Source organism: Oncorhynchus kisutch, unplaced genomic scaffold (assembly GCF_002021735.2).
Source record: "Oncorhynchus kisutch isolate 150728-3 unplaced genomic scaffold, Okis_V2 scaffold3655, whole genome shotgun sequence".
Classification (NCBI taxonomy): Eukaryota; Metazoa; Chordata; class Actinopteri; order Salmoniformes; family Salmonidae; genus Oncorhynchus; species Oncorhynchus kisutch.
In genome coordinates, this window is record NW_022265600.1 from 22,484 (window position 1) to 160,183 (window position 137,700).

The 137,700-nt window shown below is 44.9% G+C and overlaps 3 protein-coding genes and 2 long non-coding RNA genes across 6 annotated transcripts; all 5 read left to right on the forward strand.

Annotated features, from left to right (window-relative positions):
- Positions 1–43,205: 43,205 nt before the first annotated feature.
- On the forward strand, positions 43,206–110,615 carry LOC116371794 (uncharacterized). The gene is made up of 5 exons (XM_031820796.1): positions 43,206–43,473; positions 44,286–44,600; positions 100,911–101,225; positions 101,329–101,370; positions 110,446–110,615. The coding sequence occupies exons 1-5, from the start codon at positions 43,332–43,334 to the stop codon at positions 110,613–110,615; spliced, it is 984 nt and encodes a 327-aa protein (XP_031676656.1). The 5' UTR covers positions 43,206–43,331.
- On the forward strand, positions 57,670–59,769 carry LOC116371790 (gastrula zinc finger protein XlCGF7.1-like). Of its 2 annotated transcripts, none has more exons than XM_031820794.1 (2): positions 57,670–58,214; positions 59,028–59,769. In XM_031820794.1, the coding sequence occupies exons 1-2, from the start codon at positions 57,956–57,958 to the stop codon at positions 59,549–59,551; spliced, it is 783 nt and encodes a 260-aa protein (XP_031676654.1). In that variant the 5' UTR covers positions 57,670–57,955; the 3' UTR covers positions 59,552–59,769. The 2 variants fall into 2 exon arrangements, with proteins under 2 accessions (XP_031676654.1, XP_031676653.1); XM_031820793.1 differs by having other exon boundaries at positions 57,673–58,223.
- Positions 61,257–64,237, forward strand: LOC116371793 (uncharacterized). Its single transcript, XR_004209029.1, has 2 exons — positions 61,257–61,917; positions 62,736–64,237. It is a non-coding gene; the product is annotated as an uncharacterized LOC116371793 (long non-coding RNA).
- Positions 94,351–95,283, forward strand: LOC116371792 (uncharacterized). Its single transcript, XR_004209028.1, has 3 exons — positions 94,351–94,377; positions 94,503–94,778; positions 95,235–95,283. It is a non-coding gene; the product is annotated as an uncharacterized LOC116371792 (long non-coding RNA).
- A 1,685-nt stretch (positions 110,616–112,300) lies between the features above and the next one.
- Positions 112,301–114,415, forward strand: LOC116371791 (X-linked retinitis pigmentosa GTPase regulator-interacting protein 1-like). Its single transcript, XM_031820795.1, has 2 exons — positions 112,301–112,870; positions 113,676–114,415. Exons 1-2 carry the CDS (start codon positions 112,603–112,605, stop codon positions 113,795–113,797), a joined length of 390 nt encoding a protein of 129 aa, XP_031676655.1. The 5' UTR covers positions 112,301–112,602; the 3' UTR covers positions 113,798–114,415.
- Positions 114,416–137,700: the final 23,285 nt, after the last annotated feature.

The window sequence follows — 137,700 nt, forward strand, 5'->3', positions numbered from 1 at the left end:
AGCACAGCAAAATTGGACATCCAGAGTGCATCAAACATGATTTAGAGCTTGTTTATGGAAAAGTGCTTATTTCTGTATTTCATGTTGCAACTTGCTGAAAACTGTCCACAGTGTTTTCATTTCATCTCAATAGACATACAAAAAATTTTTTTATCCAGAGTGCATCAAACATGATTTAGAGCTTGTTTATGGAAAAGTGCTTATTTCTGTATTTCCATGTTGCAACTTGCTGAAAACTGTCCACAATGTTCATTTCATCTCAAATAGACATAACAAAAATTTTATCCAGAGTGCATCAAACATGATTTAGAGCTTGTTTATGGAAAAGTGCTTATTTCTGTATTTCATGTTGCAACTTGCTGAAAACTGTCCACAATGTTCATTTCATCTCAAATAGACAGAACAGTAAAAATTGGACATCCAGAGTGCATCAAACATGATTTAGAGCTTGTTTATGGAAAAGTGCTTATTCTGTATTTCCATGTTGCAACTTGCTGAAAACTGTCCACAATGTTCATTTCATCTCAAATAGACATAACAGTAAAAATTGGACATCCAGAGTGCATCAAACATGATTTAGAGCTTGTTTATGGAAAAGTGCTTATTTCTGTATTTCCATGTTGCAACTTGCTGAAAACTGTCCACAATGTTCATTTCATCTCAAATAGACAGAACAGTAAAATTGGACATCCAGAGTGCATCAAACATGATTTAGAGCTTGTTTATGGAAAAGTGCTTATTTCTGTATTTCCATGTTGCAACTTGCTGAAAACTGTCCACAATGTTCATTTCATCTCAAATAGACAGACAGTAAAAAATTGGACATCCAGAGTGCATCAAACATGATTTAGAGCTTGTTTATGGAAAAGTGCTTATTTCTGTATTCCATGTTGCAACTTGCTGAAAACTGTCCACAATGTTTATTTATCTCAAATAGACATAACAAAAACAATTTTTATCCAGAGTGCATCAAACATGATTTAGAGCTTGTTTATGGAAAAGTGCTTATTTCTGTATTTCCATGTTGCAACTTGCTGAAACTGTCCACAATGTTCAATTTCATCTCAAATAGACAGAACAGTATAAAATATGTTGGAAATCCGAAGTGCAATCAAACATGATTTAGATGCTTGTTTAGTGGAAAAGTTGCTTATTTTCTGTATTTCCATGTTGCACCTTGCTGAAAACTGTCCACACATGTTCATTTAAGCCTCAAATAGACAGAACAATTGAAAAACATTGGACAGTCCAGAGTGCAAGCAAACATGATTAGAGCTTGTTTGGAAAAGTGGCTTATTTATGTCTGTATTGCCAGTTGGGCAACTTGCTGAAAACTGTCCACAGGAAGTTTACTTTCATCTCAACTAGACAGAACAAGTAACAAAGTTTATCCAGAGTGCATCACACATGATTTAGAGCTGTTATGGGAAAACAGTGCTTATTTCGTGATTTCCATGTTGGCACTTGCTGAAAACTGTCCACAATGTTCATTTCATCTCAAATAGACATAAACAGTAAAACATTTTGACATCCAAGTGCATAAACATGATTTATGAGCTTGTTTATGGAAAAGTGCATATTTCTGTATTTCCATGTTGCAACTTGCTGAAAACTGTCCACAATGTTCATTCATCTCAATAGACAGAACAGAAAAATTTGACTATCAGAGTGCATCAAACATGATGTTAGAGCTTGTTTATGGAAAAGTGCTTATTTCTGTATTTCCATGTTGCAACTTGCTGAAAACTGTCCACAATGTTTATTTTATCTCAAATAGACATAACAGAAACAATTGTTTTATCCAGAGTGCATCAAACATGATTTAGAGCTTTGTTATGGAAAAGTGCTTATTTCTGTATTTACATGTTGCAACTTGCTGAAAACTGGCCACAATGTTTATTTAATCTCAAAATAGACATAACAAAACAGTTTTTTTATCCAGGAGTGCACAAACTGATAGGGAGCTGGTTTATGGAAAAGTGCTCATTTCTGTAATTTCCATGTTGCACTTGCTGAAACTGTCCGACATGTTCATTCATCTCAAATAGACAGAACAGTAAAAATTGGACATCCAGAGTGCATCAAACATGATTTAGAGCTTGTTTATGGAAAAGTGCTTATTTCTGTATTTCCATGTTGCAACTTGCTGAAAACTGGTCCCACAATGTTTCATTTCATCTCAAATAGACACAACCAGTTAAAATTGGACCATCCAGAGTGCATCAACATGATTATGAGCTTGTTATGGAAAAGTGCTTATTTTCTGTATTTCCAGTTGCAACTTGCTGAAAAACTGTCCACAATGTTCATTTCATCTCAAATAGACAGAACAGTAAAATTGGACATCCAGAGTGCATCAAACATGATTTAGAGCTTGTTTATGAAAAGTGCTTATTTCTGTATTTCCATGTTGCAACTTGCTGAAAACTGTCCACAATGTTTATTTTATCTCAAATAGACATAACAAAAACAATTTTTTTATCCAGAGTGCAGTCAAACATGATTTAGAGCTTGTTTATGGAAAAGTGCTTATTTCTGTATTTCCATGTTGCAACTTGCTGAAAACTGTCCACAAATGTTTATTTTATCTCAAATAGACAGAACAAGAAAATGTTTTTAGCCAGAGTGCATCAACATGATTTAGAGCTTGTGTATGGAAAAGTGCATATTCTGTATTTCCATGTTGCAAACTTGCTGAAGAACTGTCCACAATGTTCATTTCATCTGCAAATAGACAGAACAGATAAAAATTGGACATCCAGAGTGCATCAAACATGATTTAGAGCTTGTTTATGGAAAAGTGCTTATTTCTGTAGTTCCATGTTGCAACTGCTGAAACTTGCCACAATGTTCATTTCATCTCAAATATAGACAGAACAGTAAAATTGGACATCCAGAGTGCATCAAACATGATTTAGAGCTTGTTTATGGAAAAGTGCTTATTTCTGTATTTCCATGTTGCAACTTGCTGAAAACTGTCCACAATGTTTAATTTCATCTCAAATAGACAGAACAGAAAAAATTGGACATCCAGAGTGCATCAAACATGATTTAGAGGCTTGTTATGGGAAAAGTGCTTATTTCTGTATTTCCATGTTGCAACTTGCTGAAAACTGTCCACAATGTTATTTTCATCTCAAATAGACAGAACAGTAAACATTTTGACATCCAGAGTGCATCAACATGATTTAGAGCTTGTTATGGAAAAGTGCTTATTTCTGTATTTCCATGTTGCAACTTGCTGAAAACTGTCCACAATGTTCATTTCATCTCAAATAGACAGAACAGTAAAAATTGGACATCCAGAGTGCATCAACATGATTTAGAGGCTTGTTTATGGAAAAGTGCTTATTTCTGTCATTTCCATGTTGCAACTTGCTGAAAACTGCCACAATGTTTTTTATCTCAAATAGACTAACAAAACATTTTTTTATCCAGAGTGCATCAAACATGATTTAGGCTTGTGTTATGGAAAAGTGCTATTTCTTGTATTTCCATGTTGCAACTTGCTGAAAACTGTCCACAATGTTCATTTCATCTCAAATAGACAGAACATAAAAATTTGACATCCAGAGTGCATCAAACATGATTTAGAGCTTGTTTATGGAAAAGTGCTTATTTCTGTATTTCCATGTTGCAACTTGCTGAAAACTGTCCACAATGTTTCATTTCATCTCAAATAGACAGAACAGTAAAAATTTGGACATCCAGAGTGCATCAAACATGATTTAGAGCTTGTTTATGAAAAGTGCTTATTTCTGTATTTCCATGTTTTCAACTTGCTGAAAACTTGTCCACAATGTTCATTTCATCTCAAATAGACATAACAGTAAAAAATTGGACATCCAGAGTGCTCAAACATGATTTAGAGCTTGTTATGGAAAAGTGCGTATTTCTGTATTTCCATTTGCAACTTGCTGAAAACTGTCCACAATGTTTATTTTATCTCAATAGACATAACAAAAAACATTTTATCCAGAGTGCATCAACATGATTTAGCTTGTTATGTGAAAAGTGCTTATTTCTGTATTTCCATGTTGCAACTTGCTGAAAACTGTCCACAATGTTCATTTCATCTCAATAGAACAGAACAGAAAAATTGGACATCCAGAGTGCATCAAACATGATTTAGAGCTTGTTTATGGAAAAGTGCTTATTTCTGCATTTCATGTTGCAACTTGCTGAAAACTGTCCACAATGTTTTCATAACATCTCAAATAGACATAACAAAAACATTTTTTTATCCAGAGTGCATCAAACATGATTTAGAGCTTGTTTATGGAAAAGTGCTTATTTCTGTATTTCCATGTTGCAACTTGCTGAAAACTGTCCACAATGTTCATTTCATCTCAATAGACAGACAGTAAAAAATTGGACATCCAGAGTGCATCAAACATGATTTAGAGCTTGTTTATGGAAAAGTGCTTATTTCTGTATTTCCATGTTGCAACTTGCTGAAAACTGTCCACAATGTTCATTTCATCTCAAATAGACAGAACAGTAAAAATTGGACATCCAGAGTGCATCAAACATGATTTAGAGCTTGTTTATGGAAAGTGCTTATTTCTGTATTTCCATGTTGCAACTTGCTGAAAACTGTCCACAATGTTTATTTTATCTCACATAGACATAACAAAAACATTTTAATCCAGAGTGCATCAAACATGATTTAGAGCTTGTTTATGGAAAAGTGCTATTTCTGTATTTCCATGTTGCAACTTGCTGAAAACTGTCCACAATGTTCATTTCATCTCAAATAGACAGAACAGTAAAAATTGGGACATCCAGAGTGCATCAAACATGATTTAGAGCTTGTTTATGGGAAAAGTGCTTATTTCTGTATTTCCATGTGCAACTTGCTGAAAACTGTCCACAATGTTCATTTCATCTCAAATAGACAGAACATAAAAATTGGACATCCAGAGTGCATCAAACATGATTTAGAGCTTGTTTATGGAAAGTGCTTATTTCTGTATTTCCATGTTGCAACTTGCTGAAAACTGTCCACAATGTTCATTTCATCTCAAATAGACAGAACAGTAAAAATTGGACATCCAGAGTGCATCAAACATGATTAGAGCTTGTTTATGGAAAAGTGCGTATTTCTGTATTTCCATGTTTGCAACTTGCTGAAAACGGTCCACAATGTTTATTTTATCTCAATAGAACATAACAGAAAATTTTTTATCCAGAGTGCATCAAACATGATTTAGAGCTTGTTTATGGAAAAGTGCTTATTTCTGTATTTCCATGTTGCAACTTGCTGAAACTGTCCACAATGTTTATTTTATCTCAAATAGACATAACAAAAACATTTTTTAATCCAGAGTGCATCACAACATGATTTAGAGCTTGTTCATGGAAAGTGCTATTTCTGTATTTCCATGTTGCAACTTGCGGAAAAACTGTCCACAATGTTATTTTAATCTCAAATAGACATAACAAAAGAAAAAAATTGACTCCAGAGTGGCATCAAACATGATTTAGAGCTTGTTTTGGAAAAAGTGCATTATTTCTGTATTTCCATGTTGCAACTTGCTGAAAACTGTCCACAATGTTTATTTTATCTCAATAGACATAACAAAAACAATTTATATCCAGAGTGCCATCAAACATGATTTAGAGCTTGTTTATGGAAAAGTGCTTATTTCTGTATTTCCATGTTTGCAACTTGCTGAAAACTGTCCACATGTTTATTTTAATCTCAAATAGACATAACAAAAATTTTTTTTATCCAGAGTGCATCAAACATGATTTAGAGCTTGTTTATGGAAAGTGCTTATTTCTGTATTTCCATGTTGCAACTTGCTTGAAAACTGGTCCACAATGTTTCTTTCATCTCAAATAGACATAACAAAAAAAAATTTATTTGCCAGAGTGCATCAAACATGATTTAGAGCTTGTTTATGGAAAAGTGCTTATTTCGTGTATTTCCATGTTGCAACTTGCTGAAAACTGTCCACAATGTTCATTTCATCTCAAATAGACAGAACAGTAAAAATTGGACATCCAGAGTGCATCAAACATGATTTAGAGCTTGTTTATGGAAGAAGTGCTTATTTCTGTATTTCCATGTTGCAACTTGCCTGAAAACTGTCCACAATGTTCATTTCAATCTCAAATAGACAGAACAGTAAAAATTTGGACATCCAGAGTGCATCAAACATGATTTAGAGCTTGTTTATGGAAAAGTGCTTATTTCTGTATTTCCATGTTGCAACTTGCTGAAAACTGTCCACAATGTTTATTTATCATCCAAATAGACATAACAAAAACATTTTTTATCCAGAGTGCATCAAACATGATTTAGAGCTTGTTTATGGAAAAGTGCTTATTTCTGTATTTCCATGTTGCAACTTGCTGAAAACTGTCCACAATGTTCATTTCATCTCAAATAGACAGAACAGTAAAAATTTTGACATCCAGAGTGCATCAAACATGATTTAGAGCTTGTTTATGGAAAAGTGCTTATTTCTGTATTTCCATGTTGCAACTGCTGAAAAACTGTCCACAATGTTCATTTCATCTCAAATAGACAGAACCAGTAAAAATTGGACATCCAGAGTGCATCAAACATGATTTAGAGCTTGTTTATGGAAAAGTGCTTATTTCTGTATTTCCATGTTGCAACTTGCTGAAAATGTCCACATGTTTATTTTCATCTCAAATAGACATAACAAGTAAAAATTGGACTCCAGAGTGCATCAAACATGATTTAGAGCTTGTTATGGAAAAGTGCTTATTTCTGTATTTCCATGTTGCACTTGCTGAAAACTGTCCACAATGTTCATTTATCTCAATAGACATAACAGTAAAAATGTTGGACATCCAGAATGCATCAAACATGATTTAGAGCTTGTTTATGGAGAACAGTGCTTATTTCTGTATTTCCATGTTGCAAATTGCTTGAAACTGCCCACAATGTTCATTTCAATCTCAAATAGACAGAACGTATACGTTGGAACATCCAGAGTGCATCAAACATGATTTAGAGCTTGTTTATGGAAAAGTAGCTTATTTCTGTATTTCCATGGTTGCAACTTGCTGAAACACTGTCCACAATTTTATTTTATCTCAAATAGACATAACAAAAAACATTTTTTTATCCAGAGTGCATCAAACCTGATTTAGAGCTTGTTTATGGAAAAGTGCTTATTTCTGTATTTCCATGTTGCAACTTGCTGAAAACTGTCCACAATGTTTATTTTATCTCAATATGACATAACACAAAAAATTTTTTTATCCAGAGTGCATCAACATGTTTAGAGCTTGTTTATGGAAAAGTGCTGTTTTTCTGTATTTCCATGTTGCAACTGCTGAAAACTGTCCCACAATGTTTCATTTCATCTCAAATAGACAGAACAGTAAAATTTGACATCCAGAGTGCATCAAACATGATTTAGAGCTTGTTTATGGAAAAGTGCTTATTCTGTATTTCCATGTTGCAACTTGCTGAAAACTGTCCACATGTTTATTTATCTCAAATAGACGAACAAAACATTTTTTTTATCCAGAGTGCATCAAACATGATTAGTAGAGTTGTTTATGGAAAAGTGCTATTTCTGTGTTCCATGTTTGCAACTTGCTGGAAAACTGTCCACAATGTTTATTTTATCTCAATAGACAGAACAGTAAAAATTGGACATCCAGAGTGCATCAAACATGATTTAGAGCTTGTTTATGGAAAAGTGCTTATTTCTGTATTTCATGTTGCAACTTGCTGAAAACTGTCCACAATGTTCATTTCATCTCAAATAGACAGAACAGTAAAAATTGGACATCCAGAGTGCATCAAACATGATTTAGAGCTTGTTTATGGAAAAGTGCTTATTTCTGTATTTCCATGTTGCAACTTGCTGAAAACTGTCCACAATGTTCATTTCATCTCAAATAGACATAACAAAAAAATTTTTATCCAGAGTGCATCAAACATGATTTAGAGCTTGTTTATGGAAAAGTGCTTATTTCTGTATTTCCATGTTGCAACTTGCTGAAAACTGTCCACAATGTTTATTTAATCTCAAATAGACATAACAAAAATTTTTTTTATCCAGAGTGCATCAAACATGATTTAGAGCTTGTTTATGGAAAAGTGCTTATTTCTGTATTTCCATGTTGCAACTTGCTGAAAACTGTCCACAATGTTCATTTCATCTCAAATAGACAGACAGTAAAATTGGACATCCAGAGTGCATCAAACATGATTTAGAGCTTGTTTATGGAAAAGTGCTTATTTCTGCATTTCAATGTTGCAACTTGCTGAAAACTGTCCACAATGTTCATTTCATCTCAAATAGACACAGCACAGCAAAAATGGACATCCAGAGTGCATCAAACATGATTTAGAGCTTGTTTATGGAAAAGTGCTTATTTCTGCATTTCAATGTTGCAACTTGCTGAAAACTGTCACAATGTTTTCATCTCTCGAATAACATAACAAAAACATTTTTTTATCCAGAGTGCATCAAACATGATTTAGAGCTTGTTTATGGAAAAGTGCTTATTTCTGCATTTCAATGTTGCAACTTGCTGAAAACTGTCCACAATGTTCATTTCATCTCAAATAGACAGCACAGCAAAAATTGGACATCCAGAGTGCATCAAACATGATTTAGAGCTTGTTTATGGAAAAGTGCTTATTTCTGCATTTCAATGTTGCAACTTGCTGAAAACTGTCCACAATGTTCATTTCATCTCAAATAGACACAGCACAGCAAAAATTGGACATCCAGAGTGCATCAAACATGATTTAGAGCTTGTTTATGGAAAAGTGCTTATTTCTGTATTCCATGTTGCAACTTGCTGAAAACTGTCCACAATGTTCATTCATCTCAAATAGACAGACAGCAAAAATTGGACATCCAGAGTGCATCAAACATGATTTAGAGCTTGTTTATGGAAAAGTGCTTATTTCTGTATTTCCATGTTGCAACTTGCTGAAAACTGTCCACAATGTTCATTTCATCTCAAATAGACAGACAGCAAAAATTGGACATCCAGAGTGCATCAAACATGATTTAGAGCTTGTTTATGGAAAAGTGCTTATTTCTGTATTTCCATGTTGCAACTTGCTGAAAACTGTCCACAATGTTTATTTCATCTCAAATAGACATAACAAAAACATTGGACATCCAGAGTGCATCAAACATGATTTAGAGCTTGTTTATGGAAAAGTGCTTATTTCTGTATTTCCATGTTGCAACTTGCTGAAAACTGTCCCACAATGTTCATTCATCTCAAATAGACAGAACAGTAAAATTGACATCCAGAGTGCATCAAACATGATTTAGAGCTTGTTTATGAGGAAAGTGCTTATTTCTGTATTCCATGTTGCAACTTGCGGAAAACTGTCCACAATTTTCATTTCATCTCAAATAGACATAAACAGTAAAATTGGACATCCAGAGTGCATCAAACATGATTTAGAGCTTGTTATTGGAAAAGTGCTTATTCTGTATTTCCATGTTGCAACTTGCTGAAAACTGTCCACAATGTTTATTTTATCTCAAATAGACATAACCAAAAACATTTTTTTATCCAGAGTGCATCAAACATATTTGGAGCTTTGTTTATGGAAAAGTGCTTATTTTCTGTATTTCACATGTTGCAACTTGCTGAAAACGGTCCACAATGTTTATTTCATCTCAAATAGACGAACAGTAAAAAAATTTTATCCAGAGTGCATCACAAACCATGATTTAGAGCTTGTTTATGGAAAAGTGCTTATTTCTGTATTTCCATGTTGCAACTTGCTGAAAAACTGTCCACAATGTTTATTTATCTCAAATAGACATAACAAAACATATTTTTGGTATCCAGAGTGCATCAAACCATGAATTAGAGCTTGTTTATGGAAAAGTGCTTATTTCTGTATTTCCATGTTGCAACTTGCTGAAAACTGTCCCACAATGTTCATTTATCTCAAATAGACATAACAGTAAAAATATTTGACATCCAGAGTGCATCAAACATGATTTAGAGCTTGTTTATGGAAAAAGTGCTTATTTCTGTATTTCCATGTTGCAACTTGCTGAAAACTGTCCACAATGTTCATTTCATCTCAAATAGACACGAACAGTAAACATTGGACATCCAGAGTGCATCAAACATGATTTAGAGAGCTTGTTTATGGAAAAGTGCTTATTTCTGTATTTCCATGTTGCAACTTGCTGAAAACTGTCCACAATGTTCATTTCATCTCAAATAGACAGAACAGTAAAAATTGGACATCCAGAGTGCATCAAACATGATTTAGAGCTTGTTTATGGAAAAGTGCTTATTTCTGTATTTCCATGTTGCAACTTGCTGAAAACTGTCCACAATGTTCATTTCATCTCAAATAGACATAACAAAAAATTTTTATCCAGAGTGCATCAAACATGATTTAGAGCTTGTTTATGGAAAAGTGCTTATTTCTGCATTTCAATGTTGCAACTTGCTGAAAACTGTCCACAATGTTTCATTCATCTCAAATAGACATAACAAAAACATTTTTTTCCAGAGTGCATCAAACATGATTTAGAGCTTGTTTATGGAAAAGTGCTTATTTCTGTATTTCCATGTTGCAACTTGCTGAAAACTGTCCACAATGTTCATTTCATCTCAATAGACATAACAAAACATTTTTTATCCAGAGTGCATCAAACATGATTTAGAGCTTGTTTATGGAAAAGTGCTTATTTCTGTATTTCCATGTTGCAACTTGCTGAAAACTGTCCACAATGTTCATTTCATCTCAAATAGACTAACAAAAACATTTTATCCAGAGTGCATCAAACATGATTTAGAGCTTGTTTATGGAAAAGTGCTTATTTCTGTATTTCCATGTTGCAACTTGCTGAAAACTGTCCACAATGTTCATTTCATCTCAATAGACAGAACAGTAAAAATTGACATCCAGAGTGCATCAAACATGATTTAGAGCTTGTTTATGGAAAAGTGCTTATTTCTGTATTTCCATGTTGCAACTTGCTGAAAACTGTCCACAATGTTCATTTCATCTCAAATAGACAGAACAGTAAAAATTGGACATCCAGAGTGCATCAAACATGATTTAGAGCTTGTTTATGGAAAAGTGCTTATTTCTGTATTTCCATGTTGCAACTTGCTGAAAACTGTCCACAATGTTTATTTCATCTCAATAGACATAACAAAAAATTTTTATCCAGAGTGCATCAAACATGATTTAGAGCTTGTTTATGGAAAAGTGCTTATTTCTGTATTTCCATGTTGCAACTTGCTGAAAACTGTCCACAATGTTTTATTTAATCTCAATAGACATAACAAAAACATTTTTTTATCCAGAGTGCATCAAACATGATTTAGAGCTTGTTTATGGAAAAGTGCTTATTTCTGTATTTCCATGTTGCAACTTGCTGAAAACTGTCCACAATGTTCATTTCATCTCAAATAGACAGACAGCAAAAATTGGACATCCAGAGTGCATCAAACATGATTTAGAGCTTGTTTATGGAAAAGTGCTTATTTCTGTATTTCAATGTTGCAACTTGCTGAAAACTGTCCACAGTGTTCATTTCATCTCAAATAGACACAGCACAGCAAAATTGACATCCAGAGTGCATCAAACATGATTTAGAGCTTGTTTATGGAAAAGTGCTTATTTCTGCATTTCAATGTTGCAACTTGCTGAAACTGTCCACAATGTTTTCATTTCATCTCAAATAACATAACAAAAATTGGACATCCAGAGTGCATCAAACATGATTTAGAGCTTGTTTATGGAAAAGTGCTTATTTCTGCATTTCAATGTTGCAACTTGCTGAAAACTGTCCACAATGTTCATTTCATCTCAATAGACACAACAGCAAAAATTGGACATCCAGAGTGCATCAAACATGATTTAGAGCTTGTTTATGGAAAAGTGCTTATTTCTGCATTTCAATGTTGCAACTTGCTGAAAACTGTCCACAATGTTCATTTCATCTCAACTAGACACAGCAACAGCAAAAATTGGACATCCAGAGTGCATCAAACATGATTTAGAGCTTGTTTATGGAAAAGTGCTTATTTCTGCATTTCATGTTGCAACTTGCTGAAAACTGTCCACAGTGTTTTCATAACATCTCGAATAAACATAACAAAAAATTTTTTTATCCAGAGTGCATCAAACATGATTTAGAGCTTGTTTATGGAAAAGTGCTTATTTCTGCATTTCAATGTTGCAACTTGCTGAAAACTGTCCACAATGTTCATTTCATCTCAATAGACACAACAGCAAAATTGGACATCCAGAGTGCATCAAACATGATTTAGAGCTTGTTTATGGAAAAGTGCTTATTTCTGCATTTCCATGTTGCAACTTGCTGAAAACTGTCCACAATGTTCATTTCATCTCAAATAACACAGCACAGCAAAAATTGGACATCCAGAGTGCATCAAACATGATTTAGAGCTTGTTTATGGAAAAGTGCTTATTTCTGTATTCCATGTTGCAACTTGCTGAAAACTGTCCACAATGTTTTATTTCATCTCAAATAACATAACAAAAACATTTTTTATCCAGTGCATCAAACATGATTTAGAGCTTGTTTATGGAAAAGTGCTTATTTCTGCATTTTCAATGTTGCAACTTGCTGAAAACTGTCCACGTGTTTTCATTTCATCTCGAATAAACATAACAAAAACATTTTTTTATCCAGAGTGCATCAAACATGATTTAGAGCTTGTTTATGGAAAAGTGCTTATTTCTGCATTTCAATGTTGCAACTTGCTGAAAACTGTCCACAATGTTCATTTCATCTCAAATAGACACAGCAACAGCAAAAATTGGACATCCAGAGTGCATCAAACATGATTTAGAGCTTGTTTATGGAAAAGTGCTTATTTCTGTATTTCAATGTTGCAACTTGCTGAAAACTGTCCACAATGTTCATTTCATCTCAAATAGACATAACAAAAATTTTTATCCAGAGTGCATCAAACATGATTTAGAGCTTGTTTATGGAAAAGTGCTTATTTCTGTATTTCCATGTTGCAACTTGCTGAAAACTGTCCACATGTTTATTTTATCTCAAATAGACATAACAAAAACAATTTTATCCAGAGTGCATCAAACATGATTTAGAGCTTGTTTATGGAAAAGTGCTTATTTCTGTATTTCCATGTTGCAACTTGCTGAAAACTGTCCACAATGTTCATTTCATCTCAAATAGACAAACAGTACAAATTGGACATCCAGAGTGCATCAAACATGATTTAGAGCTTGTTTATGGAAAAGTGCTTATTTCTGTTTTCCATGTTGCAACTTGCTGAAAACTGTCCACAATGTTCATTTATTTAGTGTCTCTTAGATTCTTATCTTATTTAGTGTCTCTTAGATTCTTTATCTTATTTTAGGTCTCTTAGATTATTTATTTATTTTAGTGGTCTTCTTAGATTCTTTATCTATTTAGTGTCTCTAGATTTATATATTAGTGTTCTAGATTCTTTATATTATTTAGGTCTCTTAGATTCTTTATCTATTTAGTGATTCTTAGATTCTTATCTATTAGTGTCTCTTAGATCTTTTCTTATTAGTGTCTCTTAGATTCTATTTATTTAGGTTTCTTAAGATTTCTTTATCTTATTTAGTGTCTCTTAGATCTCTTTCTCTTGAAGTGTTTCATTATTAGTCAGGTATGATTATAATCATCTGTTCATTCTTTGTTATGTGAAACATTTTAATAAAGGGGTTTGTTGTTGTTTACCTCATGTGTATTGATAGTAAATGTTATGATATTGATTATGAAGTAGATTATTGTTGTGATGTTGCTCTCTAAACTGCCATGTAATCAACTGAATGTTTTTAATAAAATTACAGGCTGTCAGTCTTGTGTGATTTAATTATTAGACAGACTACAACATACAGTATGAATGAACTGAGATCAGTCTGTGTAATTCCCCTCTTGGACAGACTACAACATTCAGTATGAATTAACTGAGATCAGTCTGTGTGATTCCCCTCTTGGACAGACTACAACATTCAGTATGAATTAACTGAGATCAGTCTGTGTGATTCCCTCTTGGACAGACTACAACATACAGTATGAATTAACTGAGATCAGTCTGTGTGATTCCCCTCTTGGACAGACTACAACATACAGTATGAATTAACTGAGATCAGTCTGTGTGATTCCCCTCTTGGACAGACTACAACATACAGTATGAATTAACTGGTCATACATTTGGCAGGAGGTTAGGAAGTGCATCTCAGTTTCCACCTCATTTTGTGGGCTGTGTGCACATAGCCTGTCTTCTCTGGAGAGCCAGGTACTGACCTGTATATAGTCCTGCTATTGTTATATTACTGTTGCTCTTTAATTACGTTTTACTCTTTAATTACTTGTTACTTTCATTCTTATTCTTATCCATATTATTTTTAACTGTTTCTGGTTAGGGGCTCGTAACTAATACAATTTTGATTTGAGGTCTGCCTACGGTGGCCTTTCTCAATAGCAAGGCTATGCTCACTGAGTCTGTTCATAGTCAAAGCTTTCCATAGTGTGGGTCAGTCATAGAGGTCAGGTATTCTGCCACTGTGTTCTCTCTGTTTAGGGTCAGTCATAGTGGTCAGGTATTCTGCCACTGTGTTCTCTCTGTTTAGGGTCAGTCATAGTGGTCAGGTATTCTGCCACTGTGTACTCTCTGTTTAGGGTCAGTCATAGTGGTCAGGTATTCTGCCACTGTGTTCTCTCTGTTTAGGGTCAGTCATAGTGGTCAGGTATTCTGCCACTGTGTACTCTCTGTTTAGGGTCAGTCATAGTGGTCAGGTATTCTGCCACTGTGTTCTCTCTGTTTAGGGTCAGTCATAGTGGTCAGGTATTCTGCCACTGTGTACTCTCTGTTTAGGGTCAGTCATAGTGGTCAGGTATTCTGCCACTGTGTTCTCTCTGTTTAGGGTCAGTCACAGTGGTCAGGTATTCTGCCACTGTGTTCTCTCTGTTTAGGGTCAGTCATAGTGGTCAGGTATTCTGCCACTGTGTTCTCTCTGTTTAGGGTCAGTCATAGTGGTCAGGTATTCTGCCACTGTGTACTCTCTGTTTAGGGCCAGTCATAGTGGTCAGGTATTCTGCCACTGTGTTCTCTCTGTTTAGGGTCAGTCATAGTGGTCAGGTATTCTGCCACTGTGTACTCTCTGTTTAGGGTCAGTCATAGTGGTCAGGTATTCTGCCACTGTGTTCTCTCTGTTTAGGGTCAGTCATAGTGGTCAGGTATTCTGCCACTGTGTTCTCTCTGTTTAGGGCTCAATTCTAGTTTGCTCTTTTTTGATAATTATTTCCAATGTGTCAAGTAATTATCTTTTTTTCTCATGATTGGTTGGGTCTAATATGTTTGCTGTCCTGGGGCTCTGTGGGGTCTGTTTGTGAACAGAGCACCAGCTCCAGCTTGTTTAGGGGACTCTTTGTATGTCTCTCTCTGTCTGTGTCTCTCTCTCTCTCTGTGTCTCTATTATTGTCTGTATTCTGTCTCTCTCTTTCTGTCTGTCTTATTGTCTCTCACACACAGATGAGGGGCTAATAATAACACCTGCTAATTCAAACAGAGAAACTACATACAAACAGAAAGAGAGAAGAGAAGACATCAATGTAGTTATTTATCCTCCATAGACTATGATGTATTGTTGTCCTGGTGTGTAGTTATTATCCTCCATAGACTATGATGTATTGTTGTCCTGGTGTGTAGTTATTTATCCTCCACATAGACTATGATGTATTGTTGTCCTGGTGTGTAGTTATTTATCCTCTATAGACTATGATGTATTGTTGTCCTGGTGTGTAGTTATTTATCCTCCACATAGACTATGATGTATTGTTGTCCTGGTGTGTAGTTATTTATCCTCCACATAGACTATGATGTATTGCTGTCCTGGTGTGTAGTTATTTATCCTCCACATAGACTATGATATATTGTTGTCCTGGTGTGTAGTTATTTATCCTCCATAGACTATGATGTATTGTTGTCCTGGTGTGTAGTTATTTATCCTCCATAGACTATGATGTATTGTTGTCCTGGTGTGTAGTTATTTATCCTCCATAGACTATGATGTATTGTTGTCCTGGTGTGTAGTTATTTATCCTCTATAGACTATGATGTATTGTTGTCCTGGTGTGTAGGTATTTATCCTCCATAGACTATGATGTATTGTTGTCCTGGTGTGTAGTTATTTATCCTCCATAGACTATGTGTGTGTGTGTGTGTGTGTGTGTGTGTGGTGTGTGTGTGTGTGTGTGTGTGTGTGTGTGTGTGTGTGTGTGTGTGTGTGTGTGTGTGTGTGTGTGTGTGTGTGTGTGTGTGTGTGTGTGTGTGTGTGTGTGTGTTAGTGGTACCTGGCTGGGGAAACATCTACATACCTGGTCTCTGCCCCAATAATCTCTCCTTCCTCCCAAAGTGATGATATATTGACTGACTGGTATGTGTTGTAGTGGTACCTGGCTGGGGAAACATCTACATACCTGGTCTCTGCCCCAATAATCTCTCCTTCCTCCCAAAGTGATGATATATTGATTGACTGGTATGTGTTGTAGTGGTACCTGGCTGGGGAAACATCTACATACCTGGTCTCTGCCCCAATAATCTCTCCTTCCTCCCAAAGTGATGATATATTGATTGACTGGTATGTGTTGTAGTGGTACCTGGCTGGGGAAACATCTACATACCTGGTCTCTGCCCCAATAATCTCTCCTTCCTCCCAAAGTGATGATATATTGATTGACTGGTATGTGTTGTAGTGGTACCTGGCTGGGGAAACATCTACATACCTGGTCTCTGCCCCAATAATCTCTCCTTCCTCCCAAAGTGATGATATATTGATTGACTGGTATGTGTTGTAGTGGTACCTGGCTGGGGAAACATCTACATACCTGGTCTCTGCCCCAATAATCTCTCCTTCCTCCCAAAGTGATGATATATTGATTGACTGGTATGTGTTGTAGTGGTACCTGGCTGGGGAAACATCTACATACCTGGTCTCTGCCCCAATAATCTCTCTTTCCTCCCAAAGTGATGATATATTGATTGACTGGTATGTGTTGTAGTGGTACCTGGCTGGGGAAACATCTACATACCTGGTCTCTGCCCCAATAATCTCTCCTTCCTCCCAAAGTGATGATATATTGATTGACTGGTATGTGTTGTAGTGGTACCTGGCTGGGGAAACATCTACATACCTGGTCTCTGCCCCAATAATCTCTCTTTCCTCCCAAAGTGATGATATATTGATTGACTGGTATGTGTTGTAGTGGAACCTGGCTGGGGAAACATCTACATACCTGGTCTCTGCCCCAATAATCTCTCCTTCCTCCCAAAGTGATGATATATTGATTGACTGGTATGTGTTGTAGTGGTACCTGGCTGGGGAAACATCTACATACCTGGTCTCTGCCCCAATAATCTCTCTTTCCTCCCAAAGTGATGATATATTGATTGACTGGTATGTGTTGTAGTGGTACCTGGCTGGGGAAACATCTGCATACCTGGTCTCTGACCCAATAATCTCTCTTTCCTCCCAAGGTGTTGCTTGTTCACCTCCCTTCATGGACAGGATTTGACAATAATTTATTAGTATGGAAACCCATGCTATAACCTTCGCCTTCACCAATCCAATGTTTTTACACTTTATGGGGAGTAGTGAATGAGTGCACACTTTAGGAAGCAGTAAATACTTTTGGGACGCACCCCTGGCCTAGACCTCCAAATTGACCACTTGTCAAAGGGAGCCTATACATTCTGTGGTGCTCTATTCTGGAATATTAACTGGCGTTTGTCGCTCCCTGGTGGAAAGAACCTCTTATTGATCTCGCTGTCTTTAGAGATCTCTGCAGTTTGTACCCCGCAGCACACCGTATAAATATTTGAGGTTAAACTCCTATATTACTGTTCTGCTAGCAGCAGGATATGCTGGCAGCACAACATTAGATTATTTTATTCTAAATAAGAGTCCCCCTGTAAAGACAAACTCAACTTTGAGAATATCTATTATTGTAGCATTTTTTTCTCCAAGGTGGCATAGCAGTTCAGACGTCTTTTGTCCTCGTCTTGTCGTGTCCTGTATATATATATATATTTACAACTTTTTCACGTACATTTTATTTTTATTTTCCATCAACTCATCTTCAAAACACTCTCCTGCAACCCGCCTCACCAATGTATATTTATAAAAAAGTATTATTTACCTCAGATCTGTAATCCTCCAAGAAGCTAGCCAGAAACTCCAAGAAGCTAGCCAGAAGCTAATCCAGAAGCTAGTTCAGAAGCTAGTTGGCTCCTTTACTGGCAAGTCGTTGGTGTTCAGCTAACCACGGTTTGTGGTCATCGGCTATCCTTTGGCTCGAAAGTCTATCGCCAGTTCTGTACGGCGCAGCGCGGCTCGGAGCGGAGCATACCGGACCAATTTTTCTCTCCATGTCCCTGGATTTCGACTGCTCTCTGGACATTCATGCCCGGATCTCACAGCTAGCTAGCTGCTATCCGTGTGACTATCGGCCTTCGTCGATTCCGGAGCAAACATCAATTGTTCCGGAGCTAGCAAGCTCCGTCAATCACTCCTGAGTTCCATCAATCGCACCTGGGCTGCAGTCGCCTATCCGGACCCGGTTTGCTGCCTTCGCGGAGCCCCATCGGGCCTTCACAACTGGACTGCCGACGTTATCTACCCGAAGGAGTTATCCGGCTGGCTCCTCCGTCGCGACGTTACCTGAACGCCCATCTGCGGCCTGCTAACCGTTAGCTGTCTTACCGGCTGCTATCTGAATAGACAATTTTTTATTATTATTTTTTTATTTTTTATTATTATTATTATGTTTTCTTCTTGGGCCTCTATAACTATATCTATTGTTTTTATTTTTGTTGTTGTGTGATTTGGATTGATCCCCTCTACCACACGGAACCCCACTAATCTACTGACGGAGCGCAGGAGGTGGCTAACAACAGACCTCCATCCTATGCTAGCTTGCTACCGATGCCCTGGCTAGCTGTCTAAATCACCAACCAACCTCTCCACTCACCGGACCCTTTTGATCACTCGACTAAGCATGCCTCTCCTTAATGTCAATATGTCTTGTCCATTTCTGTTCTGGTTAGTGTTTATTGGCTTATTTCACTGTAGAGCCTCTAGTCCTGCTCACTATACCTTATCCAACCTATTAGTTCCACCACCCACACATGCAATGACATCTCCTGGTTTCAACGATGTTTCTAGAGACAATATCTCTCTCTTCATCACTCAATACCTAGGTTTACCTCCACTGTATTCACATCCTACCATACATTTGTCTGTACATTATACCTTGATGCTATTTTATCGCCCCCAGAAACCTCCTTTTACTCTATGTTCCAGACGTTCTAGACGACCAATTCCCATAGCTTTTAGCCGTACCCTTATTCTACTCCTCCTATGTTCCTCTGGCGATGTAGAGGTGAATCCAGGCCCTGCAGTGCCTAGCTCCACTCCTATTCCCCAGGCGCTCTCTTTTGACGACTTCTGTAACCGTAATAGCCTTGGTTTCATGCATGTTAACATTAGAAGCCTCCTCCCTAAGTTTGTTCTATTCACTGCTTTAGCACACTCTAACAACCAGGATGTTCTAGCTGTGTCTGAATCCTGGCTTAGGAAGACCACCAAAAATTCAGACATTTTAATTCCAAACTACAACATTTTCAGACAAGATAGAACTGCCAAAGGGGGCGGTGTTGCAATCTACTGCAAAGATAGCCTGCAGAGTTCTGTCCTACTATCCAGGTCTGTACCCAAACAATTTGAACTTCTACTTTTAAAAATCCACCTCTCTAAAAACAAGTCTCTCACCGTTGCCGCCTGCTATAGACCACCCTCTGCCCCCAGCTGTGCTCTGGACACCATATGTGAACTGATTGCCCCCCATCTATCTTCAGAGTTCGTGCTGCTAGGCGACCTAAACTGGAACATGCTTAACACCCCAGCCATCCTACAATCTAAACTTGATGCCCTCAATCTCACACAAATAATCAATGAACCTACCAGGTACCTCCCCAAAACCTTAAACACGGGCACCCTCATAGATATCATCCTAACCAACTTCCCCTCTAAATACACCTCTGCTGTCTTCAACCAAGATCTCAGCGATCACTGCCTCATTCGTAATGGGTCAGCGGTCAAACGACCTCCACTCATCACTGTAAAACGCTCCCTGAAACACTTCTGCGAGCAGGCCTTTCTAATCGACCTGGCCGGGGTATCCTGGAAGGATATTGATCTCATCCCGTCAGTAGAGGATGCCTGGATATTTTTAAAAAATGCCTTCCTAACCATCTTAAATAAACATGCCCCATTTAAGACTCACTCTAATTTAGTAAAACATTTTCCAAACGGCCCAGAGAAGGAAAGGTGTGTGAAAAGCACGAGAAACAGTGATACACTCTGAATGACCTAAAACTATAAATCACATATTGGTCTTTCACAGGCAGACCAACCCAAGCTGTACTGTTTAGTAGGATAATAGTAGACCAACCCAAGCTGTACTGTTCAGTAGGATAATAGTAGACCAACCCAAGCTGTACTGTTCAGTAGGATAATAGTAGACCAACCCAAGCTGTACTGTTCAGTAGGATAATAGTAGACCAACCCAAGCTGTACTGTTCAGTAGGATAATAGTAGACCAACCCAAACTGTACTGTTCAGTAGGATAATAGTAGACCAACCCAAGCTGTACTGTTCAGTAGGATAATAGTAGACCAACCCAAGCTGTACTGTTCAGTTGGATAATAGTAGACCAACCCAAGCTGTACTGTTCAGTAGGATAATAGTAGACCAACCCAAACTGTACTGTTTAGTAGGATAATAGTAGACCAACCCAAGCTGTACTGTTCAGTAGGATAATAGTAGACCAACCCAAGCTGTACTGTTCAGTAGGATAATAGTAGACCAACCCAAGCTGTACTGTTCAGTAGGATAATAGTAGACCAACCCAAGCTGTACTGTTCAGTAGGATAATAGTAGACCAACCCAAGCTGTACTGTTCAGTAGGATAATAGTAGACCAACCCAAGCTGTACTGTTCAGTAGGATAATAGTAGACCAACCCAAGCTGTACTGGTCAGTAGGATAATAGTAGACCAACCCAAGCTGTACTGTTCAGTAGGATAATAGTAGACCAACCCAAGCTGTACTGGTCAGTAGGATAATAGTAGACCAACCCAAGCTGTACTGTTCAGTAGGATAATAGTAGACCAACCCAAACTGTACTGTTCAGTAGGATAATAGTAGACCAACCCAAGCTGTACTGTTCAGTAGGATAATAGTAGACCAACCCAAGCTGTACTGTTCAGTAGGATAATAGTAGACCAACCCAAGCTGTACTGTTCAGTAGGATAATAGTAGACCAACCCAAGCTGTACTGTTCAGTAGGATAATAGTAGACCAACCCAAGCTGTACTGTTCAGTAGGATAATAGTAGACCAACCCAAGTTGTACTGTTCAGTAGGATAATAGTAGACCAACCCAAGCTGTACTGTTCAGTAGGATAATAGTAGACCAACCCAAGCTGTACTGTTCAGTAGGATAATAGTATTACTATTATTGAAACAGGGAAACTGACGAAGAAACAGGTTTCAGAATTTATCTCATTTTTATTTCAGGTTTTCGTTCTCAAAGTCAGACTTTTTTAAACAAAAAAACAATAGGGGTAATAACATTTAAACCACATTTTCGTTTGAGTTTTGGGAAGAATCTAAGAAATGTAGATTTTAATTCAAGTTTGTATTAGCAGTGTTTATATAGTACAGACACCTAGCACTGTTGTTGTATTAGCAGTGTTTATATAGTACAGACACCCAGCACTATTGTTGGATTAGCAGTGTTTATATAGTACAGACACCTAGCACTCTTGTTGGATTAGCAGTGTTAATATAGTAGACACCTAGCACTATTGTTGTATTAGCAGTGTTTATATAGTACAGACACCTAGCACTATTGTTGTATTAGCAGTGTTTATGTAGTACAGACACCTAGCACTATTGTTGGATTAGCAGTGTTTATATAGTACAGACACCTAGCACTATTGTTGTATTAGCAGTGTTTATGTAGTACAGACACCTAGCACTATTGTTGGATTAGCAGTGTTTATATAGTACAGACACCTAACACTATTGTTGTATTAGCAGTGTTTATATAGTACAGACACCAAGCACTCTTGTTGTATTAGCAGTGTTTATATAGTACAGACACCTAGCACTATTGTTGTATTAGCAGTGTTTATATAGTACAGACACCTAGCACTATTGTTGGATTAGCAGTGTTTATATAGTACAGACACCTAGCACTATTGTTGGATTAGCAGTGTTTATATAGTACAGACATCTAGCACTATTGTTGGATTGGCAGTGTTTATATAGTACAGACACCTACACTATTGTTGGATTAGCAGTGTTTATATAGTACAGACACCTAGCAACAGTAGTGATACATGGTTAGGTAGGACACAAGATATCTGTTAGATAGGAACAACAGTAGTGATACATGGTTAGGTAGGACACAAGATATCTGTTAATAGGAACAACAGTAACGTTATTGATACAAACCCTCAATGTGAAGTGATATTAATCCATAAATACAGAGCACAAGTACAACCCTTTTATATAAACCTTTTAAGGTAGTAAAAAAATAAACATTCACTTAATATTTCAATAAGTCCCCTGCTAGTAAATCACCTGCTGGTAATAACTAGCGGGACATTGTAGTGCAGAGACCAACGGTGCTCGTTAGCTCGTCATTAACACGGCTAGCTAAGACAGCAACAACTTGGTTAACTGGCTGAAATAGGTCTTCAATTCATGAACGGCTAAATAAATATCTACAGAGCCACATTCGCTATTGACTTTAGGATATATGAACCAGTTTTCCAAAACCACTATTGTGTTATACAGTTTGAACCAGTGTTTATGTCCAGAGGAAGAGGACTTGAACCTGCTCTCAGAATATCTGTCAGACTGAGGAGCGGGCAGACCAACTTCCCAAATAGGGGAGAAGCACTCAAAACACACTAGTTGTTCTTTCAAAGGAAATTATACAAAAATGGTAAGTCCTAAGACCTCTCGTATTACCAACACTACTACAATGGCAGCAAATATCTTAATGAATTCAGTAACACATAATGAAAGGAAACGTTATTTATATCACGCCTTTTCCTGAGGTGAATGGTTTCACCCACTACTCTCCCGGAACTGAGGCTTTGACATCAACAGTTTCACTTTGTTCCACCTTTGGTGAGCAAAACAGCTAATAACGTAGCTAAATACTGACATTATCCTCCATCGAGATATCTGTTCATATCTAAATACATGGCTCTGCTTTGGTCTATTCCATTGATATTGTCAAACTGAACATTACATTGAACATGTGAGTCATTTAGCAGACGCTCTTATCCAGAGAGACTTACAGTAGTGACTGGATACATTTTCATACGTTGCATTGGCAGGACAATTCCATTAGTAGTTGGGAGGAGAGCAGAAACAGCCTAACACCTCCACTGATACTGTGTAACCTGTCTGCAGTCAAGCAGCCATCCAGACTGAAGTGAAGGCCTTGTTACAGAATGAAAACACCTTCTCTTTCGTCGGCATGGCAACCTGGAAACATGTCAGTGGCGTCACAATGTTGCACAACAGCAGCAGAACATTGGATGGAGGGTCATTGTATCATTACACAGTGTCCCTGTCTATTCTACTGTATTGGTACATGTGGTGTTACAATACATTAGAAGATCTGTAGACGGCAGCATTGAAACAATTTACAACACATCGTCAACTAGCAACCTACTCTGTTTCAGTGCTAACTGTTTAAGGGAGTAAGCCATTCTCTGAATCCCAATCAGAGTGCCTCTTTGCAGGCATACTATCTCATGTGTATAGCCCTGTATGCATATGGAAGTACCAGGCCAGGGCTGTGGCTTTTGTCCCAATTTTGGCTTTGGGCCTTGGTCCTGTGGGCCTCGGGTCATAGGGTCATTAAATATCCCACTTATTTTATTCTGCTGTTAGAGGCCATCAGTAGAGACAGTCAGGAAAATAGTCTTTGTAGGAAGTTTTTACTGTCAAACCTGGGAAGTGTGTCTATATAGGTAAGTACATATACAATTAGGATTTTACTTTAAGGTCAAATGTAACTATCTAGTTGTTTTATTTATGTTTTAAGCTTTATTTAACAAGTTAAGAACAAATTCTCATTTTCAATGGCGGTCTAGGAACAGTGGGTTAACTGGTCTAGGAACAGTGGGTTAACTGGTCTAGGAACAGTGGGTTAACTGGTCTAGGAACAGTGGGTTAACTGGTCTAGGAACAGTGGGTTAACTGGTCTAGGAACAGTGGGTTAACTGGTCTAGGAACAGTGGGTTAACTGGTCTAGGAACAGTGGGTTAACTGGTCTAGGAACAGTGGGTTAACTGGTCTAGGAACAGTGGGTTAACTGGTCTAGGAACAGTGGGTTAACTGGTCTAGGAACAGTGGGTTAACTGGTCTAGGAACAGTGGGTTAACTGGTCTAGGAACAGTGGGTTAACTGGTCTAGGAACAGTGGGTTAACTGCCTTGTTCAGGGGCAGAACAACAGGTTTTTACCTTGTCAGCTCGGGGATTTGAATATAGGCCTACACTCTTAAATAAAAGGTGCTATCTAGAACCTAGAAGGATTCTTCCACTGTCCCCTTAGGAGAACCCTTTGAAGAACCCCTTTAGTTCCAGGTAGAACCCTTTGGGGTTCCATTTAACAGAGGGTTCTACATGGAACCAACATGAGTCAAATGTACTGTCTAGTTGTGGAGAGAATCGAAATATGTTGTTTACTGATCTCCTCTCCATTCTAGCACCATACATTCTGTTGTTTACTGATCTCCTCTCCATTCTAGCACCATACGTTCTGTTGTTTACTGATCTCCTCTCCATTCTAGCACCATACGTTCTGTTGTTTACTGATCTCCTCTCCATTCTAGCACCATACGTTCTGTTGTTTACTGATCTCCTCTCCATTCTAGCACCATACGTTCTGTTGTTTACTGATCTCCTCTCCATTCTAGCACCATACGTTCTGTTGTTTACTGATCTCCTCTCCATTCTAGCACCATACGTTCTGTTGTTTACTGATCTCCTCTCCATTCTAGCACCATACGTTCTGTTGTTTACTGATCTCCTCTCCATTCTAGCACCATACATTCTGTTGTTTACTGATCTCCTCTCCATTCTAGCACCATACGTTCTGTTGTTTACTGATCTCCTCTCCATTCTAGCACCATACATTCTGTTGTTTACTGATCTCCTCTCCATTCTAGCACCATACGTTCTGTTGTTTACTGATCTCCTCTCCATTCTAGCACCATACATTCTGTTGTTTACTGATCTCCTCTCCATTCTAGCACCATACGTTCTGTTGTTTACTGATCTCCTCCCCATTCTAGCACCATACGTTCTGTTGTTTACTGATCTCCTCTCCATTCTAGCACCATACGTTCTGTTGTTTACTGATCTCCTCTCCATTCTAGCACCATACGTTCTGTTGTTTACTGATCTCCTCTCCATTCTAGCACCATACGTTCTGTTGTTTACTGATCTCCTCTCCATTCTAGCACCATACGTTCTGTTGTTTACTGATCTCCTCTCCATTCTAGCACCATACGTTCTGTTGTTTACTGATCTCCTCTCCATTCTAGCACCATGCGTTCTGTTGTTTACTGATCTCCTCTCCATTCTAGCACCATACATTCTGTTGTTTACTGATCTCCTCTCCATTCTAGCACCATACGTTCTGTTGTTTACTGATCTCCTCTCCATTCTAGCACCATACATTCTGTTGTTTACTGATCTCCTCTCCATTCTAGCACCATACGTTCTGTTGTTTACTGATCTCCTCTCCATTCTAGCACCATACATTCTGTTGTTTACTGATCTCCTCTCCATTCTAGCACCATACGTTCTGTTGATTACTGATCTCCTCTCCATTCTAGCACCATACGTTCTGTTGATTACTGATCTCCTCTCCATTCTAGCACCATACGTTCTGTCCGCAATAGGCTGAGATAGACTGGACTGAGGGCTTGTAGGCCTGTTGTAACGCAGGTCCTCACCAGACATCACTGGCAACAACGTCGCCTATGGGCACAAACCCACCGTCGCTGGACCAAACAGGACTGGCAAAAGTGCTCTTCACTGATGAGTCGCGGTTTAGTCTCACCAGGGGTGAGGAAGGAATGAGCATTTACACCGAGGCCTGTACTCTGGAGGGGATCGATTGGAGGTGGAGGGTCCGTCATGGTCTGGGGCGGTGTGTCACAGCATCATCGGACTGAGCTTGTTGTCATTGCAGGCAATCTCAATGCTGTGCGTTATAGGGAAGACATCCTCCTCCTTCCTGCAGGCTCATCCTGACATGACCATCCAGTATGACAATGGCACCAGCCATACTGCTCGTTCTGTGCGTGATTTCCTGCAAGTCAGGAATATCAGTGTTCTGCCATGGCCAACGAAGAGCCCGGATCTCAATCCCATTGAGCACTTCCGGGACCTGTTGGATCGGAGGGTGAGGGCTAGGGCATGTCTGGGACCTGTTGGATCGGAGGGTGAGGGCTAGGGCATGTCTGGGAACTGAAATGTCTGGGAACTTGCAGGTGCCTTTGTGAAAGAGTGGGGTAACATCTCACAGCAAGAACTAGCAAATATGGTGCAGTCCATGAGGAGGAGATGCACTACAGTACTTAATGCAGCTGGTGGCCACACCAGATACTGACTGTTACTTTTGATTTTGACCCCCCCCCCCCCTTTGTTCAGGGACACATATTACATTTCTGTTAGTCACATGTCTGTGGAACTTGTTCAGGTATGTCTCAGTTGTTGAATCTTGTTATGTTCAAACAAATATTTACGCATGTTAAAGTTTGCTGAAAATAAATGCAGTTGACAGTGAGAGGACGTTTCTTTTTTTGCTGAGTTTAGTTCTTACTGACAGACTGGGTTGGTAGAAGGAGACAGGAGAGGAGGGAGAGATGAGAGAGAGATAGGACTTATTGACAGACTGAGTTGGTAGAAGGAGACAGGAGAGGAGGGAGAGATGAGAGAGAGATAGGACTTATTGACAGACTGAGTTGGTAGAAGGAGACGGGAGGAGGGAGAGATGAGAGAGAGAGATAGGACTTATTGACAGACTGAGTTGGTAGAAGGAGACAGGAGAGGAGGGAGAGATGAGAGAGAGATAGGACTTATTGACAGACTGAGTTGGTAGAAGGAGACAGGAGAGGAGGGAGAGATGAGAGAGAGATAGGACTTATTGACAGACTGAGTTGGTAGAAGGAGACAGGAGAGGAGAGAGAGAGAGATGAGAGAGAGATAGGACTTATTGACAGACTGGCTTGGTAGAAGGAGACCGGGGAGGAGGGAGAGAGAGATGAGAGAGAGAGATAGGACTTATTGACAGACTGAGTTGGTAGAAGGAGACAGGAGAGGAGGGAGAGATGAGAGAGAGATAGGACTTATTGACAGACTGAGTTGGTAGAAGGAGACAGGAGAGGAGAGAGAGAGAGATGAGAGAGAGATAGGACTTATTGACAGACTGGCTTGGTAGAAGGAGACCGGGGAGGAGGGAGAGAGAGATGAGAGAGAGAGATAGGACTTATTGACAGACTGAGTTGGTAGAAGGAGACAGGGGAGGAGGGAGAGAGAGATGAGAGAGAGATAGGACTTATTGACAGACTGAGTTGGTAGAAGGAGACAGGAGAGGAGGGAGAGATGAGAGAGAGATAGGACTTATTGACAGACTGAGTTGGTAGAAGGAGACAGGAGAGGAGAGAGAGAGAGATGAGAGAGAGATAGGACTTATTGACAGACTGGCTTGGTAGAAGGAGACCGGGGAGGAGGGAGAGAGAGATGAGAGAGAGAGATAGGACTTATTGACAGACTGAGTTGGTAGAAGGAGACAGGAGAGGAGGGAGAGATGAGAGAGAGATAGGACTTATTGACAGACTGAGTTGGTAGAAGGAGACAGGAGAGGAGAGAGAGAGAGATGAGAGAGAGATAGGACTTATTGACAGACTGGCTTGGTAGAAGGAGACCGGGGAGGAGGGAGAGAGAGATGAGAGAGAGAGATAGGACTTATTGACAGACTGAGTTGGTAGAAGGAGACAGGGGAGGAGGGAGAGAGAGATGAGAGAGAGATAGGACTTATTGACAGACTGAGTTGGTAGAAGGAGACAGGGGAGGAGGGAGAGAGAGATGAGAGAGAGAGATAGGACTTATTGACAGACTGAGTTGGTAGAAGGAGACAGGGGAGGAGAGAGAGATGAGAGAGAGAGGACTTATTGACAGACTGAGTTGGTAGAAGGAGACAGGGGAGGAGAGAGAGAGAGATGAGAGAGAGATAGGACTTATTGACAGACTGGGTTGGTAGAAGGAGACAGGGGAGGAGAGAGAGAGAGATGAGAGAGAGATAGGACTTATTGACAGACTGGGTTGGTAGAAGGAGACAGGGGAGGAGAGAGAGAGAGATGAGAGAGAGATAGGACTTATTGACAGACTGAGTTGATAGAAGGAGACAGGGGAGGAGGGAGAGAAAGACTGACATTTCAACCAACTGAATATATTTTCATCACTGACTTCTCACCAGTGATGTCATCATAGCCAGTAACCTGTTCCTCTCTTGGCCCAGCCCAGCCTGACCCTGACATATAGCATGTTGAGTTGACCTGGGTAACAGACTTCTAGCTTCTACACCACATCCCCCCTTCTCCTGCTCTAACATGAGACCTCATCAGTACTCATTTTGGGTGCTGGTACTGTTTATATTTAGGTGCTGGAACATTAAGCCAATATTCTATAAGAGGTGAACTCAAGCAGTAGAAAGTTAGAGGTGATATTATAGGACACTATGTGTAACTTCGCTGCTCTGTCAGCAGTTTCCTGTGGAGTTTTTCAAATGTCAGTCTTTCCTGTAGGTGGGTGTGTTTAACTGATCTTATCTGCTTAAAGTTTTGTCACATCATGTAAGTAAGTGTGAGCGGACCAAGTAATTGGGTGTCACTCTAAAGCGGGAAGGTGGAATAAACGAGTCAGGAGTAGGTTTTCTTGATTGAACACAGTTCTCTATTGAGGGCATTTGGTCAACACAAACACTCCAACATAATCAATGAAAATCTTCTAAGGAAAAAAAACATACATCTTCTTCTCCAGATGAAACAGGAACACAATAGGATTATCTTTAAACTACAACAAAAAGTCACGGGATTGTCACCGTCTTAGTGGTTCTTCATGGATAGCTCCTCTCTCTCGGTGGCCATCTTCCAGAGATAGTTTCCCCCTCCTTCTCTGCTGGTTCCATTCTCTCTCTTATAGGGGAAGGAGAGTATGTCATTAGTACCGTCAGCTGTGCTTAATTGCCTCTGGTTACCTTGTCTCCCATGCCTTGTTGGGCTACTATCCATGAGCCCAGCCTGCCCTCTGGTGGTCCTTCCACATACCTTCCCCCCCAGGACCGAACCGGAGGGTCGGGCGCCAGACGCACCGTCTTGGTCGCGTCGGGACAGCGCGTCTGCATTCCCGTTCCTCGATCCGGCCCTGTGGATGACATGGAAAGAGAACGGTTGTAAAGACAAAAACCATCTGGCTATTCTGTTGTTATTGTTTCTCTTACCAGCCATCCACGTGAGGGGCGCATGGTCAGTAACTAATGCAAACCTCCGACCCAGTAGGTAGTACCGGAGATAATCGAGGGCCCACTTGATGGCTAAGGCCTCTTTCTCTACGGTCGCATACCTCTGTTCCCGATCGCTGAGCTTCCTACTAATGAAGAGAATCGGCTTCTCTGCTTCACCTTTACCCTGAGCTAGTACGGCCCCGAGCCCTGTATCCGAGGCATCGACCTGCACAATGAACTCTTGTGAGAAGTCCGGAGCCTGTAGAACGGGATCAGAACACAGGCCATCTTTTAGCAATTGAAAGGCCTCTTCCGTCTCGTCTTTCCACTCTACCTGGTTTGGCAGGTTTTTCCTGATGAGGTTTGTGAGGGGGTTGGCAATGGTTGCATATCCCGGGATAAAACGGCGATAATATCCTGTTATCCCTAAGAAGGCCCGAACGTCTCGCTTGGTCCGGGGTCGAGGCCAGTCACGAATTGCCCTGGTCTTCTCTGCCTGTGGGCGTATTTTCCCATTCCCCACGGTGTACCCCAGGTATTCCGCTTCGGACAGGCCCAGGCAGCATTTATTTGGATTGGCTGTCAACCCGGTGGCTTCCAAACTCACGAGCACCGCCCGTAATCGCAGGAGGTGACTATCCCAGTCCTCGCTGTGGATGACCACATCGTCTATGTACGCCGCTGCATACTCTTGATGGGGCCGTAGAATGGCATCCATGAGGCGTTGGAAAGTTGCAGCGGCACCGTGCAGTCCGAAGGGCATCCTCACATACTGGAAAAGCCCCTCTGGGGTGGCGAAGGCAGTCTTTGGGCGATCCTCCGGAGCCACCGGCACTTGCCAATATCCCTTTGTCAAATCCAGGGTAGTGATGAACTTGGCCTTTCCTAAGCGCTCCAAGAGTTCATCCACACGGGGCATGGGATACGCATCGAATGTAGAGATGGCATTCACGCCCCTAAAGTCGTTGCAGAGTCTCATACTACCATCGGACTTGGGGACCAGGACTATGGGACTGGACCACTCACTCGTCGAGGGCTCGATCACGCCCATCCTCAACATCTCCCTCACCTCTTTCTTAGCGATGACTCGGCGAGCCTCAGGAATCCTGTAAGGGCGGATATGCACCTTCTTGCCGGGTTCCGTGTGGATATGGTGGAACAGGACATCTGTTTGTCCTGGGAATGGAGAGAATATTCGACCGAAGTTCATAATCAGCTTGTCTAGCTGTCTTGACTGCTCCGGTAGGAGAGTTTGGCCACGGCGCACCTGTGGTAGAGTCTCCTCTTTTCCTTTGCCCTCCAGGGCCATCAAAGCCACCTCCTCCTCTCGTCCATGGTACGTCTTCAGCAGGTTTATGTGATAGAGTTGGACCTTCTTCCTCCTGTCAGGTTGCTTGATGAGGTAATTGACCGGTGAGACCCTTTTCATTACCTCGTAGGGCCCCCTCCACTGCGCCAGCAAGCGATGTTCGGCCGTGGGCACAAGCACCATCACTTTCTCTCCCACGGTGAACTCACGGGGGGTCGCGGACTTATCATAGGCCTGGCCTTGGGTCCTTTGGGCCTTCTCCATATGCTCCTTGACTATGGGCCACACTGCTGACAGGCGGTCTCTCATCAGGGTAACGTGTTCTATTGTGGATCGAAAGGGACATGGTTGGGTCTCCCAGGTCTCCTTGGCTAAGTCGAGGATTCCTCGACAGGGTCTGCCATAGAGCAATTCAAACGGAGAGAATCCAGTGGATGCCTGGGGTACTTCTCGCAGGGCAAACATTAAGTGTGGGAGAAGCATGTCCCAGTTTTTCCCGTCTCGGGACACCACTCTTCTCAACATGCTTTTAATCGTTTTGTTCAAGCGTTCACACAACCCGTCTGTTTGAGGGTGGAATATGCTTGTACGTATCTGTTGAACCTGATATAACCGACACAAGTCCTTCATCAACCGGGACATGAACGGGGTTCCTTGATCGGTTAAGATAGTCTTGGGGAGGCCCACACGAGAGAACATCAGGAATAGCTCCTTGGCAATTCCCTTTGACGACATGTTACGCAGGGGTATGGCCTCCGGGAACTTGGTAGCGTAATCTATAACCACTAGGATGTACTCGTGTCCTCTGGCGGATTTTGGGAGGGGCCCTACGAGGTCCATAGCTATGCGTTCAAAGGGAGTCTCTATGATGGGGAGAGGAATCAAAGGGTTACGCAGGTGTGGCCGTGGGGCTGTACGTTGACATTGATCACACGTCCTACAATACCTGGCCACATCCCGGGTGACCCGGGGCCAATAGAATCTCTGCATGATTCTGTCAATAGTCTTGTCTCGTGCCAGGTGTCCTCCTAGGACGTGGGAATGGGCTAACTGTAGAACTGTATCCCTGTATGGCCTAGGCACCATTAGTAATTCCTGGTTTTCCCCCCTTCGTCGTACGACCCAGTATAAGAGACCCCGCCTGATTGCATAGTAAGGAAGAGGGGGCTCACCTGATCCGTCGACGTTCCTCCAGTCGATCACCTTCACCTTCCTCATGGCCTCCTTTAGGTCTGGGTCTCTATGCTGCGAGGTGCCGAACTGTCCCTTTAATTCCTGGTGCAGGTCGACCTCGGTAGAGGGATGTGGAGGATGTTCCATATCCCCATCAGGGGTGACCGAGGAGAATCCCTTCCAGGTTCCCTCCTCGGATGGAGCTTCAAATATATCCCTTAGCGCCTGGTTGCTCCTTCCTTCCTGCGTTGTGTATAACCCTTCACATGTGTCTTCATCAGTGGTTTCCTGGAATATCTGTCGTAAACGTTGGGTCGCTATTTCTTCCTCTGCTGCAGAGGACGAGGACGCGGCTACGTCTCCTTGTAGGACTACTACCTCGGGCTTGGATTTTCTCTTCTTTCCTGTCCCCCTTCTTCCCGTGCATAACGTCATCTGCCGAAGCTCCTTATATAGGGGACAGTCTCTCCCGATCAATAATGGCACCTTCAGCTGGGGCACTTTCCCTGCCCTGACTGTACACCTTCCTTTTGGAGTGAGAATAGGCAGATTCACAGTGGGGTAATAGTGGGTGTCTCCATGGATACAGGATACGGCTACTTTGTCTGGTAACAGTGTTGCGGAGGTCACCATCCGCTCCTCTACTAACGTAACCATGCTTCCCGAGTCGAGAATAGCTACCACATCTTGTCCTTCGACTCGCACCGGAATCTCTGAGGCTGGGGCTATCTCTGCTAACCAACAGTGTTGATCCTGCCCCCTCAAAACGGGATGTGTGGGGGTAGGCAGTGATGACTCCGTGACCATGGGCTCATCCTTGCTAGGACATTGTGGGGCATAATGGTTGGGAGACTGACATTTATAACACCGACCCTGCTGTGTGGTGGCTGACTTCTCCCACCTCCGGGAGGGGCTTGGACGTTTCGGTGGCGGGCGCGCCGGGGTGAGTCGTGGTACGGGATTGGAAGACTCCTTCCGTTCCTCCTTGTCACTTTTTAACAACTCCCCTGTAGACCGATATGTTTCCACCGCCTGGGCTATGTCGTCGGCTGACAACGGGTTGGCTTGCCCCACAACCCTTTTTAAGTCACTGGGCAATTCTCTCAATATCTTGTCCACTACGAGAGTCTCTATCACATGTCCTACTCCCTTTCCAGGTTCTAGCCACTGTTTCGTCAGTCGTATTAATGCGAAGATCTGGGCACAGACAGGTTGATCAGCTGTATAGGTCCATTGATGGAACTTTACAGCCCTATCTCTGGCAGTCAGCTGGTACCGGGACAGGATCTCGGTTTTTAGTCGCCCATAGTCCTCAGCTTCGCGGGAATCCAGGTCAAAATAGGCTTCCTGAGCCACCCCGGTCAAAAGAGGGGCTAATGCGCTCGCCCATTCTGTGGGCGACCACTCTTCCAAGGTGGCCGTCCTTTCGAAGGTCATGAGGAAGGCCTCAATATCATCCTCCTTGGAGAGACGAGGTAAGATGGCGTGAGCAGCCGCTCTTGGCTTAACTCTAGGTTCTTCTCGTCGGCTCAGCTGTTGTTGCAGGAGTTCTATGGTTGTCTGCTGTGCCGTGATCAACTGTTGTAGTAGGGCGTTATCCATCGTTCTTGAATGGTTCCTCCGGGTCTACTGGAAGAATCTTGATTTACTCACTTATCCTTGTGTCACTCGTCCACCTAATGCCCGCATCCTCCACCAATGTGAGCGGACCAAGTAATTGGGTGTCACTCTAAAGCGGGAAGGTGGAATAAACGAGTCAGGAGTAGGTTTTCTTGATTGAACACAGTTCTCTATTGAGGGCATTTGGTCAACACAAACACTCCAACATAATCAATGAAAATCTTCTAAGGAAAAAAAACATACATCTTCTTCTCCAGATGAAACAGGAACACAATAGGATTATCTTTAAACTACAACAAAAAGTCACGGGATTGTCACCGTCTTAGTGGTTCTTCATGGATAGCTCCTCTCTCTCGGTGGCCATCTTCCAGAGATAGTTTCCCCCTCCTTCTCTGCTGGTTCCATTCTCTCTCTTATAGGGGAAGGAGAGTATGTCATTAGTACCGTCAGCTGTGCTTAATTGCCTCTGGTTACCTTGTCTCCCATGCCTTGTTGGGCTACTATCCATGAGCCCAGCCTGCCCTCTGGTGGTCCTTCCACATAAGGAAGAGATGAGATAGAAGTCATATAGCCTAGCAATATTCCTCAGGAGGGGGAGGGGGAGGGGGAGGGGGAGGGGGAGGGAGAGAGAGAGAGAGAGAGAGAGAGAGAGAGAGAGAGAGAGAGAGAGAGAGAGAGAGAGAGAGAGAGAGAGAGAGAGAGAGAGAGAGAGAGAGAGAGAGAGAGAGAGAGAGAGAGAGACAGAGAAAGAGAGAGAGAGAGAGAGAGATAGGACTTACTGACACGCTGGGTTGAGAGAAGGAGACAAGGGAGGAGGAAGAGAGATGAGAGAAACTCAGCAAAAAAAGAAATGTCCCTTTTTCAGGACCTTGTCTTTCAGAGATAATTGGTAAATGTCACGCCCTGGTCTTAGTATTCTGTGTTTTCTTTATTATTTTGGTCAGGCCAGGGTGTGACATGGGTTATTTATGTGGTGTGTTTTGTCTTGGGGTTTTTGTAGGTTATGGGATTGTGGTATAGTAGAGTTGTCTAGGTAAGTCTATGGTTGCCTAGAGTGGTTCTCAATCAGAGGTAGAAGGAGACAGGGAAGGAGAGAGAGATGAGAGAGAGAGAGATAGGACTTATTGACAGACTGAGTTGGTAGAAGGAGACAGGGGAGGAGGGAGAGAGAGATGAGAGAGAGAGATAGGACTTATTGACAGACTGAGTTGGTAGAAGGAGACAGGGGAGGAGGGAGAGAGATGAGAGAGAGATAGGACTTATTGACAGACTGAGTTGGTAGAAGGAGACAGGGGAGGAGAGAGAGAGATAGGACTTATTGACAGACTGAGTTGGTAGAAGGAGACAGGGGAGGAGGGAGAGAGAGAGGACTTATTGACAGACTGGGTTGGTAGAAGGAGACAGGGGAGGAGAGAGAGATGAGAGAGAGAGAGAGATAGGACTTATTGACAGACTGAGTTGGTAGAAGGAGACAGGGGAGGAGGGAGAGAGAGAGGACTTATTGACAGACTGGGTTGGTAGAAGGAGACAGGGGAGGAGAGAGAGATGAGAGAGAGAGAGAGATAGGACTTATTGACAGACTGAGTTGGTAGAAGGAGACAGGAGAGGAGAGAGAGAGAGATGAGAGAGAGAGATAGGACTTATTGACAGACTGGGTTGGTAGAAGGAGACAGGAGATAGGACTTACTGTCACGCCCTGACCATAGAGAACCCCGGGGTTCTCGATGGTGCAATAAGTCAGAGCGTGACTTGGGGGATGTTCTAGTCTTGAATTTCTATGTTGGTGTGAGTATGGTTCCCAATTGGAGGCAGCTGATGATCGTTGCCTCTAATTGGGGATGATACTTAGTGGGGTCCTTTTCCCACCTGTGTTTGTGGGATATTGTTCCGTTTTGGTTCAGTGCTCTGTGCGTCACGCTGCGCCTTGGTCCACTCATTATGTATACAACAAACGTGACACTCACTCACTGACAGACTGGGTTGGTAGAAGGAGACAAGGAGGAGGGAGAGAGAGACTGACATTTCAACCAACTGAATATATTTGTATCACTGACTTCTCACCAGTGATGTCATCATAACCAGTAACCTGTTCCTCTCTTGTCCCAGCCCAGCCTGACCCTGACATATAGGCCTTTTGAGTTGACCTGGGTAACAGACCTCTAGCTTCTACACCACATCCCCCCTTCTCCTGCTCTAACATGAGACCTCATCAGTACTCATTTTGGGTGCTGGTACTGTTTATATTTAGGTGCTGGAACATTAAGCCAATATTCTATAAGAGGTGAACTCAAGCAGTAGAAAGTTAGAGGTGATATTATAGGACACTATGTGTAACGTTGCTGCTCTGTCAGCAGTTTCCTGTGGAGTTTTTTTAACATATCAGTTTGCTGCGTGTGTTCAACCACTGATCCAAGATAAGTTGCTAAGAAGTTTATCTCACATCATTGAAGTAAGGACGTAATGAGAGAGAAGTCATATAGCCTAGCAGTATTTTCCACTCTTCAGTCCACTCTTTATGACAGCAGACTGTGGAGCCCCGGTTAGAGACAGATATGATACCTGCAGTGGTACTGATGACCCTGTTGTGGAGCACAGGTAGGATGCTCTTATACTGATATACACTTGTGACAGTTACTGAGATATGATTTGATATTGTAAGATATATTATAATTTGCAGGGTTAGTAAAATAACATGCAACTGGAAGCAGACAGTAAAAATGTGTCTCAAAGCAGGACAATGATGTGATCACCTGTAAATGTACTTTACTGTAGTCTAACTGTCCATCTGGGGACAGGCACTAATGTCAGTTAAGTTGTGATGGTGTCATGCATCTGACTGTTGTATATTCAGTGTGTCAATGATTGATTGTATCTGTCTCTATGTAAATGAATGAGAGTATATATGATGTATTATATATTATATTGGTGTTATGTTAGAGTAGGAGAAGGGAGGGGTGTAGATGATAGAGGTCTATGAGCTGAGTCAAGATCAACAGGTTCAACACTATATGTCAAGAAGTGAGAGAGAACGAGAGAGAGATGGAATAGAGAGGAGGGGTGGGGAGTGAGATTTGAGGAGGAGGAGAGAGAGAGAGGAGGGTTTGGAGAGAGGACGGTAGGGGAGAGAGAATGGAAGGGGAGGGGGAGATGGGAGGGGAGGGGAGAGAGAATGGGAGGGGAGATGAGAGGGGAGGGCATAGAGCAAGATAGGAGAGAGAGAAAATGTTTGAGGAGAGAGGAGAGGAGGGTAGAAGAGAGAGGAGGGTAGGAGAGAGAGAAGGGGGAGGGGAGAGAGGAGGGGACGGGAGAGAGGAGGGTAGGTGAGAGAGAAGGGGGAGGGGAGAGAGGAGGGGAGGGGAGAGTGGAGGGGAGGGGAGAGAGAAGGGGGAGGGGAGAGAGGAGGGGAGGGGAGAGAGAAGGGTAGGGGAGAGAGGAGGGTAGGGGAGAGAGGAGGGGGAGGGGAGAAAGGAGGGAAGGGGAGAGAGGAGGGTAGGGGAGAGAGGAGTGGGAGGGGAGAGTGGAGGGGAGGGGAGGGGAGAGAGAAGGGGGAGGGGAGAGAGGAGGGGAGGGGACAGAGAAGGGTATATGGAAGAGAGGAGGGTATGGGAGAGAGAAGGGTAGGGGGAGAGAGGAGGGTAGGGGAGAGAGGAGGGTAGGGGAGAGAGGAGGGTAGGGGGAGAGAGAAGGGTAGGGGAGAGAGGAGGGTAGGGGAGAAAAGGAGGGAAGGGGAGAGAGGAGGGTAGGGGAAAGAGGAGGGTAGGGGAGAGAGAAGGGTAGGGAGGAGGAGAGGAGGGTAGGGGAGAAAGGAGGGAAGGGGAGAGAGGAGGGTAGGGGGAAAGGAGGGTAGGGGAGAGAGGAGGGTAGGGGAAAAGGAGGGTAGGGGAGAAAGGAGGGAAGGGGAGAGAGGAGGTAGGGTAGGGGAGAGAGGAGGGTAGGGGAGAGAGGGAGGGGGGGGAGGGGAGAGAGGAGGGTAGGGGAGAGAGGAGTGGGAGGGGAGGGGAGAGTGGAGGGGAGGGGAGGGAGAGAGATGGGGGAGGGGAGAGAGGAGGGGGAGGGGAGAGAGAAGGGTATAGGAGAGAGGAGGGTATAGGAGAGAGAAGGGTAGGGGAGAGAGGAGGGTAGGGGAGAGAGGAGGGTAGGGGAGAGAGGAGGGTAGGGGAGAGAGAAGGGTAGGGGAGAGAGGAGGGTAGGGGAGAAAAGGAGGGAAGGGGAGAGAGGAGGGTAGGGGAGAGAGGAGGGTAGGGGAGAGAGGAGGGTAGGGGAGAAAGGAGGGAAGGGGAGAGAGGAGGGTAGGGGAAAAAGGAGGGTAGGGGAGAGAGGAGGGTAGGGGAAAAAGGAGGGTAGGGGAGAAAGGAGGGAAGGGGAGAGAGGAGGGTAGGGGTGAGAGAAGGGTATAGGAGAGAGGAGGGTAGGGGAGGGTGGAGGGTAGAGGAGAGAGGAGGTAGGGGAGAAAGGAGGGAAGGGGAGAGAGGAGGTAGGGGAGAGAGGAGGGTAGGGGTGAGAGAAGGGTATAGGAGAGAGGAGGGTAGGGGAGGGTGGAGGGTAGAGGAGAGAGAAGGGTGGAGGAGAGAGAGAGGATGGAGAGAGACGAGGGGACAGAAGACAGGAGGAGAGAAATGAGATGTCAACAGAGATAGGGAGAGCAAGAAGGAGGGGAGATGGAGGGAGATTCAACAGAGATAGGGCTGACAGAATAACATGCAGCCAACTGAATATCTTGTCTTTACTGACTTCTCACCAGTGATGTCATCATAACCAGCAACCTTTTCCACTCTTGGTCCGGCTCAGCTTGACCCCTGACCTCTGAAATTAATGATTTATAAAACTGACAAAAGCAAAAGTATTAAATTAGATTTAATCTCATCTGCAAAGAGAGTTACACATTTGCATGGAAGGGGAATGTACACTACATGACCAAAAGTATGTGGACACCTGCTCATCTAACATCTCATTCCAAAATCATGGGCATTAATATGGAGTTGGTCCCCATTGCTGCTATGACAGCCTCCACTGTTCTGCAAAGACTTTCCACTAGATGATGGAACATTGCTGCTATAACAGCCTCCACTTTTCTGCGAAGACTTTCCACTAGAAGATGGAACATTGATGCTGGGACCTGCTTCCATTCAGCCACAACAGCATTAGTGAGGTTGGGCGATTAGGCCTGGCTCAGTCGACGTTTCAATTCATCCCTAAAGGTATTCAATGGGGTTTAGGTCAGGGCTCTGTGAAGGCCAGTAAAAGTTCTTCCACATCGATCTCAACAAACTATTTCTGTATGGACCTCGCTTTGTGTACAGGGGCATTGTCATGCTGAAACAGGAAAGGGCCTTCCCCAAACTGTTGCCACAAAGTTGGAAACACAGAATAGTCTAGAATGTCATTGTATGCTGTAGCGATTAGATTTCCCTTCAATGAATCTAAGGAGCCTAACCCGATCCATTAAAAACAACCCCAGACCATTTTTCCTCCTCCACCAAACTTTACAGTTGGCACAATGCTTTGGGTCAGGTAGCGTTCTCATGGCATCTGCCAAACCCAGGTTTGTGGTACGGACTGCCAGATGGTGAAACGTGATTCATCACTCCAGAGAAAGTGTTTCCACTCCAGCAGACGCTTCGCATTGCACATGGTAATCTTAGGCTTGTGTGCTGCTGCTCTGCTGTAGAAACTCATTTCATGAAGCTCCAGACGAACAGTTCTTGTGCTGAAGTTTCTTCCAGAGGAAGTTTGGAATTCGGAAGTGAGTGTTGCAACCGAGGACAGATGATTTTTACACGCGACGAACTTCAGCACTCGCGGTCCCGTTCTGTGAGCTTGTGTGAGCTACCACTTCGAGGCTAAGCCACTGCTGCTCCTAGACGTTTCCACGTCACAATAACAGCACTTACAGTTGACCGGGGCAGCTAAAGCAGGGTGGAAATTAGACCAACAGACTTGTTGGAAAGGTAGCTTACTATGATGGTGACGTGTTGATTGTCACTGAGTTCTTCAGTAAGGCCATTCTACTGTCAATGTTTGTCTATGGAGATTGCATGGCGGTGTGCTCGATTTTTATTTAATTTTTATCAACCACAAGGCTGGGGTAGAGAGATAGTTCTTACTCACTGACAGACTGAGGAGGAGACAGGGGAGGAGGGAGAGAGAGAGATAGGAGAGAGGAGAGTTCTTACTCACTGACAGACTGAGGAGGAGACAGGGGAGGAGGGAGAGAGAGAGATAGGAGAGAGATAGTTCTTACTAACAGACTGGCTTGTTAGAAGAAGACAGGGGAGGAGAGAGAGAGAGACAAACATTTAAATCGAATGAATACATTTGTATCACTGTCTTCTCACCAGTGATGTCATCATAACCAGTAACCTGTTCCTCTTTTGTCCCAGCCTGACCCTGACATACAGCATCAGGCCTGTTGAGTTGACTTGGGTAACAGACCTCTAGCTTCTACACCACATCCCCCCTTCTCCTGCTCTAACATGAGACCTCATCAGTACTCATTTTGGGTGCTGGTACTGTTTATATTTAGGTGCTGGAACATTAAGCCAATATTCTATAAGAGGTGAACTCAAGCAGTAGAAAGTTAGAGGTGATATTATAGGACACTATGTGTAACGTTGCTGCTCTGTCAGCAGTTTCCTGTGGAGTTTTTTTAACATATCAGTTTGCTGTCGTGTGTTCAACCACAGATCCAAGATAAGTTGCTAAGAAGTTAATCTCACATCATTGACGTAAGGACGTAATGAGAGAGAAGTCATATAGCCTAGCAGTATTTTCCACTCTTCAGTCCACTCTTTATGACAGCAGACTGTGGAGCCCCAGTTAGAGACAGATATGATACCTGCAGTGGTACTGATGACCCTGTTGTGGAGCAGAGGTAGGATGCTGTTATGTTGATAGACACTTGTGACAGTTACTGAGATATGATTTGATATTATAAGATATATTATAATTTGCAGGGTTAGTAAAATAACATGCAACTGGAAGCAGTCAGTAAAAATGTGTCTCAAAGCAGGACAATGATGTGATCACCTGTAAATGTACTTTACTGTAGTCTAACTGTCCATCTGGGGACAGGCACTAATGTCAGTTAAGTTGTGATGGTGTCCTGCATCTGACTGTTGTATATTCAGTGTGTCAATGATTGATTGTATCTGTCTCTATGTAAATGAATGAGAGTATATATGATGTATTATATATTATATTGGTGTTATGTTAGAGTAGGAGAAGGGAGGGGTGTAGATGATAGAGGTCTATGAGCTGAGTCAAGATCAACAGGTTCAACACTATAAGTCACGAAGAGAGAGAGAATGAGAGAGAGAGAGAGATGAGAAGAGAGGAGGGGTGGGGAGAGAGATTTGAGGAGGAGGAGAGAGAGGGTAGGGAGAGAGGAGGGTTGGGGAGAGAGAAAGGGAGGGGAGAGAGAGAGAGGGTAGGGAGAGAGAAAGGGAGGGGAGAGAGAAAGGGAGGGGCGATGGGAAAGGAGGGCATAGAGCAAGATAGGTGAGAGAGGAGGGTAGGGAAGAGAGAGTAGGGTAGAGTAGAGAGGAGGGTAGATACGAGAGAAGGGTAGAGGAGAGAGGAGGGTAGGGGATAGAGGGTAGGGTAGAGAGAAGGGGAGGGGAGAAAGGAGGGAAGGGGAGAGTGGAGGGTATGAGAGAGAAGGGTAGAGTAGAGACGATGGGAGGGGAGGGGATAGAGAGATTTGCGGAGGAGAGAAGAGGGTAGGGGAGAGAGGAGGGTAGGGGAGAGAGGAGGGTGGAGGATAGAAGAGGGTAAGGGAGAGAGGAGGGTAGGGGAGAGAGGAGGGTGAAGGAGAGAAGAGGGTAGGGGAGAAAGGAGGGTAGGGGAGAGAGGAGGGTGGAGGAGAGATGGGGAATGTGTTTACACATGGGTGTTGTTGCACCATACCACTGTCATCCCCATCAAATCATGAAAGGTCATGTTATGTTGATTTAACCTCTGCCTCTCTCTTCCTCTGACTCCTCCCTTTCTCTCTCTCCCTTTCTCCTCTGTCTCTCTCTGTCTCCTCAGATCTCCAGGCTCAAAGCGTCAGTCCACCAGGTAGGTAGAGTATAAATCTACAGTGATTATAGCAGTTCAATATTAGTCAACTTTATTATCCCACATGGAGAAAGTCATGTGTCCATACAAACCATTCTAAACCCCAATAACAAGTAGTGTTTTATGGAACTACTAATACTTGTCAACCACAAAGCATCACTGCTGTTAGAATAACAGAATCACTGTCATCATCTGTCCTCACCACTGTGTTTTCCTCTCTGCTGTTTACAGCTGAACTCTCAGTCAGACTGGTGGGTGGGACCACTTCCTGTTCTGGGACAGTGGAAGTCTTCTATGAGGGAGAGTGGACAGGTCTATGTCCTGGGTGGTGGGACATGATGAGCGAGATTAAGGTTGTGTGTAGAGAGATGGACTGTGGGAATCCTGTATCTGAATCTAGAGGACCTCTGGTTGAAGATGGAAGAAGAGGAGTAACGATGTTGAGATGTAGTGGAGATGAGTCTTCTATTAGACAGTGTGACATCATAGAAGAACATGGTGTCTGTGATGGTGGATATTATCATCATGTGACCTGTTCAGGTAAGAGACTGGTCATATTGAGAGATTTATTTATACATTATACAATATTACCATGTATCATGTTTTATGTGTTTTTATTTCATTTAAATAGAGGGAGAGATGTCAGATGTATTTAAACATTATATTTGTGTTTGTCATATTGGTTTATGGGAGATGTTCATGGGCAGATCATTGTAGTTCAGATGGTACTGAAGTGAAGCTGCCTGATGGATGTCCAGCTGTTTATTTTCTATAAAGTGAAGTGAACTTATTCCTGTCTCCTGCCTGCATTATTCCCAACCCGATCCTGAGTGACTAAGAACCCATTTCTACCTCTTACAGTATCAAACATAGCAAACTACTATCTTTTATCCAACATATTTGTGTTTAGTCCTTGACAGTGTCATCAACAAAACTGATTGAATGTTCAACCAACTCTTTTTCTCCAGAGTCTGTGCGGCTTGTGGATGGAGCTGGTCTCTGCTCTGGGAGAGTGGAGGTGAAGTCCAATCATTCCTGGGCCTCAGTGTGTGAAGCTGACTTTGACTGGCAGGATGCAGAGGTAGTCTGTGGGGAGCTTGGCTGTGGGGCTCCTGCAGCTCTACAGGGGGGGCTCTATGGAGAAGGTGAGGGTCAGACCTGGGATAAAGAGTTCCAGTGTAAAGGCAAAGAGTCCCTTCTCCTGGACTGTGACACCTCAGACAGAGAAAACAACACCTGCCTACCTGGTAATGCTGTTGGACTCACCTGCTCAGGTAAGAAACAGTTTGTCACTCAATCAACATTGTTTCTCACCTGGAGTGAAGAATATGAGAGACAATATAGGTGTGTTTTAGTGAGAAAATAGTAAGATTACTGTCTCTCTCTTTTCTTTTCTCAGAGCCTGATGATGTGAGGCTGGTGGGAGGAGGCAGTCGCTGTGCTGGTGGAGTGGAGTGGTACGACCAGGGAGAGTGGAGGACTGTGGGAGCTGATGACTGGGACCAGAGGGATGTAGCTGCAGTAGTGTGTAGACAGATGGGTTGTGGCTCCACTGTTTCAGTACCACCTGGAAACACCACTAGAGGGTTTGGAGTTTCCTGTTCTGGGTCTGATTCTTCACTGAGGGAGTGTAGAAGAACGTATGATCTCCTTTCTGGACTCACAGTGATCTGCTCAGGTAATAACAAGATACACTATATGGCCAATAGTATGTGGACATCAGTGGATTCGGCTATTTCAGCCACACCTGACAGGTGTATCAAATTGAGCCCACAGCCATGCAATCTCCATAGACAAATATCAGCAGTAAAATGTCCTTACTGAAGATGTCATAGAATTTCAACGTGGAACATCTCGGAGCAACAACGGCTCAGCCGTGAAGTGGTAGACAACACAAGCTCACAGAATGGACCACTGAGTGCTGAACCACGTAGAGCGTAAAAATATTCCTCTGTTGTAAAACTCACTGCTGAGTTCCACATACTTTAGTCCATGTATTATATCTCCTTCCTGGACTCACAGTGATCTGCTCAGGAAATATCAACATATTATAATTATATTCAACTGATTTCCTTCATTCATACAACTTCCTCTGTACCTCTCATGATGACTGTTTAACTTGTCAGTCTGCTTTACTAAATAGATCACTCAGTCAAGTAGGAATCAAATACCACTTAAATATCCCAGAATGCTTTGTATTTGAGTGTTATCTCAGTGAACGTCTCTACTCACTACCACTGTCACATGTCATGTTATTGTCACATCTAAATGAGGAAAGTAGTTGAGGAGCTACGTTTTCTTTTTCTCTCCTCTTGTTCCAGATGTCCTGCTTCAGCCTGATATCAACATATGTTGTCTCAGTGACTGTAGGCCCACTACTCATGTTGCCCTGTGAGGGAGGGTGGCTGGCACTGTTACATGCTGATGTTATTGTCATATTTATAGGAAACTAGTTGAAGAGGTTTATCTTGTTCTCTTTTATTGTTACAGATCTCCTGGTCCAGCCTGATATCTTCCTGACTGACCCAATGGGAGGGGTCTTCAGGGGGCACCAGGGGCCTGAGATGTTCAGGGGCTACAACTTCACCATCACCTGCTCCACTCAGCCACAGTACCCAGGAGGCTCCTTCCTCCTCACGTTCACCAGCTCCAACAGAACCCAGCCAGCTGTCAATCACTCTGCTGCCTTCCTCTTCCCTGCTGCAGATGACTCCCACCAAGGGAACTACAGCTGTGTTTATGAGAATTATGTTTTCTCTCATAACTTCTCCTCTGAGAGTGAGCTCCTCTCCCTCACCATCACAGGTAACTGAACATGAACCAGACTTATAACTTTGTCATTGACAGATTTCCCACAGATCTATGTGATGATGATCAGTCCCCTCATCAAAGGTGTTTCTGTTTGCAGCCTCTCCTCTGCCAGCCTTCATCATCAGACACGTTGTAGTGCTGCTGATCCTACTGACATCCATCACCACCTCCTACCTGTACTACAAGGTAAAGACATTTACTCAGACGTTACAAGTCATTTAAACTAGAGGGAGAGGGGGAGAGGGAGAGAGAGGGAGAGAGAATGGAGATACTAGAGAGTAAATATCTGACTGTTGGTGCTGTGTCTCCCTAGCCCACCAGGAGGCAGAAGAGAGTGAACAGGGTGAGCAGCATGGATCTTTATGTCAATGCCATGGAGATGGTCTCTCTGAGCTCCAGAGCTGAAGCTGGACCGGGAGAGGAGAGAGCAGCCCAGGGGACGGAGTAGGAGTAGAATGCAGCTGACCCTACATGTTGATCTTAGGTCAGTTTTGTGTTTTAAATTGATGGTCAGCAGTGGACTGATGTTTAAAATGTGGTGACAAACCTGAAGTGGTTTTAATTTTAATAACAAGTTCAGAATTAGTTTATCTTTCTAGAACCTTGGAAGAAATCTAAAAGGAGTGACTGCAACCACCATTATTCATTTAGTTTGGTTTTTACCACCAGAGTAACATGGGGTTTTGGGTAACATGGGGTTTTGGTAACATGGGGTTTGGGTGACATGGGGTTTTTGGGTAACATGGGGTTTGGGTGACATGGGGTTTTTGGGTAACATGGGGTTTTTGGGTAACATGGGGTTTGGGTAACATGGGATTTTGGGTAACATGGCGATTTGGATAACATGAGATTTGGGTAACATGGGGTTTCGGGTGACATGGGGTTTTTGGGTAACATGGGGTTTTTGGGTAACATGGGGTTTGGGTAACATGGGATTTTGGGTATCATGGGGGTTTGGGTATCATAGGGTTTTGGGTAACATGGGGTTTGGTAACATGGGGTTTTGGGTAACATGGGGTTTTGGGTAACATGGGGTGTGGGGTAACATGGGGTTTGGGTAACTGGGGTTTGGGGCAACATGGGGTTTGGGTAACATGGGGGTTTTGGTAACATGGGGTTTTTGGGTAACATGGGGTTTTTGGGTAACATGGGGTTTTTGGGTAACATGGGTTTTGGGTAACATGGGGTTTTGGGTAACATGAGGTTTGGGTAACATGAGGTTTGGGTAACATGGGGTTTGGGGTAACATGGGGTTTGGGTAACATGAGGTTTGGGTAACATGAGGTTTGGGTAACATGGGGTTTTGGGTAACATGGGGTTTGGGGTAGCATGGGGTTATGGTAACATGCGGGTTTGGTAACATGGGGTTTTGGGTAACATGGGGTTTTGGGTAACATGGGGTTTGGGGTAACATGGGGTTTTGTTAATATGGAGTTTGGGGTAACATGGGGTTTTGGTAACATGGTATTTTGGTAACAATCGTTTTTTAATTATTTTAAGAGAGTAGCTCAATTACGTCTGTTTCATGTTCCGGTATTGCTTCTTATCTTTATTTAGTGTCTCTTAGATTCTTTATCTTATTTAGTGTCTCTTAGAGTCTTTATCTTATTTAGTGTCTCTTAGATTCTTTATCTTATTTAGTGTCTCTTAGATTCTTTATCTTGAAGTGTTTCCATTATTAGTCCAGGTATTATTATAATCATCTGTTCATTCTTTGTATTTTGAAACATTTTTTAATAAAGGGGTTTGTTGTTGTTTACCTCTCATGATGTTATTGATTATAAACGTTATGATATTGATTATGATGTAGATTAGTGTTATGTTGTTAGTAGTATAGAGATAATGATGTTATTGATTATAAATGTTATATTGATTATGAAGTAGATTATTGTTATGATGTTGCTCTCTAAACTGCCATGTAATCAACTGGATGCTTTTAATAAAATTACAGGCTGTCAGTCTGGTGTGATTTAATTATTAGACAGACTACAACATACAGTATGAATTAACTGAGATCAGTCTGTGTGATTCCCCTCTTGGACAGACTACAACATACAGTATGAATTAACTGAGATCAGTCTGTGTGATTCCCCTCTTGGACAGACTACAACATACAGTATGAATTAACTGAGATCAGTCTGTGTGATTCCCCTCTTGGACAGACTACAACATACAGTATGAATTAACTGAGATCAGTCTGTGTGATTCCCCTCTTTGATTAACTGTCATGCTGAAACCCTCATAGCAAATCCTTAAGTGTGTGTGTGTGTGTGTGTGTGTGTGTGTGTGTGTGTGTGTGTGTGTGTGTGTGTGTGTGTGTGTGTGTGTGTGTGTGTGTGTGTGTGTGTGTGTGTGTGTGTGTGTAGGATGTGTGTCCACTCCAGTGTAGGATGTGTGTCTGTGTACTCCAGTATATGTGTAGTGTAGGATGTGTGTCCACTCCAGTACATATGTAGTGTAGGATGTGTGTCTGTGTACTCCAGTACATGTGTAGTGTAGGATGTGTGTCCACTCCAGTACATGTGTAGTGTAGGATGTGTTTCCACTCCAGTACATGTGTAGTGTAGGATGTGTGTCCACTCCAGTACATGTGTAGTGTAGGATGTGTGTCCACTCCAGTACATGTGTAGTGTAGGATGTGTGTCCACTCCAGTACATGTGTAGTTTAGGATGTGTGTCCACTCCAGTACATGTGTAGTGTAGGATGTGTGTCCACTCCAGTACATGTGTAGTGTAGGATGTGTGTCCACTCCAGTACATGTGTAGTGTAGGATGTGTGTCCACTCCAGTACATGTGTAGTGTAGGATGTGTGTCCACTCCAGTACATGTGTAGGGTAGGATGTGTGTCCACTCCAGTACATGTGTAGTGTAGGATGTGTGTCTGTGTACTCCAGTACATGTGTAGTGTAGGATGTGTGTCCACTCCAGTACATGTGTAGTGTAGGATGTGTGTCCACTCCAGTACATGTGTAGTGTAGGATGTGTGTCCACTCCAGTACATGTGTAGTGTAGGATGTGTGTCTGTGTACTCCAGTACATGTGTAGTGTAGGATGTGTGTCCACTCCAGTACATGTGTAGTGTAGGATGTGTGTCCACTCCATTACATGTGCAGTGTAGGATGTGTGTCCACTCCAGTACATGTGTAGTGTAGGATGTGTGTCCACTCCAGTACATGTGTAGTGTAGGATGTGTGTCCACTCCAGTACATGTGTAGGGTAGGATGTGTGTCCACTCCAGTACATGTGTAGTGTAGGATGTGTGTCCACTCCAGTACATGTGTAGTGTAGGATGTGTGTCCACTCCAGTACATGTGTAGGGTAGGATGTGTGTCCACTCCAGTACATGTGTAGTGTAGGATGTGTGTCTGTGTACTCCAGTACATGTGTAGTGTAGGATGTGTGTCCACTCCAGTACATGTGTAGTGTAGGATGTGTGTCCACTCCAGTACATGTGTAGTGTAGGATGTGTGTCCACTCCAGTACATGTGTAATGTAGGATGTGTGTCCACTCCAGTACATGTGTAGTGTAGGATGTGTGTCCACTCCAGTACATGTATAGTGTAGGATGTGTGTCCACTCCAGTACATGTGTAGTGTAGGATGTGTGTCCACTCCAGTACATGTGTAGTGTAGGATGTGTGTCCACTCCAGTACATGTGTAGTGTAGGATGTGTGTCCACTCCAGTACATGTGTAGTGTAGGATGTGTGTCCACTCCAGTACATGTGTAGTGTAGGATGTGTGTCCACTCCAGTACATGTGTAGTGTAGGATGTGTGTCCACTCCAGTACATGTGTAGTGTAGGATGTGTGTTGATGCCTAAAGAGACTCTGTGTTTAACACACTTCAACCAGACGACTGTAGAAGCTTCTGTTTTATTGAAGAATAACCGTTGTCTCCATTGATAGAGGGGATCTTTCAGAGTGACACTGATGTCTGTTGATTGGATAGCAGGTAGGTGTTTTATGCCAGACTGATAGAGGGGATCTTTCAGAGTGAGACTGATGTCTGTTGGTTGGATAGTAGTTTGTTCAATGTCAGCTTGGTTGTCTATTGGTTATTTCTTGGTTGGTCAAACGTTGGTTGGCTGAATGTTGGGTCTAGTTGGTTGGTCATTGGCTTGATGGCTGAATGTCAGGTTTGTTGAACATAGATCCTTGTTGATAGCCTGTTAGTTCTCATTAGGTTGTATTTTGGTTGGTTTTTGGTTTGTTAGACTGGTTCCTAGGAGGAGGAAGAGGAAGAGGAGGCTGAGCTGTGACAGTTTGACAACAGTATCCTGTTACCTGCTGAGAGAGAGAGAGAAAGAGAGACAGAGAGAGAGAGAGAGAGAGACGGGGAGACAGAGAGACAGAGAGAGAGACAGAGAGACAGAGAGAGAGACAGAGAGACAGAGAGAGAGAGCGAGATAGAGAATGAGACAGAGAGAGAGAGAGAGAGAGAGAGAGAGACAGAGAGAGATAGAGATGTATGAGATATTTGCTGTACATACCATCCTCAGACACACTGTTCCCTATTTAGTGTACTACTTTTGACCAAGTCTCCGGCCAAAGTAGTGAACAATGTAGGGAATACTGGCCACAGTAGTGCACAATGTAGGGAATACTGGCCAAAGTAGTGAACAATGTAGGGAATACTGGCCAAAGTAGTGAACAATGTAGGGAATACTGGCCAAAGTAGTGCACAATGTAGGGAATACTGGCCAAAGTAGTGAACAATGTAGGGAATACTGGCCAAAGTAGTGCACAATGTAGGGAATACTGGCCAAAGTAGTGTACAATGTAGGAAATACTGGCCACAGTAGTGAACAATGTAGGGAATACTGGCCAAAGTAGTGAACAATGTAGGGAATACTGGCCAAAGTAGTGTACAATGTAGGGAATACTGGCCACAGTAGTGAACAATGTAGGAAATACTGGCCACAGTAGTGAACAATGTAGGGAATACTGGCCAAAGTAGTGAACAATGTACATGTTTGTTTATATACTTATACGTACTACTTGTTAATGAGATGATTTCTATTTGCATTTACTTACGGTTGGTACAACGCCGACTGGTCCATGTTGACGTCTGAGTCTTCATCTATATGTTCATCTGTAGTTGGTGCCAACACTTGAGCCACTTCCACTTGGCTGAAATATCCCACAGATTAACAGAAACGTTTATATTATTTTACAATCCAACATAACTGGACAACAGTTCAAATGAGTTCCAATGTAACTTGCACATATATTATTTTATCAGTGTAAAATAGTAGCTTTTACCCAGTTGTTTGATTGTCTTCTGGCTTGTTCGTAACAAAATGACCCATTTGTTCACGATTCTTAATCAGAGGTTGGAGTGCGTCCTGTTGTGTCACAATACAGCTGAGTATTCTGTAGTCAATGATCCTGCCGTGCCAAAGATGCTCTATCAGGGAATCGCGGGAATTATGAACTTCCTGATCAATCTTTGGTTTTGATTCTGTCTTCATGCACTCTCTGTGGAGATGTATAGATGATGTTTTCCTGGTTCTTCATGCACACTCTGTGGAGATGTATAGATGATGTTTTCCTGGTTCTTCATGCACACTCTGTGGAGATGTATAGATGATGTTTTCCTGGTTCTTCATGCACACTCTGTGGAGATGTATAGATGATGTTTTCCTGGTTCTTCATGCACACTCTGTGGAGATGTATAGATGATGTTTTCCTGGTTCTTCATGCACACTCTGTGGAGATGTATAGATGATGTTTTCCTGGTTCTTCATGCACACTCTGTGGAGATGTATAGATGATGTTTTCCTGGTTCTTCATGCACACTCTGTGGAGATGTATAGATGATGTTTTCCTGGTTCTTCATGCACACTCTGCGGAGATGTATAGATGATGTTTTCCTGGTTCTTCATGCACACTGTGTGGAGATGTATAGATGATGTTTTCCTGGTTCTTCATGCACACTCTGTGGAGATGTATAGATGATGTTTTCCTGGTTCTTCATGCACACTCTGTGGAGATGTATAGATGATGTTTTCCTGGTTCTTCATGCACACTCTGTGGAGATGTATAGATGATGTTTTCCTGGTTCTTCATGCACACTCTGTGGAGATGTATAGATGATGTTTTCCTGGTTCTTCATGCACACTCTGTGGAGATGTATAGATGATGTTTTCCTGGTTCTTCATGCACACTCTGTGGAGATGTATAGATGATGTTTTCCTGGTTCTTCATGCACACTCTGTGGAGATGTATAGATGATGTTTTCCTGGTTCTTCATGCACACTCTGTGGAGATGTACAGATGATGTTTTCCTGGTTCTTCATGCACACTCTGTGGAGATGTATAGATGATGTTTTCCTGGTTCTTCATGCACACTCTGTGGAGATGTATAGATGATGTTTTCCTGGTTCTTCATGCACACTCTGTGGAGATGTATAGATGATGTTTTCCTGGTTCTTCATGCACACTCTGTGGAGATGTATAGATTATGTTTTCCTGGTTCTTCATGCACACTCTGTGGAGATGTATAGATGATGTTTTCCTGGTTCTTCATGCACACTCTGTGGAGATGTATAGATGATGTTTTCCTGGTTCTTCATGCACACTCTGTGGAGATGTATAGATGATGTTTTCCTGGTTCTTCATGCACACTCTGTGGAGATGTATAGATGATGTTTTCCTGGTTCTTCATGCACACTCTGTGGAGATGTACAGATGATGTTTTCCTGGTTCTTCATGCACACTCTGTGGAGATGTATAGATGATGTTTTCCTGGTTCTTCATGCACACTCTGTGGAGATGTATAGATGATGTTTTCCTGGTTCTTCATGCACACTCTGTGGAGATGTATAGATGATGTTTTCCTGGTTCTTCATGCACACTCTGTGGAGATGTATAGATGATGTTTTCCTGGTTCTTCATGCACACTCTGTGGAGATGTATAGATGATGTTTTCCTGGTTCTTCATGCACACTCTGTGGAGATGTATAGATGATGTTTTCCTGGTTCTTCATGCACACTCTGTGGAGATGTATAGATGATGTTTTCCTGGTTCTTCATGCACACTCTGCACACAATAGGGATCCTTCTTTGTTTTCTGTAAGACAGTGATGCACAATAAGTTCATGTAATGAAGTTATTACTTAAACCCTCTCTGGGAAATGTGGGACGCGTCCCACCTGGCCAACATCCAGTGAAAATGCAGAATGCCAAATTCAAATAAATGACTGTAAAAATGTAACTTCATGAAATTCACACATTCAATACACCAAATTAAAGCGACACTTGTTGTGAATCCAGCCAGCATGTCAGATTTCAAAAATGCTTTACAGTGAAAGCAAACAATGCTATTATCTGAGGATAGCACGCCAGCTAACAATCACAGACCATCATTTTTCAACCCTCACTGCGCGACACAAAATGCAGAAATAAAGAGTTGCCAAGTGATTTCAAAAACATTCTGCACACCCTCCCCCTCTAACCCTCTGTGAAACATGATAGAAAGCAATTCATTTATGGTCTGATTTAAGAGAAAGAGCCAAATGAGAGTATAAAACCCCCACTGAGAGGTGTGCTATTCCCTTCATTTAGAGAGAACTTACCTTGACCCAGTAGCAGTTGCAGATGCCATCTTGCTCCAAGGAGAAGGAAGTCAATTCTCAATGAAATGTTTTCAGAATATGGGAAAAAGGCAATAATCCAACTCCAGCTCCTTCTAAGTGTCTCACAGTATAACGTTCTGTAGAGAATGAGTTCAGACTCTGGAAAGGTCTTTATATTTACAATCAGATAGGCCCAACCCCTTTACACATTTAAATATTCTATTCAGGGAAAAATGTTTGAAGGGAGGGAATATCATACCTCTGATTGGGGGTTTTCTCACAAGTTGAATTTGCATTAATTCCATTTGAAAACAAAAGGTTGTCAGTTTGGAAAAACTCTCTCCAAAGGTCACTATCTCAAACTCTCATAAATGTTCTGAAGGGGATCAAAAAAATGCAGGGACAATTTAAGGTTGCTCCAGGTGTTATAAATCATTTAATGTATTCAATAGCAGAAGCCTTTATCCAGTAGTATTTACAGCTGTAGTTATGTGACTAAATAAAGTACATTTTCGTTATACCTAAAATACGACATAATATGTCATGTGTATAGTCCTGAAAGCCTATGAAAGTACCAGGGCATATGGGCCTTTGGGCCTGTGGCATGTGAGCAAATGGGCCTTTGGGCCTGTGACATGTGGCATGTGAGCATATGGGCCTGTGGCATGTGAGCCGATCGAAAGGGTTCAGATCCCCAAATCCGGAGTGGCGGAGATGGGAGCCGCGAGGTGTCCAGTGCGGTAACACGAACGATCCCGGAGGAGCTGGCGGGAGCCCCAGGGAGAGTTCTCTTTTCTTTGTGAAGTGCTGCGCGCCCTGGAATGGGTTCGCCCCGAGAGAGGGGCCAAAGTCCTGGAAAGCGTTGCGGTTCCGGCGGCGTCCGGTGAGCTCTCGCTGGCCCTTGAAATTCTGGGGAAGAGGGTGTAAATGTCTGGGGGTGTTTTAAAAATCGAAAAAACCTCAAAACTTTGCCAAAATGCTCAAATTATAGGTGGTCACCCTGGAACAGAGCATTGATACATCACTGTGGAGATCTAGTCACACTGGAACAGAGCATTGATACATCACTGTGGAGATCTAGTCACACTGGAACAGAGCATTGATACATCACTGTGGAGATCTAGTCACACTGGAACAGAGCATTGATACATCACTGTGGAGATCTAGTCACACTGGAACAGAGCATGTATGATACATCACTGTGGAGATCTAGTCACCCTGGAACAGAGCATTGATACATCACTGTGGAGATCTAGTCACACTGGAACAGAGCATGTATGATACATCACTGTGGAGATCTAGTCACACTGGAACAGAGCATTGATACATCACTGTGGAGATCTAGTCACCCTGGAACAGAGCATTGATACATCACTGTGGAGATCTAGTCACACTGGAACAGAGCATTGATACATCACTGTGGAGATCTAGTCACACTGGAACAGAGCATGTATGATACATCACTGTGGAGATCTAGTCACACTGGAACAGAGCATTGATACATCACTGTGGAGATCTAGTTACACTGGAATAGAGCATTGACACATCACTGTGGAGATCTAGTTACACTGGAACAGAGCATTGATACATCACTGTGGAGATCTAGTCACACTGGAACAGAGCATTGATACATCACTGTGGAGATCTAGTCACACTGGAACAGAGCATGTATGATACATCACTGTGGAGGTCTAGTCACACTGGAACAGAGCATGTATGATACATCACTGTGGAGATCTAGTCACCCTGGAACAGAGCATTGATACATCACTGTGGAGATCTAGTCACACTGGAACAGAGCATGTATGATACATCACTGTGGAGATCTAGTCACACTGGAACAGAGCATTGATACATCACTGTGGAGATCTAGTCACCCTGGAACAGAGCATTGATACATCACTGTGGAGATCTAGTCACACTGGAACAGAGCATGTATGATACATCACTGTGACTCTCCTACTCTGGGATCTATGCAGCCTCAAAACAGGCTTGTTTTGCTGTATGTTCAAATCATGGCCTGTTTATATAAATTGTCTGGGGGTGTTTAAAAATCGATAAAAAGCTCCAATGTTTACGAAAATGGTCTCAAATTGGAGATCTAGTCACACTGGAACAGGGCATTGATACATCACTGTGGAGATCTAGTCACACTGGAACAGGGCATGTGCGCTCCAACCACCTGATTACATTGCACTCCAGGAGGAGTCTGCCTGTTACGCGAATGCAGTAAGCTACGTAAGTTGCTAGCTAGCATTACTCTTATCTTACAAAAAAACAATCAATTAATGACTGTCATTGCTCCAATGTGTACTTAACCATAAACATCAATGCCTTTCTTAAAATCAATACACAAGTATATATTTTTAAACCTGCATATTTAGCTAAAAGAAATCCAGGTTAGCAGGCAATATTAAACAGGTGAAATTGTGTCATTTCTCTTGCGTTCATTGCACGCAGACTCAGGGTATATGCAACAGTTTGGGCCGCCTGGCACTTTGCAAACTAATTTGCCAGAATGTTACGTAATTATGACATAACATTGAAGGTTGTACAATGTAACAGGAATATTTAGACTCATGGACCCGTTAGATAAAATACGGAACGGAACAAACGTCTTGTTTTCGAGGTGATAGTTTCCGGATCAGTCAAAGGTATATGGTTTAGAGAGAAATAGTCGACACGTTATAATTCCTGTAATAACTTGCGGCTGAATTTGAAAGGAGTTCCTTCATTATTTTACTGTTCATGTCTTCCATAGAGAATGACTTGATCTACTTCAGATAAGGTCTGTGTTTCGTGCAGGTTAGGGTACAGGTTGGGGTGCAGGTTAGGGTACAGGTTGGGGTGCAGGTTAGGGTACAGTTTAGGGTGCAGGTTAGGGTACAGGTTAGGGTACAGATTAGAGTTTCCTGCATATAGAAATTACAGTTTTTGTTTTCAACATTCATCACAGGTAACTTAAACTCTATTTTTATTCAAACAGTTGAGAGTATTTGTCTCCTAAGCAGACTCTTCAGTATCATTGTCACTTCAGAGGTGTGTGTGTGTGTGTGTGTGTAACGGATGTGAAACGGCTAGCTTAGTTAGCGGCGCTAAATAGCGTTTCAACGTCACTTGCTCTGAGACCTTGCAGTAGTGGTAACCCTTGCTCTGCAAGGGCCGCAGCTTTTGTGGAGTGATAGGTAACGATGCTTCGTGGGTGACTGTTATCGATGTGTGCAGAGGGTCCCTGGTTCGGTATGGGCGAGGGGACGGTCTAAAGTTATACTGTTACATGTGTATGATATATATATATACACAGTGGGGCAAAAAAGTATTTAGCCACCAATTGTGCAAGTTCTCCCACTTAAAAAGATGAGAGAGGTCTGTAATTTTCATCATAGGTACACTTCAACTATGACAGACAAAATGAGAAAAATAAATCCAGAAAATCACATTGTAGGATTTTTAATGAATTTATTTGCAAATTATGGTGGAAAATAAGTATTTGGTCACCTACAAACAAGGAGATTTCTGGCTCTCACAGACCTGTAACTTCTTATTTAAGAGGCTCCTCTGTCCTCCACTCGTTACCTATATTAATGACACCTGTTTGAACTTGTTATCAGTATAAAAGACACCTGTCCACAACCTCAAACAGTCACACTCCAAACTCTATGCTGGATTATACTATAGCTGAGATCCCAATACCCATCTAAACATAGCTAAACATAGCTTACTGATAGATCAATGAGGTCAGATCCAATACCCATGTAAACATAGCTAAACATAGCTTACTGATAGATCAATGAGGTTAGATCCCAATACCCATGTAAACATAGCTAAACATAGCTTACTGATAGATCAATGAGGTCAGATCCAATACCCATGTAAACATAGCTAAACATAGCTTACTGATAGATCAATGAGGTTAGATCCAATACCCATGTAAACATAGCTTACTGATAGATCAATGAGGTCAGATCCAATACCCATGTAAACATAGCTTACTGATAGATCAATGAGGTTAGATCCAATACCCATGTAAACAGCTTACTGATAGATCAATTAGGTTAGATCCCAATACCCATGTAAACATAGCTTACTGATAGATCAATGAGGTCAGATCCAATACCCATGTAAACATAGCTTACTGATAGATCAATGAGGTCAGATCCAATACCCATGTAAACATAGCTTACTGACAGATCAATGAGGTTAGATCCAATACCCATGTAAACATAGCTTACTGATAGATCAATGAGGTTAGATCCAATACCCATGTAAACATAGCTTACTGATAGATCAATGAGGTTAGATCCAATACCCATGTAAACATAGCTAAACATAGCTTACTGATAGATCAATGAGGTTAGATCCAATACCCATGTAAACATAGCTTACTGACAGATCAATGAGGTTAGATCCAATACCCATGTAAACATAGCTTACTGATAGATCAATGAGGTTAGATCCAATACCCATGTAAACATAGCTAAACATAGCTTACTGATAGATCAATGAGGTCAGATCCCAATACCCATGTAAACATAGCTAAACATAGCTTACTGATAGATCAATGAGGTTAGATCCAATACCCATGTAAACATAGCTAAACATAGCTTACTGATAGATCAATGAGGTCAGATCCCAATACCCATGTAAACATAGCTTACTGATAGATCAATGAGGTTAGATCCAATACCCATGTAAACATAGCTTACTGACAGATCAATGAGGTTAGATCCAATACCCATGTAAACATAGCTAAACATAGCTTACTGATAGATCAATGAGGTCAGATCCAATACCCATGTAAACATAGCTTACTGATAGATCAATGAGGTCAGATCCCAATACCCATGTAAACATAGCTTACTGATAGATCAATGAGGTTAGATCCAATACCCATGTAAACATAGCTTACAGACAGATCAATGAGGTTAGATCCCAATACCCATGTAAACATAGCTTACTGACAGATCAATGAGGTTAGATCCAATACCCATGTATTGCGAACAGGTCGATTGTAGCGGTAGTTGTTTCGATGGCGACTTACTTGAGTTATTTTGACCGCGGTGGTTATTGAAGTCGTGGTTTCGTGGAAGAAACCGTTGTTGTGCATCGTCTTTCAACGCTCCAATACCTGATAATGACCAAACCTGTTTAGTTTTAACTTCAATTAACCTGAAAGTGTTCATAGTATAAACATCTGTTGTGTTGGTAGAATGTGTAAAGACCCACCTCATTGGTTAATATTCCCTGTAGTAGATACATCTGTTGGGTTGGTAGAATGTGGAAAGACCCACCTCATTGGTTAATATTCCCTGTAGTAGATACATCTGTTGTGTTGGTAGAATGTGTAAGTAGGTTTTAAATTCATACTTATTACAAATCTGCAGTTGTCTGACTATTATATTATTATTTAATGAAAGAAATGTAAAAATGCACTTTTTGTCTGGAAATAAAATAAACATTTATCTGCGTTAACCACTCCAGTCAACAGATGGCGATATGCGTTTTTCAGGCGATGCTATCAGAGTGACGTATAATGTAGTGGACGGGACGCTTCTTCAACAACATCTCGTCAGCCACCTCGGTAGCTTCCTAGCGGAAACGTTCAAGCTGTTCAGACTGCTTCGGTCTATATTTACTTCTGTATTTGGAACATAATTCTGTCTTTTAACTAGTTTCCCCATTTCATGTCATATTTCCGTTTAGTCAGGTAACGGTAGCTGGCTTGATAAATGAGGCTAACTAGCTAGGTTAGCTGGCTAACATCCCCGACCATGAGCTCAGCAAGCTGCTGCCCTCCTGCTAAAAAAGAGGTCTGCTGGAAGGAGAAAGAAGGTATTTGGCTGAACGTTGTCGTGAAAGAGGAGAATGAAGAGGAGGATGTCACAGTAAACGAAGAAGTAGAGGGTGAGGCTGTTACACAGAAAGAAGAGGAAGAAAACCATTATACTTTATTTGGAGTGAATGAAGGAGAGATAACTGTCATATTGAAGGAGGAGGAGAGGGAAGAAGAGGAGGAGACAGAAGATCTGAGTAACACCAGTAAGTCCTGTCTTGAAAATAGTTGTTGAACTGATACGTGGTTTTAAAACGTCATTCTACTCTAGTTCTGAGCTTAAATGCCGTTTTTTAATGTAGGAATTGATAAAGCTACACTGTAAGATGTGAATAGCATCAAGAAGCTGCCCAACAACAAAACCTTAACAATGGATTTGCACCCAAAATCACAACTAAAATGTCTCACGGAATGGACTTGCCTTCATGCAATACTGCAATTCCACTGTACTAAACTGGAGGCGATTTCCAGCCCACCGTTGACTGCGGTCAAGTGAGCCCACAGTCGCAAAACGCCGTCAGGCCATCTGCTCTTCGGTTTCTTCCTGAATTTGCGTGCGCGAATACACTTTACGGAATGGCGTTTTTTTCAGGTAGGGAAACTGAGTTGAATGGACTCTCATGCACAGGTAGTCGAGACGATGGCTTCAAATCATTACAAGCAAACCGTTTGAAGCACACTTATTCAATCTTCCATCATAAAAATGATACCAAATCGTTTATTTAATTTCCGCGTTATCATAAAGTACTTAATCATTGCTAGAGTGTCAAGCGTAGGCTGGACTGGTGTAAACGCTACAACATACAATGACATTCTAGACCATTCTATAGGCCTCTCTGACTAAGAACCACACAGAGACCTGCATTTTGTAGTGGCTTTAATAACACTTGTGAAAAGTGACTTTAGGTGATTGAGGGATCTAGTCTAGATTAAACGTCATAGGAAGTTTTATCATGTGGAGGTTTCATTCAGGTCTCTGTTTAATTAAATCATCTGTTTGTCTTTGACAGGAGAGAGACCAGACTCTCCTTCTGACAGCAGGAAGAGTCCTTCAGGGAAACCAGACCCCGAGACGTCCAAACCAGCAGGACGACATCACTGTTCCCAGTGTGGAAAGAGTTTTACTCAGTTAGGGAGCCTGAGAACACATAAGAGAATACACACTGGAGAGAAGCCTTACCACTGTTCCCAATGTGGAATGTCGTTTACCCAGTTAGGGAGCCTGCAAACGCATGAGAGGGGACACACAGGGGAAAAGCTTTTCCAATGTTCCCATTGTGGAAAGAGTTTTGGCCAGGTAGGAAACCTGAACAAGCATGAGAGGACACACACAGGTAAGAAGATGTACCGCTGCTCCCAGTGTGGAGAGCGATTTACCCGGTTAAGGTACCTGAAAGAGCATGAAGGAATACATACAAATACACAGGAGGAGAAGACATACCACTGCTCTCATTGTGGAAAGACCTTTTCCCAGTCAGAGAACCTGAAAACACATGAGAGAATCGAGAGGCTGTGTTCTGACTTGTGTTTTTGACTGAGAATGTGTGTGTTTGTTTGGGCTGTCAGACTTGAGTTCACTTTGTGTAATGTTAGTGCACTATTTTTAATTGTGATTAATCCATTGTCTGAAAGGGTTAAAAACACACTGAAAACATACAGAATACATCCTATATACAGCTACAATCTACAATGCCATGTAAACACAAGATGACATTGAGGTTAAATAAAGTGTGATTTATCAATGGAACATATTTTGACACGTCCACCTTGTGTCTCTGTAGAGTCATAATATCCATAACAACTAGAGGTCAAACAGGGAGATGGTTCCATTCATTTTCCCCACAGGGCTGTGTTTTGTTTAGACTCACCCTGGTGTGATGTTTTGATAACCATGTAAACCTCTCTGGGACAAGGTGACTGAGGACCCAGTGTGTTGTGAATTTATTGTTATGTTTTTAAAATGGTACAAATGCCTTTATTTTAGCTGGACCCCAGGAAGAGTAGCTGCTGCCTTGGCAGGAACTAATGGGGATCCATATTAAACCCCAGGAAGAGTAGCTGCTGCCTTGGCAGGAACTAATGGGGATCCATAATAAACCCCAGGAAGAGTAGCTGCTGCCTTGGCAGGAACTAATGGGGATCCATAATAAACCCCAGGAAGAGTAGCTGCTGCCTTGGCAGGAACTAATGGGGATCCATAATAAACCCCAGGAAGAGTAGCTGCTGCCTTGGCAGGAACTAATGGGGATCCATAATAAACCCCAGGAAGAGTAGCTGCTGCCTTGGCAGGAACTAATGGGGATCCATAATAAACCCCAGGAAGAGTAGCTGCTGCCTTGGCAGGAACTAATGGGGATCCATAATAAACCCCAGGAAGAGTAGCTGCCGCTTTGGCAGGAACTAATGGGGATCCATAATAAACCCCAGGAAGAGTAGCTGCTGCCTTGGCAGGAACTAATGGGGATCCATAATAAACCCCAGGAAGAGTAGCTGCTGCCTTGGCAGGAACTAATGGGGATCCATAATAAACCCCAGGAAGAGTAGCTGCTGCCTTGGCAGGAACTAATGGGGATCCATAATAAACCCCAGGAAGAGTAGCTGCCGCTTTGGCAGGAACTGCACTGTCTACAGAGAAACCTACATTCAAATACTTAGATGTGTGTGTATTGGGTATATGTTGTGAAATGATTAGATATTACTCGTTAGATATTACTGCTGTCGGAGCTAGAAACACAAGCATTTTGCTACACCCGCAATAACATTTGCTAAACACGTGTATGTGACCAATAAAATGTGATTCTGATTTGAAATAAACGTCCTATTTATCAAAGGTGCTTTTGGCTGGAGTCAAAATGACTCCAAAGGATTTGAGTTTGTTAAAAGTCCATAATGATACAGAAACACTAAACCAGGATTTAGATTTATTAAGAACAAGTTGATTGACAAAGTCATGAAAAATGGAATAAACCACATTTTGGCTGTGATAAAAGATATGCCTCTGGGGTCAAAATGATCCATGTCAGAACTATGGTTCAATGTAAATATGTAGTGGGTCTAAAGTTTGTTTTAAATTCTCACTCATTAAAAACGAATCAATCAACACATGCTTTTCTTTGAACGACTTAATTAATATATCAATTTTAATGAAATAAATGAAAAATAAACGTTTGGTTCCTCAACTGCGTTGCCCCTCCAGTCAGCAGATGGCGATGTGCGTCTTTTAGGTTCAGGCGACGCTGCCAGTGTGACGTATAATCTAGTGGACGGGACGCTGCTTCAACAACAACAGTTAGACACCTCGGTAGCTTTATAGCAAACATAGCTACAACATTCACTCTCTTTACACTGTTTTGGTGTATATTAGTCGCTGTGTATTAAACACACTTCTGTCGTATGTACGTGTTGGCCCATTTAATTATATATTTACGTTGTTTGTCAGCTAGCTGGTTTGCTAAATTAGCTTAGAACTAGGCTAGTCGCTAATGCTAGCTAGCGAACATCTCCGACCATGAGTTCACTAAGCTGCTCTCCTCCTGCTAAAGAAGAGGTGGTCTTCTGAAAGAGGAGGAGGAAGAGAAGGATGTTACAATACAAATTCAAGTAGAGGGTGAGGCTGTTCCCGTGAAAGAAGAAGAGAATGACGTTTCAGTGAAAGAAAAGGAAGACTCGTTCAGAGTGAAAGAGGAGGAGGATGTTACAGTAAAAGAAGAGGATGCAGTTTATGGAGTGAAAGAGGAGGAGGGGAGATGACTGTCACATCGATAAAGGAGGAGGAGGACGAAGAAGAGGAAACTGGATATCTGGGCCCGGTTTCCCCAACGCTTCTTAAGGCATCCTATGGTTCTGACGGTGAACTCAGCCATATGATGGTTTTGAGAAACCGGGCCGTGATTAACACTAGTAAGTACTGTCTTAAAAACAGAGGCACAAACTCTGCAGTTGTTGAACTGGTGTTAAAGGGAAATATGTAATTGCCACATTTATATTATTTATAGCCATTGATTCTTGAAGAATATAACACAACCACCTGTTGTACCCCATCAGAACCCCAAATAAGATTTTTTTTTTTTTTTACTCCAATGTTTAGAAACAATGTAAATCAACACTGTAGAGCCTCAACATGGTTAAAACTATCATGTTGATTTCATGGACGGTCAGTCCTTGCATCCGTAGGTCTGTCTATGAATTTGAGAGTAGTTACATTTCTCCAGACCCATCCATCATCTTATTACCAAAACAGGTGGAATGACATCTTTGTTATTGTTTGAACTGCAGATTGGTTGATCGATTGATTTGTCTTTTTTAAAGGGACAACCTAGGATTTAAACAGCAACAAAATGGCTGCCCTGAGACTTGGTTTGGTAAACAGCTGAGGGATGGGGGCTGGATAAATGTAACCACTCTCACATTCAATTCATTGCCCTTGTGCGCCTATTTTAGCAAACAGAAAGGGGCCTATATTGGTGACCAAAGGTTGTCTGGCACACTGCTTAGGGGTTCAGCAACTGTAATAACCTATTTATAGCCTACAATCATCGATGTTACTACTAATGTGAAAACAAGACAAAATATGACTATTGTTGCTCACTTGACTGTCTCAAGACAATAATTTTAACATTCATTACAGACGTCAATTGTTGTACAACATCATGGCTACGCTGTTGGCATCACCTTTTACAGTGGATTTCTGCTGTTGTGGGCCTTTAACCATCTGTCAGACTTTGTTGTTCACACAGGAGAGAGACGTGACTATCGTGGATCCTCTGGGGAGCCTCAACATCATGAAGCTGACGAGGCAGAGAAGAGTCCCTCCCGATCAGAACACCTCAAGAAACACCAGTGGAGGCCAACAGGGAAGAAATCTCACTGCTGCTCTGACTGTGGGAAGAATTACTTAAGATCAAATTCACTAAAAGTACACATGGAATTCACACTGGAGAGAAACCTTACAGCTGTGATCAATGTGGGAAGAGTTTTACTCAGTCAAGCAGCCTGTTATCTCACCAGAGAACACACACAGGAGAGAAACCTTACAGCTGTTATCAATGTGGGAAGAGTTTTACTCAGTCAAGCAACCTGGTATCACACCAGAGAACACACACAGGAGAGAAATCTTATAGTTGTGAACAATGTGGGAAGAATTTGACTACATCTAGTCATCTGATTGTACACCAGAGAACACACCCAGGAGAGAAACCTCATAGCTGTGGTCAATGTGACAAGAGATACTCTGATCAAACATCAGAAAATACATTAATGAAGGAGTTGTTTCATGATATCAATGAATTAATGTCACAATGTAGAATGTTTAAACATTGTAGTAGGAGTATTTTAATGATGTCACAATGTAGAATGTTTAAACATTGTAGAAGGAGTATTTTAATGATGTCACAATGTAGAATGTTTTCACATTGTAGAAGGAGTATTTTAATGATGTCACAATGTAGAACACTAAACTGCCCCCTGTTCAATTGATTTCTGCATGATATGGATATTAGCCTCAGGGGGAAAATCCAGGCTCTGAATTGAAAGAGTGATATTTATATGATATAACAGAAAGTGACTCACACAAAAAGAGCTGTGTTACACTTACAGCATTGGTGACCCACTGGAATCAAAATGTAGCTAGATGTTTTCTTCAAGTTGCCCTCTAACCAGGGAGGTAAAATATATCTCCCATTTCCATGTGTTTTTTTAGTTGTGTTAGTTTCAACAGCACCAACAACCTGATTTCCCCCCTAATTGATATCAGTGATTTATTGCTACTTGTCAGAACAAGTGTTTCTGGTGCTCCTGCATTTTAAAAGGTGCTTGTTTAAGTAATGTGATTATTGTTGCAGATGTTTGTGCAGATGGTACATTTTATGTTTAGGTTTTCAATATCACAAATGGTTTCTGCATATTGGTTATTGATCTGGACACATTAAAACTGTGTTTTGACATTGGGCTGAACCACCAAGCTAAATGTCATTGAAAAGACGTTGAAAAGAAGACGATACCCAACGTCCAATATACGTTTGGTTTTAGTTGAAGGTTTTAAATGTTTATTTTCAGGTTGTTGTTAATAACGACTTGAAAACAACTTCATTTCAATGTTCTTACAGTTTAGACACATTGACTGTTGTGGAAAATATTGAATCAACTATTTCACCAAACCAGAACCTGTGAATTCAACTAGACTTTATTACAAACAGTAACAAAGCTGAACAATTCCATGGAAGAACTGACTCTTCATTCTTAGTACTTGGCTTTTATACAGTCTGATCCTGACATAACATTATAACCACTAGGCTGCTGCCCCAATAATACACTATATACATGTAATATAGCCTATACAGTCTGATCCTTACATAACATTATAACCACTAGGCTGCTGCCCCAATACTACACTGTATACATGTAATATAGCCTATACAGTCTGATCCTTACATAACATTATAACCACTAGGCTGCTGCCCCAATAATACACTATATACATGTAATATAGCCTATACAGTCTGACCCTGATATAACATCATCACTCCACTTTATGAATCTACCTGCCGTCCCAATATTGTGAGAGGTGATATTCTCCTGGACCAGACAGCATCACAGGTGGTATTCTCCTGGACCAGACAGCATCACAGGTGATATTCTCCTGGACCAGACAGCATCACAGGTGGTATTCTCCTGGACCAGACAGCTGGGTGAATACACTATATATACAATAGTATGTGGACACCCCTTCAAATTAGTAGATTGGGCCATTTCAGCCACACCAGTTGCTGACAGGTGTTTAAAATTAAGCACACCGCCATGCAATCTCCATAGACAAACATTGGCAGTAGAATGGCCTTACTGAAGAGCTCAGTAACATTCAACGTGGCACCGTCACAGGATGGCACCTTTCCAACAAGTCAGTTTGTCAAATGCCTGGTCGACTGTAAGTGCTGTTATTGTGAAGTGGAACCATCTGGGACCAACAACGGCTCAGCCAAGAAGTAGTGGGCCACACAAGCTCACAGAACAGGACCGTCGAGTGCTGAAGAGTGTAACGTGTAAAAATCGGCTGTACCTGGTTGCAACACTCACTAACGAGATCCAAACGGCCTCTGGAAGCAACATCAGCACAATAAACAGTTTGTCAGGAGCTTCCTGAAATGGGTTTCCACGGCCGAGCAGCTGCATACAAACCTAACATCAATATGGGCAATGTCAAGCGTCGGCTTGAGTGGTGTAAAACTCACAGCCACTGGACTCTGGAGCAGTGGAAACGTATTCTCTGGAGTAATGAATCAACCCACTGATCTGGGTTTGGAGGATGCCAGGAGAACGCTACCTGCCCTAATGCATTGTGACAACTGTAAAGTTTGGTGGAGGAGGAATAATGGTCTGGGGCTGTTTTTTATGGTTTGGGCCCCTTAGTACCAGTTAAGGGAAATCTTAATGCTACAGCATAGAATGACATTCTAGAGGAATCTGTGCTTCCAACTTTGTGGCAACAGTTTGGGGAAGGCCCTTTCCTGTTTCAGCATGACAACGCCCCTGTACACAAAGTGAGTTCCATACATGAATAGTTAGTTGAGATTGGTGTGGAAGAACTTCACAAAGCTCTGACCTCAATGACGTTGAACGCCTTTGGGATGAATTGGAACACCGACTGCGAGCCAGGCCTCATCGCCCAACATCAGTTTCCGACCTCACTAATGCTCTTGTGGCTGAATGGAAGCAAGTCCTCACAGCTATGTTCCATCATCTAGTGGAAAGCCTTCCCAGAAGAGTGGAGGCTGTTATAGCAGCAATGTTCCAACATCTAGTGGAAAGCCTTCCCAGAAGAGTGGAGGCTGTTATAGCAGCAATGTTCCATCATCTAGTAGAAAGCCTTCCCAGAACAGTGGAGGCTGTTATAGCAGCAATGTTCCAACATCTAGTGGAAAGCCTTCCCAGAAGAGTGGAGGCTGTTATAGCAGCAAAGGGGGGACAAACTCCATGCAAATGCCCATGATTTTGGAATGAGATGTTAGATGAGCAGGTGTCCACATACTTTTGGTGATTAAGTGTACATACTCCACTCTCTCCCTGAGTCCATGCCCCAGACAGACAGACGGATGGACGGACAGACAGACAGAACTACTGGTCACCCCTCCACTCTCTTCCTGAGCCCAGGCGACCGACCGACCGACGAACAGACCGACAGACAGACTGACAGACCGACAGACCGACAGACAGACCGACAGACAGACCGACAGACCGACCGACCGACAGACAGACAGACAGACAGACAGACCTACTAACTTACTCACTGACAGACTGAGGAGGAGACAGGGGAGGAGGGAGAGAGAGAGATAGGAGAGAGAGATAGTTCTCACTCACTGACAGACTGAGGAGGAGACAGGGGAGGAGGGAGAGAGAGAGATAGGAGAGAGAGATAGTTCTTACTAACAGACTGGGTTGGTAGAAGAAGACAGGGGAGGAGGGGGAGAGAGAGTATATTTTTATCACTGACTTCTCACCAGTGATGTCATCATAACCAGTAACCTGTTCCTCTCTTGGCCCAGCCTGACACTGACATATAGCATCATGCCTGTTGAGTTGACTTGGGTAACAGACCTCTAGCTTCTACACCACATCCCCCCTTCTCCTGCTCTAACATGAGACCTCATCAGTACTCATTTTGGGTGCTGGTACTGTTTATATTGAGGTGCTGGAACATTAAGCCAATATTCTATAAGAGGTGAACTCAAGCAGTAGAAAGTTAGAGGTGATATTATAGGACACTATGTGTAACGTTGCTGCTCTGTCAGCAGTTTCCTGTGGAGTTTTTTTAACATGTCAGTTTGCTGTCGTGTGTTCAACCACTGATCCAAGATAAGTTGCTAAGAAGTTAATCTCACATCATTGACGTTAGGACGTAATGATAGAGAAGTCATATAGCCTAGCAGTATTTTCCACTCTTCAGTCCACTCTTTATGACAGCAGACTGTGGAGCCCCAGTTAGAGACAGATATGATACCTGCAGTGGTACTGATGACCCTGTTGTGGAGCACAGGTAGGATGCTGTTATGTTGATAGACACTTGTGACAGTTACTGAGATATGTTTTGATATTGTAAGATATATTATAATTTGCAGGGTTAGTAAAATAACATGCAACTGGAAGCAGACAGTAAACATGTGTTTAAATGCAGGACAATGATGTGATCACCTGTAAATGTACTTTACTGTAGTCTAACTGTCCATCTGGGGACAGGCACTAATGTCAGTTAAGTTGTGATGGTGTCCTGCATCTGACTGTTGTATATTCAGTGTGTCAATGATTGATTGTATCTGTCTCTATGTAAATGAATGAGAGTATATATTATGTATTATATATTATATTGGTGTTATGTTAGAGTAGGAGAAGGGAGGGGTGTAGATGATAGAGGTCTATGAGCTGAGTCAAGATCAACAGTTCCAACACTATATGTCAAGAAAAGAGAGAGAACGAGAGAGAGAGAGAGAGAGAGAGAGTGAGAGAGAGAGAGAGAGAGAGAGGACATACTGACAGACTGGGTTGGGAGAAGGAGACATGGGAGGAGAGAGAGAGAGAGAGAGATAGAGGACATACTGACAGACTGGGTTGGGAGAAGGAGACACGGGAGGAGAGAGAGAGAGATAGAGATCATACTGACAGACTGGGTTGGGAGAAGGAGACACGGGAGGAGAGAGAGAGAGATAGAGGACATACTGACAGACTGGGTTGGGAGAAGGAGACACGGGAGGAGAAAGAGAGATGAGAGAAACTCAGCAAAAAAATAAATGTCCCTTTTTCAGGACCCTGTCTTTCAAAGATAATTTATAAAAATCCAAATAACTACACAGATCTTCATTGTGAAGGGTGTAAGCGTTTCCCATGCTTGTTCAGTGACCCATAAACAATTAATGGACATGCACCTGAGGAACGGGCGTTAAGACACTAACAGCTTACAGATGGTAGGCAATTAAGGTCACAGTTTTGAAAACGTAGGACACTAAAGAGGCTTTTCAACTGACTGAAAAACACCAAAAGAAAGATGCCCAGGGTCCCTGCTCATCTGCGTGAGCGTGTCTTAGGCATACTGCAAGGAGGCATGAGGACTGCAGATGTGGCAAGGGCAATAAATTGCAATGTCCGTACTGTGAGATGCCTAAGACATCTCTACAGAGAGACAGGATGGACAGCTGATCGTCCTCGCAGTGGCAGACCACATGTAACAACATCTGCACAGGATAGGTAAATCGAAAAATCACACCTACGGGACAGGTACAGAATGTTAACAACAACTGCCCGAGTTACACCAGGAATGCACAATCCCTCCATCAGTGCTGAGACTGTCCGCAATAGGCTGAGAGAGGCTGGACTGAGGGCTTGTAGGCCTGTTGTAATGCAGGTCCTCACCAGACACCACTGGCAACAACGTCGCCTATGGGCACAAACCCACCGTCGCTGGACCAGACAGGACTGGCAAGAGTGCTCTTCACTGATGAGTCGCGGTTTTGTCTCACCAGGGGTGAGGAAGGAATGAGCATTACACTGAGGGCTCTACTCTGGAGGGGATCGATTTGGAGGTGGAGGGTCTGTCATGGTCTGGGGCGGTGTGTCACAGCATCATCGGACTGAGCTTGTTGTCATTGCAGGCAATCTCAACGCTGTGCGTTACAGGGAAGACATCCTCCTCCCTCATGTGGTACCCTTCCTGCAGGCTCATCCTGACATGACCTCCAGCATGACAATGGCACCAGTCATACTGCTCGTTCTGTGCGTGATTTCCAGCAAGACAGGAATATCAGTGTTCTGTCATGGACCAGCGAAGAGCCCGGATCTCAATCCCATTGAGCATGTCTGGGACCTGTTGGATCGGAGGGTGAGGGCTAGGGCACGTCTGGGAACTGTTGGATCGGAGGGTGAGGGCTAGGGCACGTCTGGGACCTGTTGGATGGAGGGTGAGGGCTAGGGCACGTCTGGGACCTGTTGGATCGGAGGGTGAGGGCTAGGGCACGTCTGGGACCTGTTGGATCGGAGGGTGAGGGCTAGGGCACGTCTGGGACCTGTTGGATGGAGGGTGAGGGCTAGGGCACGTCTGGGACCTGTTGGATCGGAGGGTGAGGGCTAGGGCACGTCTGGGACCTGTTGGATCGGAGGGTAAGGGCTAGTGCACGTCTGGGACCTGTTGGATCGTAGGGTGAGGGCTAGGGAACGTCTGGGACCTGTTGGATTGGAGGGTGAGGGCTAGGGCATGTCTGGGAACTGAAATGTCTGGGAACTTGCAGGTGCCTTTGTGGAAGAGTGGGGTAACATCTCACAGCTAACAAACTAAGGGGCCTAACACGATCCATTAAAAACAACCCCGGACCATTATTCCTCCTCCACCAAACTTTACAGTTGGCACTATGCTTTGGGGCAGGAAGCGTTCTCCTGGCATCTGCCAACCCCAGGTTTGTGGTACGGACTGCCAGATAGGGAAACGTGATTCAACACTCCAGAGAAAGTGTTTCCACTCCAGCAGACGCTTGGCATTGCACATGGTGATCTTAGGCTTGTGTGCTGCTGCTCTGCTGTAGAAACCCATTTCATGAAGCTCCAGACGAACAGTTCTTGTGCTGAAGTTTCTTCCAGAGGAAGTGTTGCAACCGAGGACAGATGATTTTTACACGCAACGAACTTCAGCACTCGCGGTCCCGTTCTGTGAGCTTGTGTCGAGGCTAAGCCACTGCTGCTCCTAAACGTTTCCACGTCACAATAACAGCACTTACAGTTGACCGGGGCAGCTAAAGCGGGGTGGAAATTAGACCAACAGACTTGTTGGAAAGGTAGCTTACTATGATGGTGACGTGTTGATTGTCACTGAGTTCTTCAGTAAGGCCATTGTACTGACAATGTTTGTCTATGGAGATTGCATGGCTGTGTGCTCGATTTTATTCACAGGTCAGGAAGGGGTGTGCCTGAAATAGCCAAATCCACTCATTTGAAGGGGTGTCCACATACTTTTGTACATACTGTAAGGTGTAGCTGGGTCAGCCCGTCCTCCACCACCCCAACCCAACACATCCCACTCAGCTTTAGGATCTTAGTGAAACATTCATTATTGGTTTCAGGTGTGTTAGGTCAAGGCCAGAGTGACAACACACAGGACAGCAGACCCCCAGGGCAGGACTGAGCAACCCAGCAGCTATTGAAAACAGGAAGTGGGCATCTTTTCAATACAGACTCCTTTTGTTGTACTGTTTTCAATATAAGACATCCAGACCTTATTCAAGTTGTCCAGTAAACCCTTATAAGAGGTGAACTGAAGCAGTAGAAAGTTAGAGGTGATATTATAGCAGACACTATGAAACGTTGCTGCCCTGTGAGCAGTTTCCTGTGTGGGTTTTCAGAACAGATGAGTTTGCTGTTGGTAGCTTGGTTCAACCACTGATCAAAGATAAGTTGCTGAGAAGTTTATCTCACATCATTGACGTAAGGAACTAATGAGTTAAAAGTCATAAAGCCTAGCAGTATTTCCCACTCTTCAGTCCTCTCTCCCTGACCCCCACCAGTCTGGTACTTAACTCAACTCTCTCCCTGACCCCCACCAGTCTAGTACATAACTCAACTCTCTCCGCGACCCCCACCAGTCTAGTACATAACTCAACTCTCTCCCCGACCCCCACCAGTCTAGTACATAACTCAACTCTCTCCCCGACCCCCACCAGTCTAGTACATAACTCAACTCTCTCCCTGACCCCTACCAGTCTAATACACAACTCAACTCTCTCCCTGACCCCCACCAGTCTAGTACACAACTCAACTCTCTCCCTGACCCCCACCAGTCTAGTACATAACTCAACTCTCTCCCTGACACCCACCAGTCTAGTACATAACTCAACTCTCTCCCTGACCCCCACCAGTCTAGTACATAATTCAACTCTCTCCCTGACCCCCACCAGTCTAGTACATAACTCAACTCTCTCCCTGACCCCCACCAGTCTAGTACATAACTCAACTCTCTCCCTGACCCCCACCAGTCTAGTACACAACTCAACTCTCACCCGACCCCCACCAGTCTGGTACATAACTAAACTCTCTCCCTGACCCCCACCAGTCTAGTACATAACTCAACTCTCTCCCTGACCCCCACCAGTCTAGTACATAACTCAACTCTCTCCAACACACTTTTATTCCTACCTTTTGTTTGTTTTCATCCCAAGGGAAAGGTTTGGAAACACCTACACATACATTAACACAGAAACAGCACAATTCATCTCATATGACCTAGTAGTCCTGTAGAGCTGTTTAACATCCACACAATATACACTACATTACATCCTCCATATAATTCATCTCATATGACCTAGTAGTCCTGTAGAGCTCTTTAACATCCACACAATATAGCTGGGTCTCCCTGTTCTGTCCCTATGCGTCCACTGCCCTGCAGAGCCCCAACCCAACACATCCCACTCAGCTTTAGGGTCTTAGTGAAACATTCATTGTTGGTTTCAGGTGTATTAGGTCAAGGCCAGAGTGACAACCCACAGCAACACATTCAGAACTATAGCCGTCTTCATTCTGAAAGGACTCTGGTCTTCTTCAGAAGTAGTGCAGTCGTCTACAGGGTCCAGAACTCACCTTTTTAAACACTTCTTATCACTCATATCATGAGGTTTCACATGTGTTTGGTTACATAGTGTCCAATGTGTCATACCTGCCTTCCCCCCTCCCCCTCCCTGGAGCCCGAAGGCCCCAGGCTCACCATCATTACACACACCTGCTCACCCCCCTTCCCCCTCCCTGGAGCCCGAAGGCCCCAGGCTCACCATCATTACACACACCTGCTCACCCCCCTTTCCGCTCCCTAGAGCCCGAAGGCCCCAGGCTCACCATCATTACACACACCTGCTCACCCCCCTTCCCCCTCCCTGGAGCCCGAAGGCCCCAGGCTCACCATCATTACACACACCTGCTCACCCCCCTTCCCCCTCCCTGGAGCCCGAAGGCCAAAGGCTCACCAGCATTACACACACCTGCTCACCCCCCCTCCCCCTCCCTGGAGCCCAAAGGCCCCAGGCTCACCAGCATTACTCTCCATCCTGCACCATCATTACACACACCTGCTCCCCCCACACCCCCCTGCCCCCCCCTGGAGCCCGAAGGTGCCAGGCTCACCATCATTACACACACCTGCTTCCCCCACTCCCCCCCTCCCTGGAGCCCAAAGGCCCCAAGCTCACCAGCATTACTCTCCATCCTGCACCATCATTACACACACCTGCGCCAGGCTCACCATCATTACACACACCTGCTCCCCCCCACTCCCCCCCTCCCTGGAGCCCGAAGGCCCCAGGCTCCCCAACATTACTCTCCATCCTGCACCATCATTACACACACCTGCTCCCCCCCCCCTCCCTGGAGCCTGAAGGCGCCATCCTGCACCATCATTACACACACCTGCTCACCCCCCTTCCTCCTCCCTGGAGCCCGAAGGCCCCAGGCTCACCATCATTACACACACCTGCTCACCCCCCTTCCCCCTCCCTGGAGCCCGAAGGCCAAAGGCTCACCAGCATTACACACACCTGCTCACCCCCCTTCCTCCTCCCTGGAGCCTGAAGGCGCCATCCTGCACCATCATTACACACACCAGCTCACCCCCCCTCCCCCTCCCTGGAGCCCAAAGGCCCCAGGCTCACCAGCATTACTCTCCATCCTGCACCATCATTACACACACCTGCTCCCCCCCCCCCCCCCCCCCCCCCTGGAGCCCGAAGGCGCCAGGCTCACCATCATTACACACACCTGCTCCCCCCACTCCCCCCCTCCCTGGAGCCCAAAGGCCCCAAGCTCACCAGCATTACTCTCCATCCTGCACCATCATTACACACACCTGCGCCAGGCTCACCATCATTACACACACCTGCTCCCCCCGTCACGCGCATCAACGATTATTGGGCCTTGACTCAGTCACCTCTGTCATTACCTTCCCTACATCTGTCTGGTTCCCTGATCTGTTCCCTGCTTCAACATTAATTGTGGTTTGTGGTTTTGTACCCGTGTGCTGACGCTGTTCTTGTCTTTGTATGTTCCTGATTAAACTTCTACACCACATCCCCCCTTCTCCTGCTCTAACATGAGACCTCATCAGTACTCATTTTGGGTGCTGGTACTGTTTATATTTAGGTGCTGGAACATTAAGCCAATATTCTATAAGAGGTGAACTCAAGCAGTAGAAAGTTAGAGGTGATATTATAGGACACTATGTGTAACGTTGCTGCTCTGTCAGCAGTTTCCTGTGGAGTTTTTTTAACATGTTAGTTTGCTGTCGTGTGTTCAACCACAGATCCAAGATAAGTTGCTAAGAAGTTAATCTCACATCATTGACGTTAGGACGTAATGAGAGAGAAGTCATATAGCCTAGCAGTATTTTCCACTCTTCAGTCCACTCTTTATGACAGCAGACTGTGGAGCCCCAGTTAGAGACAGATATGATACCTGCAGTGGTACTGATGACCCTGTTGTGGAGCACAGGTAGGATTTTGTTACACTGATATACACTTGTGACAGTTACTGAGATATGATTTGATATTGTAAGATATATTATAATTTACAGGGTTAGTAAAATAACATACAACTGGAAGCAGACAGTAAAAATGTGTCTCAAAGCAGGACAATGATGTGATCACCTGTAAATGTACTTTACTGTAGTCTAACTGTCCATCTGGGGACAGGCACTAATGTCAGTTAAGTTGTGATGGTGTCATGCATCTGACTGTTGTATATTCAGTGTGTCAATGATTGATTGTATCTGTCTCTATGTAAATGAATGAGAGTATATATGATGTATTATATATTATATTGGTGTTATTTTAGAGTAGGAGAAGGGAGGGGTGTAGATGATAGAGGTCTATGAGCTGAGTCAAGATCAACAGGTTCAACACTATAAGTCACGAAGAGAGAGAGAATGAGAGAGAGAGAGATGAGAAGAGAGGAGGGGTGGGGAGAGAGATTTGAGGAGGAGGAGAGAGAGGGTAGGGAGAGAGGAGGGTTGGGGAGAGAGAAAGGGAGGGGAGAGAGAACGGGAGGGGAGAGAGAAAGGGAGGGGCGATGGGAAAGGAGGGCATAGAGCAAGAAAGGTGAGAGAGGAGGGTAGGGGAGAGATATTTGAGAAGGAGAAAAGAGGGAAGGGTAGATATGAGAGAAGGGTAGATGAGAGAGGAGGGTAGATATGAGAGAAGGGTAGAGGAGAGAGGAGGGTAGATATGAGAGAAGGGTAGGGGAGAGAGGAGGGGAGATATGAGAGGAGGGTTGAGGAGAGAGGAGGGTAGATATGAGAGAAGGGTAGAGGAGAGAGGAGGGTAGATATGAGAGAAGGGTAGAGGAGAGAGGAGGGTAGATATGAGAGAAGGGTAGGGGAGAGAGGAGGGTAGATATGAGAGGAGGGTTGAGGAGAGAGGAGGGTAGATATGAGAGAAGGGTAGAGGAGAGAGGAGGGTAGATATGAGAGAAGGGTAGAGGAGAGAGGAGGGTAGGGAAGAGAGGAGGGTAGATATGAGAGGAGGGTAGAGGAGAGAGGAGGGTAGAGGAGAGAGAAGGGTAGAGGAGAGAGGAGGGTAGAGGAGAGAGAAGGGTAGGGGAGAGAGGAGGGTAGATATGAGAGGAGGGTAGAGGAGAGAGGAGGGTAGAGGAGAGAGAAGGGTAGAGGAGAGAGGAGGGTAGAGGAGAGAGGAGGGTAGATATGAGAGATGGGTAGAGGAGAGAGGAGGGTAGGGGATAGAGGGTAGGGTAGAGAGAAGGAGAGGGGAGAAAGGAGAGAAGGGGAGAGTGGAGGATAGGAGAGAGAAGGGTAGAGTAGAGATGATGGGAGGGAGGGGATAGAGAGATTTGCGGAGGAAGGAAGAGGGTAGGTGAGAGAGGAGGGTAGGGGAGAGAGAAGGGTGGAGGAGAGATGGCGTATGTGTTTACACATGGGTGTTGTTGCACCATACCGCTGTCATCCCCATCATATCATGAAAGGTCATGTTATGTTGATTTAACCTCTTCCTCTCTCTTCCTCTGACTCCTCCCTTTCTCTCTATCTCTCTGTCTCTCTCTCCCTTTCTCCTCTGTCTCTCTCTTTCTCCTCAGATCTCCAGGCTCAAAGTGTCAGTCCACCAGGTAGGTAGAGTATAAATCTACAGTGATTATAGCCGTTCAATATTAGTCAACTTTATTATCCCACATGGAGAAAGTCATGTGTCCATACAAACCATTCTAAACCCCAATAACAAGTAGTGTTTTATGGAACTACTAATACTTGACATATTATATATTATATTGGTCTGATGTTAGAGTAGGAGAAGGGGGGTGTAGATGATAGAGGTCTGTTACCAAGGCAACAGGTCTGATGCTATCTGTCAGGAAGAGAGAGAGAGGAACAGAGAGAGAGAGAGAAGGCGTGGAGAGAAAGTGAGATGTCAACAGAGATAGGGCTGACAGACTAACATGCTGCCAACTGAATGTCTTGTCTTTACTGACTTCTCACCAGTGATGTCATCATAACCAGTAACCTTTTCCACTCTGTGTCCAGCTCAGCTTGACACTGACCTCTGAAATTAATGATTTAAAAAATAATTTAATTTAAAAAAAATGTGATTTAATCTCATCTGCAAAGAGAGTTACACATTTGCATGGAAGGGGAATGTACACTACATGACCAAAAGTATGTGGACACCTGCTCATCTAACATCTCATTCCAAAATCATGGCCATTAATATGGAGTTGGTCCCTCCCTTTGCTGCTATAACAGCCTCCACTGTTCTGCGAAGACTTTCCACTAGAAGATGGGACATTGCTGCGGGGACTTGCTTCCATTCAGCCACAACAGCATTAGTGAGGTGGGGCGATTAGGCCTGGCTCGCAGTCAGCATTTCAATTCATCCCTAAAGGTATTCAATGGGGTTTAGGTCAGGGCTCTGTGAGGGCCAGTAAAGTTCTTCCACATCGATCTCAACAAACTATTATTCCTCCTCCACCAAACTTTACAGTTGGCACTATGCTTTGGGGCAGGTAGCGTTCTCCTGGCATCTGCCAAACCCAGGTTTGTGGTACGGGCTGCCAGATGGGGAAACGTGATTCAACACTCCATAGAAAGTGTTTCCACTCCAGCAGACGCTTGGCATTGCACATGGTGATCTTAGGCTTGTGTGCTGCTGCTCTGCTGTAGAAACCCATTTCATGAAGCTCCAGACGAACAGTTCTTGTGCTGAAGTAGAAATTAGACCAACAGACATGTTGGAAAGGTAGCTTACTATGATGGTGACGTGTTGATTGTCACTGAGTTCTTCAGTAAGGCCTTTGTACTGCCATTGTTTGTCTATGGAGATTGCATGGCGGTGTGCAAAAAAAAAATCACAGGTCAGGAAGGGGTGTGGCTGAAATAGCCAAATCCACTAATTTGAAGGGGTGTCCACATACTTTTGTACATACTGTAAGGTGTATCTGGGTCGGCCCGTCCTCCACCACCCCAACCCAACACATCCCACTCAGCTTTAGGATCTTAGTGAAACATTCATTATTGGTTTCAGGTGTGTTAGGTCAAGGACAGAGTGACAACCCACAGGACAGCAGACCACCAGGACTGAACAACCCAACAGCTGTTGAAAACAGGAAGTGGTCATGTTTTTTATACAGAATCCTTTTGTCCTACAGTTTTCCATATAAGGCATCCTGACCTCATGAACGTTGACCAGTAAATCAAATCTAGTGATTCATAACGAGACATTTCTGCCGTCCATTGTGACATTGTTGGAGGATAACCAACCCTCCAATTCATTATAATGCATTTCTCAGCCTCTATAAATGCTTACCAGAATTCAGACAGAATTCACAAGACCACAACATACGCAGATATGTCCCCTTTTGTGGATGGGGGGGGGGGGGGTCTTTAATCACCCACAAGGATGGGAGAGAGATAGTTCTTACTCACTGACAAACTGAGGAGGAGACAGGGGAAGAGGGAGAGAGATAGGAGAGATAGTTCTTACTCACTGACAGACTGAGGAGGAGACAGGGGAGGGAGAGAGAGATAGGAGAGAGAGATAGTTCTTACTCACTGACAGACTGAGGAGGAGACAGGGGAGAAGGGAGAGAGAGAGATCTTACTCACTAACAGACTGAGGAGGAGACAGGGGAGGAGGGAGAGAGAGATAGGAGAGAGAGATAGTTCTTACTCACTGACAGACTGAGGAGGAGACAGGGGAGAAGGGAGAGAGAGAGAGAGATAGGAGAGAGAGATAGTTCTTACTCACTGACAGACTGAGGAGGAGACAGGGGAGAAAGGAGAGAGAGATAATTCTTACTCACTGACAGACTGAGGAGGAGACAGGGGAGGAGGGAGAGAGAGAAACATTTAAATCAACTGAATATATTTTTATCACTGACTTCTCACCAGTGATGTCATCATAACCAGTAACCTGTTCCTCTCTTGGCCCAGCCCAGCCTGACCCTGACATATAGCATCAGGCCTGTTGAGTTGACTTGGTAACAGACCTCTAGCTTCTACACCACATCCCCCCTTCTCCTGCTCTAACATGAGACCTCATCAGTACTCATTTTGGGTGCTGGTACTGTTTCTATTTAGGTGCTGGAACATTAAGCCAATATTCTATAAGAGGTGAACTCAAGCAGTAGAAAGTTAGAGGTGATATTATAGGACACTATGTGTAACTTTGCTGCTCTGTCAGCAGTTTCCTGTGGAGTTTTTTTTACATATCAGTTTGCTGTCGTGTGTTCAACCACTGATCCAAGATAAGTTGATAAGAAGTTAATCTCACATCATTGAAGTTAGGACATAATGAGAGAGAAGTCATATAGCCTAGCAGTATTTTCCACACATCAGTCCTCTCTTCATGACAGCAGACTGTGGAGCCCCAGTTAGAGACAGATATGATACCTGCAGTGGTACTGATGACCCTGTTGTGGAGCACAGGTAGGATTTTGTTATACTGATATACACTTGTGACACTTGCTCCACTAGGGCCCTCTCAGCCACCTGGCTCCACTAGGGCCCTCTCAGCCACCTGGCTCCACTAGGGCCCTCTCAGCCAGCCGGCTCCACTTGGGCCCTCTCAGCCACCTGGCTCCACTAGGGCCCTCTCAGCCACCTGGCTCCACTAGGGCCCTCTCAGCCAGCCGGCTCCACTTGGGCCCTCTCAGCCACCTGGCTCCACTAGGGCCCTCTCAGCCACCTGGCTCCACTAGGGCCCTCTCAGCCACCTGGCTCCACTTGGGCCCTCTCAGCCACCTGGCTCCACTTGGGCCCTCTCAGTCAGCCGGCTCCACTAGGGCCCTCTCAGTCAGCCGGCTCCACTAGGGCCCTCTCAGCCACCTGGCTCCACTTGGGCCCTCTCAGTCAGCCGGCTCCACTAGGGCCCTCTCAGTCAGCCGGCTCCACTAGGGCCCTCTCAGCTACCTGGCTCCACTTGGGCCCTCTCAGCCAGCCGGCTCCACTTGGGCCCTCTCAGCCATCCGGCTCCACTAGGGTCCTCATAGCCAGCCGGCTCCACTAGGGCCCTCTCAGCCAGCCGGCTCCACTAGGGCCCTCTCAGCCAGCCGGCTCCACTAGGGCCCTCTCAGCCAGCCGGTTTACTAGAGCCCTCTCAGCCAGCCGGCTCCACTAGGGCCCTCTCAGCCAGCCGGCTCCACTAAGGCCCTCTCAGCCAGCCTGCTCCACTGGGGCCCTCTCAACCAGCCTGCTCCACAACGGCCCTCTCAGTCAGCCGAATCCACTAGGGCCCTCTCAGCCAGACGGCTCCACTAGGGCCCTCTCAGCCAGACGGCTCCACTAGGGCCCTCTCAACCAGCCTGTTCCACAACGGCCCTCAGTCAGCCGGCTCCATTTGGGGCCTCTCAGCCAACCAGCTCCACTAGGGCCCTCTCAGTCAGCCGGCTCCACTAGGTTCCTCTCAGTCAGCCGGCTCCACTAGGGCCCTCTCAGCCACCTGCCTCCACTATGGCCCTCTCAGCCACCTGCCTCCACTATGGCCCTCTCAGCCAACCGGCTCCACTAGGGCCCTCTCAGCCACCTGCCTCCACTATGGCCCTCTCAGCCACCTGCCTCCACTATGGCCCTCTCAGCCACCTGCCTCCACTAGGGCCCTCTCAGCCACCTGCCTCCACTAGGGCCCTCTCAGCCACCTGCCTCCACTATGGCCCTCTCAGCCACCTGCCTCCACTATGGCCCTCTCAGCCAACCGGCTCCACTATGGCCCTCTCAGCCACCTGCCTCCACTATGGCCCTCTCAGCCACCTGCCTCCACTGGCCCTCTCAGCCACCTGCCTCCACTATGGCCCTCTCAGCCACCTGCCTCCACTATGGCCCTCTCAGCCACCTGCCTCCACTAGGGCCCTCTCAGCCACCAGGCTCCACTAGGGCCCTCTCAGCCACCTGGCTCCACTAGGGCCCTCTCAGCCAACCGGCTCCACTAGGACCCTCTCAGTCAGCCGGCTCCACTAGGTTCCTCTCAGTCAGCCGGCTCCACTAGGGCCCTCTCAGCCACCTGGCTCCACTAGGGCCCTCTCAGCCACCTGGCTCCACTAGGGCTCTCTCAGCCACCAGGCTCCACTAGGGCCCTCTCAGCCACCTGGCTCCACTAAGCTCCTCTCAGCCAGCTGGTGTGTAGGAGAGTGTGAGCTGTGTGTACAACTAGTAGAAGTACAAATGTCAAGGGAAATGAACTAAAGTGATAAATCTCGTCCTAGGTTTTATTTACTGTGGTGTTTGTTCTCCACTGGTTCCCCTGTTCTCATCACAACAGGTCACACATTCTGCTGACATGATTACACACTGTGGTATTTCACCTGACAGATACAGGAGCTTGTCAATATTAGATTTGTTTTCAAATTATTTTGGGTGCCTTGTAATCTGAGAGAATATGTCTCCTATATCGTTGTACATTTGGCAGGAGGTTAGGAAGTGCAGCTCAGTTTCCACCTCATTTTGTGAGTAGTGGGCACATAGCCTGTCTTCTCTCTGCCTATGGTGACCTCTCTCAATAGCAAGGCCTTGCTCACATTGTCCATTTGTTTCTCTGTTTTCTATCAGTCACAGTGGTCAGATAGTCTGCCACCGTGTCCTGTCTGTTTAGGGCCAAACAGCATTTAAGTTCACTTTGACATTTTATAGTTGTGTAGTTGTCACGGCGGACCAAGATGCGGCGTGGTACATGTTCATGACGATTTTAATAAGACAAGCACTGAACACTAATGAAATACAAAACAATAAACGAGGACGTACAAATCCCAAACCGAAACAGTACCGTGTGGTGAAACAGACACAGAAACAATCACCCACAAAGTACCCACAGAATATGGCTGCCTAAATATGGTTCCCAATCAGAGACAACGATAGACAGCTGCCTCTAATTGAGAACCAATATAGGCAACCATAGACATACAATATACCTAGAAAGGAAACAGCCCCATTAACATTCAAAACCCCTAGACAAGCCCAAAAACACATACATCACCCATGTCACACCCCGACCTAACGAACATAACAAGGAAAGCATAGAATACTATGGTCAGACAGTAGTTCTAGATACTGTGTGGTTTATTATATTTCCTAGTCAGTAAATATTTAATAATTGTGTAGTTCTAGATACTGTGTGGTTTATTATATTTCTAGTCAGTAAATATTTAATAATTGTGTAGTTCTAGATACTGTGTGGTTTATTATATTGTCACCCATAGCATTGGTGTCCTGTATGACAGAGTCATAGACATGTAAGATACATGAAAGAGGAGGATGGCGTTGATGTTTCTCTACAGGGGGAGTCAACATGTGTTTTCTACCTGTCTACCTGTCTAGTACCCCACCTGTTTAGTACAGAACTCAACCCTCTACCTGACCCCACCTGTCTAGTACCCCCACCTGTCTAGTACCCCACCTGTTTAGTACAGAACTCAACCCTCTACCTGACCCCACCTGTCTAGTACCCCCACCTGTCTAGTACCCCACCTGTCTAGTACAGAACTCAACCCTCTACCTGACCCCCACCTGTCTAGTACATAACTCAACCCTCTACCTGACCCCACCTGTCTAGTACCCCCACCTGTCTAGTACCCCCACCTGTCTAGTACAGAACTCAACCTTCGCTCTGACCCCCACCAGTCTAGTTCATAACTCAACTCTCTCTCTGACCCCTACCAGTCTAGTACCCCCACCTGTCTAGTACAGAACTCAACCTTCGCTCTGACCCCCATCAGTCTAGTACAGAACTCAACCCTCTACCTGACCCCCACCTGTCTAGTACAGAACTCAACTCTCTCCCTGACCCCCACCTGTCTAGTACAGAACTCAACTCTCTCCCTGACCCCCACTAGTCTAGTGTATTACTCATCTCTCTCCCTGACCCCCACTAGTCTAGTATATAACTCAACTCTCTCCAACACACTTTTATTCCTACCTTTTGTTTGTTTTCATCCCAAGGGAAAGGTTTGGAAACACCTACACATACATTAACACAGAAACAGCACAATTCATCTCATATGACCTATTCGTCCTGTAGAGCTCTTTAACATCCACACAATATAGCTGGGTCTCCCTGTTCTGTCCCTATGTGTCCACTGCCCTGCAGAGCCCCAACCCAACACATCCCACTCAGCTTTAGGGTCTTAGTGAAACATTCATTATTGGTTTCAGGTGTGTTAGGTCAAGGCCAGAGTGACAACACACAGGACAGCAGACCCCCAGGGCAGGACTGAACAACCCAGCAGCTATTGAAAACAGGAAGTGGGCATCTTTTCAATACAGACTCCTTTAGTTGTACTGTTTTCAATATAAGACATCCAGACCTTATTCAAGTTGTCCAGTAAACCCTTATAAGAGGTGAACTGAAGCAGTAGAAAGTTAGAGGTGATATTATAGCACACTATATGTGTAACTTTGCTGCTCTGCCAGCAGTTTCCTGTGGAGTTTTTCTAACGTCAGTGTTTCCTGTTGTTATGTGGATTTAACTGATCTTATCTGCTTAAAAGTTTGTCACGTCATAGATGTGACCTGAGTCAAACTCAACAGGCCTGATGCTATATGTCAGGAAGAGAGAGAGAACGAGAGAGAGAAAGGAGGGGGTAGTGGAGAGAGAGAGAGGAGGGGAGGGGACAGAGGAGAGAGTAGTGGAGAGAGAGAGGAGGGGAGGGCAGAGGAGAGAGTAGTGGAGAGAGAGACAAGGGGAGGGGACAGAGGAGAGAGTAGTGGGGAGAGAGAGGAGGGCAGGGGACAGAGGAGAAAGTAGTGTAGAGAGAGAGGAGGGGGGGGGACATAGGAGAGAGTAGTGGAGAGAGAGAGGAGGGGAGGAGACAGAGGAGAGAGTAGTGGAGAGAGAGAGGAGGGGAGGGGACAGGGGAGAGAGTAGTGGAGAGAGAGAGGAGGGGACATAGGAGAGAGTAGTGGAGAGAGAGAGAGGAGGGGACATAGGAGAGAGTAGTGGAGAGAGAGAGGAGGGGAGGGGACATAGGAGAGAGTAGTGGAGAGAGAGAGGAGGGGACATAGGAGAGAGTAGTGGAGAGAGAGAGGAGGGGACATAGGAGAGAGTAGTGGAGAGAGAGAGGAGGGGACATAGGAGAGAGTAGTGGAGAGAGAGAGGAGGGGAGGGGACAGAGGAGAGAGTAGTGGAGAGAGAGAGGAGGGGAGGGGACAGGCCAAGGGAAGTAGGCGTGATGAGGGTGCTGCAGTGACCCCCAAAAAATACAAGAATTCAAACATTTAAATTGAATCTTTTACTCTTTGGAAAACCATTTCCCCCCTAGCAGTCCAGTACTGTATCAGCGGTTTGATAAACCCTTCTGTAGGGAGCCCAAAATAACATTATTTCTATGGGCCTGCATCCTAATCCCTACCTGTAGTCTACCTACCTCTGGTATAATGCATTTCCACCTCTCACTCCATCAGTGTTGCTTGTCCATCTTCCTGAATTAAAAGATGAACAGATCAATATTGCTGGCATAATGTCATTAAATATTGCTAAGTTATTTATCTATAGTGTGGATGTAGGGCTGTTTTTAGTATGTAATGAGCACCCAGATGCTGCGTATTCAACACAATAATATCAGACAGACCAGCTGGCCCGTGCTGCCTCCGTGTTGACTACTATGTTGCAATGTGAATATTATCAGAGTTGTCTTGTTGATACTAAATGTTTCAGTTTCTCCGAGCCGCCTCGTTCATTTATACAATGTTTCAATATTATCAGAGCCACCTTGTTGATGCAATGCTTCAGTGTTCACAGAATGTTTCCTTTCCCTGGAGAATAATGCAGACAGGCAAATACAACATGATCTGGGTGCAGACATCATTAGGAACATCTCTGAATGCAGAGCAACAATGTAGGTGGGAAGAACATGAGACAATGACACTGTCATAGTCCACTATACAAACCGCTGAAGGGTGACTTCATATACATTATAGCAGGGGATCAACATAGTTTTTCATGAGTGACACTTTACAATTGATCCTACAATTTCTAAAGATCTGCGTGTATAACACCCCACCCAGCAGACTGTTGACCAATCACGTTCACGTTGTCATGCTGCGTCACGCGGTTGCTAAACCAATCACCACGTCCCTTCTCAAAGTCAGTGTACTTTATGTCGAGAAACTGCCTGTTTTCATCAAAAGTCCGTTCTGTCACGATTCCAAAGCTATACGATACTACAGACAGCAAGTTCATTATCTCACATCTCGGTAAGATTAGTAATGTTGTACTTCTTGTTGACTAAATTCATGTTAATGTTGGTTTTTTGAGCTAGTGCCCAGTAGACTCCATTCACTCCGTGAAGGAGAGCGATCCCTGTCCCAGAGTCGCCCAGAATGCACTGCGTGGGCCAATGACGTAGCATCATCAACGTTTCCCATCTCCTCAAAAGTATATCTGCCGTTGTGATTTAAACTCCACTCTGGGAGACACATCGATCTGCAGGTTGAACATGGTGAGATTGGAGACTCCTAAATTGATAGTGCAGTTTGTTTAGGTGATTTAACAGCTAGTTAGCTACTTCACATGCTGATATTGTCTTTGGTATTATTGTGTGTAGATACATTTAGCCAGCCAGCCAGCCCGCCCACACAGAGCGCATTGCATTGTGGATGTTGTAGTCGACTTGAGCTGCAACAGATTTCCACAACGATTTTCCATCTTGTTAGAAACCTTATTATTAGGGAAGCACCGATAGTACATTTTTGGCCGATACCGATATCCAATATTTTCCTTGTCAAAAAGAAACCATACCGATAACCGATAACAAACATTTTGCGACCTTTTAAGCATTCTAGTACAGTTAAATAGTGAATGTCTGGGGGCATTTCTGTTAGTTTTTGCTCTTCTCCAAATACTACTTTCGAGTTTATAGTAAATTAGCTTCAACTGGTGGAGGGATTCTACACACCCCATTTAGCCATACCCTAGGTTTATCTGTATTTCTACACACCCCATTTAGCCATACCCTAGGTTTATCTGTATTTCTACACACCCCATTTAGCCATACCCTAGGTTTATCTGTATTTCTACACATCCCATTTAGCCATACCCTAGGTTTATCTGTATTTCTACACATCCCATTTAGCCATACCCTAGGTTTATCTGTATTTCTACACACCCCATTTAGCCATACCCTAGGTTTATCTGTATTTCTACACACCCCATTTAGCCATACCCTAGGTTTATCTGTATTTCTACACACCCCATTTAGCCATACCCTAGGTTTATCTGTATTTCTACAGCCCCAAACTACTTCCTGACGTGTCAAACACACCGACCTTTTACACAGCTAGGCAACTATACTGATGCAGGTACCTTTTACACAGCTAGGCAACTATACTGATGCAGGTACCTTTTACACAGCTAGGCAACTATACTGATGCAGGTACCTTTTACACAGCTAGGCAATTATACTGATGCAGGTACCTTTTGCAGGTGGTCATATGCGGTTGGACACATGGAGGAGATGCTAGATAAATAAGTAATGCTAGTTACTAGTTAAATGTGGCTAGTTAGCTAGCTAGCTAACCTAGCCAATGAGGTGTGTGTGAAAGATGCTAGTTACTACCCCTGATAACTTTCCCAAATAATAATGTTTAAAAGAGTGTGAGTGTGTATGCAAGATAAATAGTAATGAAATGGTAGATACTACGTTATAAATTTTTCACTGAGACATCATGGCGTGTCCATCAATTTAAATCCCAACTTGTAATGAAAGTATAAATATGAAAAAAATCCACAATGTATTGGACAGAACTATGAGGTCTAAAGGTCTGGCTTTCCAAGACATTCTGTTCATCTGCAAGCAGACCTGATGATTGTAGATGGAGGGAGAGCCTGTTATTTAAAATGGAAGAATATAACTTACTGTAGCCTATATAATGTAACAATGACAATAATCCCTTCATATATACTGTAGTTGAAGGTTATTTTAGTGTCATAAAAAGTGTTCATTAAAACAAATCAGGATGTTTGGTGGATGGATTCAGTATAGATGTTCTGCTGTGTATCGAGGTGTTTATATGAAAGTGGTAGATTTGTAATTCTTTACCAGAGAACGTTGCGGATTACTTTTCTTTGGGTGACCTCAGTCTTTGACAATTCACCTACTTTGTTAACAGTCCTACTGTAATGGTCTGGGTGTAGCTGGTGCAGAGGAGTCAGGACAGTAGAGATGAGTAACACATGTAACTTTACTCAAATATTCCAATAACGTGTTGTAAATACAGAGTCCACAGTAACAGACCAAACATACATAAAACAATCCCGCACAAAAACCATGGGGAAAACAGAGGGTTCAATAATGAACATGTCATTTGGAATTGGAACTAGGCGTGTAAAACAAAGACAAAACAAATGGAAAATGAAAAGTGGATCGGCGATGGCTAGAAGGCCGGGGGCGAAGGCTAGAAGGCCGGTGGCGAAGGCTAGAATGCTGGGGGCGATGGCTAGAAGGCCGGTGACGTCGCTGCCCGAACAAGGAGTGGGACCGGCTTCTGTGGAAGTTCTAACAGTACCCCCCCTTGACGCGCAGGGCGATCCGGATGGAGATGGTGGAACTCCCACAGCAACGAAGGGTCCAAAACGTCCTCCACCGACACCGACACCCAGCATCTGTCCTCCGGACCGTACCCCTCCCACTCCACGAGGTACTGAAGGCCTTTCGCCCGACGCCTTGAGTCCAGTATGGCTCGAAAAGCATACACCGGGGCCCCTTCGATGTCCAGAGGGGGTGGAGGAACCACCTGCACCTCAGACTCCTGGAGTGAACCAGCCACCACCAACCTGAGGAGAGACACATGGAACGAGGGGTAAATACGGTAATCGGGGGGAGATGTAACCTGTAGCAAACCTCGTTCAGTCTCCTCAGGCCCCACAATCCACGGGCCCAGCTTCCGGCAGGGCAGGCGGAGGGGCAGGTTTCGGGTCGAGTGCCAGACCGGTGAAATCCCGATGGCGGAGGTGAAAACCTGAGGTAAGGCTGACCGAGACCCCCAGACGTTCCATGAACGCCCTCCAGACCCTTGACGTGAACTGGGGACCTCGATCAGACACTATAACCTCTGGCACCCCATAGTGCCGGAAGATGTGTGTAAACAGGGCCTCCTCAGTCTGTAGGGCCGTAGGGAGATTGGGAAAAGGAAGGAGACGGCAGGACTTAGAGAACTGATCCACAACGACCAGGACCGTGAGGGAGGAAGATCCTCGAGGAAGTCCACCGACAGGTGAGACCACGGTCATTGTGGAATGGCTAAGGACTGTGGGCTCTGTACGTAACGCCCCCTCGATGTCCGCGTCCAGCTCCCACACTACCGGTGCCACCAGGCAAGAGGCCGGAAGTTCGGGAGTGTGATCTATGGACCGCTCCTCTGATCTATGATCAGTGATCTATGGACCGCTCCGTCTCCTCGCTGCCCCGATGTACTCCAGATTGTGGTGGTCAGTCCAGATGAGAAAAGGGTGTTTAGCCCCCTCAAGCCAATGTCTCCACACCTCCAGAGCCTTGACAACAGCCAACAGCTCCCGGTCCTCCACATCATAGTTTCGCTCCGTCGGGCTGAGCTTCTTCGAAAAGAAAGTACAGGGGCGGAGCTTTAGTGGCGTACCCGAGCGCTGAGGGAGCACGGCTCCTATCCCAGATCCGGATGAGCCAGCAGGGGAGCCGAGGTAAACAGAGCCCTCAGGTGACCAAAAGCCCTGTCCACCTCAGCCGTCCACTGTAGTCACACCGGTCCCCCCTTCAGCAGTGAGGTAATGGGAGTCGCTACCTGACCAAAGCCCTGGATAAACCTCCGGTAGTAGTTGGCTACCTGACCAAAGCCCTGGATAAACCTCCGGTAGTAGTTGGCAAACCATAGAAACCGCTGCACCTCCTTTACCGCGGTGGGAGTCGGCAAATTACGCACAGCTGAAATGCAGTCACTCTCCATCTCCACCCCTGAAGTGGAAATGCGGTACCCTAGGAAGGAGACGGACTGTTGGAAGAACAGACATTTCTCAGCCTTGACGTACAGGTCATGCTCCAACAGTCGACCAAGGGACACACACCAGGGACACACACTTGGCGCGTGTAGTGGAGTATATCAGAATGTGGTCGATATATACACCACTACACCCTGCCCGTGCAGGTCCCGGAAAATCTCCTCTACAAAGGCCTGGAAGACATCAACCCGTACGGCATGACAAGGTACTCATAGTGCCCTGAGGTGGTACTAAATGACGTCTTCCACTCGTCCTCCTCCCGGATACGCACCAGGTTGTAAGCGCTCCTGAGATCCAATTTTGTGAAGAAGCCCTGTGCATTGACTCTATCGCACTGGATATGAGAGGCAGGAGGTAGCAGCACGCAATATCAGTGTGAACACATCTGATTGGACTAGATCCATGTTGCGGTGAGACACGTCTGATTGGACTAGATCCATTTTGAGGTGAGACACGTCTGATTGGACTAGATCCATGTTGAGGTGAGACACGTCTGATTGGACTAGATCCATGTTGAGGTGAGACACATCTGATTGGACTAGATCCATGTTGAGGTGAGACACGTCTGATTGGACTAGATCCATGTTGATGTGAGACACGTCTGATTGGACTAGATCCATGTTGAGGTGAGACACGTCTGATTTGACTAGATTCATGTTGAGGTGAGACACGTCTGATTGGACTAGATCCATGTTGAGGTGAGACACGTCTGATTTGACTAGATTCATGTTGAGGTGAGACACGTCTGATTGGACTAGATCCATGTTGAGGTGAGACCATTCCATGTCTTTATTGGTTTGTATGAGAAGTGAGTTTGGGAGTAGGTAGTGGACCGTTTGAGGATTCTACAGTTCCCCTGGTGGAGGTTCTTGGAACACTGATATTTAAGTCTGAGGTTGATGAAAACCAAATGTGGTGCTGCAATGTTGTGTGTTATCTTGAATACCAGGCAGATGTTGGAGTACAGAATGAAATGCAGAGGAGAAGGGGAGGAGAGGAGAAGAGAGGGGGAGAAGAGGAGAAGAGAGGAGAGGAGAAGAGAAGGGGAAAAGAGGAGAAGAGAGGGGGAGAAGAGATTTGAGGGGGGAGAAAAGGATAGTGGTGAGAAGAGGAGAATAATGGGTCAGAAGAGAAGGGGAGAAGAGTAGACGAGAGGGGCAGAAGAGTAGAGAGGGGAGAAGAGGAGAGGGTGAGAAGAGAGACTGGGAGAAGAGGAAAGGGAGAGGAGATGAAGAGTAGAGGGGGGAGCATTGGGGAGAAGAGGAGAAGAAAGTGTGAGGAGAGGTGAGGGGGGAAGAGAGGAGAAGAGAGGGGGGAGAAGAGAAGAGGGGGGAGGAGAAGTGAGTGGAGAGGGGAGGAGAGGGGATAAGAGGGGGAGAACAGAAGAGGAGAGGAGGAGAAGAGTAAAGGGGGAGGGGAGGGGAAGAAGAGGAGACGTGGAGAGGGGGAGAAGAGGAGAGGGGATAAGAGTAAAGGGGGAGGGGAAGAAGAGAAGAGAGGGGATGAGAGGGGATAAGAGAGGAGAGGAGAGGAGAGTGGGGAGAAGAGAGGTGAGGAGAGGAGAGGGGGAGAAGAGGAGAGGAGAGGAGACGAGACGAGAGGGGGAGAAGAGAAGAGGGGAGGGGGGAGAATTGGGGAGAAGAGGAGAAGAGAGGGGGAGGAGAGGAGAAGAGAGAGGCAGAAGAGGAGAAGAGAGACTGGGAGGAGAGGAGAAGAAAGGGAGAGAAGGGGAGTAGAGAGGTGGAGAAAAGGAGAAGAGAGGGGGGGATGGAAGAGGAGAGGGGGAGAAGGGGGAGACGGGGGAGAAGAGAGACTGGGAAAAAGAGAGGAGAGGGGGAGGAGAAGAGAGGGGAGAAGTGGAGAGGGGAGATGAGAGGGGAGAATAGGAGAGGGGGGACGAGAGGGGGAGAAGAGAAGAGGGGAGGGGGGAGAATTGGGGAGAAGAGGAGAATAGAGGGGGAGGAGAGGAGAGGTGGGAAGAGATGAGAATAGAGGAGAGGGGAGGAGAGGGGAGTGGGGAGAACTGGAGAAGAGAGTGGGGGAAGAGGAGAAGAGAGACTGGGAGGAGAGGAGAAGAAAGGGAGAGAAGGGAGTAGAGAGGTGGAGAAAAGGAGAAGAGAGGGGGGGATGGAAGAGGAGAGGGGGAAAAGGGGGAGAAGAGGAGAATAGAGGGGGAGAAGAGAGACTGGGAAAAAGAGAGGAGAGGGGGAGGAGAAGAGAGGGGAGAGGAGAGGGGAGAGGGAGAGGAGAGGGGAGAATAGGAGAGGGGAGAAGAGTAAAGGGGAGAGGAGAAGAGGAGAGGAGGGGAGAAGAGGAGAGGGGAAGGGGAGGGGAAGAAGAGGAGAGGGGGAGACTAGTAGAGGGGGGAGAAGAGAAGAGGGGGGGGGGAGAAGAGGAGGAGAAGAGGAGAGGATAGGGGGAGAAGAGGAGAGGGGGAGAAGAGGAGAGGAGAGGAGAGGAGACGAGACGGGGAGAAGAGGAGAGGAGAGGAAAGGGGGAGAAGAGGAGAGGGGAGAAGAGAAGAGGAGAGGAGAGGGGGGAGAGGAGGAGAAGAGGAGAGTGGGAGAAGAGAAGAGGAGAGGAGAGGAGAGGTGGAGAAGAGAAGAGGAGAGGAGATGAGAGGAGAGGGGAGAAGAGGAGAGGGGGGAGAAGAGGAGGAGAAAAGGAGGGGGAGAAGAGGAGGGAGAGAAAGGAAGAAGGGGAGGGGGAGAAGAGGAGGAGAAGAGGAGGGGGGGAGAAGAGGAGGAGAAGAGGAGGGGGAGGGGGAGAAGAGGAGGAGAAGAGGAGAGGGGAGGGGGAGAAGAGGAGGAGAAGAGGAGGGGGAGAAGAGGAGAGGGGAGGGGGAGAAGAGGAGAGGGGGAGAAGAGGAGAGGAGAGGTGGAGAAGAGAAGAGGAGAGTAGAGGGGGAGAAAAGCAGAGGGGGAGAAGAGGAGGGGAGGGGGAGAAGAGGAGGAGAAAAGGAGGGGGAGAAGAGGAGGGGGAGAAGAGGAGGAGAGAAAGGAAGAAGGGAGGGGGAGAAGAGGAGGAGAAGAGGAGGGGGGGAGAAGAGGAGGAGAAGAGGAGGGGGAGGGGGAGAAGAGGGAGGAGAGGGGAGGGGGAGAAGAGGAGGAGAAGAGGAGGGGGAGAAGAGGAGAGGGGAGGGGGAGAAGAGGAGAGGGGGAGAAGAGGAGAGGAGAGGTGGAGAAGAGAAGAGGAGAGGAGAGCGGGGAGGAGAGGAGAGGAGAGGGGGAGAAGAGAAGAGGAAAGGGGGGAGGAGAGGAGAGGAGAGGGGGAGAAGAGAAGAGGAGAGGAGAGGAGAGAAGAGGAGAGGGCGAGAGGAGAGAAGACGAGAGGAGAGGAGAGGAGAGGAGAGGAGAGGAGAGGAGAGGAGAGGAGAGGAGAGGAGAGGAGAGGAGAGGGGGAGAAGAGAAGAGGAGAGGAGAGGGGGGGAGGAGAGGAGAGGGGGAGAATAGGAGATGGGGAGAAGAGAAGAGGAGAGGAGAGGGGGAGGAGAGGGGGAGGAGAGGAGAGGATAGGGAGAGAAGAGGAGAGGGGGGAGGAGAGGAGAGGAGAGGAGAGGAGAGAAGAGGAGAGGAGGAGAGGGGAGAAGAGAAGAGGAAAGGGGGGAGGAGAGGAGAGGGGGAGAAGAGAAGAGAAGTGGAGAGGAGAGAAGAGGAGAGGGCGAGAGGAGAGGAGAGGAGAGGAGAGGAGAGGAGAGGGGGAGAAGAGGAGAGGGGGAGAAGAGAAGAGTAGAGGAGAGGGGGGGAGGAGAGGGGGAGGGAAGAAGAGGAGAGGGGGGAGAAGAGAAGAGGGGGGGGGAGGAGGAGAGGGGGAGGAGAGGAGAGGAGAGGAGAGGAGAGGAGAGGAGAGGAGAGGAGAGGAGAGAGAGGAGAGGAGAGGAGAGGAGAGGGGGAGGAGAGGAGAGGAGAGGAGGAGGAGAGGAGAGGAGAGGAGAGGAGAGGAGAGGAGAGGAGAGGAGAGGAGAGGAGAGGAGAGGAGAGGAGAGGGGAGAAGAGGAGAGAAGAGGAGAGGAGGAGAGGGGGAGAAGAGAAGAGGAAAGGGGGGAGGAGAGGAGAGGGGGAGAAGAGAAGAGGAGAGGAGAGAAGAGGAGAGGAGAGGAGATGGGGAGAAGAAGAGGAGAGGAGAGGGGGGGGAGGAGAGGAGAGGGGGAGAATAGGAGATGGGGAGGAGAGGAGAGAAGAGGAGAGGGGGAGAAGAGAAGAGGAGAGGAGAGGGGGGATGAGAGGAGAGGGAGAGAAGAGAAGGAGAAGAGGAGAGGAGAGGGGGAGAAGAGGAGAGGAGAGGGGGAGAAGAGGAGAGGAGGAGAAGAGGAGAGGAGGAGAGGGGGAGAAGAGGAGAGGAGAGAAGAGGAGAGGGGGGAGGAGAGGAGAGGAGAGGAGAGGGGAGAAGAGGAGAGAAGAGGAGAGGGGGAGAAGAGGAGAGGAGGGGAGAGGGGGAGAAGAGGAGAGGGGTGAGGAGAGGAGAGGGGGAGGAGAGGAGAGGAGAGCGGGGAGGAGAGGAGAGGAGAGGAGAGGAGAGGAGAGGAGAGGAGAGGAGAGTGGTAGAAGAGGAGAGGAGAGGGGGAGAAGAGGAGAGGAGAGGGGGAGATGAGGAGAGGAGAGGGGGAGAAGAGGAGAGGAGAGGAGAGGGGGAGAAGAGGAGAGGAGAGGGGGAGAAGAGGAGAGGAGAGGGGGAGAAGAAGAGAAGAGGAGAAGAGGAGAGGAGAAGAAGAGAGAGGAGAGGAGAGGAGAGCGGGGAGGAGAGGAGAGGAGAGGAGAGGGGTAGAAGAGGAGAGGGGGAGAAGAGGGGAGAAGAGGAGAGGAGGAGAAGAGGAGAGGAGAGCGGGGAGGAGAGGAGAGGAGAGGGGGAGAAGAGGAGAGGAGAAGGGGAGAGGAGGAGAAGAGGAGAGGGGGAGAAGAGGATAGGAGGAGAAGAGGAGAGGGGGAGAAGAGGAGAGGAGAGGGGGAGGAGAGGAGAGGGAGAGAAGAGAAGGAGAAGAGGAGAGGAGAGGGGGAGAAGAGAAGAGGAGAGGAGAGGGGGGAGGAGAGGAGAGGAGAGGAGAGGAGAGGAGAGGAGAGGAGAGGAGAGGAGAGGAGAGGAGAGGAGAGGAGAAGAGGAGAGGAGAGGAGAGAGGAGGGGAGAAGAGAAGAGAAGAGAAGAGAAGAGAAGAGGAGAGGAGAGGGGGGAGGAGATGAGAGGAGAGGAGAGAAGAGAAGAGGAGATGAGAGGGGAAGAAGAGGAGAAGAGGGGGAGAAGGGATGGGAAAGTCACAGAGCTCATCATTAAGGCCATTCTACTGCCAATGTTTGTCTATGGAGATTGCATGGCTGAGTGTTTGATTTTATACATCTGTCAGGAAGGGTGTGGCTGAAATAGAATCCACTCATTTGAAGGGGTGTCCACATACTGTTGTATATATAGTGTATGTACACATGGGTGTTGTTGCACCATACCAACGATAAGCCTGTCTTCCCCATCACATCATGAAAGGTCATGTTGATGTTCATTTAACCTCTGTCTCGCTTTTCCTCTGACTCCTCTCTTTCTCCTCTGTTTCTCTCTCTCTCTCTGTCTCTCTCTTTCTCTCTATCTCTCTGTCTCTCTCTTTCTCCTCAGATCTCCAGGCTCAAAGCGTCAGACCACCAGGTAGGTAGAGTATAAATCTCCAGTGATTATAGCAGTTCAATATTAGTCAACTTTATTATCCCACATGGAGAAATTCATGTGTCCATACAAACCATTCTAAACCCCAATAACAAGTAGTGTTTTATGGAACTACTAATACTTGTCAACCACAAAGCATCACTGCTGTTAGAATAACAGAATCACTGTCATCATCTGTCCTCACCACTGTGTTTTCCTCTCTGCTGTTTACAGCTGAATACTCAGTCAGACTGGTGGATGGACCACTTCCTGTTCTGGGACAGTGGAAGCCTTCAATGAAGGAGAGTGGTCAGGTGTATGTTTTAGTTGGTGGAGAATGATGGGAGAGATTAAGTTTGTGTGTAGAAAGCTGGATTGTGGGAATCCTGTATCTGAATCTGGAGGACCTCTGACTGAAGATGGAAGAATAGGAGTAACACTATTTGGTTGTAGTGGAGATGAGTCTTCTATTAGACAGTGTGACAGAGGAGGAAGACGTGGTTTCTGTAATGGTGGATATTATCATCATGTGACCTGTTCAGGTAAGAGACTGGTCATATTGAGAGATTTATTTATACATTATACAATATTACCATGTATCATGTTTTATGTGTTTTTATTTCATTTAAATAGAGGGAGAGATGTCAGATGTATTTAAACATTATATTTGTGTTTGTCATATTGGTTTATGGGAGATGTTCATGGGCAGATCATTGTAGTTCAGATGGTACTGAAGTGAAGCTGCCTGATGGATGTCCAGCTGTTTATTTTCTATAAAGTGAAGTGAACTTATTCCTGTCTCCTGCCTGCATTATTCCCAACCTGATCCTGAGTCTGAGATCCCATTTCTACCTCTTACAGTATCAAACATAGCAAACTACTATCTTTTATCCAACATATTTGTGTTTAGTCCTTGACAGTGTCATCAACAAAACTGATTGAATATTCAACCAACTCTTTTTCTCCAGAGTCTGTGCGGCTTGTGGATGGAGCTGGTCTCTGCTCTGGGAGAGTGGAGGTGAAGTCCTATCAGTCCTGGGCCTCAGTGTGTGAAGCTGACTTTGACCGGCAGGATGCAGAGGTAGTCTGTGGGGAGCTTGGCTGTGGGGCTCCTGCAGCTCTACAGGGGGGCTCTATGGAGAAGGTGAGGGTCAGACCTGGGATAAAGAGTTCCAGTGTAAAGGCAAAGAGTCCCTTCTCCTGGACTGTGACACCTCAGACAGAGAAAACAACACCTGCCTACCTGGTAATGCTGTTGGACTCACCTGCTCAGGTAAGAAACAGTTTGTCACTCAATCAACATTGTTTCTCACCTGGAGTGAAGAATATGAGAGACAATATAGGTGTGTTTTAGTGAGAAAATAGTAAGATTACTGTCTCTCTCTTTTCTTTTCTCAGAGCCTGATGATGTGAGGCTGGTGGGAGGAGGCAGTCGCTGTGCTGGTGGAGTGGAGCGGTACGACCAGGGAGAGTGGAGGATTGTGGGATCAACCTCTGGCTTGAAGGCTGTAGCTGCAGTAGTGTGTAGACAGCTGGGTTGTGGCTCCACTGTTTCAGAACTACTTGGAAACACCACTAGAGGGATTAGAGTTTCCTGTTCTGGGTTTGAGTCTTCACTGAGGGAGTGTTCCAGAAGTTATTATCTCCGCCCTGGACTCACAGTGATCTGCTCAGGTAATAACAACATATTTAATTATATTCAACTGATTTCCTTCATTCATACAACTTCCTCTGCACCTCTCATGATGACTGTTTAACTTGTCAGTCTGCTTTACTAAATAGATCACTCAGTCAAGTAGGAATCAAATACAACTTAAATATCCCAGAATGCTTTTGTATTTGAGTGTTATCTCAGTGAACGTCTCTACTCACTACCACTGTCACATGTCATGTTATTGTCACATCCTAAATGAGGAAAGTAGTTGAGGAGCTACGTTTTCTTTTTCTCTCCTCTTGTTCCAGATGTCCTGCTTCAGCCTGATATCAACATATGTTGTCTCAGTGACTGTAGGCCCACTACTCATGTTGCCCTGTGAGGGAGGGTGGCTGGCACTGTTACATGCTGATGTTATTGTCATATCTATAGGAAACTAGTTGAAGAGGTTTTTCTTGTTCTCTTTTATGTTACAGATCTCCTGGTCCAGCCTGATATCTTCCTGACTGACCCAATGGGAGGGGTCTTCAGGGGCCACCAGGGCCCGAGATGTTCAGGGGCTACAACTTCACCATCACCTGCTCCACTCCAGCCACAGTACCCAGGAGGCTCCTTCCTCCTCACGTTTCACCAGCTCCAAACAGAACCCAGACCCAGCCAGCTGTCAATCACTCTGCTGCCTTCCTCTCCCTGCTGCAGATGACTCCCACCAAGGGAACTACAGATGTGTTTATGACAATTATGTTTTCTCTCATAACTTCTCCTCTGAGCAGTGAGCTCCTCTCCTCACCATCACAGGTAACTGAACAGGAACCAGACTATAACTTTGTCATTGACAGATTTCCCACAGATCTATGTGATGATGATCAGGTCCCCTCATCAAAGGTGTGTTTCTGTTTTGCAGCCTCTTCCTCTGCCAGCTTCATCATCAGACACGTTGTAGTGCTGCTGATCCTACTGACAGCCATCACCACCTCCTACCTGTACTACAAGGTAAAGACATTTACTCAGACGTTACAAGTCATTTAAACTAGAGGGAGAGGGGAGAGGGAGAGAGAGGGAGAGAGAATGGAGATACTAGAGAGTAAATGTCTGACTGTTGTTGGTGCTGTGTCTCCTAGCCCACCAGGAGGCAGAAGAGAGTGAATAGGGTGAGCAACATGGATCTTTATGTCAATGCCATGGAGATGGTCTCTCTGAGCTCCAGAGCTGAAGCTGGACCGGGAGAGGAGAGAGCAGCCAGGGGACGGAGTAGGAGTAGAATGAAGCTGAATTTTAATAACAAGTTCAGAATTAGTTTCTCTTTTAGTACCTTGGAAGAAATCTAAAAGAGTGACTGCAACCACCATTATTCATTTCGTTTGGTTTTTCCGACCAGGGAAACATGGGGTTTGGGTAACATGGGGTTTGGGTAACATGGGGTTTTGGGTAACATGGGGTTTTGGGTAACATGGGGTTTGGGTAACATGGGGTTTTGGTAACATGGGGTTTTGGGTAACATGGGTTTTGGGTACATGGGGTTTGGGTAACCGGGGTTTGGGTAACATGGGGTTTGGTAACATGGGTGTGGGTAACATGGGGTTTGGTAACATGGGATTTTGGGTAACATGGGGTTTTGGGTAACATGGGGTTTGGTAAAATGGGGTTTTGGGTAACATGGGGTTTGGTAACATGGGGTTGGGTAACATGGGGTTTTGGTAACATGGGGTTGGGTAACATGGGGTTTGGTAACATGGGGTTTGGNAGAGGAGAGAGAGAGGAGAGGAGAGGAGAGGAAGAGGAGAGGAGCGGAGAGGAGAGAGAGAGAAGAGAGAGGAGAGGAGAGGAGAGGAGAGAGGAGAGGAGGGGAGAAGAGAAGAGGAGAGGAGAGGAGGGAGGAGAGGAGGGGAGAAGAGAAGAGGAGAGGAGAGGGGGGAGGAGATGAGAGGAGAGGAGAGAAGAGAAGAGGAGAAGAGAGGGGGAGAAGGGATGGGAAAGTCACAGAGCTCATTATTAAGGCCTTTCTACTGCCAATGTTTGTCTATGGAGATTGCATGGTTGAGTGTTTGATATTATACATCTGTCAGGAAGGGGTGTGGCTGAAATAGAGTCCACTAATTTGAAGGGGTGTCCACATACTGTTGTATATATAGTGTATGTACACATGGGTGTTGTTGCACCATACCAACGATAAGCCTGTCTTCCCCATCACATCATGAAAGGTCATGTTGATGTTCATTTAACCTCCGTCTCTCTCTTCCTCTGACTCCTCCCTTTCTCCTTTGTTTCTCTCTGTCTCTCTGTCTCTGTCTCTCTCTTTCTCCTCAGATCTCCAGGCTCAAAGCGTCAGTCCACCAGGTAGGTAGAGTATAAATCTACAGTGATTATAGCAGTTCAATATTAGTCAACTTTATTATCCCACATGGAGAAATTCATGTGTCCATACAAACCATTCTAAACCCCAATAACAAGTAGTGTTTTATGGAACTACTAATACTTGTCAACCACAAAGCATCACTGCTGTTAGAATAACAGAATCACTGTCATCATCTGTCCTCACCACTGTGTTTTCCTCTCTGCTGTTTACAGCTGAAGACTCAGTCAGACTGGTGAATGGGACCACTTCCTGTTCTGGGTCAGTGGAATTCTTCTATGAAGGAGAGTGGACAGGTCTATGTCCTGGGTGGTGGGACATGATGAGAGAGTTTAAGGTTGTGTGTAGAGAGCTGAACTGTGGGAATCCTGTAGCTGTATCTGTATCTAGAGGACCTCTGGTTGAAGATGGAAGAAGAGGAGTAACACTATATAGATGTAGTGGAGATGAGTCTTCTATTAGACAGTGTGACAGAAGAGGAAGACCTACTTTCTGTTATGGTGGATATTATCATCATGTGACCTGTTCAGGTAAGAGGACTGGTCATATTGAGAGATTTATTTATACATTATACAATATTACCATGTATCATGTTTTATGTGTTTTTATTTCATTTAAATAGAGGGAGAGATGTCAGATGTATTTAAACATTATATTTGTGTTTGTCATATTGGTTTATGGGAGATGTTCATGGGCAGATCATTGTAGTTCAGATGGTACTGAAGTGAAGCTGCCTGATGGATGTCCAGCTGTTTATTTTCTATAAAGTGAAGTGAACTTATTCCTGTCTCCTGCCTGCATTATTCCCAACCTGATCCTGAGTGACTAAGAACCCATTTCTACCTCTTACAGTATCAAACATAGCAAACTACAATCTTTTATCCAACATATTTGTGTTTAGTCCTTGACAGTGTCATCAACAAAACTGATTGAATGTTCAACCAACTCTTTTTCTCCAGAGTCTGTGCGGCTTGTGGATGGAGCTGGTCTCTGCTCTGGGAGAGTGGAGGTGAAGTCCAATCAGTCCTGGGCCTCAGTGTGTGAAGCTGACTTTGACTGGCAGGATGCAGAGGTAGTCTGTAGGGATGTTGGCTGTGGGGCTCCTGCAGCTCTACAGGGGGGGCTCTATGGAGAAGGTGAGGGTCAGACCTGGGATAAAGAGTTCCAGTGTAAAGGCAAAGAGTCCCTTCTCCTGGACTGTGACACCTCAGACAGAGAGAACAACACCTGCCTACCTGGTAATGCTGTTGGACTCACCTGCTCAGGTAAGAAACAGTTTGTCACTCAATCAACATTGTTTCTCACCTGGAGTGAAGAATATGAGAGACAATATAGGTGTGTTTTAGTGAGAAAATAGTAAGATTACTGTCTCTCTCTTTTATTTTCTCAGAGCCTGATGATGTGAGGCTGGTGGGAGGAGGCAGTCGCTGTGCTGGTGGAGTGGAACGGTACGACCAGGGAGAGTGGAGGACTGTGGGAGCTGGCTGGAACCAGGAGAATGTAGCTGCAGTAGTGTGCAGACAGATGGGTTGTGGCTCCACTGTTTCAGTACTACCTGGAAACACCACTAGAGGGATTAGAGTTTCCTGTTCTGGGTCTGAGTCTTCACTGAGGGAGTGTTCCAGCGGTTATGATCTCCTTCCTGGAGTCACAGTGATCTGCTCAGGTAATAACAAGATACACTATATGGCCAAAAGTATGTGGACATTAGTGGATTCGGATATTTCATCCACACCTGACAGGTGTATCAAATTGAGCCCACAGCCATGCAATCTCCATCGACAAATATCAGCAGTAAAATGTCCTTCGGGAAGGTCTCGGTGAATTTCAACGTGGCACGTCTAGGAGCAACAACGGCTCAGCCATGAAGTGGTAGACAACACAAGCTCACAGAACGGACCGCCGAGTGTTGAACCACGTAGAGCGTAAAAATAACCCTCTGTTGTAAAACTCACTGCTGAGTTCCACATACTTTAGTCCATGTATTATATCTCCTTCCTGGACTCACAGTGATCTGATCAGGAAATATCAACATATTATAATTATATTCAACTGATTTCCTTCATTCATACAACTTCCTCTGCACCTCTCATGATGACTGTTTAACTTGTCAGTCTGCTTTACTAAATAGATCACTCAGTCAAGTAGGAATCAAATACAACTTAAATATCCCAGAATGCTTTGTATTTGAGTGTTACCTCAGTGAACGTCTCTACTCACTACCACTGTCACAAAGAGAGAATGAGGGAGGAGGAGAGGGAGAGATGGGAGAGATCAAATATATTTTTATCACCGAGTTCTCACCAGTGATGTCATCATAACCAGTAACCTTTTCTACTCTTGGCCCATCCTGACCCTGACATACAGCATCAGACCTTGTAGATCAGATGGTACTGAAGTGAAGCTGCCTGATGGATGTCCAGCTGTTTATTTTCTATAAAGTGAAGTGAACTTATTCCTGTCTCCTACCTGCATTATTCCCAACCCTATTCTGAGTGACTAAGAACCCATTTCTACCTCTTACAGTATCAAACATAGCAAACTACAATCTTTTATCCAACATATTTGTGTTTAGTCCTTGACAGTGTCATCAAAAAAACTGATTGAATGTTCAACCAACTCTTTTTCTCCAGAGTCTGTGCGGCTTGTGGATGGAGCTGGTTTCTGCTCTGGGAGAGTGGAGGTGAAGTCCAATCAGTCCTGGGCCTCAGTGTGTGAAGCTGACTTTGACCGGCAGGATGCAGAGGTAGTCTGTGGGGAGTTTGGCTGTGGGGCTCCTGCAGCTCTACAGGGGGGGCTCTATGGAGAAGGTGAGGGTCAGACCTGGGATAAAGAGTTCCAGTGTAAAGGCAATGAGTCCCTTCTCCTGGACTGTGACACCTCAGACAGAGAGAACAACACCTGCCTACCTGGTAATGCTGTTGGACTCACCTGCTCAGGTAAGAAACAGTTTGTCACTCAATCAACATTGTTTCTCACCTGGAGTGAAGAATATGAGAGACAATATAGGTGTGTTTTAGTGAGAAAATAGTAAGATTACTGTCTCTCTCTTTTCTTTTCTCAGAGCCTGATGATGTGAGGCTGGTGGGAGGAGGCAGTCGCTGTGCTGGTGGAGTGGAGCGGTACGACCAGGGAGAGTGGAGGACTGTGGGAGCTTCAGACTGGAACCAGGGGGATGTAGCTGCAGTAGTGTGTAGACAGCTGGGTTGTGGCTCCACTGTTTCAGTACTCCCTGAAAACACCAATAGAGGGAATGGAGTTTACTGTTCTGGGTCTGAGTCTTCACTGAGGGAGTGTAGAAGAACGTATGATCTCCGTCCTGGACTCACAGTGATCTGCTCAGGTAATAACAACATATTATAATTATATTCAACTGATTTCCTTCATTCATACAACTTCCTCTGCACCTCTCATGATGACTGTTTAACTTGTCAGTCTGCTTTACTAAATAGATCACTCAGTCAAGTAGGAATCAAATACAACTTAAATATCCCAGAATGCTTTGTATTTGAGTGTTATCTCAGTGAACGTCTCTACTCACTACCACTGTCACATGTCATGTTATTGTCACATCTAAATGAGGAAAGTAGTTGAGGAGCTACGTTGTCTTTTTCTCTCCTCTTGTTCCAGATGTCCTGCTTCAGCCTGATATCAACATATGTTGTCTCAGTGACTGTAGGCCCACTACTCATGTTGCCCTGTGAGGGAGGGTGGCTGGCACTGTTACATGCTGATGTTATTGTCATATCTATAGGAAACTAGTTGAAGAGGTTTTTCTTGTTCTCTTTTATTGTTACAGATCTCCTGGTCCAGCCTGATATCTTCCTGACTGACCCAATGGGAGGGGTCTTCAGGGGCCACCAGGGGCCTGAGATGTTCAGGGGCTACAACTTCACCATCACCTGCTCCACTCAGCCACAGTACCCAGGAGGCTCCTTCCTCCTCACGTTCACCGGCTCCAACAGAACCCAGCCAGCTGTCAATCACTCTGCTGCCTTCCTCTTCCCTGCTGCAGATGACTCCCACCAAGGGAACTACATCTGTGTTTATGAGAGTTATGTTTTCTCTCATAACTTCTCCTCTGAGAGTGAGCTCCTCTCCCTCGCCATCACAGGTAACTGAACATGAACCAGACTTATAACTTTGTCATTGACAGATTTTCCACAGATCTATGTGATGATGATCAGTCCCCTCATCAAAGGTGTTTCTGTTTGCAGCCTCTCCTCTGCCAGCCTTCATCATCAGACACGTTGTAGTGCTGCTGATCCTACTGACAGCCATCACCACCTCCTACCTGTACTACAAGGTAAAGACATTTACTCAGACGTTACAAGTCATTTAAACTAGAGGGTGAGGAGGGGGAGAGGGAGAGAATGGAGATACTAGAGAGTAAATGTCTGACTGTTGGTGCTGTGTCTCCCTAGCCCACCAGGAGGCAGAAGAGAGTGAACAGGGTGAGCAGCATGGATCTTTATGTCAATGCCATGGAGATGGTCTCTCTGAGCTCCAGAGCTGAAGCTGGACCGGGAGAGGAGAGAGCAGCCCAGGGGACGGAGTAGGAATAGAATGAATCTGACCCTACATGCTGATCTTAGGTCAGTTTTGTGTTTTATGGTCAGCAGTGGACTGGTCGATGGTCAGCAGTGGACTGGTGTTTAAAATGTGGTGACAAACCTGAAGTGGTTTTAATTTTAATAACAAGTTCAGAATTAGTTTATCTTTCTAGTACCTTGGAAGAAATCTAAAAGTAGTGACTGCAACCACCATTATTCATTTAGTTTGGTTTTTACGACCAGGGCAACATGGGGTTTGGGTAACATGGGGTTTTGGGTAACATGGGGTTTTGGGTAACATGGGGTTTTGGGTAACATGGGGTTTTGGGTAACATGGGGTTTTGGGTAACATGGGGTTTTGGGTAACATGGGGTTTTGGGTAACATGAGGTTTTGGGTAACATGGGGTTTGGGTAACATGGGGGTTTGGGTAACATGGGGTTTTGGGTAACATGGGGTTTTGGGTAACATGGGGTTTGGGGTAACATGGGGTTTTGGGTAACATGGGGTTTGGGGTAACATGGGGTTTTGGGTAACATGGGGTTTTGGGTAACATGGGGTTTGGGGTAACATGGGGTTTTGGGTAACATGGGGTTTTGGGTAACATGGGGTTTTGGGTAACATGGGGTTTGGGTAACATGGGGTTTGGGGTAACATGGGGTTTTGGGTAACATGGGGTTTTGGGTAACATGGGGTTTTGGGTAACATGGGGTTTTGGGTAACATGGGGTTTTGGGTAACATGGGGTTCTGGGGTAACATGGGGTTCTGGGTAACATGGGGTTTTGGGTAACATGGGTTTTGGGTAACATGGGGTTTTGGGTAACATGGGGTTTTGGGTAACATGGGGTTTGGGGGTAACATGGGGTTATGGGTAACATGGGGTTTTGGGTAACATGGGGTTTGGGGTAACATGGGGTTTGGGTAACATGGGGTTTTGGGTAACATGGGGTTTGGGGTAACATGGGGTTATGGGTAACATGTGGTTTTAATTATTTTAACATCTGTTTTTTGTTCCAGAATATATTGATTTTGTCTTTATCTTATTAGTGTCTCTTAGATTCTTTATCTTATTTAGTGTCTCTTAGATTCTTTATCTTATTTAGTGTCTCTTAGATTCTTTATCTTATTTAGTGTCTCTTAGATTCTTTATCTTATTTAGTGTCTCTTAGATTCTTTATCTTGAAGTGTTTCCATTATTAGTCCAGGTATTATTATAATCATCTGTTCATTCTTTGTATGTTGAAAACATTTTTTAATAAAGGGGTTTGTTGTTGTTTACCTCTCATGATGTTATTGATTATAAACGTTATGATATTGATTATGATGTAGATTAGTGTTATGTTGTTAGTATATATAGATAATGATGTTATTGATTATAAATGTTATATTGATTATGAAGTAGATTATTGTTGTGATGTTGCTCTCTAAACTGCCATGTAATCAACTGGATGCTTTTAATAAAATTACAGGCTGTCAGTCTTGTGTGATTTAATTATTAGACAGACTACAACATACAGTATGAATGAACTGAGATCAGTCTGTGTAATTCTCCTTTTGGACAGACTACAACATACAGTATGAATTAACTGAGATCAGTCTGTGTGATTCCCCTCTTGGACAGACTACAACATACAGTATGAATGAACTGAGATCAGTCTGTGTGATTCCCCTCTTGGACAGACTACAACATACAGTATGAATTAACTGAGATCAGTCTTGTGTTATTTAATTTTTGGACAGACTACAAAATACAATATGAATTAACTGGTCATACATTTGGCAGGAGGTTAGGAAGTGCATCTCAGTTTCCACCTCATTTTGTGGGCTGTGTGCACATAGCCTGTCTTCTCTGGAGAGCCAGGTACTGACCTGTATATAGTCCTGCTATTGTTATTTTACTGTTGCTCTTTAATTACTTTTTACTCTTTAATTACTTGTTACAGGCCAACCCAAGCTGTACTGTTCAGTAGGATAATAGTAGACCAACCCAAGCTGTACTGTTCAGTAGGATAATAGTAGACCAACCCAAGCTGTACTGTTCAGTAGGATAATAGTAGACCAACCCAAGCTGTACTGTTCAGTAGGATAATAGTATGCCAACCCAAGCTGTACTGTTCAGTAGGATAATAGTAGACCAACCCAAGTGGTACTGTTCAGTAGGATAATAGTAGACCAACCAAAGCTGTACTGTTCAGTAGGATAATAGTAGACCAACCCAAGCTGTACTGTTCAGTAGGATAATAGTAGACCAACCCAAGCTGTACTGTTCAGTAGGATAATAGTAGACCAACCCAAGTTGTACTGTTCAGTAGGATAATAGTAGACCAACCCAAACTGTACTGTTCAGTAGGATAATAGTAGACCAACCCAAGCTGTACTGTTCCGTAGGATAATAGTAGACCAAGTACAGGCACCTAGCACTATTGTTGGATTAGCAGTGTTTACCGGGAGAATCCAAGATGGCGTAGCAGTAAGTCGTCCTGTCGTGTCCCTGTATATTTTGTTTATATTTTGTTTATTTTTCGTTTTTTTACATATTTTTCGTTTTTTACATAGCTATCCCTTTAAAAACATTTTGCTAAACCTAAGCTTCCAAATACGCTGGATCTTCACAACTAGCTATCTAGCTAAACTGCAACCCTGGATGATTACCCCTGGCTAGCGTTTCCACCCACTTAGCTTGAAGCTAGCCCGGCCTGCGCTACCACCGTAGCATACTCCTGAGCTACAATACCCGGGCCCACGACCGGTCTATCGATGTCACCGCATGAAGAGGAATAAACAGACTCACCCCATCGCGACGTCCCCCAAAGGCTAACTCTCTAGCCCTCGCTATCTCCCTGCTTGCTAATTCGGCCTGCTAACTGCTAGCTTGTCCAGCTCCGGTCCGCTAACTGCTACCTTGTCTAGCCCGGGCCTACAAACTGTTAGCTTGTTAGCACAGGCCTGCTAACCGCCTGAATCGCCGCGTCCCAAACGCCCACCGGACCCATATTTACTTTCTATCTCTTTTGACTTTTAATTTGTTTATACCTTCCGGAAACCTGCCTCACCCAATGTGATACGGAATCGCTATTATTTTTTTATTTATTTTTAGAACACACTCAAGAACCTCCAGAAGCTAACCAGCTAACTAGCTACAAGCTATTTAGTCATTGTTCGTTTTTTTAACCTGGATAACACTCGCCAGTCCAGCTTCCCTTCCCCATCCACCGCTGCCCCCTGGACACTGATCTCTTGGCTACATAGCTGATGCACGCTGGACTGTCCATAAATCACGGTACTCCATTCTGCTTGTTTGTTTTATCTGTTGGCCCCGTTGCCTAGTCTACGCCATTTTACCTGCTGTTGTTGTGCTAGCTGATTAGCTGTTGTCTCACCTACTGTTTTAGCTAGCTTTCCCAATTCAACACCTGTGATTACTGTATGCCTCGCTGTATGTCTCTCTCAAATGTCAATATGCCTTGTATACTGTTGTTCAGGTTAGTTATCATTGTTTTAGTTCACAATGGAGCCCCTAGTTCCACTCTTCATACCCCTGATAACTCCTTTGTCCCACCTCCCACACATGCGGTGACCTCACCCATTACTACCAGCATGTCCAGAGATACAACCTCTCTCATCATCACCCAGTGCCTGGGCTTACCTCCGCTGTACCCGCACCCCACCATACCCCTGTCTGCGCATTATGCCCTGAATATATTCTACCATGCCCAGAAACCTGCTCCTCTTATTCTCTGTCCCCAACGGTCTAGGTGACCAGTTTTGATAGCCTTTAGCCGCACCCTCATACTACTCCTTCTCTGTTCCGCGGGTGATGTGGAGGTAAACCCAGGCCCTGCATGTCCCCAGGCACCCTCATTTGTTGACTTCTGTGTTCGAAAAAGCCTTGGTTTCATGCATGTCAACATCAGAAGCCTCCTCCCTAAGTTTGTCTTACTCACTGCTTTAGCACACTCTGCTAACCCTGATGTCCTTGCTGTGTCTGAATCCTGGCTCAGGAAGGCCACCAAAAATTCAGAGATTTCCATACCCAACTATAACATCTTCCGTCAAGATAGAACTGCCAAAGGGGGAGGAGTTGCAGTTTACTGCAGAGATGGCCTGCAAAGTAATGTCATACTTTCCAGGTCCATACCCAAACAGTTCGAACTACTAATTTTGAAAATTACTCTCTCCAGAAATAAGTCTCTCACGGTTGCCGCCTGCTACCGACCCCCCTCAGCTCCCAGCTGTGCCCTGGACACCATTTGTGAATTGATCGCCCCCCATCTAGCTTCAGAGTTTGTTCTGTTAGGTGACCTAAACTGGGATATGCTTAACACCCCGCCAGTCCTACAATCTAAGCTAGATGCCCTCAATCTCACACAAATCATCAAGGAACCCACCAGGTACAACCCTAACTCTGTAAACAAGGGCACCCTCATAGACGTCATCCTGACCAACTGGCCCTCCAAATACACCTCCGCTGTCTTCAACCAGGATCTCAGCGATCACTGCCTCATTGCCTGTATCCGCTACGGAGCCGCAGTCAAACGACCACCCCTCATCACTGTCAAACGCTCCCTAAAACACTTCTGTGAGCAGGCCTTTCTAATCGACCTGGCCCGGGTATCCTGGAAGGACATTGACCTCATCCCGTCAGTTGAGGATGCCTGGTCATTCTTTAAAAGTAACTTCCTCACTATTTTAGATAAGCATGCTCCGTTCAAAAAATGCAGAACTAAGAACAGATACAGCCCTTGGTTCACCCCAGACCTGACTGCCCTCGACCAGCACAAAAACATCCTGTGGCGGACTGCAATAGCATCGAATAGTCCCCGTGATATGCAACTGTTCAGGGAAGTCCGGAACCAATACACGCAGTCAGTCAGGAAAGCTAAGGCCAGCTTCTTCAGGCAGAAGTTTGCATCCTGTAGCTCCAACTCCAAAAAGTTCTGGGACACTGTGAAGTCCATGGAGAACAAGAGCACCTCCTCCCAGCTGCCCACTGCACTGAGGCTAGGTAACACGGTCACCACTGATAAATCCATGATTATCGAAAACTTCAATAAGCATTTCTCAACGGCTGGCCATGCCTTCCGCCTGGCTACTTCAACCTCGGCCAACAGCTCCGCCCCCCCCGCAGCTCCTCGCCCAAGCCTCTCCAGGTTCTCCTTTACCCAAATCCAGATAGCAGATGTTCTGAAAGAGCTGCAAAACCTGGACCCGTACAAATCAGCTGGGCTTGACAATCTGGACCCTCTATTTCTGAAACTATCTGCCACCATTGTCGCAACCCCTATTACCAGCCTGTTCAACCTCTCTTTCATCTCGTCTGAGATCCCCAAGGATTGGAAAGCTGCCGCAGTCATCCCCCTCTTCAAAGGGGGAGACACCCTGGACCCAAACTGTTACAGACCTATATCCATCCTGCCCTGCCTATCTAAGGTCTTCGAAAGCCAAGTCAACAAACAGGTCACTGACCATCTCGAATCCCACCGTACCTTCTCCGCTGTGCAATCTGGTTTCCGAGCCGGTCATGGGTGCACCTCAGCCACACTCAAGGTACTAAACGACATCATAACCGCCATCGATAAAAGACAGTACTGTGCAGCCGTCTTCATCGACCTTGCCAAGGCTTTCGACTCTGTCAATCACCATATTCTTATCGGCAGACTCAGTAGCCTCGGTTTTTCGGATGACTGCCTTGCCTGGTTCACCAATTACTTTGCAGACAGAGTTCAGTGTGTCAAATCGGAGGGCATGCTGTCCGGTCCTCTGGCAGTCTCTATGGGGGTGCCACAGGGTTCAATTCTCGGGCCGACTCTTTTCTCTGTGTATATCAATGATGTTGCTCTTGATGCGGGCGATTCCCTGATCCACCTCTACGCAGACGACACCATTCTATATACTTTCGGCCCGTCTTTGGACACTGTGCTATCTAACCTCCAAACAAGCTTCAATGCCATACAACACTCCTTCCGTGGCCTCCAACTGCCCTTAAACGCTAGTAAAACCAAATGCATGCTTTTCAACCGGTCGCTGCCTGCACCTGCATGCCCGACTAGCATCACCACCCTGGATGGTTCCGACCTAGAATATGTGGACGTCTATAAGTACCTAGGTGTCTGGCTAGACTGCAAACTCTCCTTCCAGACTCATATCAAACATCTCCAATCGAAAATCAAATCAAGAGTCGGCTTTCTATTCCGCAACAAAGCCTCCTTCACTCAAGCCGCCAAGCTTACCCTAGTAAAACTGACTATCCTACCGATCCTCGACTTCGGCGATGTCATCTACAAAATGGCTTCCAACACTCTACTCAGCAAACTGGATGCAGTCTATCACAGTGCCATCCGTTTTGTCACTAAAGCACCTTATACTACCCACCACTGCGACTTGTATGCTCTAGTCGGCTGGCCCTCGCTACATATTCGTCGCCAGACCCACTGGCTCCAGGTCATCTACAAGTCTATGCTAGGTAAAGCTCCGCCTTATCTCAGCTCACTGGTCACGATGGCAACACCCATCCGTAGCACGCGCTCCAGCAGGTGTATCTCACTGATCATCCCTAAAGCCAACACCTCATTTGGCCGCCTTTCGTTCCAGTACTCTGCTGCCTGTGACTGGAACGAATTGCAAAAATCGCTGAAGTTGGAGACTTTTATCTCCCTCACCAACTTCAAACATCAGCTATCTGAGCAGCTAACCGATCGCTGCAGCTGTACATAGTCTATTGGTAAATAGCCCACCCTTTTCACCTACCTCATCCCCGTACTGTTTTTATTTATTTACTTTTCTGCTCTTCTGCACACCAATATCTCTACCTGTACATGACCATCTGATCTTTTATCACTCCAGTGTTAATCTGCAAAATTGTAATTATTTGCCTACCTCCTCATGCCTTTTGCACACATTGTATATAGACCCCCCCTTCGTTTTCTACTGTGTTATTGACTTGTTAATTGTTTACTCCATGTGTAACTCTTTGTTGTATGCTCACACTGCTATGCTTTATCTTGGCCAGGTCGCAGTTGCAAATGAGAACTTGTTCTCAACTAGCCTACCTGGTTAAATAAAGGTGGAAAAAAGAAAAACAGTAACGGTACCTACAGTTGAAGTCCAAAGTTTACATACACCTTAGCCAAATTCATTTAATCTCATCACAATTCCTGGCATTTAATCCTAGTAAAAATTCCCTGTCTTGGGTCAGTTAGAATCACCACTTTATTTTAAGAATGTGAAATGTCAAAATAATGGTAGAGAGAATTATTTATTTCAGCTTTAATTTCATCAAATTCCCAGTGGGTCAGAAGTTTACATACACTCAATTAGTATTTGGTAGCATTGCCTTTAAATTGTTTAACTTGGGTCAAATGTTTCGGGTAGCCTTCCACAAGCTTCCCACAATAAGTTGGGTGCATTTTGGCCCATTCCTCCTGACAGAGCTGGTGTAACTAAGTCAGGTTTGTAGGGTTGCTCGCACACGCTTTTTCAGTTCTGCCCACACATTTTCTATAGAATTGAGGTCAGGGCTTTGTGATGGCCACTCCAATACCCTGACTTTGTTGTCCTTAATCCATTTTGCCACAACTTTGGAAGCATGCTTGGGGTCATTGTCCATTTGGAAGACCCATTTGTGACCAAGCTTTAACTCATGTCTTTACATGTTGCTTCAATATATCCACATCATTTCCCCACCTCATGATGCCATCTAATTTGTGAAGTGCACTAGTCTCCCCTGCAGCAAAACACCCCCACAAACATGATACTGCCACCTCCATGCTTCACAGTTGGGATGGTGAGCTTTGGCAAGCCTCTCCCTTTTTCCTCCAAACATAACAATGGTCATTATGGCCAAACAGTTCTACATTTGTTTCATCAGACCAGAGGACATTTCTCCAAAAAGTATGATTCACTGATGTGGCCATCAACCTCCTCCTTCACATCCGACTCCCGATGATCAACCTCCTCCTTCACACCTGACTCCTGATGATCAACCTCCTCCTTCACATCTGACTCCTTATGATCATTCTCCTCCTTCACATCTGACTCCTGATGATCAACCTCCTCCTTCACATCTGACTCCTGATGATCACCTTCCTTCACATCTGACTCCTGATGATCAACCTCCTCCTTCACATCTGACTCCTGATGATCAACCTCCTCCTTCACATCTGACTCCTGATGATCAACCTCCTCCTTCACATCTGACTCCTGATGATCACCCTCCTTCACATCTGACTCCTGATGATCAACCTCCTCCTTCACATCTGACTCCTGATGATCAACCTCCTCCTTCACATCTGACTCCTGATGATCACCCTCCTTCACATCTGACTCCTGATGATCAACCTCCTCCTTCACATCTGACTCCTGATGATCAACCTCCTTCACATCTGACTCCTGATGATCAACCTCCTCCTTCACATCTGACTCCTGATGATCAACCTCCTCCTTCACATCTGACTCCTGATGATCAACCTCCTCCTTCACATCTGACTCCTGATGATCACCCTCCTTCACATCTGACTCCTGATGATCAACCTCCTCCTTCACATCTGACTCCTGATGATCAACCTCCTTCACATCTGACTCCTGATGATCAACCTCCTCCTTCACATCTGACTCCTGATGATCAACCTCCTCCTTCACATATGATTCCTGATGATCAACCTCTTCCTTCACATCTGACTCCTGATGATCAACCTCCTCCTTCACATCTGACTCCAGATGATCAACCTCCTCCTTCACATCTGACTCCTGATGATCAACCTCCTCCTTCACATCTGACTCTAGTGATCAATCCAGAGCGTCTTCTTTTTCTGAAATTCACCCTCACCTTTGATGCGCATGAATCAAGTTATCTGGACATGTTGATTAAGAGGGAGATTGGTGGCTTTAGCACAGACCTATACAGGAAGCTGATGGACAGGAATTCCCTGATAGCTTCCAACCTACAACCCTAGAAAATAGCCTCCATCAGCCAATCATGTCGCATACACAGGTTTTGTGGGACACAGAGTGACTATCACGAACAAGCTGACTGTCTGGCTGAGTGTTCCAGACAGTGGGGTTACCCAGAGGACTGTCTGGATGAGTGTTTCAGACAGTGGGGTTACTCAGAGGACTGTCTGGATGAGTGTTTCAGACAGTGGGGTTACTCAGAGGACTGTCTGGATGAGTGTTTCAGATAGTGGGGTTACCCAGAGGACTGTCTGGATGAGTGTTTCAGACAGTGGGGTTACCCAGAGGACTGTCTGGATGAGTGTTTCAGACAGTGGGGTTACTCAGAGGACTGGATGAGTGTTTCAGACAGTGGGGTTACCCAGAGGACTGTCTGGATGAGTGTTATAGACAGTGGGGTTACTCAGAGGACTGTCTGGATGAGTGTTATAGACAGTGGGGTTACTCAGAGGACTGTCTGGATGAGTGTTTCAGACAGAGGGGTTACTCAGAAGACTGTCTGGATGAGTGTTTCAGACAGTGGGGTTACCCAGAGGACTGTCTGGATGAGTGTTTCAGACAGTGGGGTTACTCAGAGGACTGGATGAGTGTTTCAGACAGTGGGGTTACCCAGAGGACTGTCTGGATGAGTGTTATAGACAGTGGGGTTACTCAGAGGACTGTCTGGATGAGTGTTTCAGACAGAGGGGTTACTCAGAAGACTGTCTGGATGAGTGTTTCAGACAGTGGGGTTACTCAGAGGACTGTCTGGATGAGTGTTTCAGACAGTGGGGTTACCCAGAGGACTGTCTGGATGAGTGTTTCAGACAGTGGGGTTACCCAGAGGACTGTCTGGGTAGAGTGTTTCAGACAGTGGGGTTACCCAGAGGACTGTCTGGATGAGTGTTTCAGACAGTTACTCAGAGGACTGTCTGGATGAGTGTTTCAGACAGGGGGTTACTCAGAGGACTGTCTGGATCAATGAGGTCAGATCCCAATACCCATGTGTTGCGAACAGGTCGATTGTAGCGGTAGTCGTTTCGATGGCGAATAACTTGACAGTTATTTTGACCGCGGTGGTTATTGAAGTCGTGGTTTCGTGGAAGAAACCGTTGTTGTGCATCGTCTTTCAACGCTCCAATACCTGATAATGACCAAACCTGTTTAGGCTTTTTGGGAATTTAACTTCAATTAACCTGAAAGTGTTCATAGTAGAAACATCTGTTGGGTTGGTAGAATGTGTAAAGACCCACCTCATTGGTTAATATTCCCTGTAGTAGAAACATCTGTTGGGTTGGTAGAATGTGGAAAGACCCACCTCATTGGTTAATATTCCCTGTAGTAGAAACATCTGTTGGTTGGTAGAATGTGTAAAGACCCACCTCATTGGTTAATATTCACTGTAGTAGAAACATCTGTTGGGTTGGTAGAATGTGTAAAGACCCACCTCATTGGTTAATATTCCCTGTAGTAGAAACATCTGTTGGGTTGGTAGAATGTGGAAAGACCCACCTCATTGGTTAATATTCCCTGTAGTAGAAACATCTGTTGGGTTGGTAGAATGTAGAAGTAGGTTTTAAATTCATACTTATTACAAATCTGCAGTTGTCTGACTATTATATTATTATTTAATGAAAGAAATGTAAAAATGCACTTTTTGTCTGGAAATAAAATAAACATTTATCTGCGTTAACCACTCCAGTCAACAGATGGCGATATGCGTTTTTCAGGCGATGCTATCAGAGTGACGTATAATGTAGTGGACGGGACGCTTCTTCAACAACATCTCGTCAGCCACCTCGGTAGCTTCCTAGCGGAAACGTTCAAGCTGTTCAGACTGCTTCGGTCTATATTTACTTCTGTATTTGGAACATAATTCTGTCTTTTAACTAGTTTCCCCATTTCATGTCATATTTCCGTTTAGTCAGGTAACGGTAGCTGGCTTGATAAATGAGCCTATCACTAGGCTAGTCGCTAACTAGCTAGGTTAGCTGGCTAACATCCCCGACCATGAGCTCAGCAAGCTGCTGCCCTCCTGCTAAAAAAGAGGTCTGCTGGAAGGAGAAAGAAGGTATTTGGCTGAACGTTGTCGTGAAAGAGGAGAATGAAGAGGAGGATGTCACAGTAAACGAAGAAGTAGAGGGTGAGGCTGTTACACAGAAAGAAGAGGAAGAAAACGATGATACTTTATTTGGAGTGAATGAAGGAGAGATAACTGTCATATTGAAGGAGGAGGAGAGGGAAGAAGAGGAGGAGAGGGAAGATCTGAGTAACACCAGTAAGTCCTGTCTTGAAAATAGTTGTTGAACTGATACGTGGTTTTAAAACGGCATTCTACTCTAGTTCTGATCTTAAATGCCGTTTTTTAATGTAGGAATTGATAAAGCTACACTGTAAGATGTGAATAGCATCAAGAAGCTGCCCAACAACAAAACTTTAACAATGGATTTGCACCCAAAATCACAACTAAAATGTCTCACGGAATGGACTTGCCTTCATGCAATACTGCAATTCCACTGTACTAAACTGGAGGCGATTTCCAGCCCACCGTTGACTGCGGTCAAGTGAGCCCACAGTCGCAAAACGCGGTCAGGCCATCTGCTCTTCGGGTTTCTTCCTGAATTTGTGTGTGCGAATACACTTTACGGAATGGCGTTTTTTTCAGGTAGGGAAACTGAGTTGAATGGACTCTCATGCACAGGTAGTCGAGACGATGGCTACAAATCATTACAAGCAAACCGTTTGAACCACACTTATTCAATCTTCCATCATAAAAATGATACCAAATCGTTTATTTAATTTCCGCGTTATCATAAAGTACTTAATCATTGCTAGAGTGTCAAGCGTAGGCTGGACTGGTGTAAACGCTACAGCATACAATGACATTCTAGACCATTCTATAGGCCTCTCTGACTAAGAACCACACAGAGACCTGCATTTTGTAGTGGCTTTAATAACACTTGTGAAAAGTGACTTTAGGTGATTGAGGGATCTAGTCTAGATTAAACATCATAGGAAGTTTTATCGTGTGGAGGTTTCATTCAGGTCTCTGTTTAATTAAATAATCTGTTTGTCTTTGACAGGAGAGAGACCAGACTCTCCTTCTGACAGCAGGAAGAGTCCTTCAGGGAAACCAGACCCGAGACGTCCAAACCAGCAGGACGACATCACTGCTCCCAGTGTGGAAAGAGTTTTACTCAGTTAGGGAGCCTGAGAACACATAAGAGAATACACACTGGAGAGAAGCCTTACCACTGTTCCCAATGTGGAATGTCGTTTACCCAGTTAGGGAGCCTGCAAACGCATGAGAGGGGACACACAGGGGAAAAGCTTTTCCAATGTTCCCATTGTGGAAAGAGTTTTGGCCAGGTAGGAAACCTGAACAAGCATGAGAGGACACACACAGGTAAGAAGATGTACCGCTGCTCCCATTGTGGAGAGAGATTTACCCGGTTAAGGTACCTGAAAGAGCATGAAGGAATACATACAAATACACAGGAGGAGAAGACATACCACTGCTCTCATTGTGGAAAGACCTTTTCCCAGTCAGAGAACCTGAAAACACACGAGAGAATCGAGAGGCTGTGTTCTGACTTGTGTTTTTGACTGAGAATGTGTGTGTTTGTTTGGGCTGTCAGACTTGAGTTCACTTTGTGTAATGTTAGTGCACTATTATTAATTGTGATTAATCCATTGTCTGAAAGGGTTAAAAACACACTGAAAACATCCAGAATACATCCTATATACAGCTACAATCTACAATGCCATGTAAACACAAGATGACATTGAGGTTAAATAAAGTGTGATTTATCAATGGAACATATTTTGACACGTCCACTGTGTGTCTCTGTAGAGTCATAATATCCATAACAACTAGAGGTCAAACAGGGAGATGGTTCCATTCATTTTCCCCACAGGGCTGTGTTTTGTTTAGACTCACCCTGGTGTGATGTTTTGATAACCATGTAAACCTCTCTGGGACAAGGTGACTGAGGACACAGTGTGTTGTCAATTTATTGTCATGTTTTTAAAATGGTACAAATGCCTTTATTTTAGCTGGACCCCAGGAAGAGTAGCTGCTGCCTTGGCAGGAACTAATGGGGATCCATAATAAACCCCAGGAAGAGTAGCTGCTGCCTTGGCAGGAACTAATGGGGATCCATAATAAACCCCAGGAAGAGTAGCTGCTGCCTTGGCAGGAACTAATGGGGATCCATAATAAACCCCAGGAAGAGTAGCTGCTGCCTTGGCAGGAACTAATGGGGATCCATAATAAACCCCAGAAAGAGTAGCTGCTGCCTTGGCAGGAACTAATAGGGATCCATAATAAACCCCAGGAAGAGTAGCTGCTGCCTTGGCAGGAACTAATGGGGATCCATAATAAACCCCAGGAAGAGTAGCTGCTGCCTTGGCAGGAACTAATGGGGATCCATAATAAACCCCAGGAAGAGTAGCTGCTGCCTTGGCAGGAACTAATGGGGATCCATAATAAACCCCAGGAAGAATAGCTGCTGCCTTGGCAGGAACTAATGGGGATCCATAATAAACCCCAGGAAGAGTAGCTGCTGCCTTGGCAGGAACTAATGGGGATCCATAATAAACCCCAGGAAGAGTAGCTGCTGCCTTGGCAGGAACTAATGGGGATCCATAATAAACCCCAGGAAGAGTAGCTGCTGCCTTGACAGGAACTAATGGGGATCCATAATAAACCCCAGGAAGAGTAGCTGCTGCCTTGACAGGAACTAATGGGGATCCATAATAAACCCCAGGAAGAGTAGCTGCTGTCTTGGCAGGAACTAATGGGGATCTATAATAAACCCCAGGAAGAGTAGCTGCTGCCTTGGCAGGAACTAATGGGGATCCATAATAAACCCCAGGAAGAGTAGCTGCTGCCTTGGCAGGAACTAATGGGGATCTATAATAAACCCCAGGAAGAGTAGCTGCTGCCTTGGCAGGAACTAATGGGGATCCATAATAAACCCCAGGAAGAGTAGCTGCTGCCTTGGCAGGAACTAATGGGGATCCATAATAAACCCCAGGAAGAGTAGCTGCTGCCTTGGCAGGAACTAATGGGGATCTATAATAAACCCCAGGAAGAGTAGCTGCTGCCTTGGCAGGAACTAATGGGGATCCATAATAAACCCCAGGAAGAGTAGCTGCTGCCTTGGCAGGAACTAATGGGGATCTATAATAAACCCCAGGAAGAGTAGCTGCTGCCTTGGCAGGAACTAATGGGGATCCATAATAAACCCCAGGAAGAGTAGCTGCTGCCTTGGCAGGAACTAATGGGGATCCATAATAAACCCCAGGAAGAGTAGCTGCTGCCTTGGCAGGAACTAATGGGGATCCATAATAAATACAAATACTTGTATCAATATATTCGTCTCCTTTTACTCTCTGCTTCAAATATGCTAATTAGCATCAAAGTAGACGACATGCAAGACTACAAATCCCTGCAAGCTCCTGCAAGTCATCTCTAGCCAACACCTTTCACAGAACAGTTCACAAAATTGTCCATTGAAATACATGTTGACAATTTAATCATTGCTACATTAAGGCCTGATTGGTGGAGTGCTGCAGAGATGGTTGTCCTTCTGGAAGGTTCTCCCGTCTCCACAGAGGAAATCTGGAGCTCTGTCAGAGTGAACATTCGGGTTCTTGTTCACCTCCCTGGCCAAGGCCCTTCTCCCTCGATGTCTCAGTTTGGCCGGGCGGCCAGCTCTAGAAAGAGTATTGGTGGTTCCAAACTTCTTCCATTTAAGAATGATGGCGGCCATTGTGTTCATGGGGACCGTCAATGCTGCAGACATTTTTGGTACCTTTCCACAGATCTGTGCCTCGACACAATCCTGTCTCAGAGCTCTACGGACAATTCCTTTGACCTCATGGCTTGGTTTTTGCTCTGACATGCACTGTCAACTGTGGGACCTTATATAGACAGGTGTGTGCCTTTCCAAATCATGTCTAATTTATTGAATGTACCACAGGTGGACTCCAATCAAGTTGTAGAAACATCTCAAAGATGATCAATGGAATCAGGATGTCTGAGTTCATTTTCGAGTCTCATAGCAAAGGGTCTGAATACTTAAGTAAATACATTTGCAAAAATGTCAAATCTGTTTTTGGTTTGTCATTATGGGGTTTTGTGTTTAGATTGATGAGGGGAAAAACATATTACATTTTAGAATGAAGCTGTAACGTAACTAAATGTGGAATAAGTGAAGGGGTCTGAATACTTAATGAATACACTGTATACCACTGGAAGAGGTTTCTATCATTGGCAGTTTTGTACACAGTCAGGTGATACGTGGTATAGAAAGTCCAATCTTAGGAGAGAACATGGGAGGCACTATACTGTGTGTCTGCAGGTGTCTATCTGGTCAAAACCACTGATACAGGTGCCCCTCCACCCTCTGGTGGGATGGATCATGTCTACAGAGAAACCTACATTCAAATACTTAGATGTGTGTGTATTGGGTATATGTTGTGAAATGATTAGATATTACTTGTTAGATATTACTGCTGTCGGAGCTAGAAACACAAGCATTTTGCTACACCTGCAATAACATTTGCTAAACACGTGTATGTGACCAAAAAATGTGATTTTGATTTTGAAATAAATGTCCTATTTATCAAAGGTGCTTTTGGCTGGTGTCAAAATGACTCCAAAGGATTTGAATTTGTTAAAAGTCCATATTGATACAGAAACACTAAACCAGGATTTAGATTTATTAAGAACAAGTTGATTGACAAGTCATGAAAATAATAAACCATATTTTGGCTGTGATAAAAGATATGCCTCTGGGGTCAAAATGATCCATGTCAGAACTATGGTTCAATGTAAATATGTAGTGGGTCTAAAGTTTGTTTTAAATTATCACTCATTAAACACGAATCAATCAACACATGCTTTTCTTTGAACGACTTAATATGATAATCAACTTTAATTAATAAAAAATAAACGTTTGGTTCCTCAACTGCGTTGCCCCTCCAGTCACCAGATGGCGATGTGCGTCTTTTAGGTTCAGGCGACGCTGCCAGTGTGACGTATAATCTAGTGGACGGGACGCTCCTTCAACAACAACAGTTAGACACCTCGGTAGCTTTATAGCAAACATAGCTACAACATTCACTCTCTTTACACTGTTTTGGTGTATATTAGTCGCTGTGTATTAAACACACTTCTGTCGTATGTACGTGTTGGCCCATTTAATTATATATTTACGTTGTTTGTCAGCTAGCTGGTTTGCTAAATTAGCTTAGAACTAGGCTAGTTGCTAATGCTAGCTAGAGAACATCTCCGACCATGAGTTCACTAAGCTACTCTCCTCCTGCTAAAGAAGAAGAGAAAGACGTTTCAGTGAAAGAAAAGGAAGACTCGTTCAGAGTGAAAGAGGAGGAGGATGTTACAGTAAAAGAAGAGGAAGCGGAGAGAGAGGAGGATGCAGTTTATGGAGTGAAAGAGCCATCTTTGTTATTGTTTGAACTGCAGATTGGTTGATCGATTGATTTGGCTTTTTAAAAGGGACAACCTAGGATTTAAACAGCAACAAAATGGCTGCCCTGAGACTTGGTTTAGTAAACAGCTGTGGGATGGGGGCTGGAGGAATGTAACCACTCTCACATTCATAGAGAAAGCTATTGTAGCAACCTCAACCCAAAACCTAGCGACCTCATCAAGAAGTTCAGACATCTTTTCGTAACATTTCTAAAGTGTTGGCTTGACAGTCACTGGACCAGGTTTGAGTTCAGCTCAGGACTTCCCCCCGAATTCACTACACTATGAATACGTTTATAATGTTACTGTCTGCTTGATTTACAGTAGCGTCTCGTTACTCTGTTTGGACACGGAGATACTTAGCTCATGTGTAGAGAACTGTTACTTAATGGACAGGCTATTGTACAACACACAGAGCTATTTTCCTTCATTCAGGACATTTAGAATGACAACACATTACAGAGGAGCCTAGTGGGATTATTCACACAATTATCTGGTGATCAGGTTATGAAATGTCATGACAAACACATTTTAGTTTCCATGTTTCACCTGAAATATTAAATTATTTATAATCCTATGTCTATGTTATTGTTAGGTGAAGTTATGGGTCCTACAGTAGGTCTATGTTATTGTTAGGTGAAGTTATGGGTTCTACAGTAGGTCTATTTTGTTGTTAGGGGAAGTTATGGGTCCTACAGTTGGTCTATGTTATTGTTAGGTGAATTTATGGGTCCTACAGTAGGTCTATGTTGTTGTTAGGGGAAGTTATGGGTCCTACAGTAGGTCTATGTTATTGTTAGGTGAAGTTATGGGTCCTACAGTAGGTCTATGTTGTTGTTAGGTGAAGTTATGGGTCCTACAGTAGGTCTATGTTGTTGTTAGGTGAAGTTATGGGTCCTACAGTAGGTCTATGTTGTTGTTAGGGGAAGTTATGGGTCCTACAGTAGGTCTATGTTATTGTTAGGTGAAGTTATGGGTCCTACAGTAGGTCTATGTTGTTGTTAGGTGAAGTTATGGGTCCTACAGTAGGTCTATGTTGTTGTTAGGGGAAGTTATGGGTCCTACAGTAGGTCTATGTTATTGTTAGGGGAAGTTATGGGTCCTACAGTAGGTCTATGTTATTGTTAGGTGAAGTTATGGGTCCTACAGTAGGTCTATGTTGTTGTTAGGTGAAGTTATGGGTCCTACAGTAGGTCTATGTTGTTGTTAGGGGAAGTTATGGGTCCTACAGTAGGTCTATGTTGTTGTTAGGGGAAGACAATATGACTTATTGCTCACTTGATTGTCTTAAGACAATTGTCAAATAATTTTAACATTCTTTTACAGACGTCAATTGTTGTACAACATCATGGCTACGCTGTTGGCATCACCTTTTACAGTGGATTTCTGCTGTTGTGGGCCTTTAACAATCTGTCTGACTTTGTATTTCACACAGGGGAGAGATGTGACTATCGTCGATCCTCTGGGGAGCCTCAACAACATCATGAAGCTGACGAGGCAGAGAAGAGTCCCTCCCGATCAGAACACCTCAAGAAACACCAGTGGAGACCAACAGGGAAGAAATCTCACTGCTGCTCTGACTGTGGGAAGAGTTACTTAATTAAGATCAAATTCACTAAAAGTACACATGAGAATTCACACAGGAGAGAAACCTTATAGCTGTGATCAATGTGGGAAGAGTTTTACTCAGTCAAGCAGCCTGTTATCTCACCAGAGAACACACACTGGAGAGAAACCTTCTAGTTGTGAACAATGTGGGAAGAGTTTTACTACATCCAGCCATCTGATTGTACACCAGAGAACACACACAGGAGAGAAATCTCATAGCTGTGGTCAATGTGGGAAGAGTTTTACTATATTTTACTATACCTAGCAATCTGATTTGTACACCAGAGAACACACACAGCAGAGAAACCTCATAGCTGTGGTCAATGTGGGAAGAGTTTTACTATATTTTACTATACCTAGCAATCTGATTTGTACACCAGAGAACACACACAGCAGAGAAACCTTATAGCTGTGGTCAATGTGACAAGAGATACTCTGATAAAAGATCTCTGATCAAACATCAGAAAATACATTAATGAAGGAGTTGTTTCATGATATCAATGAATTAATGACACAATGTAGAATGTTTAAACATAGTAGTAGGAGTATTTTAATGATGTCACAATGTAGAATGTTTAAACATTGTAGTAGGAGTATTTTAATGATGTCACAATGTAGAATGTTTAAACATAGTAGGAGTATTTTAATGATGTCACAATGTAGAATGTTTAAACATAGTAGGAGTATTTTAATGATGTCACAATGTAGAATGTTTAAACATAGTAGGAGTATTTTAATGATGTCACAATGTAGAATGTTTAAACATTGTAGTAGGAGTATTTTAATGATGTCACAATGTAGAATGTTTAAACATTGTAGAAGGAGTATTTTAATGATGTCACAATGTAGAATGTTTAAACATTGTAGTAGGAGTATTTTAATGATGTCACAATGTAGAATGTTTTAACATTGTAGTAGGAGTAGTTTAATGATGTCACAATGTAGAACACTAAACGTTTGCCCCCTGTTCAATTGATTTCTGCATGATATGGATATTAGCCTCAGGGGGAAAATCCAGGCTCTGAATTGAAAGAGTGATATTTATATGATATAACAGAAAGTGACTCACACAAAAAGAGCTGTGTTACACTTACAGCATTGGTGACCCACTGGAATCAAAATGTAGCTAGATGTTTTCTACAAGTTGTCCTCTAACCAGTGATGTGCACATTATTCACAGATTCCATGTGGTTTTTGAGCTGTTAGTTTTAACAGGACAACCTCATCTCCAGACTCTCACACAAATGATTTCAACATGATATCGATGAGGGATGAAAAATAAGTGTTGTGTTCCTTTGTTTAATGACCTCTAAATGTAAATGCATCTCTCCAAAATGTAGCTGACTGTCTTCTGCAGGTTGTCCTCTAACCAGGGAGGTAAAATATATCTCCCATTTCCATGTGTTTTTTAGTCGTGTTAGTTTCAACAGCACCAACAACCTGATTTCCCCCCTAATTGATATCAGTGATTTATTGCTACTTGTCAGAACAAATCAAATCAAATTTTATTTGTCACATACACATGGTTAGCAGATGTTAATGCGAGTGTAGCGAAATGCTTGTGCTTCTAGTTCCGACAATGCAGTAATAACGAACAAGTAATCTAACTAACAATTCCAAAAAAACTACTGTCTTATACACAGTGTAAGGGGATAAAGAATATGTACATAAAGATATATGAATGAGTGATGGTACAGAGCAGCATAGGCAAGATACAGTAGATGATATCGAGTACAGTATATACATATGAGATGAGTATGTAAACCAAGTGGCGTAGTTAAAGTGGCTAGTGATACATGTATTACATAAGGATGCAGTCGATGATATAGAGTACAGTATCTACGTATGCATATGAGATGAATAATGTAGGGTAAGTAACATTATATAAGGTAGCATTGTTTAAAGTGGCTAGTGATATATTTACATCATTTCCCATCAATTCCCATGATTAAAGTGGCTGGAGTAGAGTCAGTGTCATTGACAGTGTGTTGGCAGTAGCCACTCAATGTTAGTGGTGGCTGTTTAACAGTCTGATGGCCTTGAGATAGAAGCTGTTTTTCAGTCTCTCGGTCCCAGCTTTGATGCACCTGTACTGACCTCGCCTTCTGGATGACAGCGGGGTGAACAGGCAGTGGCTCGGGTGGTTGATGTCCTTGATGATCTTTATGGCCTTCCTGTAGCATCGGGTGGTGTAGGTGTCCTGGAGGGCAGGTAGTTTGCCCCCGGTGATGCGTTGTGCAGACCTCACTACCCTCTGGAGAGCCTTACGGTTGAGGGTGGTGCAGTTGCCATACCAGGCGGTGATACAGCCCGCCAGGATGCTCTCGATTGTGCATCTGTAGAAGTTTGTGAGTGCTTTTGGTGACAAGCCGAATTTCTTCAGCCTCCTGAGGTTGAAGAGGCGCTGCTGCGCCTTCCTCACGATGCTGTCTGTGTGAGTGGACCAATTCAGTTTGTCTGTGATGTGTATGCCGAGGAACTTAAAACTTGCTACCCTCTCCACTACTGTTCCATCGATGTGGATGGGGGGGTGTTCCCTCTGCTGTTTCCTGAAGTCCACAATCATCTCCTTAGTTTTGTTGACGTTGAGTGTGAGGTTATTTTCCTGACACCACACTCCGAGGGCCCTCACCTCCTCCCTGTAGGCCGTCTCGTTGTTATTGGTAATCAAGCCTACCACTGTTGTGTCGTCCGCAAACTTGATGATTGAGTTGGAGGCGTGCATGGCCACGCAGTCGTGGGTGAACAGGGAGTACAGGAGAGGGCTCAGAACGCACCCTTGTGGGGCCCCAGTGTTGAGGATCAGCGGGGAGGAGATGTTGTTGCCTACCCTCACCACCTGGGGGCGGCCCGTCAGGAAGTTCAGTACCCAGTTGCACAGGGCGGGGTCGAGACCCAGGGTCTCGAGCTTGATGACGAGCTTGGAGGGTGCTATGGTGTTGAATGCCGAGCTGTAGTCGATGAACAGCATTCTCACTTAGGTATTCCTCTTGTCCAGATGGGTTAGGGCGGTGTGCAGTGTGGTTGAGATTGCATCATCTGTGGACCTATTTGGGCGGTAAGCAAATTGGAGTGGGTCAAGGGTGTCAGGTAGGGTGGAGGTGATATGGTCCTTGACTAGTCTCTCAAAGCACTTCATGATGACGGATGTGAGTGCTACGGGGCGGTAGTCGTTTAGCTCAGTTACCTTAGCTTTCTTGGGAACAGGAACAATGGTGGCCCTCTTGAAGCATGTGGGAACAGCAGACTGGTATAGGGATTGATTGAATATGTCCGTAAACACACCGGCCAGCTGGTCTGCGCATGCTCTGAGGGCGCGGCTGGGGATGCCGTCTGGGCCTGCAGCCTTGCGAGGGTTAACACGTCTAAATGTCTTACTCACTTCGGCTGCAGTGAAGGAGAGACCGCATGTTTTCGTTGCAGGCCGTGTCAGTGGCACTGTATTGTCCTCAAAGCGGGCAAAAAAGTTGTTTAGTCTGTCTGGGAGCAAGACATCCTGGTAAAGTGCTCCTGCATTTTAAAAGGTGCTTGTTTAAGTAATGTGATTATTGTTGCAGATGTTTGTGCAGATGGTACATTTTATGTTTAGGTTTTCAGTATCACAAATGGTTTCTGCATATTGGTTATTGATTTGGACACATTAAAACTGTGTTTTGACATTGGGCTGAACCACCAGCTAAATGTCATTGAAAAGACGTTGAAAAGAAGACGATACCCAACGTCCAATATACGTTTGGTTTTAAATGTTTATTTTCAGGTTGTTGTTAATAATGACTTGAAAACAACTTAATTTCAAAGTTCTTGCAGTTTAGACACATTGACTGTTGTGGGAAATATTGAATCAACTATTTCACCAAACCAGAACCTGTGAATTCAACTAGATAATACCCAATAATACACTATATACTGTTACGGTTTTCTAAGTGTGGTGAAGGAGAGTCGGACCAAACTGCAGCTTGTCGATTGCGATCCATGTTTATTTAAACAAACGTAAAACACGACTAAACATGAACACTACAAAAACAATAAACGAAACGAAAACCGAAAACAGCCTATACTTGTGTCAACTAACATAAACAAGGACATCAAGACAAATAGGACAATCACCCACGACAAACTCAAAGAACATGGCTGCCTAAATATGGTTCCCAATCAGAGACAACGATAAGCACCTGCCTCTAATTGAGAACCACTCCAGACAGCCATAGACCTTGCTAGATAACCCCACTAGCTACAATCCCAAATACATACACACCAAAACCCCAAGACAAAACACACCACAATACAAAAACTCCATGCCACACCCTGGCCTGACCCAATACATGAAGAAAAACACAAAATACTTAGACCAGGGCGTGACAGAACCTCCCCCCTAAGGTGCGGACTCCCGAACGCACCTCAAAACAATAGGGAGGGTCCGGGTGGGCGTCTGTCCATGGTGGCGGCTCCGGCGCGGGATGTGGAACCCACCCATATAGCCTATACAGTCTGATCCTTACATAACATTCTAACCACTAGGCTGCTGCCCCAATAATACACTATATACATGTAATATAGCCTATACAGTCTGACCCTTACATAACATTCTAACCACTAGGCTGCTGCCCCAATAATACACTATATACATGTAATATAGCCTATACAGTCTGATCCTTACATAACATTCTAACCACTAGGCTACCCTGCCACCCTATAGCCTATATATGGTATTCTCCTGGACCAAACAGCATCACAGGTGGTATTCTCCTGGACCAGACAGCATCACAGGTGGTATTCTCCTGGACCAGACAGCATCACAGGTGATATTCTTCTGGACCAAACAGCATCACAGGTGGTATTCTCCTGGACCAGACAGCATCACAGGCGATATTCTCCTGGACCAGACAGCTGGGTGCATACACTATATATACAATAGTATGTGGACACCCCTTCAAATTAGTAGATTGGGCCATTTCAGCCACACCAGTTGCTGACAGGTGTTTAAAATTAAGCACACAGCCATGCAATCTCCATAGACCGAGCAGCTGCATACAAACCTAAGATCAATATGGGCAATGTCAAGCGTCGGCTTGAGTGGTGTAAAACTCACAGCCACTGGACTCTGGAGCAGTGGAAACGTATTCTCTGGAGTAATGAATCATCTTCACCTTCTAGCAATCCAACGCACTAATCTGGGTTTGGAGGATGCCAGGAGAACGCTACCTGCCCTAATGCATAGTGACAACTGTAAAGTTTGGTGGAGGAGGAATAATGGTCTGGGGCTGTTTTTCATGGTTCGGGCCCCTTAGTTTCAGTTAAGGGAAATTTTAATGCTACAGCATAGAATGACATTCTAGAGGAATCTGTGCTTCCAACTTTGTGGCAACAGTTTGGGGAAGGCCCTTTCCTGTTTCAGCATGACAACGCCCCTGTACACAAAGTGAGATCCATACATGAATGGTTAGTTGAGATTGGTGTGGAAGAACTTCACAAAGCCCTGACATTAAAAACGTCAAACACCTTTGACCTCAATGACATTGAACGCCTTTGGGATGAATTGGAGCGCCGACTGCGAGCCTCATCGCACAACATCAGTTTCCGACCTCACTAATGCTCTTGTGGCTGAATGGAAGCAAGTCCTCACAGCAATGTTCCATCATCTAGTGGAAAGCCTTCCCAGAAGAGTGGAGGCTGTTATAGCAGCAATGTTCCAACATCTAGTGGAAAGCCTTCCCAGAAGAGTGGAGGCTGTTATAGCAGCAATGTTCCAACATCTAGTGGGAAGCCTTCCCAGAAGACTGGAGGCTGTTATAGCAGAAATGTTCCAACATCTAGTGGAAAACCTTCCCAGAAGACTGGAGGCTGTTATAGCAGAAATGTTCCAACATCTAGTGGAAAGCCTTCCCAGAAGACTGGAGGCTGTTATAGCAGAAATGTTCCAACATCTAGTGGAAAACCTTCCCAGAAGACTGGAGGCTGTTATAGCAGCAATGTTCCAACATCTAGTGGAAAGCCTTCCCAGAAGAGTGGAGGCTGTTATAGCAGTAAAGGGGGACCAACTACATGCAAATGCCCATGATTTTGGAATGAGATGTTAGATGAGCAGGTGTCCACATACTTTTGGTGATTTAGTGTACATATTCCACTCTCTCCCTGAGTCCAGGCCCCAGACTGACAGACAGACAGACAGACAGACAGACAGACAGACAGACAGACAGACAGAACTACTAGCCACCCCTCCACTCTCTCCCTGAGTCCATGCCCCAGACAGACAGACAGACAGACAGACAGACAGACAGACAGACAGAACTACTAGCCACCCCTCCACTCTCTCCCTGAGTCCAGGCCCCAGACAGACAGAACAGCAACACCGTCAGAACTATAGCAGTCTTCATTCTGAAATGACTCTGGTCTTCTTCAGAAGTAGTGCAGTCGTCTACAGGGTTCAGAACTCACCTTTTTAAACACTTCTTATCACTCATATCATGAGGTTTCACATGTGTTTGGTTACATAGTGTCCAATGTTCTTCTGAGTGATAAAACAGCAAACATTAAGAGTGTTGACTTATCAGACCCACATATATAATAAATATACTATAATATACTATATTCATGTGCTTTTAGTACTCACACATGAATCATATCCTGTTTGCAGGTCATGTGTTGTTTTGAGCCAGCAGTAAAAACACACTGACAGGACAGTTCCTCTTATGGCCACTAGCATTGCTTGCTGTTTGGGGTTGTAGGTTTCTGTGCAGCACTTTGAGACATCAGCTGATGTAAGAAGGGCTTTATGAATAAAATTAATTTGATGATTGATTTGATAGTCCTCTGAGTGGAACAGTGGGAGACAAACAGGACCCCCCCCATCTCCCATACTCTTCTTCTCTCCCCCTCTCATCTTCCCCTGCTAATCTCCCCTCTCCTCTTCTCCCCTCTCCTCTTCTCCCCTCTCCTCTTCTCCCCCTCTCCTCTTCTCCCCTCTCCTCTTCTCCCCCTCTCCTCTTCTCCCCTCTCCTCTTCTCCCCCTCTCCTCTCCTCTCCTCTCCTCTTCATATTTTGTCACTGCCTTCTCACCAGTGATGTCATCATGACCAGTAACCTGTTCCTCTCTTGGCCCAGCCTGACCCTGACATATAGCATCAGGCCTGTTGAGTTGACTTGGGTAACAGACCTCTAGCTTCTACACCACATCCCCCCTTCTCCTGCTCTAACATGAGACCTCATCAGTACTCATTTTGGGTGCTGGTACTGTTTATATTTAGGTGCTGGAACATTAAGCCAATATTCTATAAGAGGTGAACTCAAGCAGTAGAAAGTTAGAGGTGATATTATAGGACACTATGTGAAAAGTTGCTGCTCTGCCAGCAGTTTCCTGTGGAGTTTTTCTAATGTCAGTGTTTCCTGTAGGTAGGTGGGTTTAACCACTGATCTTGTCTGCTTAAAAGTGGGTCACATATAAGTAAAGAAGTAATGAGCTAGAAGTCATATAGCCTTGCAGTATTTCTCAGGAGGGGGAGGGAGAGGAGAGAGAGAGAGAGAGAGACAGAGAAAGAGAGAGAGAGAGAGAGAGAGAGAGGACATACTGACAGACTGCGTTGAGAGAAGGAGACAAGGGAGGAGGAAGAGAGATGAGAGAAATTCAGCAAAAAAAGAAATGTCCCTTTTTCAGGACCCTGTGTTTCAAAGATAATTTGTAAAAATCCAAATAACTCCACAGATCTTCATTGTAAAGGGTTTAACACTGTTTTTCATGCTTGTTCAGTGACCCATAAACAATTAATGAACATGCACCTGTATAACGGTCGTTAAGACACTAACAGCTTACAGATGGTAGGCAATTAAGGTCACAGTTATGAAAAATTAGGACACTAAAGAGGCTTTTCAACTGACTGAAAAACACCAAAAGAAAGATGCCCAGGGTCCCTGCTCATCTGCGTGAACGTGCCTTAGGCATGATGCAAGGAGGCATGAGGACTACATATGAGGCCAGGGCAATACATGGCAATGTCCGTACTGTGAGATGCCTAAGGCAGCGCTACAGGGAGAAAGGACAGACAGCTGATCGTCCTCGCAGTGGCAGACCACGTGTAACAACACCTGCACAGGATCGGTACATCCGAACATCACACCTACGGGACAGGTACAGAATGGCAACAACAACTGCCCGAGTTACACCAGGAATGCACAATCCCTCCATCAGTGCTCAGACTGTCCGCAATAGGCTGAGAGAGGCTGGACTGAGGGCTTGTAGGCCTGTTGTAACGCAGGTCCTCACCAGACATCACTGGCAACAACGTCGCCTATGGGCACAAACCCACCGTCGCTGGACCAGACAGGACTGGTAAAAGTGCTCTTCACTGATGAGTCGTGGTTTTGTCTCACCAGGGTTGAGGAAGGAATGAGCATTACACCGATGCCTTTACTCTGGAGGGGATCGATTTGGAGGTGGAGGGTCTGTCATGGACTGGGGCGGTGTGTCACAGCATCATCGGACTGAGCTTGTTGTCATTGCAGGCAATCTCAACGCTGTGCGTTACAGGGAAGACATCCTCCTCCCTCATGTGGTACCCTTCCTGCAGGCTCATCCTGACATGACCTCCAGCATGACAATGGCACCAGCCATACTGCTCGTTCTGTGCGTGATTTCCAGCAAAACAGGAATATCTGTGTTCTGTCATGGACCAGCGAAGAGCCCGGATCTCAATCCCATTGAGCACGTCTGGGACCTGTTGGATCGGAGGGTGATGGCTAGGGCACGTCTGGGACCTGTTGGATAGGAGGGTGAGGGCTAGGGCACGTCTGGGACCTGTTGGATCGGAGGATGAGGGCTAGGACATGTCTGGGAACTGAAATGTCTGGGAACTTGCAGGTGCCTTTGTGGAAGAGTGGGGTAACATCTCACAGCAAGAACTAGCAAATATGGTGCAGTCCATGAGGAGGAGATGCACTACAGTACTTAATGCAGCTGGTGGCCACACCAGATACTGACTGTTACTTTTGATTTTGACCCCCCCCCCCCCTGTGGAACTTGTTCAGTTTATGTCTCAGTTGTTGAATCTTATGTTCATACAAATATTTACACATGTTAAGCTGAAAATAAATGCAGTTGACAGTGAGAGGAATATTTCTTTTTTTGCTGAGTTCTGTTCTTACTGACAGACTGGGTTGGTAGAAGGAGACAGGGGAGGAGGGAGAGAGAGACTGGGTTGGTAGAAGGAGACAGGGGAGGAGGGAGAGAGAGACTGGGTTGGTAGAAGGAGACAGGGGAGGAGGGAGAGAGAGACTGGGTTGGTAGAAGGAGACAGGGGAGGAGGGAGAGAGAGACTGGGTTGGTAGAAGGAGACAGGGGAGGAGGGAGAGAGAGACTGGGTTGGTAGAAGGAGACAGGGGAGGAGGGAGAGAGAGACTGACATATAAACCAACTAACTATATTGGTATCACTGACTTCTCACCAGTGATGTCATCATAACCAGTAACTTGTTCCTCTCTTGGGCCTTAGTGGAACATTAAGCCAATATTCTATAAGAGGTGAACTCAAGCAGTAGAAAGTTAGAGGTGATATTATAGGACACTATGTGTAACTTTGCTGCTCTGCCAGCAGTTTCCTGTGGAGTTTTTCTAATGTCAGTGTTTCCTGTAGGTTGGTGGGTTTAACTGATCTTATCTGCTTAAAGGTTTGTCACGTCATATAAGTAAGGAAGAGATGAGATAGAAGTCATATAGTCTAGCATTCAGTCCTCTCTTCATGACAGTAGACTTGTTTCGTCAGTGGAGCCCCAGTTAGAGACAGACATGATACCTGCAGTGGTACTGATGACCCTGTTGTGGAGCACAGGTAAGATGCTGTTATACTGATATACACGTGTGACAGTAATATTGTAAGATATTTTACCATTTGCAGGGTTAGTAAAATAACATACAACTGGAAGCAGACAGTAAAAATGTGTCTCAAAGCAGGACAATGATGTGATCACCTGTAAATGTACTTTACTGTAGTCTAACTGTCCATCTGGGGACAGGCACTAATGTCAGTTAAGTTGTGATGGTGTCATGCATCTGACTGTTGTATATTCAGTGTGTCAATGATTGATTGTATCTGTCTCTGTGTAAATGAATGAGAGTATATATGATGTATTATATATTATAGTGTTATGTTAGAGTAGGAGAAGGGAGGGGTGTAGATGATAGAGGTCTATGAGCTGAGTCAAGATCAACAGGTTCAACACTATGAGAGAGAGAGAGAGAGAGAGAGAGAGAGAGAGAGAACGAGAGAGATAAAGAGAGATGAGCAGCGTGAGAGAGAGGAGAGGGGAGGAATGGGGTGAGCAGAGGAGAGAGAAGTGGAGGGGACAGAGGAGGGGAGTGGACAGAGGAGGGTATGGGAGAGAGGGGGTATGGGTGAGAAAAGGGGAGTGGAGAGAGAAGGGGAGGGTGGAGAGGTGGAGGGTAGAGAGATTTGTGGAGGAGAGAGAATGAGAGAGAAATGGAGGGAAGAGAGAAGGGAAGGGGATATTTGTGGAGGAGAGAGAAAGTGTCAAGGAAGGGCAACACTAAGACCTTCTCAGCCAGCTGGATCCACTAGGGCCCTCTTAGCCAGCTGGCCCCACTAGGGCCCTCTCAACCAGATGGCTCCACTAGGGCCTTCTCAGCCAGCCGGCTCCACTAGTGCCCTCTCAGCCAGCCGGCTCCACTAGGGCCCTCTCAACCAGCTGGCTCCACTATGGCCCTCTCAACCAGCTGGCTCCTATAGGGCCCTCTCAACCAACTGGATCCACTAGGGCCCTCTCAGCCAGCTGGCTCCACATGGGCCCTCTCAACCAGCCGGCTCCACTAGGGCCCTCTCAACCAGCCGGCTCCACTAGGGCCCTCTCAACCAGCCGGCTCCACTAGGGCCCTCTCAGCCAACTGGCTCTACTAGGGCCCTCTCAACCAGCTGGCTCCACTAAGGCCCTATCAACCAGCTGGCTCCACTTAGGCCCTCTCAGTCAGCCGGCTCCACTTAGGCCCTCTCAGTCAGCCGGCTCCACTAGGGCCCTCACAGTCAGCCGGATCCACTAGGGCCCTCACAGCAAGCTGGCTCCACTAGGGCCCACTCAACCAGCCGGCTCCACCAAGGCCCTCTCAACCAGCTGGCTCCACCAGGGCCTTCTCAACCAGCTGGCTCCACTAGGGCCCGCTCAACCAGCCTGCTCCACTAGGGCCCTCTCAACCAGCCGGCTCCACTAAGGCCCTCTCAGTCAGCCGGCTCCACTAAGGCCCTCTCAACCAGTCGGCTCCACTAAGGCCCTCTCAGTCAGCCGGCTCCACTAAGGCCCTCTCATCCAGCCGGCTCCACGAAGGCCCTCTCAGTCAGCCGGCTCCACTAAGGCCCTCTCATCCATCTGGCTCCACTAGGGCCCTCTCAACCAGCCGGTTCCACGAAGGCCCTCTCAGTCAGTCGGCTCCACTAAGGCCCTCTCATCCAGCCGGCTCCACAAAGGCCCTCTCAGTCAGCCGTCTCCACTAAGGCCCTCTCAACCAGCTGGCTCCAATAGGGCCCTCTCAACCAGCCGGCTCCACTAAGGCCCTCTCAAGCAGATGGCTCCACTTTGGCTCTCACAACACGCTGGCTCCACTAAGGCCTTCTCAGCCAGCCGGCTCCACTAGGGCCCTCACAGCCAGTGGGCTCCACTAGGGCCCTCTCAACCAGCCGGCTCCACTAAGGCCCTCTCAGTCAGCTGGCTCCACTAAGGCCCTCGCAACCAGTCGGCTCCACTAAGGCCCTCTCAGTCAGCCGGCTCCACTAAGGCCCTCTCAACCAGCTGGCTCCACTAGGGCCCTCTCAACCAGCCGGCTCCACTAAGGCCCTCTCAGCCAGATGGCTCCACTATGGCCCTCTCAACCAGCTGGCTCCACTAAGGTCTTCTCAGTCAGCCGGCTCCACTAGGGTCCTCACAACCAGCCGGCTCCACTAAGGCCCTCTCAACCAGCTGGCTCCACTAGGGCCCTTTCAACCATCTGGCTCCACTAGTGCCCTCTCAGCCAGCTGGCACCACTGGTGGCCTCTCAACCATCTGGCTCCACTAGGGCCCTCTCAGCCAGCTGGCTCCACTAAGGCCCTCTCAGTCACCCGGCTTCACTAAGGCCCTCTCAGTCAGCCGGCTCCACTAAGGCCCTCTCAACCAGCTGGCTCCACTAGGGCCCTTTCAACCATCTGGCACCACTAGGGCCCTCTCAACCAGCTGGCTCCACTAAGGCCCTCTCAGTCATCTGGCTCCACTAGGGCCTTCTCAACTAGCTGAATCCACTAGGGCCCTCTCAACCAGCTGGCTCCACTAGGGCCCTTTCAACCATCTGGCTCCACTAGGGCCCTCTCAACCAGCCGGTTCCACGAAGGCCCTCTCAGTCAGTCGGCTCCACTAAGGCCCTCTCATCCAGCCGGCTCCACAAAGGCCCTCTCAGTCAGCCGTCTCCACTAAGGCCCTCTCAACCAGCTGGCTCCAATAGGGCCCTCTCAACCAGCCGGCTCCACTAAGGCCCTCTCAAGCAGATGGCTCCACTTTGGCTCTCACAACACGCTGGCTCCACTAAGGCCTTCTCAGCCAGCCGGCTCCACTAGGGCCCTCACAGCCAGTGGGCTCCACTAGGGCCCTCTCAACCAGCCGGCTCCACTAAGGCCCTCTCAGTCAGCTGGCTCCACTAAGGCCCTCGCAACCAGTCGGCTCCACTAAGGCCCTCTCAGTCAGCCGGCTCCACTAAGGCCCTCTCAACCAGCTGGCTCCACTAGGGCCCTCTCAACCAGCCGGCTCCACTAAGGCCCTCTCAGCCAGATGGCTCCACTATGGCCCTCTCAACCAGCTGGCTCCACTAAGGTCTTCTCAGTCAGCCGGCTCCACTAGGGTCCTCACAACCAGCCGGCTCCACTAAGGCCCTCTCAACCAGCTGGCTCCACTAGGGCCCTTTCAACCATCTGGCTCCACTAGTGCCCTCTCAGCCAGCTGGCACCACTGGTGGCCTCTCAACCATCTGGCTCCACTAGGGCCCTCTCAGCCAGCTGGCTCCACTAAGGCCCTCTCAGTCACCCGGCTTCACTAAGGCCCTCTCAGTCAGCCGGCTCCACTAAGGCCCTCTCAACCAGCTGGCTCCACTAGGGCCCTTTCAACCATCTGGCACCACTAGGGCCCTCTCAACCAGCCGGCTCCACTAAGGCCCTCTCAGTCATCTGGCTCCACTAGGGCCTTCTCAACTAGCTGAATCCACTAGGGCCCTCTCAACCAGCTGGCTCCACTAGGGCCCTTTCAACCATCTGGCTCCACTAGTGCCCTCTCAGCCAGCTGGCACCACTGGTGGCCTCTCAACCATCTGGCTCCACTAGGGCCCTCTCAGCCAGCTGGCTCCACTAAGGCCCTCTCAGTCACCCGGCTTCACTAAGGCCCTCTCAGTCAGCCGGCTCCACTAAGGCCCTCTCAACCAGCTGGCTCCACTAGGGCCCTTTCAACCATCTGGCACCACTAGGGCCCTCTCAACCAGCTGGCTCCACTAAGGCCCTCTCAGTCATCTGGCTCCACTTGGGTCCTCTGAGCCAGCTGGCTCCACTAGGGCCCTCTCAACCAGCCTGCTCCACTAGGGCCCTCTCAACCAGCCTGCTCCACTAAGGCCCTCTCAACCAGCCGGCTCCATTAGGGCCCTCTCAACCAGCTGGCTCCACTAGGGCCCTCTCAACCAGCTGGATCAAGGAAATTAACTAAAGTGATAAATCTAGACCTAGGTTTTATTTACTGTGGGATTTGTTCTCCATTGGTTACCCTGTTCTCATCACAACAGGTCACACATTCTGCTGACATGATTGCACGCTGTGGCATTTTACCTAACAGATAACAATATTGTATTTGTTTTCAAATTATTTTGGGGTCTTTGTAATCTGAGGGAAATATGTGTCTCTTATATCGTTGTACATTTGGCAGGAGGTTAGGAAGTGCAGCTCAGTTTCCACCTCATTTTGTGGGCAGTGGGCACATAGCCCGTCTTCTCTCTGCCTACCTCTCTCAATAGCAAGGCTATGCTCACTGAGTCAGTAATGGTAATGGTTGTTAATTAGTGATGGATATTAATTAGTGATGGATATTAATTAGTGATGGATATTAATTAGTGATGGATATTAATTAGTGATGGATATTAATTAGTGATGGATATTAAACACAACTCAACTCTCTCCCTGACCCCCGCCAGTCTAGTACATAACTCAACTCTCTCCCTGACCCCCACCAGTCTAGAACACAACTCAACTCTCTCCCTGACCCCCACCAGTCTAGTACATAACTCAACTCTCTCCCTGACCCCCAACAGTCTAGTACATAACTCAACTCTCTCCCTGAACCCCACCTGTCTAGTATGTAACTCAACTCTCTCCCTGACCCCCACCTGTCTAGTATATAACTCAACTCTCTCCCCAACCCCCACTAGTCTAGTACATAACTCAACTCTCTCCCTGACCCCCACCAGTCTAGTACATAACTCAACTCTCTCCCTGACCCCCACCAGTCTAGTACATAACCCAACTCTCTCCCTGACCCCCACCAGTCTAGTACATAACTCAACTCTCTCCCTGACCCCCACTAGTCTAGTACATAACTCAACTCTCTCCCTGACCCCCACCAGTCTAGTACATAACTCAACTCTCTCCCTGACCCCCACTAGTCTAGTACATAACTCAACTCTCTCCCTGACCCCCACCAGTCTAGTACATAACTCAACTCTCTCCCTGACCCCCACCAGTCTAGTACATAACTCAACTCTCTCCCTGACCCCCACCAGTCTAGTACAAAACTCAACTCTCTCCCTGACCCCCACTAGTCTAGTACATAACTCAACTCTCTCCCTGACCCCCACCAGTCTAGTACATAACTCAACTCTCTCCAGTCCCCACCAGTCTAGTACATAACTCAACTCTCTCCCTGACCCCCACCAGTGTAGTACATAACTCAACTCTCTCCCTGACCCCCACCGGTCTAGTACATAACTCAACTCTCTCCAACACAATTTCATTCCTACCTTTTGTTTGTTTTCATCCCAAGGGAAAGGTTTGGAAACACCTACACATACATTAACACAGAAACAGCACAATTTATCTCATATGACCTAGTAGAACTGTAGAGCTGTTTAACATCCACACAGTATAGCTGGGTCTCCCTGCCCTGTCCCTATGTGTCCACTGCCCTGCAGAGCCCCAACCCAACACATCCCTCTCAGCTTTAGGGTCTTAGTGAAACATTCATTATTAGTTTCAGGTGTGTTAGGTCAAGGCCAGAGTGACAACCCACAGGACAGCAGACCCCCAGGGCAGGACTGAACAACCCAGCAGCTATTGAAAACAGGAAGTGGGCATCTTTTCAATACAGACTCCTTTTGTTGTACTGTTTTCAATATACGACATCCAGACCTTATTCAAGTTGTCCAGTAAACCCTTATAAGAGGTGAACTGAAGCAGTAGAAAGTTAGAGGTGATATTATAGCACACTATATGTGTAACTTTGCTGCTCTGCCAGCAGTTTCCTGTGGAGTTTTTCTAACGTCAGTGTTTCCTGTTGTTATGTGGGTTTAACTGATCTTATCTGCTTAAAAGTTTGTCACGTCATAGATGTGATCTGAGTCAAACTCAACAGGCCTGATGCTATATGTCAGGAAGAGAGAGAGAATGAGAGAGAGAAAGGAGGGGGTAGTGGAGAGAGAGAGAGGAGGGGAGGGGACAGAGGAGAGAGTAGTGGAGAGAGAGAGGAGGGGAGGAGACAGAGGAGAGAGTAGTGGAGAGAGAGAGGAGGGGAGGGGACAGGGGAGAGAGTAGTGGAGAGAGAGAGGAGGGGACATAGGAGAGAGTAGTGGAGAGAGAGGAGGGGAGGGGACATAGGAGAGAGTAGTGGAGAGAGAGAGGAGGGGAGGGGACAGAGGAGAGAGTAGTGGAGAGAGAGAGGAGGGGAGGGGACAGGCCAAGGGAGGTAGGCGTGATGAGGGTGCTGCAGTGACCCCCAAAAATACAAGAATTCAAACATTTAAATTGAATCTTTTACTCTTTGGAAAACCATTTCCCCCCTAGCAGTCCAGTACTCTATCAGCGGTTTGATAAACCCTTCTGTAGGGAGCCCAAAATAACATTATTTCTATGGGCCTGCATCCTAATCCCTACCTGTAGTCTACCTACCTCTGGTATAATGCATTTCCACCTCTCACTCCATCAGTGTTGCTTGTCCATCTTCCTGAATTAAAAGATGAACAGATCAATATTGTTGGCATAATGTCATTAAATATTGCTAAGTTATTTATCTATAGTGTGGATGTAGGGCTGTTTTTAGTATGTAATGAGCACCCAGATGCTGCGTATTCAACACAATAATATCAGACAGACCAGCTGGCCCGTGCTGCCTCCGTGTTGACTACTATGTTGCAATGTGAATATTATCAGAGTTGTCTTGTTGACTAAATGTTTCAGTTTCTCCGAGCCGCCTCGTTCATTTATACAATGTTTCAATATTATCAGAGCCACCTTGTTGATGCAATGCTTCAGTGTTCACAGAATGTTTCCTTTCCCTGGAGAATAATGCAGACAGGCAAATACAACATGATCTGGGTGCAGACATCATTAGGAACATCTCTGAATGCAGAGCAACAATGTACAGTGCCTTGCGAAAGTATTCGGCCCCCTTGAACTTTGCGACCTATTGCCACATTTCAGGCTTCAAACATAAAGATATAAAACTGTATTTTTTTGTGAAGAATCAACAACAAGTGGGACACAATCATGAAGTGGAACGACATTTATTGGATATATCAAACCTTTTTAACAAATAAAAAACTGAAAAATTGGGCGTGCAAAATTATTCAGCCCCTTTACTTTCAGTGCAGCAAACTCTCTCCAGAAGTTCAGTGAGGATCTCTGAATGATCCAATGTTGACCTAAATGACTAATGATGATAAATACAATCCACCTGTGTGTAATCAAGTCTCCGTATAAATGCACCTGCACTGTGATAGTCTCAGAGGTCCGTTAAAAGCGCTGAGAGCATCATGAAGAACAAGGAACACACCAGGCAGGTCCGAGATACTGTTGTGAAGAAGTTTAAAGCCGGATTTGGATACAAAAATATTTCCCAAGCTTTAAACATCCCAAGGAGCACTGTGCAAGCGATAATATTGAAATGGAAGGAGTATCAGACCACTGCAAATCTACCAAGACCTGGCCGTCCCTCTAAACTTTCAGCTCATACAAGGAGAAGACTGATCAGAGATGCAGCCAAGAGGCCCATGATCACTCTGGATGAACTGCAGAGATCTGCAGCTGAGGTGGGAGACTCTGTCCATAGGACAACAATCAGTCGTATATTGCACAAATCTGGCCTTTATGGAAGAGTGGCAAGAAGAAAGCAATTTCTTAAAGATATCCATAAAAAGTGTTGTTTAAAGTTTGCCACAAGCCACCTGGGAGACACACCAAACATGTGGAAGAAGGTGCTCTGGTCAGATGAAACCAAAATGTAACTTTTTTGGCAACAATGCAAAACGTTATGTTTGGCGTAAAAGCAACACAGCTCATCACCCTGACCACACCATCCCCACTGTCAAACATGGTGGTGGCAGCATCATGGTTTGGGCCTGCTTTTCTTCAGCAGGGACAGGGAAGATGGTTAAAATTGATGGGAAGATGGATGGAGCCAAATACAGGACCATTCTGGAAGAAAACCTGATGGAGTCTGCAAAAGACCTGAGACTGGGACGGAGATTTGTCTTCCAACAAGACAATGATCCAAAACATAAAGCAAAATCTACAATGGAATGGTTCAAAAATAAACATATCCAGGTGTTAGAATGGCCAAGTCAAAGTCCAGACCTGAATCCAATCGAGAATCTGTGGAAAGAACTGAAAACTGCTGTTCACAAATGCTCTCCATCCAACCTCACTGAGCTCGAGCTGTTTTGCAAGGAGGAATGTGAAAAAATGTCAGTCTCTCGATGTGCAAAACTGATAGAGACATACCCCAAGCGACTTACAG

Bases quoted from the DNA above. Each gene is read 5' to 3' on its own strand.
- LOC116371794 (XM_031820796.1), top strand. From the start codon at position 43,332: ATGGGTTGTGGCTCCACTGTTTCAGTACCACCTGGAAACACCACTAGA. The intron at 43,474-44,285 runs GTAATAACAAGA...TTATTGTTACAG, and splicing joins ACTCACAGTGATCTGCTCAG to ATCTCCTGGTCCAGCCTGAT. The intron at 101,226-101,328 runs GTAACTGAACAT...TTCTGTTTGCAG, and splicing joins CCTCTCCCTCGCCATCACAG to CCTCTCCTCTGCCAGCCTTC.
- LOC116371790 (XM_031820793.1), top strand. From the start codon at position 57,956: ATGAGCTCAGCAAGCTGCTGCCCTCCTGCTAAAAAAGAGGTCTGCTGG. The intron at 58,224-59,027 runs GTAAGTCCTGTC...TGTCTTTGACAG, and splicing joins AGAAGATCTGAGTAACACCA to GAGAGAGACCAGACTCTCCT.
- LOC116371791 (XM_031820795.1), top strand. From the start codon at position 112,603: ATGAGCTCAGCAAGCTGCTGCCCTCCTGCTAAAAAAGAGGTCTGCTGG. The intron at 112,871-113,675 runs GTAAGTCCTGTC...TGTCTTTGACAG, and splicing joins GGAAGATCTGAGTAACACCA to GAGAGAGACCAGACTCTCCT.